This window comes from Oncorhynchus masou, chromosome 2 (assembly GCF_036934945.1).
Source record: "Oncorhynchus masou masou isolate Uvic2021 chromosome 2, UVic_Omas_1.1, whole genome shotgun sequence".
NCBI classification, from domain to species: domain Eukaryota; kingdom Metazoa; phylum Chordata; class Actinopteri; order Salmoniformes; family Salmonidae; genus Oncorhynchus; species Oncorhynchus masou.
The window spans coordinates 48,906,064-49,050,242 of record NC_088213.1 but is presented as its reverse complement, the minus strand read 5'-3'; the positions used below and the strand labels follow the sequence as shown (position 1 = coordinate 49,050,242).

General features: G+C 42.2%; 2 protein-coding genes and 1 pseudogene across 4 annotated transcripts in view; 2 read left to right on the top strand and 1 right to left on the bottom strand.

The window, feature by feature from the left end:
• The first annotated feature begins 29,860 nt into the window (after positions 1–29,860).
• mocs1 (molybdenum cofactor synthesis 1) lies at positions 29,861–87,143 on the top strand. 3 transcript variants are annotated; one of them, XM_064925660.1, is made up of 11 exons: positions 29,862–30,218; positions 34,124–34,259; positions 37,355–37,522; positions 49,280–49,444; positions 52,615–52,676; positions 53,335–53,446; positions 54,343–54,455; positions 61,840–61,950; positions 64,860–64,980; positions 86,052–86,114; positions 87,022–87,143. In XM_064925660.1, exons 1-10 carry the CDS (start codon positions 30,000–30,002, stop codon positions 86,105–86,107), a joined length of 1,263 nt encoding a protein of 420 aa, XP_064781732.1. In that variant the 5' UTR covers positions 29,862–29,999; the 3' UTR covers positions 86,108–86,114; positions 87,022–87,143. The 3 variants fall into 3 exon arrangements, with proteins under 3 accessions (XP_064781717.1, XP_064781732.1, XP_064781724.1); XM_064925645.1 differs by lacking the exons at positions 86,052–86,114; positions 87,022–87,143 and adding an exon at positions 70,557–70,733 and having other exon boundaries at positions 29,861–30,218; XM_064925652.1 differs by lacking the exon at positions 87,022–87,143 and having other exon boundaries at positions 86,052–87,015.
• On the top strand, positions 87,010–89,980 carry LOC135553168 (molybdenum cofactor biosynthesis protein 1-like; annotated as a pseudogene).
• Positions 89,981–101,485: 11,505 nt separating this feature from the next.
• The window catches only part of daam2 (dishevelled associated activator of morphogenesis 2), a 223,168-nt gene continuing 180,474 nt past the window's right edge, over positions 101,486–144,179 (bottom strand). The window contains 17 exon segments of the mRNA XM_064925631.1: positions 101,486–103,712; positions 104,649–104,819; positions 108,145–108,276; positions 108,524–108,584; positions 108,889–108,996; positions 109,195–109,363; positions 112,809–112,897; positions 113,453–113,559; positions 118,105–118,189; positions 121,461–121,567; positions 123,551–123,580; positions 127,448–127,555; positions 130,690–130,898; positions 130,901–130,976; positions 133,596–133,780; positions 134,071–134,129; positions 140,016–140,154. Of these exon segments, the coding sequence (XP_064781703.1) occupies positions 103,500–103,712; positions 104,649–104,819; positions 108,145–108,276; positions 108,524–108,584; positions 108,889–108,996; positions 109,195–109,363; positions 112,809–112,897; positions 113,453–113,559; positions 118,105–118,189; positions 121,461–121,567; positions 123,551–123,580; positions 127,448–127,555; positions 130,690–130,898; positions 130,901–130,976; positions 133,596–133,780; positions 134,071–134,129; positions 140,016–140,154 (2,048 nt within the window). The 3' untranslated portion in view covers positions 101,486–103,499.

Sequence of the window (144,179 nt, the reverse complement as noted above, 5' to 3'; positions counted from 1 at the left end):
AAATAATTAGCGTAGCCGGTGCTACACAAAAGGCTGAAATAAAATATAAACATGCATTACCTTTGACGAGCTTCTTTGTTGGCACTCCAATATGTTCCATAAACATCACAATTGGTTCTTTTTTTCGATTAATTCCGTCCATGTATACCCAAAATGTCCATTTATAAAGCCCGTCTGATCCAGAAAAAAAACAGCTTTCCAAAACGCAACGTCATTACAAAAATTTTTAAAAGTTGCCTATAAACTTTGACAAAATACTTCAATCTACTTTTGTAATCCAACTTTAGGTATTTGTAAACGTTAATAATCGATCAAATTGATGATGGGGCGATCTGTATTCAATAGCAGCAAGTCAACAAATCATGGACGATTTTCTCTCTTTCATAACTTTCCACAGTGCAACCTCTGACAGAAAGTGCCTATTCTTCATTTCACCAAAGATTAACTTCAACCCAATTCCCAAGACTGGTGACATCATGTGGAAGTTGTAGGAACTTTAAACTGGGCGCTATCTAATTTCCCTTGACATAGACAATACAGGGAACTGGCAGAGGGATATTTTTTTTCTTTTTCTGAACAGTTATTCCTTGGCATTTTGCCCGCCACACAAGTTCTGTTATAGTCACAGACATGATTTAACCAGTTTTAGAAACTCCAGAGTGTCTTCTATCCACACATACTAATCATATGCATATACCATATTCCTGGCATGTGCAGCAGGACATTGAAAATCTGCACGCTTTTTATCAAAAAGTTGAAAAAATGTACCCTATACCTTAAGAGGTCCACCTGTGTGCAATCTAAGTGTCACAAGATCTGTCACATGATCTCAGTTTAAATATGTATATACTGTATACACGCATGTTCTAAAAGTCCACAGAGTTTGCAACACCACTAAGCAAGGGACACCACCAAGCAAGCTGCACTATAAAGACCAAGGAGCTCTCCAAACAGGACAAAGTTGTTGAGAAGTACAGATCAGGTTTGGGTTATAAAAATATATCCAAAACTTTGAACATCCCTCTGAGCACCATTAAATCCATTATCAAAACAGTTTAAGAATATGGCACCACAACAAACCTGTCAAGAGAGGACCTCCCACCAAAACTCACAGACCAGGCAAGGAGGGCATTAATCAGAGAGGCAACAAAGAGACCAAAGATAACCCTGATGGTTATCTCACAGCAGAGATTGGAGTATCTGTCCATAGGACCACTTTAAGCCTTACACTCCACAGAGCTGGGCTTGACGGAAGAGTGGCCAGAAAAAAAGCCATTGCTTAACTTCTTGAAACTCCCCATCCCGGATCCGGGATCGTGACTAAAGCCTCAGGCTCATTAGCATAACGCAACGTTAACGATTTCTGAAAATCGCAAAAAATAAATAAATAATGCGTTTGCTCTCAAGCTTAGCCTTTTCTTAACAACACTGTCATCTCAGATTTTCAAAATATGCTTTTGAACCATAGAAATTGACTAATTTGTGTAAGAGTATGCAAAGCTAGCATAGCATTTTGTGTAGCATGTAGCACGCAACATTTTCACAAAAGCCAGATAACCAAATAAATAAAATCATTAACTTTGAAGAGCTTCGGATGTTTTCAATGAGGAGACTCTCAGTTACATAGCAAATGTGCAGTTTTTCAAAAAAATATTATTTGTGTAGGACAAATCGCTCCGTTTTGTTCACGTTTGGCTATGAAAAAACCCTGTATACAGTTATAGCCTGAAGCTCATTAGCATAATGTAACGTTAACGATTTCTGAAAATCGGAAAAATACTGGCAGGTGACTTTTGCGCACCAATTTCGGCGCAGGACACCGGGCGGACACGTGGTAAATGTGGTCTCTTATGGTCAATCTTCCAATGATCTGCCTACAAATACGTCACAATGCTGCAGACACCTTGGGGAAACAACAGAAAGGGCAGACTCATTCCTCTTGCGTTCACAGCCATATAAGGAGATCATGACAAACAGAGCCTCAAAAATCCTTGTCATTTCCTGGATGCCATCTCATCTTGGTTTTGCCTGAAGCTCACGTTAAAGGGCACGCACAGAGAAGATCTTTGTATTTCTGGACACGTCAGAGTGTTTTCTTTCGAACAGTAGCAATTATATGCATAGTCGAGCATCTTTTTGTGACAAAATATCTTGTTTAAAACGGGAACGTTTTTCATCCAAAAATGAAATTGCGCCCCTAGAGTTCCAACAGGTTAAAGAAGAATCTAAGCAAACATGTTTGGTGTTCGACAACAGGCATGTGGGAGACTCCCCAAACATATTGAAGAATGTACTCTGGTCAGATGAGACTAAAATCGAGCGTCTTGGCCATCAAGGAACACACTATGTCTGGTGCACACCCAACACCTTTCATCACAATGAGAACATGCAGGATCATGCTGTGGGGATGTATTTCATTTGCAGGGACTGGTAAACTGGTTAGAATTGAAGGAATGATGAATGGCGCTAAATACAGGGAAATTATTGACGGAAACCTGTTTGACTTTCAGAGACTGGGACGGAGTTTCACCTTCCAGCAGGACAATGACCCTAAGCATACTGCTAAAGCAACACTTGAGTGATTTATTAAGGGGAAACATTTAAATGTATTGGAATGGCCTAGTCAAAGCCCAGACTTCAATCCATTTGAGAATCTGTGGTATGACTTAAAGATTGCTGTATACCAGCGGGAACCTATCCAACTTGAAGGAGCTGGAGCAGTTTTGCCTTGAAGAATGGGCAAAAATCCCAGTGGCTGGAGGTGCCAAGTTTAATTGCAGCAAAAGGTGGCTCTACAAAGTGTTGACATTGGGGGGATGAATAGTTATGCACGCTCAAGTTTTCTGTTTTTTTGTCTTATTTCTTGTTTGTTTCACCATAAAAAATATGTTGCATCTTCAAAGTGGTAGGCATGTTGTGTAAATCAAATGATACAAACCCCCCTTTAATTCCAGGTTGTAAGGAAACAAAATAGGGAAAATACCAATCGGGGTGAATACTTTCGTAAGCCACTGTAAAAAAAGAAGGTGCTCAAGGACAATGTTACAGGGGGGCATAAATGGCATACAACACTATGGATTAGAGGTTTTTATTGATTTTAAAACTTTAGTTGAAAACTCTCAAGTGTTTTAACTTCACTGCCGGCATTTAGGTAGCTATACAGGGCATTCGGAAAGTTTTCAGACCCATTTACTTTTTCCACATTTTGTTACGTTACAGCCTAATTCTAAAATTGATTCAATTGTGTTTTTTTCCTCATCAGTCTACACACATTACCCCATAATGACAAAGAATGAAATATGACATTAACATAATTATTCAGACACTTTACTCACTACTTTGTTGAAGCGCCTTTGGCAGCGATTACAACCTTGAGTCTTCTTGGATATGAAGCTACAATGTAAACTTCTGACCAACTGGGAATGTGATGAAAGAAATAAAAGCTGAAATAATTCATTCTCTCTACTATTATTCTGACAGTACACAATCTTAAAATAAAGTGGTGATCCTAACTGACCTAAAACAGGGAATTTTTACAAGGATTGAAAGTCAGGAATAGTGAAAAACTGAGTTGAAATTGATGTGTCTTGTGCTTTGCCAGATTAAGTGATACGACATGCTATTCTATAAAATAATTTCTCTGTTATTAATATTACCTGATTAACGCGATGGCTAGGAGGTATCACTTCTTTAGTGAATAAGAGTTCAAAGTTCATACCAAGTTGTCATGCTATATGCTCATGCTATATTCTGGCTGGTATAGTCGCAATTCATCCTTCCGGCGTGTAGGTCGTCACCTTCACATTGAAATTCGATGCTAATTTCGTTAGGTTCTCTAAGGTTGGCTTAGTTCTGTAGGTGGTCTTTGTCCTTTCAACGTGGGGACCTCAAGTCCACACGTCCTTGGAACAGGGTAACAGGGCTTATATAGTAGGGAAATATGGTTCCATTCCCCTACCCCTTTGATGTTCCCAGACTCCTTCTCAATGTTAACAAAGGGATTTTCGATAGTCACATCGGTAGAGTTTTCTTTCTTTTACCTTTATTTAACTAGGCAAGTCAGTTAAGAACAAATTCTTATTTTCAATGACGGCCTAGGAACAGTGGGTTACCTGCTTGTTCAGGGACAGAACGACAGATTTGTACCCTGTCAGCTCGGGGATTTGAACTTGCAACTTTCCGGTTACTAGTCCAACGCTCTAACCACTAGGCTACCCTGCCAAGGAAAAAGGGGAAAGGTATTTATGGGGGTCATAAACCTCCCCCCTCATGCCAACGTCATGACAAAAGTATATGGCGAAGGTGTATGTAAACTTCCGACTTCAACTGTAGGCCTACAGGACACTATGTGTATTACCATGAGTCAGTAAGCCCATGAATGTTCCAAGATGGCATAGCAGTGCTTTGTTCGTCCTCTAGTGTACTGTTGTCTTTTTTCGTCTTTTTTTGTATATATTTCAATTTTATTTTCAATCTCTTCTCCATTTTAGTTCAATTATACCTTCCGGTAACCTGACTCACCCAATGTGATACGGAAACGCTATTATTCATCATTTTTAGACCTTATAGCAAGAACCACAGCCATCAGAAGCTAACCAGCTAATTAGCTACAAGCTATTTAGTAATTGTTAGCCACTGCTAGCGGCCTTTACCTTCTGCACAGCTAGCTCGCACCCACCGAGTTACCCAGTACCGAAGCTGACCCTGAGGCCCACCTCCCGGCCCACCTCCCGGCCTACTCAGGCCCACCTCCTGGCCCACCTCACCCAAGCACGGCTAGATCAACCTACTCCACCGGATCCTTGCCATAAGCCCTGGACCTTGGCACCGGATCACCGCTGCTACCGAGTGGCTATAGTGGCCAACGCCACTGCCCCAAAGCTAGCACCAGTTAGCCATGAGCCAGGCGCATCTCCCGGATAGAAAACTAAATTACTACAGCTACGATACCTCTTTCGCCATCTGGCTTGGATCCTTAGGCGACACGGCGCCCCGCCGCACCACCTCTACAGGTCTGCCAACGAATACTCCATCCGCTGTGCCTTCAGCAGACACTTCCACTAGCCCCAGGCTACTAACTTTAAACGACGGTCAACGGACCACGTGATAGCATGATAGTGACAACTCCGCAGCTCCCTTGTTCCTTCTATTGCTGCCCCCTGGACCCTATGATTACTTGGCTACATAGTTGATGCCCGCTGGACTGTCCATTAATCACGGTACTCCGTTTGCTTATTTATTGATAAAAAAAAACACATATATATATATACTATTTTTATCAGTCGGCAGCCGCTGTGAACTCAGGCTCTGTGTGTAGTTAACCGACCCTCTCTGCCCAGTCATCACCATTTTACCTGTCGTTGTTTTAGCTGATTAGCTGTTGTTGTCTCACCCGTTGTTGTCTTAGTTAGCTCTCCAAATCAACACCTGTGATTACTTTATGCCTCGCTGTATGTCTCTCTCATATGTCAATATACCTTGTATACTGTTGTTTAGGTTAGTTCATTGTTTTAGTTTACTGCGGAGCCCCTAGTTCCACTCATTATACCTCTGATACCTCCTTTGTCCCACCTCCCACACATGCGGTGACCTCACCCATTATGACCAGTTTATCCAGAGAAACAATCTCTCTTAACATCACTCAGTGCCTGGACTTACCTCCACTGTACCCGCACCCCACCATAACACTGTCTGCACATTATGCCCTGAATCTATTCTACCATGCCCAGAAATCTGCTCCTTTTACTCATTGTCCACAACCCTCGAGGCGACCAGTTTTGATAGCCTTTGGCCGTACCCTCATCCTACTCCTCCTCTGTTCCTCGGGTGATGTGGAGGTAAACCCAGGCCCTGCATGTCCCCAGGCACCCTCATTTGTTGACTTCTGTGATCGAAAAAGCCTTAGTTTCATGCATGTCAACATCAGAAGCCTCCCTAAGTTTGTTTTACTCACTGCTTTTGCACACTCCGCCAACCCTGATGTCCTTGCCATATCTAAATCCTGGCTGAGGAAGGCCACCAACAATTCTGAGATTTCCATACCCAGCTACAACATTTTCCATCAAGATAGAACTGCCAAAGGGGGAGTAGTTGCAATCTACTGCAGAGATAGCCTGCAAAGATCTGTCATACCTTCCAGGTCTATACTCAAAAGTTTTAACTTTAATTTTAAAAATTAACCTCTCCAGAAATAAGTCTCTCACTGTTGCCGCCTGCTATCAACCCCCCTCCGCTCCCAGCTGTGCCCTGGACACCATTTGTGAATCGATCGCCCCAATCTAGCTTCAGAGTTCGTTCTGTTAGGTGACTTCAACTGGGATATGCTTAACACCCCGGCAGTCATAAAATCTGAGCTAGATGCCCTCAATCTCACACAAATCATCAAGGAACCCACCAGGTACAACCCTAAATCTGTTAACATGGGCACCCTCATTGACATTATCCTGACCAACTTGCCCTCCAAATACACCTCCGCTGTTTTCAATCAGGATCTCAATGATCACTGCTTCATTGCCTGTATCCGCTATGGGTTCGCGGTCAAACGACCACCCCTCATCACTGTAAAATGCTCCCTACAACACTTCTGCGAGCAGGCCTTTCTAATTGTCCTGGCCCGGGTATCCTCGAAGGATATTGACCTCATCCCGTCAGTCGAGGATGCCTGGTCATTCTTTAAAAGTAATTTCCTCACCATCTTAGATAAGCATGTCCCGTTCAAAAAATGCAGAGCTAAGAACAGATATAGCCCTTGGTTCACTCCAGACCTGACTGCCCTTGACCAGCACAAAAACATCCTGTGGCGGACTGCAATAGCATCGAATAGTCCCCACGATATGCAACTGTTCAGGAAGTCAGGAACCAATACACACAGTCAGTCAGGAAAGCAAAGGCTAGGTTTTTCAAGCAGAAATTGGCATCCTGTCGCTCTAAATCCCAAAAGTTTTGGGACACTGGGTGTAGGGTGTCAAAGGGGGTGACACCCTAGACCCAAACTGTTACAGACCTATATCCATCCTGCCCTTCGAAAGCCAAGTTAATAAAAAGATCCCTGACCATTTCGAATCCCATCGTACCTTCTCCGCTGTGCATTCCGGCTTCTGAGCCGGTCACGGGTGCACCTCAGCCACTCTCAAGGTACTAAACGATATCATAACCGCCATCGGTAAAAGAAAGTACTGTGCAGCCGTCTTCATCAACCTGGCCAAGGCTTTGACTCTGTCAATCACCGTATTCTTATCGGCAGACTCAATAGCCTTGGTTTTTCTAATGATTGCCTCGCCTGGTTCAACAACTACTTTGCAGACATGTCCGGACACAACACCTTTCAAAACATGTCTGCACACAGACACTAGGACCCGTGCTCACATCCACAATACTACAATCAGAACAGTGGGTTGTGATGTTTACATACAACATGTGGTAATGCCCCAGCCACTCAGAACAACAGGTGTGATATTTACATCCTGCTGTGATATTAAAATACTTGCCACTTAAAACAATGGATGTGATGATTACATACAACAATGTGGTAATGCCACGGACATTCACTGTGTGTGATATTCAAATCCTAGTCACTCAGAACAATGGGTGTAATATTTACATCCTGGTGTGAAGTGTGAAACAGTTTTACAGAAACCACCTTACAATAACTACTGACATGTAAAACCCAGTGTGGAAAGTCAGACAAACTGGGTTCTTAGGATGACTGTGTAAACATAGACAGATAATACCAATAGCGTGAGTTGCTAGTGTTCTAGCATAGCCTTTACACACACCATTTTTTTTTGCTTTCTTTTGAAAAATCACCCTGGAAGTTAAGCCCCATACCTGTCGTTGCATTCCTGCATTCTCGAGTCTTGCTTTGGCATTAACGCTTAACTCAATAATAGTAACACCTCTGCCTACGAATATCACTCCTGTGCGACAAACTCGCCCTTCGCTCATGTTGAAAGCCATTATAAAGCAATATTAATGACATGCCAGGAGCACAGGCCACTAAGAACACATCTCATCTCATCAACACCGACCCTGGGAGGAAATTGTCCAACAAATAGTGCAGTAAACACACAATTAGAGGGCCAAATATTGCCTCCCTTTATTACATTCTACCAATTAACAGTCAGGGGCAACCTACTCATTTGTATCGCATTATGACTGTAATAAGCAATTTCGTAATGCCCCTAGCCGCAACAGCCTCACCTTAATAACCAGAAAAAGAGGGAGTGAGGGGGAGAGAGAGAGAGAGTGAACAGGGCACATAGTGGGGAACCTTTCTCAGCTCTCGTTCTGCCCATCAGTGGTGTTGTTAGTGGTCATTTCCCCAGTTACACCTCATATTTGGACAACTCATTTTCTAGGCGCCAATTCAGTCTGCAGTTATTTTTTTAAATATAGTTAAAAAAGCAATCTAACAGTATCAGGTGTAGATGTTAGATGAATTTAACATCAACAGCAGTCATGAGATGATGTATAAAACATGTTGTTTCTATCATATTTGCATTGTCACTAAATTATCTCTGTTCTCTTACTGTATCTACTTTGATACGGCCAATCGTTATTTTAACTCAATTTAGGAAAACAAAGCAAACACTGTTATTACCTAATTTGTTTGAATTAAACCTGACTGACTTATACAGTGCATTCAGAAAGTATTCAGACCCCTTCCCTTTTTCCACATTTTGTTACGTTACAACCTTATTCTTAAATGGATTAAATTCTTAATTTTTTTCTCATCAATCTGAACACAATACCCCATAATGACAAAGCAAAAACAGGTTTATTAATTGATTTACAGGTTTTATTAATTTATATAAAAAAATGGAAAACAGGAATACATTATTAACATAAGCAGTCAGACCCTTTGCTATGAGACTTAAAATTGAACTCAGGTTCATCCTGTTTACATTGACCATCCTTGAGATGTTTCTATAACTTAATTGGAGTCTACCTGTGGTAAATTCAATTGATTGGACATTATTTGGAAAGGTGCACACCTGTATATATAAGGTCCCACAGTTGACAGTGCATGTCAGAGCAAAAATCAAGCTATGAGGTTGAAGGAATTGTCCGTAGAGCTCTGAGACAGGATTGTGTCAAAATACAGATCTTGGGAAGGGTACCGAAACATTTGAACATTTGTATTGAAGGTCCCGAAAAACACAGTGGCCTCCATTATTCTTACATGGAAGAAGTTTGGATCCACCAAGACTCTTCCTTGAGCAGGCCACCATGCCAAACTTAGCAATTGGGCAAGAAGGGCCTTGGTCAGGGAGGTGACCAAAAACCCGATGGTCACTGACAGAGCTCCAGAGTTCCTTTGTGGAGATGGGAGAAACTTCCAGAAGGACAACCATCTCTGCAGTACTCCACCAACAAGGCCTTTATGGAGCGGCCAGACGGAAGCCACTCCTCAGTAAAAGACACGACTGCCCGCTTGGAGTTTTCTAAAAGGCACCTAAAGGATTCTCAGACCATGAGAAACAAGATTCTCTGGTCTGATGAAACCAAGATTGAACTCTTTGGCCTGAATGCCAAGCGTCATGTCTGGAGGAAACCTGGCACCATCCCTACGGTGAAGCACGGTGGTGGCAGCATCATGCTGTGGAGATTTCTTTCAGCAGCAAGGACTGGGAGACTAGTCAGAATCTAGGCAAAGATGAACAGAGCAAAGTACAGAGAGAACCTTAATGAAAACCTGCTCCAGAGCACTCAGACTTTGCCTTCCAACAGGACAACGACCCAGTGCACACAGCCAAGACAACACAGGAGTGGCTTCGGGACAGGAGGAGAGATTACTAGAAACTAACTAGGTTTCCCCCTATTATCTGTGGATTAATTGCCAGAGTAGAGAACAGACAGTTTTGTGTCTCTGAATCGGTCAAAATTCTACAATGATCCAGAAAAAAGCACCATTTCAGCTATATAGCAACCCAATGTTTATATCCAAGGACAAATTAGCTAGCAACAGCAAACTACCTAGCTTAAATGTCCATTAATGATAAATATGTTTTGACCTGTCCCCAAATTCATATAAATTGTTCAGAGTTTGTTTTGATATTTCAACCTGCGTGTCTGGATCGTGTCTTATGTGGATGGAGTAGGAACGATAGGAACGTTCGTAGGAATGGTCTGTGCAATCCAGAATCCTTGGGACGTCCCTACCCTAAACCTTAACCTTACCCTAATCTTAACCCTTACCAAACCCTAACCTTAACCCTTACCTTAACCATTTTAAATTTTGACTACAATGGGGCTAGGGATGTTCCAAAGATCCCGAGTAGAAACAGTTTACAAATTATTATCAAATCAGAGAACAGCAACAACTCTGAGAAAGTCTTACGCCTTGAAAGTGAACTGGCGAGCAAGTTAGCTAGTTTGCAAGCCATCAATAAAATTTAGCATGGGAGCAAATTAGCTAGCCTGCTAGGTAACAGTATTTGCATGGTTTACACGTACGTGGTGGTAATTCATATGTATTGCTCCAGATCAGTGTTGTTGAGGTAGCTAGGACATCCAAAACGGACCCATAGCTAGCTTGCAAATTTGTTTTATATTTAATATTTGGATTTTGTTCGCCAATCTATGAAGGGAGTTAGTAACACTGCTGGGATTTGGTCTCTTTATGCAGCCTGTACGTAGATGCAAGAGAAAGATTCCCATGCAGAGTCCAGAGGATAAGACAGCCGAAGGCCAAAGTGGACTAGGATACTGGTATGTATGCTGTTCTACTAGCTAACTAGGTTAACCTGTTAAATCAGGTTTCCAAGAAAATTGGACTGAAGTATTGAAATTTTTAATGATCAATTGTGTGCTTGTGATGTATTACAGGTCCCAGCATACCTATGAAAGGAAAACCAGATACCAGCAGTCTTGGACGTATTGGTAAAATTACTTTTACAATCGGTATTTGTGTGGGATTTATGCCAATTAAACTGAGGGGTTAGTTGTAACCACTCGCAAATTCATACATGTTGGCTGATCATGAGATGAACATGATAATTCTAACCATTGTTTGCATTATTTGTAGTAAAACAACTCTCTACTATGCTGTGCCATTATTTGTGAGAAATCAGTTTAATACAGCCTACACTGAAACTATGTCTTTTGTTGAAGGTTCAGTGTTTAAGGTAGTTTTTTGAGGGAAAGATAAAGTGGCCGGAAAGAATAATTAAAAGAACTCGAGACAGAGTGCCTGCGGGAACAGTTGAAGGGGACTGAGGAAGGAAAACAGCCACCTGGTGAGGGACATTAAGTACATTAACCCAATCAAAACAAAATGGCTCTGAGCTCTAATTCTAATTTTGACCCCAGGGTCAGATTAACTTTCATTCTTTGCACTAAGCTAGTTAGCATTAGCTCACAAAACGACCTCTAACTTTCTTCATACAGGCTGCATGAAAATATATAAAATGGAATATACAAGTCCATTCCACTCTGTGGAGTAGATTAAGGGCTGCAAAAATACTTAACTATCCTTTAATGAGCTATTGATTTTTACTTTATACACATACACTTAATTTTTTCCATCTGTATTTCTTATGTGCAGTCAAAGGTCTTGAAGTGGTGATCCGCAGGTACCATAAAGTCCTGAAGACCAAGAAGTTCCGGACCATGTCTGAGGCTTTCCATTACAACAGCGTGGATAGAGGCACCATCACAGCCACAATACCGATCGTCAAACCCCTGTACAAGGAAATCTACAGCACCCTGGTATTCGACCCATGGATGGAAACACTGCTTGCATTCACAAAGTGTTGTGCCGGCCATGTAACACCAGAGAATAAGAAGGTGATAGAGGATATGAAAGCAAGAGGCCATTTGCTCCCATTACAGATAAAGTATAGTATATCATTGATAGTCTCAGCTAAGTTGCTCTGATAAGAGACAGAGTTTAGAAGTTCTGTTAGAAGTAAGATGTTTTTACATTCTCCACTTTATTACACAGGTCTACATTCCGTGCAACTGCACTTTAGTCCAAACCCACGGTCCCATACTTAAGAATGTAACTAATGAAAAACTACATATGCATGACTTATAGTGTGAGAATAGGAAAACACTGAATAAAGGCCTTATAAATAGCCAATAATACCTGATAAAGGCTTTATAAGCTACTTACAGTATAATCTACAAATCAGTGCCTAATACGTATTCCTTAAAATAAAGTGACACCCAAGCCACCAAAGTACACAAGACATTTAAAGTATATACAATTAAATACTTTTTACACAGTAAATTATAATTATTACCATATTAGTATATCTCTACCACCTACTGAAAACTCTTTGCAATCATCCATGAATACATATCAAATCAAATTTGATTAGTCACATGTGCCGAATACCAACAGGTGTAGACCTTACAGTGAAATGTTTACTTACGAGCCCCTAACCAACAATGCAGTTTCAAAAAAATATGGAAAGAATAAGAGATAAAAGTAACAAGAAATTTAAGAGCAGCAGTAAAATAACAATAGCGAGACTATATACAGGGTAGTTCTTCCTTTCAAAGTTACAAGCTTACACCGCGGGACTTAGAAGTACCCAGCTTTACGGCTTCATTACTCCAGACCACCGCTAGAGGGAGGTAGAGCACTCATTATGCATTTGGGTCCCAAGGTTTTTATATGACCAATCATATCGAGTGGTTCAAATGACTAATCTGACGTTATGCCACCCGTCCCTGGTGACTTTCTTCATCAAAGATGGCTGACAAAAACATTATGGTAGGAGCAAAGGTAAGTAATTGTAACTGCATAACGAGTCAAGCTAAAAATGTACAATTGAGAGGAATATGTTAGTTAATGTTGAGACAAACGATTGTGCATATTCTTTCGTCATAAAGTTAATTTACAAAAATCACTATTGAGCAAGTTTTTTTTTCAGTCATATCCAATACCAGGTGTATCAAACTCCATTCTTTGAATGATGCTGTGTCTGCATGTATGTATAACAATTATCCACTTTAACAGTGTTTACCACTCCTGCAATCCAGGCTATTTGTTAAGAGACTAGCATAATAATGTAATGAAACAAGCAGGGAGCAGGTTTCAAACCCTCAACATTCTAGCCCGAAGTCCAGCATGCTATTGACTGTGTCCAAATGTATTAATTGGGGTTGGGGCCGATTGTGGCAAAAACACTATTAATTGGAAGTAGAAAAGGGAAAAAGTATTATTTTTAGTTTATCACAAGCTGTGAATTATGCTAACAACATTTCTAGGATGGGCTATTAGCTGAACAACAGACTATTCAACCTTTACTACAGAATTGTCTAATAGCCGAACAAGGTGTGAAACCCCCCCCTCCCCAACTTGCAACGAATCATTTGTATCTACCTTTCCACATCTACCTACACACATATCGACCTGCACACGGTTAATGTACTGAAGAAAGAAAAATGGATACTGTTGTGAAGAAGTATAAAGCCGGATTTGGAATCAAAAGATTTCCCAAGCTTTAAACATCTCAAGGAGCAGTGTGCAAGCGATAATATTGAAATGGAAGGAGTATCAACCCACTGCAAATCTACCAAGACCTGGCCGTCCCTCTAAACTTTCAGCTCATACAAGGAGAAGACTGATCAGAGATGCAGCCAAGAGGCCCATGATCACTCTGGATGAACTGCAGAGATCTACAGCTGAGGTGGGAGACTCTGTCCATAGGACAACAATCAGTCGTATATTGCACAAATCTGGCCTTAATGGAAAAGTGGCAAGAAGAAAGCCATTTCTTAAAGATATCCATAAAAAGTGTTGTTTAAAGTTTGCCACAAGCCACCTGGGAGACACACCAAACATGTGGAAGAAGGTGCTCTGGTCAGATGAAACCAAAATTGAACTTTTTGGCAACAATGCAAAACGTTATGTTTGGCGTAAAAGCAACACAGCTCATCACAATGAACACACCATCCCCACTGTCAAACATGGTGGTGACAGCATCATGGTTTGGGCCTGCTTTTCTTCAGCAGGGACAGGGAAGATGGTTAAAATTGATGGGAAGATGGATGGAGCCAAATACAGGACCATTCTGGAAGAAAACATGATGGAGTCTGCAAAAAAGACCTGAGACTGGGACGGAGATTTGTCTTCCAACAAGACAATGATCCAAAACATAAAGCAAAATCTACAATGGAATGGTTCAAAAATAAACATATCCAGGTGTTAGAATGGCCAAGTCAAAGTCCAGACCTGAATCCAATCGAGAATCTGTGGAAAGAACTGAAAACTGCTGTTCAACAATGCTCTTCATCCAATCTCACTGAGCTCGAGTTGTTTTGCAAGGAGGAATGGGAAAAAATTTCAGTCTCTCGATGTGCAAAACTGATAGAGACATACCACAAGCGACTTACAGCTGTAATCACAGCAAAAGGTGGCGCTACAAAGTATTAACTTAAGGGGGCTGAATAATTTTGCACGCCCAATTTTTCAGTTTTTGATTTGTTAAAAAAGTTTGAAATATCCAATAAATGTCGTTCCACTTCATGATTGTGTCCCACTTGTTGTTGATTCTTCACAAAAAATACAGTTTTATATCTTTATGTTTGAAGCCTGAAATGTGGCAAAAGGTTGCAAAGTTCAAGGGGGCCGAATACTTTCGCAAGGCACTGTATATACAGTTGAAGTCCGAAGTTACCATACACTTAGGTTGGAGTAATAAAACTCGTTGTTCAACCACTCCACAAATGTTTTGTTAACAAACTATAGTTTTGGACAAGTCGGTTAGGACATCTACTTTGTGCATGACACAAGTCATTTTTCCAAAAATTGTTTACAGACAGATTATTTCACTTATCGTTCACTGTATTACAATTCCAGTGGGTTAGAAGTTTACATACAGTAAGTTGACTGTGCCTTTAAACAGCTTGGAAAAATCCTGAAAATGATGTCATGACTTTAGAAGCTTCTGATAGGCTAATTGCCATCATTTTAGTCAATTGGAAGCGTACCTGTGGATGTATTTCAAGGCCTACCTTCAAACTCAGTGCCTCTTTGCTTGACATCATGGGAAAATCAAAAGAAATCAGCCAAGACCTCAGAAAAAAATTGTAAACCTCCAAGTCTGTTCATCTTTGGGAGCAATTTGCAAACGCCTGAAGGTACCACGTTCATCTGTACAAACAATAGTACGCATGTATAAACACCATGGAACCACACAGCCATTATACCACTCAGGAAAGAGACACGTTCTGTCTCCTAGAGATGAACTAACTTTGGTGCGAAAAGTGCAAATCAATCACAGTACAACAGCAAAGGACCTTGTGAAGATGCTGGAGGAAACAGGTACAAAGGTGTCTATATCCACAGTAAAACTAGTCCAACATCGACATAACCTGAAAGGCCGCTCTGCAAGGAAGAAGCCACTGCTCCAAAACCGCCATAAAAAAGCCAGACTACGGTTTGCAACTGCACATGGGGACAAAGATCACACTTTTTTTTAAATGTATTTGGCTAAGGTGAATGTAAACTTCTGACTTCGTGTGTGTGTGTGTGTGTGTGTGTGTGTGTGTGTGTGTGTGTGTGTGTGTGTGTGTGTGTGTGTGTGTGTGTGTGTGTGTGTGTGTGTGTGTGTGTGTGTGTGTGTGTGTGTGTGTGTGTGTGTGTGTGTGTGTGTGTGTGTGTGTCATGGCTCCTGATTGGCGCAGCGGTCTAAGGCATCTCATTGCAAGAGGCATTGCTACAGTCCCTGGTTCGAATACAGGCTGTATCACATCCAACTGTGATTGGGAGTGCCATGGGGCGGCGCACAATTCGTCCAGCATCATCCGAGTTTGGCCGGAGTAGGCCGTGATTGTAAATAAGAGTTTGTCCTTATCTGACTTGACCAGTTAAATATTGGTTCAATTTTAAAAAACAACTGGCGGCAGCCGCAGCACAATCAATAGGAGGTGTACAGTGGCTGGTGCTGAACATATAGCTAACTTGTTATGCAAGTGTTGCACACCAACAGATGGAGAAAACCTACACCGGTCGAGCAATTCATTTCAACACTAATCTTCATTTTAATTTGACTTTACAAACAACAACAGGGCTTGCTTGGAGTCTATTTCTTTGGAGCCTAGAACTATATAAAATAACTTAACTGGCTGAGGTAGGCTATGAGGCTTAACAGCCTAATAGAAGTAGGATTTTTTTATTAGGCCTACTTACAATTGCAACTGGTGTCACGCCCTGACCTTAGATATCTCTGTTTTCTATATATTTTGGTTAGGTCAGGGTGTGACTCGGGTTGGTACTCTAGGGTTTTTTTTATGTCGAGGGTTTTTTTTATGTCTAGGGTTTTTGTATGTCTAGGGGTTTTGTAGGTCTAGGGGGTTTTGTATATCTATGTTGGCCTGATATGGTTCCCAATCAGAGACAGCTGTTTATCGTTGTCTCTGCTTGGGGATCATATTTAGGCAGGCCTTTTTCCCACTTTCTGGTGTAGGATCTTGACTATGTGTAGTTGCCTATCAGCACTATATTGTATAGCATGGTTCGGTTGTTATTTTGTTCTGTGTTCATTCTTTAAATAAAGAGAATGTACACATACCACGCTTGGTCTCCTTCATATGACGATCGTGACAACTGGCCAAAAATTTTACCACCAGAGGGCTTGAAAATGAGTCGGAGCTGAGAGGATCACCAAAACGAAAGGTATTTTGGTTTCAGTGCATTTTATAAAAATAAAAAAGGTACGTATATAGGCTATCAATGTGTCAGCATACTGTGTAATACAATCAATAATTGTGTACTAAAAACGTGAATGTGTTTTCCATCCATGGAGATCAGTGGACAAAAGGCTGGACAAAGGGCTGGACAAGGGCCACACTGAAAAAACGCATGGTTGCCAAGAAAGCCATTAGTTTTGCTAGATTCTTCAAATGTGTACTCAGCATTTGTGTGTTGGAGTCAATATTAATTCTTAATTGATCTAGTGTTTCTATCATAGGCCACTGTAATTGATGGGGGCTCAGGGCGGTACCATTCTGATCATCTGATGAAAGTGCTCATGGATGAGATTCAAACTTTGAAGACAGAGATCGAGTCAATTAAGGCAGACCATCAGAGAAACATTCTCTGAGGGCAGAGATACGGGCGAAAGACAATGTATTGTTCCAGAGCCAGGCGGCATTGGCGGAGAGTCAGGTGGAGAGTGACGCGTTGAAAAGGACGAGGAATGAGATGGAGTCCCAATCCATGCCAGGCACACCTGTGAGCTCTGCAACATACATGGCGGGTCTAGATTGAGAAACAGACTGTTGACTTTGAGACTGGTGTTTTGTGGGTGCTATGTAATGAAGCTGCCAGTTGAGTACTTGTGAGGCGTCTGTTTCTGAAACTAGACACTCTATTGTACTTGCTCATTTGTGCACCGGGGCCTCCCACTCTTTCTATTCTGGATAGCCAGTTTGCGCTGTTCTGTGAAGGGGAGTAGTACACAGCACAGTATGAGATCTTCAGTTTCTTGGCAATTTCTAGCATGGAATAGCCTTCATTTCTCAGAACAAGAATAGACTGACGAGTTTCAGAAGAAGGTTATTTTTTTTCTGGCCATTTTGAGCCTGTATAATCGAACCCACAACTGCTGATGCTCCATATACTCAACTGGTCTAAAGAAGGCCAGTTTTATTGCTTTTTTAATCAGAACTACAGTTTTCAGCTGTGCTGACACAATTACAAAAGGGTTTTCTAATGATCAATTAGCATTTTAAAATTATAAACTTGGATTAGCTAACACAACGTGCCATTGGAACACAGGAGTGATGGTTGCTGATAATGGGCCTATGTAGATATTCCATAAAAAATCAGACATTTCCAGCTATAATTGTCATTTACAACATTAATGTCTACATGTCACGCCCTGGTCTTAGTATTTTGTGTTTTCTTTATTATTTTGGTCAGGCCAGGGTGTGACATGGGTTATTTATGTGGTGTGATTGTCTTGGGGTTTTTGTAGGTAATGGGATTGTGGTATAGTAGAGTTGTCTAGGTAAGTCTATGGTTGCCTAGAGTGGTTCTCAATCGGAGGCAGGTGTTTATCGTTGTCTCTGATTGGGAACCATATTTAGGCAGCCATAGTCTTTGAGTGTTTCGTGGGTGATTGTTCCTGTCTCTGTTTTGGTTTGCACCACATAGGGCTGTTTTGGGTTTTCACGTTTATTGTTTTTGCATTGTCGTCATTATCTTTATTAAAGATGTATGAAGAAAACCACGCTGCATTTTGGTCCGATCCCTGCTACACCTCTTCAGAGGAAGAGGAAGAAAAACCTTAACACTACACTGTATTTCTGATCAATTGGATGTTATTTTAACAAACAAAAAATGTGTTTTTCTTTCAAAAACTAGGACATTTCTAATTGACCCCAAACTTTTGAATGGTAATGCATGTGTTGACTGAATATAAGCAAGTGATGTCTGCTAAATAATCAAGTTAAGTTTCTCCAGAAATAAATAATTCTAAATAACAAACTGGCTTTATTGATAAATTAATGAGAATGTCTCACCCCATGTTCAAGAATTGCCTTTTTCTCATTCCCTCTAGGTTAAATCAAAATCTGCAAAATATTGTTACTTTTTAAACAAAGTGATTATTATTAATTAATTTCAAATTATATAAAAGCCCCTTAGCATCTGTGAGACTATCTGAGAACATTGAATGGAAAATGCCCCTTAGATATTAGTCCACCAATACTCTAAATGTAATTATTGGCGAAGAGTCAAGTAATTTAAAAATATATTTTTAGATATACTGTAGGCCTACCATGGGCGAAATGAGTCTCACTAGTGTTGAGTAGTGTGCTGTTAAAAGTGGTGTAGGTCTTATTTATTTAAAGCGCATATTGAAGCTAGAAGCATTAGGATTTGGAGCAAAAGCCTACAACTCTTTTAGCACCATTTTGCACTGCTCTGAGACAAGCATATGGCATTAACAGCATCAGACCAAGGCTCTGCATCGGTCCTCGTGCTCCTAGACCATTGTGCTGCTTTTGATACCATCGATCACCACATTCTTTTGGAGAGATTGGAAACCCAAATTGGTCTGCACGGACAAGTTGTGGTTTGGTTTAGATCTTGTCTGTTGGAAAGATATCAGTTTGTCTCTGTGGATGGTTTGTCCTCTGACTATCCATGTGAGAGACGCAGACTCGGTCTCAACCTTTAAGTCTTTATTTAAGACTCATCTCTTCAGTAGGTCCTATGATTGAGTGTAGTCTGGCCCAGGGGTGTGAAGGTGAACGGAAAGGCACTGGAGCATCGAACCACCGTTGCTGTCTCTACCTGGCTGGCTCCCCTCTCTCCACTGGTATTCTCTGCCTCTAACCCTATTACGGGGGCTGAGTCGCTGGCTTACTGGTGCTCTTCCATGCTGTCGCTAGGAGGGGTGCGCCACTTGAGTGAGTTGAGTCTCTGACGTGATCTACCTGTCCAGGTTGGTGTCCCCTCTGGTTCGTGCCATGGGTGGGATTTTGTGGGCTATACTCGGCCTTGTCTCAGGGTAGTAAGTTGGTGGTTGAAGATATCTCTCTAGTGGTGTGGGGGCTGTGCTTTGGCAAAGTGGGTGGGGTTATATCCTTCCTGTTTGGCCCTGTCTGGGGTGTCCTCGGATGGCGCCACAGTGTCTCCTGACCCCTCCTGTCTCAGCCTCCAGTATTTATTCTGCAGTAGTTTATGTGTCGGGGGCTAGGGTCAGTTTGTTATATCTGGAGTACTTCTCCTGTCCTATTCAGTGTCCTGTGTGAATCTAAGTGTGCGTTCTCTAATTCTCTCCTTCTCTCTTTCTTTCTCTCTCTCGGAGGACCTGAGCCCTAGGACCATGCCCAAGGACTACCTGACATGATGAATCCTTGCTGTCCCCAGTCCACCTGGCCGTGCTGCTGCTCCAGTTTCAACTGTTCTGCCTTATTATTATTCGACCATGCTGGTCATTTATGAACATTTGAACATCTTGGCCATGTTCTGTTATAATCTCCACCCGGCACAGCCAGAAGAGGACTGGCCACCCCACTTAGCCTGGTTCCTCTCTAGGTTTCTTCCTAGGTTTTGGCCTTTTGAGGGAGTTTTTCCTAGCCACCGTGCTTCTACACCTGCATTGCTTGCTGTTTGGGGTTTTAGGCTGGGTTTCTGTACAGCACTTTGAGATATCAGCTGATGTACGAAGGGCTTTATAAATAATTTTGCTTTGATTTGAAAGTGTTCCTAATGTTTGGTATACTCAGTGTATACACAGAGAGAACTTTGGGTCAGACACAGTGTAGGACCCCTGGAGAAGTTTGGGGTAAAGTACCTTGCTCAAGGTCACAACGACAGTACATCACTAGAGACTCTGTTGCCCATGCCAACAGGCCTCCAGTTGCCAGCTCATTCATTACCAATTGTTCCTGAATGGATTCTGCTGCTCTTGTTATTGTAATATCAAAATGTGCTTGGTCTGTGTGATTGCAGATTTTCATGAGACCTCCGGTTGCGTCAAGTGGACGTGGTGCAGGAACAGGAAGGCATAACTGAGAGCTCTGCTACTCTGTTGAATATTGCACATGCATAAGGTGTGTAAGTCTGCAATGAGGAGAAGGGGCCAGCAGAAAATCGTGAAAATTGAGAAATAGTTATTTGGCCATAAACAAAATATGTCATTTCTTATTGTGTTTTTTTTGTGTTCCCACTCAGTCATAATTTGTTATCTCCATAAAGAACAGGCAAACATTTATCTTGGAATGCAATGCCCCAGGGCAGTGACTAGGGACATTGCCCGGTGTAGGGTGTTGTCTTTCGGATGGGACGTTAAATGGGTGACCTGACTCTCTATGGTCACTAAAGATCCCATGGCACTTAAAGTAAGAGTAGGGGTGTTAACCCCGGTGTTCTGGCTAAATTCCAAATCTGACCTTCATACCATCATGGCCACATAATCATCCCTTGTTTCCAATTGGCCCATTCATCCCCCTTCCTACACCCTGGAACTATTCCCCAGGTCGTTGCTGTAAATGACAATGTGTTCTCAGTTAACTTACCTGGTAAAAAAAGAGTAACATAAAAAAGATACTTAAAGTACTGTTGTCTGGTCTAGAAGTAATGCTAATGATAATAACCAACATACTGCATACAACCCACAAGATTTGGGTTCATGTCCCACTCTCAATCCCCAATCTTGCCTTCCTTAACTAATGTCCCATCTCCCCTCTTATTCCTCTCTGTGATAAAACTAACACAAAATAATGCAAAATATAACCTGCAGTGCAACAGAACCTACTTTTCAGTAGTTGCAGGGATGACATTTTATTTGTTAGATGATATTAAAATGTTTTGTCTTTTTGTTTATTTTAGTACAACAGGGAAAGAGCATGCAACAGAAGCTCTTAGGTATTTGGTATGGTGGGTGTCAAAGTCGACCAGTTCTGAGAATTGTGAAGCGTCGTTCTACCAGGCACCCCGTGCCCATCATTCAAAAGTGCTTTCAATGGAGGGAGCATCGTGATTCTGATGAATGGAGCTCTTACCACAGTTTTAGGAACAAAGTTTACAATAATTTTGTTGACCCTATCACAGGTGCGCATACCCAAAACGTAGAGCGATCCTGGGATGTATATAATTGAACTTTTTGTAGACTTAGTGTAACAGGGTTATATTGGTGATTCCCCTTGCCACTTTATTGTTAAGCCAATGGGTTTTTGATTTGAGTTTGTCTTGCCTTCACCTACTCAACATGGCATCTTATTGGCTGGTTTGCGTAGCTTGCTTACGAGGGGGGATGTTCCAGTTAGAATCGTCCCAGTGAACAAGCACCAAACCAGCGGTAAGTTGTTGGTTGCCAAGCACTGTACATCAAAAGTGATTTTTATACTCTCAAGTGATGATTTAAATGTACAATTTATATCAAATTGTTTGTAAATGTTATTGAACATCACACATAAGATGCAGCGGTTTTTGGAAAATATTTGTTGTGCATTTTGTTGTAAAGAATTCCCGCCAGTACGAGCTAGCAACTTACTCTGTCTGGTGGGGGGGGTTCATATATTTTGTACAGTGCGTGAGTGCAGAGTTGGATGGTGAGACGTGCATTGCATGACGTGCAATATTGTGTCGTTCCTATCAGGTACATTGTTAAAGATATTATATTGTAATTGTATTATTTTGGTAACTGTCCCAGTGAACAAGCACCAAACCAGCGTGCGTGAGTGCAGAGTTGGATGGTGAGATGTGCATTGCATGACGTGCAATTTTGTGTCGTTCCTATCAGAATAAAGCTACATGACTGGTGCTACATGTTGGAGTTCCTTGTCGATGACTGATTGTACACAACGCAAGAAGAGTACTGTTACATTAGAGGCAATCGCACAGAGAACTTGCTAAAAGATCACTTGGATGTGATTGAGTGGACATACTGGCAAAGTGATCATCATAGAGACGGGCCACTTGGTATGCTTTTGCATGACATCAGGAAGAAATAGCCTGTATGAAGGTGGTGGGACATTGTGGTTGGAGGTGAGACTCATTTTTTGGGGGCAGAACATGCTTTAAAATGCACCCGAACTTCCATTTTGTACACAATTTTTTTTAAACATGTACACAGGAGGCAGCAGGTAGCCTAGTGGTTAGAGCGGTGGGCCAGTAACCGAAAGGTTGCTGGATCGAATCCCAGAGCTGACAAGGTAGACCCACTGTTCCCCAGTAGGCCTTCATTGTAAAAAAAAATAATAATATACTTGACTAGTTAAATAAAGGTAAAAATAGTTATAATTACTCTCTGTTTCTTTCCACTAAAATGCAACTGTGAACCTTCACTTCAGAATAATAAACCTAGTTTGGACTAATAATGACTTATTATACATCTGTTAAGGAGGAATGTGTTTATACTTCAGAATAGGGAACCTGTCTGCAAACAAGCAACCATTGGCTATAAGCAAGACCAAACTTTAGAATGGGGAACATTTATTTTAGTATTATTAGGGAATTCTGCCTCTATCATTGCCTTATTAAGACTGCTGCGTGTATAATTTGCACCGTACTAACTATTGATAAGCTTTGATTGTGGAAAATAAGGATGTAACTAATATATAACTTAACACATGACAGTGTGAGAATAGAAAAACACTGAATATACCTTTTTTAATTGGACAATAATACCTAATAAAGGCTTTACAAGCTACTTACACACTCATCTATAAGCTACCAACTAGTACATAATACTTGTACCTTAAAATAAGGTGCTAACGACTGTTTTGCAAAAAGTCTCTCTCTTGACAGAAAGTTTCCACTGGGCACACACCGGTTGAATCAACTTTGTTACCACATCATTTCAATGAAATTACGTTGAACCAAAGTGGAATAGACATTGAATTTATGTCTGTGCCCAATGGATTGTGTTTACTGTTTTGCAAACAATTGTTCAGGATATGCATTTATTGTGAAAATAATGAGAAATCACAATCTGTTAATTTGGATCCACATTTCATTTAGTGTTCAAGCAATCTAGATGTTGTTTTCAACTGCAGGACTGCTCGATATGTTATGCTTGCCTGCCATCTAGTGTCCACTGTGTTTTTTGTGTCTGAGAAAGAGAAAGAGAGGTCCATCCATAGCTATTGTTGTGGATGAAGAATGAACAAAGCCACAATCTTGAATTCGTTTTTCAGTCAAATGGCAGCCCTCCCAGTGAGCACCGACTGACGCAGGACGTTGATTTGAATGTCCACAAACGTTGATTTTATGGCTGGTCCAGACTGACAAAGTTTGGACAAATCAAAGACATCTATTTTGGGCCAAATCAAGGCCATGCTGGACCGGACCAAAAATTGACGTCTATGTTTGGTTTAGATTTAGTCTGTCAGGACTGCCGTTGATTCGATCAAACAATTGGTATCTATGATCGGTCCAGATTTAGTCCATCTGGAACCAGTCCAAAAATCAACGTCTATGTCCAGGGTGGATCGACCAGATTTGGCCTTGTTTAGGGCGGAGCTCATCAGAATTATACGCAGTGTGCTTTGCATGTGTTCAATTTCTGTAACCGTTACTGAGAATGTTGTTGTTGTTAAGTGTGTTCTGTTGGTTGTGTCAGTAAACTTTCAACATGATCACTTCCAGTTCGGAAGCATTTGTTAAAAGCTAACATGCAGTGCCTTCAGGAAGTATTCACACCCCTTGACTTTTTGCACATTTTGTTGTGTTACAGCCTGAATTTAAAATGGATTAAATTTAGATTTTTTTTGTCACTGGCTTACACACAATACCCCATAATGTCAAAGTGGAATTATGTTTTTCTGCATTTTTACAAATAATTATTAAAAAATGACCTCCTTTGTTATGGCAAGGCTAAATAAGTTCACATTTACAGAAGTATTCAGACCCTACCCAGTACTTTGTTGAAGCACCTTTGGCAGCGATTACAGCCTCGAATCTTCTTAGGTATAACGCCACAAGCGTGGCACACCTGTATTTGGAGAGTTTCTCCAATTCTTCTCTGCAGATCCACTCAAGCTCTCTCAGGTTGGATGGGGAGTGTTGCTGCACAACTATTTTCAGGTCTCTCCAGATATGTTCGATTGGGCTTAAATCCGGGCTCTGGCTAGACCACTCAAGGACACTCAGAATCCTGAAGCCACTCCTGCGTTGTCTTGGCTGTGTGCTTAGGGTCGTTGTCGGGTCGTTGTCCTGTTAGAAAGTGAACTTTCGCCCCAGTCTGAGGTCCTGAGCGCTCTTCGTCAGGTTGTCTCCTAGAATCTCTCAATGTACTTTTCTCCGTTCATCTGTCCCTCGATCCTGACTGGTCTCCCAGTCCCTGCTGCTGAAGAACATCCCCACAGCATTATGCTGCCACCATGACGCTTCACCGTAGGGATGGTGCCAGGTTTCCTCCAGACGTGACACTTGGCATACAGGTCAAAGAGTTCAATCTTGGTTTCATCAGACCAGAGAATCTTGTTTCTCATGGTCTGACTCCAAGCGGGCTGACAAGTGCCTTTTACAGAGGATTGGCTTCTGTCTGATTGATGGAGTGCTGCAGAGATGGTTGTCCTTCTGGAAGGTTCTCCCAGCTCCACAGAGGAACTCTAGAGCTCTGTCAGAATGACCATCAGGTTATTGGTTTCCTCCCTGACCAAGACCCTTCTCCCCCGATTGCTCAGTTTAGCCGGGTGGCCAGCTCTAGGAAGAGTCTTATTCCAAACTTATTCCATTTTTATTACACCTTTATTTAACTAGGCAAGTCAGTTAAGAACAAATTCTTATTTACAATGGTGGCCTACCAAAAGGCAAAAGGCTAAATAAAAATATAGGACAAAACACACATCACGAGACCTTCAACGCTGCAAAATGTTTTGGTACCCTTCCACAGATCTGTGCCTTGACATGGCTTGTTTTTTTCTCTGACATGCACTGTCAACTGTGGGACCTTTTCAAATCATGTACATTCAATTGAATTCAACTTGTAGAAATTGCTCATTGATGATTCATGGAAACAGGATGCACCTAAGCTCAAATTCGTATCTCATAGCAAAGGGTCTGAATACTAATGTAAATAAGGTATTTGTTTTTCATTTTTCATACCTTTGCAAACAAAAAAAACCTGTTCTCTTTGTCAGTATGGGGTATTGCTTGTAGTTTGCTGAGATGTTTCTTATTTAATCAATTTTAGAAAAAGGCTGTGATGTAACAAAATGTGGAAAAGGTCAAGGGGTCTGAATACTTTCCAAATGCACTATATATGGAGTATATATATTTATACTCCAGACTCTGCTCATCTTAATATTTCTATATTTCTTAATTCTATTATACTTTTAGATGTGTATTGTATTGTTAGATATTACTGCACTGTTGGAGCTAGCATTTTGCTACACCATCGGCTAAACATGTGCATGTGACCAATAAAATTTCATTTGATTTATGGCAATGAACTATCAACTATAATCAACTATTTTGATTGCACTTGTCTGTTGTCCTGATCTTCTGTGTGGGTTGGGAACCCGGGGGTAAAGTCCTCCGTGGGTGGAGTATGTAGCTCTTAAACCCTGACACTGACAGACTCACATGGCTTTTGGTTTCATTGCTTCACCCACTAGGTGTGTATCTTTGCATTGCATTTTTCAAGTTGTTTTATGGAGCTTTAAGTGACACAAATGTCATCGTTAAAGGTGGATAGATAATTCACAAAAAAAAAGCCTCTGATTGGCCAGCTAACTTTGAATGACAGTTGATGTGGAGAGAATGGGTTCAAGGTACTCACTAGGGGTCTAGTCGGTAGTGGTGACTGTTTAACAGACCTATTCCCCCTATGTAGGTCCAAACACAATAGAAATTGATAGTCAAGCACGTGTTTTCCCTGCGCTGTGCTTACCCCTTGTAACCCTCTTTTCTAGCATTGAAACTACAGAAAGTTGCCCTGAACAGTAGCTGTATGATATAACAAGTTATTGCCGTTCCTTGTCTGTTAGTGCTTATTCGCATAGTATTGAAAAGCATATTTAAGAACAACCACAGTGCATGTTTAGCGCCTCAATTACATTTTCTCTTGCTCCAATGTTAGAGTATCTCCACTTGCAGACAATTTTGAGCAATGCCATTAACTTAAAGAGCACAATGTTGTGTAAATAGCCTAAACACTAAATTTCTTAGAAATATCCTGGGAGTAGAGTGGCTTGTTGACAACTGTATAGATTGGTTTAGACCAAAGAGTATTTGTGACCAAAGAGTATCTGTGTTTTCAGATCAGAAATTGTGGCTCTATTATGGTAGGCCTGTATTTCTCAGTGCCATTTCCAAATTATTTAAATTCAGTCAATTATTGGGCACGTTCAAAACGGAAGTCGATGACAGTCGTTGGTCACCGCCTTTCAAAGTGTGTTGCATTAGGGGATTGCCAGACTTATGCCTGCATGTCGACTACATGAACTTTACAATAACCATGTGATCAAATGTCATGACGTTTTGACTGTAGTAAACTACAATTTTGGGCAGTTGCTCCTCACCAGCTGCAACTTGCAACCATCGCCTGCAATGTGGGAGGCACTATTTCTCAACCAATCAATAGTATTTTTGTTTGACCCACGCAAAAATACGTGACTGAAACAGGAAGCAGCGATTCATGTGTAGCCTTTACAGTGGATGTGTACAAATGAAGGTGATATTTGAGGCTGTCTCTCCCCAATTGATAGTGAAATGTACACACACATTACCAGTCAAAAGTTTGAATACACCTCGTCATTCAAGGGTTCTTTATTTTCTACATTGTAGAATAACAGTGAAGACATCAAAGCTATGAAATAACACATATGGAATCATGGATATCTTTAAGAAATGTCTCTCTTCCATAAAGGCCAGATTTGTGCAATATACGACTGATTGTTGTCCTATGGACAAGAGTCTCCCACCTCAGCTGTAGATCTCTGCAGTTCATCCAGAGTGATCATGGGCCTCTTGACTGCATTTCTGATCACTCTTCTCCTTGTATGAGCTGAAAGTTTAGAGGGACGGCCAGGTCTTGGTAGATTTGCAGTGGTCTGATACTCCTTCCATTTCAATATTATCTCTTGCACAGTGCTCCTTGGGATGTTTAAAGCTTGGGAAATCTTTTTGTATCCAAATTCGGCTTTAAACTGCTTCACAACAGTATCTTGGACCTGCCTGGTGTGTTCCTTGTTCTCCATGATGCTCTCTGCGCTTTTAACGGACCTCTGAGACTATCACAGTGCAGGTGCATTTATACGGAGACTTGATTACACACAGGTTGTATTTATCATCGTTAGTCATTTAGGTCAACATTGGATCATTCAGAGATCCTCACTGAACTTCTGGAGAGAGTTTGCTGCACTGAAAGTAAAGGGGCTGAATAATTTTGCACGCCCAATTTTTCAGTTTTTGATTTGTTAAAAAAGTTTGAAATATCCAATAAATGTCGTTCCACTTCATGATTGTGTCCCACTTGTTGTTGATTCTTCACAAAAAAATACAGTTTTATATCTTTATGTTTGAAGCCTGAAATGTGGCAAAAGGTCGCAAGGGGCCGAATACTTTCGCAAGGCACTGTATGTGAGAACTCCTTCAAGCTTTCAAGGTGACTACCTCATGGAGCTGGTTGAGAGAACGACAAGAGTGTGCAAAGCTGTCATCAACGCAAGGGTGGCTACTTTGAAGAACCTCAGCATGATCTCCTGTTCCTTCCACATCTGAAAACTATCTAGGTGGTAATGCAATTTCTCATGCAAGCAGAGGAGGAGGCACAGATTCTTCCAGTCCCTGGGTCATTCCCTGACCAGCGCAGATTTGCACTCGTGTGAATTTTTTTTTGCAGCAGAAACAGAAGGCTGTATCGTTTTGCTTGGAATAGACAAGCCTTGGTCTCCACTCTCCCCGTTTGCCATCCTCCTATTTTTGTGGGCCACAGAAAACTTTCGTTGCCCCTCATCTCTTGGGAAATTCCCCTCCTTATCCTGATGTGGCCCAGCCTGCACTAACATATCACGTAAAGATCCATTCATATATTTTGGCCACTCACCGGGATCTTCTATGTTTTTAGTCTGGGAGTCGTATTTAGTAGCAGTACCACCACTGTCATCTGGGACAGGGATCGACGAATCTGAGTCTGGGTCTAAGATAGTAGGGTCTTCGCCGGCATTGTTTGGAGGTGTGGCTAGGACTGGCGTCGACCAGAGAGCTGTCATCATCGGTGGATGTGCAAGGCTTGGACTCTTCTTGTTTACCGTCTTCTGCTAGAATCAACGAACAGGGGCTCGTCGTTCTTGGCTTGCCATTCTCCACACCCACTGATAGACATTGCTGCACGCTGAAAAATTTCACCAGCGAATTTCTTTGGTTTAGAGATTATGCCTCTTTTCTCATAGTTAAAAAAAATATTCACTTCCTGATAGTTTTTGTCTCTTAGACATGGTAGCAAATTGTTTCAAATCTCTATACATTACTTTTAGCTAAAATTATATCCACTAGTAGTGGCTAGCTAACGTTAACAGGCTAGGTTAGGCTACTGCCTTAATCACTAATTGTCTTTGTCACACACAAACATAAAAAAAATACAATAATTTAATTGGCAGATTAATTTTTATTAATGTTTCACAATTAGATAATCCCATATAAAACACACACACAACACCATAGCTACCAAGGAAAGTGGGAGCGAACTTCAGGAGAATAAGGATTGGGGTGGGTGCGGGAACTGCATCAACTACTCAGGCCAAACCTAGATGACACTGGGCCAATTATGCGTCACCCTATAAGGATTCCCAATCACGGCCGGATGTGATACAGCCAGGATTTTAACCAGGGACTGTAATGACACCTTTTGCCCTGAGATGCAGCGCCTTAGACCACTGCGCCACTCGGCCTTAGACCACTGTGCCACCCCAGCCGCTGGAGTGAAGCAGGAGGTGTAGTAGCTGATCAGGGGTGCCTGAGGGCGGAAGCCAATTGTCAAAATGTCGCCCCAAATTCAAGTGCCGCCATTATCTTGCCTAATGGGAGGGCCGGCCCTGTGTGTGACAATCAAATATTTGCAGACTGGAGAAGCATGGTGTTGAAGAATATGTGAATGGAAAATGTTGCAACTGTAGTGGGGTCGAGGTGTCAAGGATCAGGGCTGTACAGCAGATTTCACTCTGAAATGCCCAACCTCACAGGACTCTTCTGAGCCTGTGTAGGGACCTGATTAAAATCCGTTTTTTTGTAGAAAAGCAGGATGATTTTGTTTAGTTAATACATTATTTGATAGTTTATATGATTTTGAAAAAGAACGTTTTACCCATATTATTTCCTTTTTGGAATCCTTATTATCCACCCGCACAGTGGCTGACAGAAAGCACATCCAAGTTTTGCGAACGCCATTATACCATAGAAGAAGAAGAACTACACTACCCAGAGGGTAGACGATTTAGACAATTGGCTGAAGCTGCCCACTCCCCCTTGAATGTGGTAACAGCAACTCCCTAGACGTTATGTGAGGCTTCGATATTATTAACTTTCTTTGTTTGACACTTCTAGGACGATAAACAAATATTCAGAGTTAATATACATTTATAACATGGCTTTTCATGGTAGCAAGTGCTGCCGCTTTATAGTAGGCAGACATTACGATGTCAAGGCCCTGTCAACGCAGCGCGTGAAACTATTTGCACCAAGCTCAACACCGAAGTTGCGGCGGTGGTATTCCAGCGCAACACAAGAGGAAAATGAACTTGAACTCGTATCTCTTGCAAACTCAAGTGCAGCTGTCCCTGCAACAAAAATTGGGACGACACAGGTAAGAACGGCTAGCTATAAATATTTTATAAACGCCTTGGCGTTTATGGGTTGCCATGGTTTATGACCTGTTCATACGCTATCTGGGAGGTCGCTGTCGGTAGGCTAGATCTCCAGGCGGCCCGAAGTTAGCCTTTCCGCCTGAAGCAATTCGGTTTACTTGAATGTAACCATAGCTGCCTGGTGGAGGCTACCACAGTGCTCTATGACATAAAAGCCAATTCCAAACACGTTCTAAGCAGTGTTTGGTTGGTTACTTTCTAAATGTATTCCGTTACAGTCAGACTACTAGTCACCTGTCCAAAATTGTAATCAGTAACGTAAGTTACTGTAACTCAGTCATGTAATTATTTTCCTCTTTAGAACAGTTTCCCAAACTTGGTGCATGTTTTTTTTTATTCCCTTGCACTACACAGCTGATTCAAATAATCTTCAAGTTTTGATAATTTGAATCAGCTGTGTGGTGTCAGGGGAAATACGAAATGTGCAGCCCTTGGAGTCCCGAGGATGGGGTTTGGGAAACGCTGCATTAGTTGAAGACAAAAATAAATATTGCCAATTGAAAGATATCTACAGTGCATTCCTATTTGCATTGACTCGAATCCCCGAGCTGACAAGGTACAAATCGGGCGTTCTGCGCCTGAACAAGGCCACTGTTACCTTGTAGGCTGTGATTGTAAATAAGAATTTGTTCTTAACTGACTTGCATAGTTAAATTAAGGTACCCCCTGTATATAGCCTCATTGTTATTTTATTTTGTAACTTGAAAAAACATATATTTTTTTACTGTATTGTTGGTTAAGGGCTTGTAAGTAAGCATTTCACGGTAGTGTCTACACTTGTTGTATTTGGTGAATGTGACAAAACATTTTATTTTGAAACAATTCAGACCCCTTAGCTTTATTCAAATTTTGTTAAAATGGAAAAAACAATTTAATAGATTATCAATCTATACACAATACTTATGACAAATCAAAACAGGTTTTAGAAATGTTTGCTAATCTATGAAAACGGAAATATTACATTTACATAAGTCTTCAGCGATTACAGCCTGGAGTCTTCTTGGGCATGATGCTACAGGCCTGGCACAGCTGTATTTTGGGAGTTTCTCACATTTCTTCTCTGCAGATCCTCTCAAGCTCTCAGGTTGGATGTGGATGGAGGGGGGGTCTATGCACAGCTATTGTCAGGTCTGTCCAGAGATGTTAGATCGTGTTCAAGTCCGGGCTCTGGCTGGGGCACTCAAGGACTTGTCCCTGAAGCCTCTACTGTGTTGTCTTGGCTGTGTGCTTACGGTCATTGTCCTTTGGGAAGGTGAACCTTTGCCCCAGTCTGAGGTCCTGAGCACTCTGGAGCAGGTTTTCATTAAGAATCTCAATGTACTTTAGTCCGTTCATCTTTGCCTTGATCCTGACAAGTGTCCCCAAACGCTGATAAACATCCCCACAGAATGATGCTGCCTCCACCATGCTTCACCGTAGGGATGGTGCCAAGTTTCCTCAAGACGTGACGCTTAGCATTCAGGCCAAATAGTTAAATCTTGGTTCCAGCAGACCTTAGAATCTTGTTTCTCATGGTCTGAGAGTCATTTAGGTGCCTTTTGGCAAACTCCAATGGGCTGTCATGTACTTTTTACTAAGGAGTGGCTTCCGTCTGGCCACTCTACCATAAAGGCCTGATGGTTGTCCTTCTGGAATGTTCTCCCATCTCCACAGAAACTCTGGAGCTCTGTCAGAATGACCATCGGGTTCTTGGTCACCTCCCTGACCAAGTCCCCTCTCCCCCGATTTCTCAGTTTGGCCAGACGGCCAGCTCTAGGAAGAGTCTTGGTGGTTCCAAACTTCATCCATTTAAGAATGATGGAGGCCACTGTGTTCTTTGGGACCTTCAATACTGCAGACATTTTGTTTTACCCTTCCCCAGATCTGTGCCTCGACACAATCCTGTCTTGGAGCTCTACGGAAAATTCCTTCGACCTCATATGGATTGGTTTTTGCTCTGACATGCACTGCCAACTTTGGGACCTTTATAGATGGGTGTGTGCCCGTCCAAATCATGTCCAATCAATTGAATTTACCACAGGTGGATTCTAAGTTTTAGAAATATCTCAAGAATAATCAATGGAAACGGGATACACCTGAGCTCAATTTTTAGTCTCATAACAAGGTCTGAATACTTAGTTTTTGTCTATTTTTAATACATTAGCAAACATTTCTAAAGCTGTTTTTGCTTTGTCATTATGGGGTTTTGTGTGTAGATTGAGGAAACTTTTTTTATTTAATAATTTTTAGATTAAGGTTGTAACGTAACAAAATGTGGAAAAAGGGAAGTGGTCCGGAATGCTTATCTTCTGTTTTTAACTACAGAAACAATTTGAGAACATCTGAGATGGTGGGTTTCATGGCATGCTGAAATTACATGGCATGACCCTTCAATATTTTGAAGAATAGCTTATTTCTAGACTAGTTTTCGATATGAGTTGCAATAGTTTCCTTTACAATTATGCAATCTAGGTTTTCATTGACAGACACATCTCGAGAACATAGACAATCACCAGAGATGTTATACCTGAAACCCGTAGTCAGATTTTGGTGTTATTGCTATGTACTCCTGCGCCTTTGCTGTTTTACTTCCATGTAAAGAACATAGGCATTTTATGTTTTACCTAAGTCTACCAGATTGCCTTAACCTGTTATTCCATACACACCTCTACACTTATGCTTATTTTTCCCCTATGAAAAATACACTACCATCAACTTGCCACTTGCTAGGTTGTCATTGTAAATAATTTGACCTGCCAGGTTAACTAAAGGTAAAAGAAATGGAACTGAGTAAAGGGATAGTTCACCCAAAATACACAGTCATTAGACAAGGTAAGACAGGTTGGTTTTGTTGTCCCAATATCTTGTACTGCAGAGTGAAGGAAAAGCAGCCAACAAGTTATCAGCATACTTCAAGACTGTTGGAAAAGCAATCCAGGTGAAGCTGGTTGAGAGAATTCCAAGAGAGTGTAAAGCTGCCATTAAGCAAAAGGTGGCTTTTTTGAAGAATCTCAAATATAACATATCTTGATTTAACACTTTTTTGGTCACTACACAATTCCATGTGTGTTATTTCATATTTTTGATGTCTACGCTTATTCTACATGTAGATAATAGTAAAAATAAATAAAAACCACTGAATGAGTAGGCGCGTCCAAACTTATGACTGGTACAGTGTGTTTTAAATATATAAATGCATGCAAGGTTTGAAATGATTGTTTTCGTCAAATATTATATCTGCTAAGGGCTTCTTGCGATCAATTTAGTCTACAAATTATTTGTAGTCATGTTCCTTCCTCCTGAGCATCTGCTGAATCTAGTTTGATCCCTGATGTAGGCTCACTAGCCCACCTGCACTGTCTCTGTAAGCTTTTGGCTAGAGCGCACGTGCTAAGCACAGAGTAGGCACATTTGCTATTTTACGCAACAGTTTTGTCACAAAAACAGTGGAGTGGAGTTGAACTCGGTACGTTAAATACATTTCTTGTGCACTGTCATCACATACTGATTTTATCCAAAACAAGTCAGTTTGGTGGCAACACACCACTGGTGAGAGAGTGCATATTTTTGAATATTCACATAAATCTGTCGCCAATTGGATTGAAAATTAGCTACTGTATATAAGAATTTGATTTGAGTTGCCCAGTTGATTAAAAAAAACATATTTTTAGCATTTGTTGGCCATATCCAATTAATGTCAATATACCTGATATTAGCATTTTTTGCATTTAAAAAATGATTGTCAAGCTCATTGAAGTCTACTTTAAGATTTGGACATGAAGCACAGAAAATGCTGGGTTAAGTAATTAATCCTCATAAGATGTTTTGCTCACCGTTTATTTTGTCCTTTGTTGTGTATTTCCAGGAGCTGGCTGTACCAGTGGGCCAGAGGCAAAGGTTGAATGAGGAAGTTCTACCCTTCTCTGCCTTCCTGACAGACAACTTTGGCAGACAGCACAGCTACCTACGCATTTCCCTGACGGAGAAATGTAACCTTCGCTGTAAGCACTGTGATGAAGACTGCTTAAAGGCTATACAATATTTTTATTTTTTTTTTTTTTTACAATTTATATAACACTTTAACTGAAAATGTTCCCTAATGGTGTGGATTCATCTGTCACTTTAGTGGCTAAATTGTCCAATATAATTGTTCCAATACAATTTCCATCATAATCCTTTAGCCACAATGGAGGGTGGTGAAATGTAAGTCTTGATGCATACAAATCCAATGTCCAGAGTTTGATTCAAGTTGAAAACAATTTATTTGTTGTTCTTCAGGTTACAAAAATGTAAAGAAAAATCAAACAAAACAAATTCCTTATATTCAAACTAAAGAAACAAATAGCGTGGTCTGGTATGTTTAAGCATGGTCAAAAGACTGGCTGACATTCCATTCACACCCAATGGGCCTTGGCGCCTGTAGGCTTTTTAACTGTGTTCCCCTTCAGCCTGTAGAGGGGGGTACACACACTTCACAGAAGATTAGTGGCAATCACACATACATACATTTATTATCAATTTGATAACTGTCATTTTGTTCAGTAACATGACAGTTGTCAGCTAAGGTGATGTCAACCTTCCTGAAATGTAACCTCAGGCTGTAATGGCTCTCCTGTAATTTGACAATCTTGCTCATAAACCTTTTGTCTTCCACTGATGTTAAACATTTTCTCCTTGAAATCTGTGTTGTATTGATTTATCAACATCTCTTTCAGATCTGAAACAGAGATTATGTTAGCTGTAATGGTAGGATGGCTACTCTTGTCCTTATTGTTATGGCTTCTAAGAGGGTCATTGATTTTTTTCCCCCCCCAGTAGGGCCCTCACAGCATATAATCCATCTTCACAGCTGTTAACCATCTCTCATGGTTCCATGAGTTTGGGAGCATTTGTTCCTATCAACAGCTGTCTGAATAACATTGTGTCCTGATTGTGCCCTATTCAGCTGAAACACTGAGCCTGGTGTTTCCAACAGGCTCTGAGACAGCTTCCACCCCTAAGCTTTAAGACTGCTAAATAGTAAATTAATGGTAACCAAACTATCTGCACTGACCCTACACACACACACACACACACACACACACACACACACACACACAGACCAACAAATGGGTGTCCCCTTTTCCCTTTCCCATATACACACTACATTGACACTCCTACACACTTTTACTAATTTGTTAGTCTACTCTTATCATTGTCTGTCCTGATGCCAAGTCACTTTACCCTGCCTTCATGTGCATATCTACCTCAAATACCTCTGTATATTTGATCTGGTACAGGTGCTCCCTGTATATAGCTCAGTTCTTGTGCATTTTACTTGATTCCTCTTGTTAATGATCCTTTCAGGTCGAAGCAAGTGCCTAGTCTAGGAATACTTTTAAGAATACTTTTGACATTCAACAATGGTTGCACTGTGAGGTAGTGGCAGTAGACATTTCCAAAGCCAATGCTTTGCAATTTCCAATTAGATATGAAGGATAAATTGTGAGGAATTATGTCAAAAGGACCATCCCCATTAGTGATGTTAACCAATGAAATCTTATTAAAAACCCTCTTATTTGACTCCTGTTGAGTTTTTGCTTGTTCTTTTCGTTATTGGCGAGCTTTGTATCTCTTCTGCACGAGAACTTTTGATGAGGTAGTTGTATAACGGCATTATCGGAGGGTCTGCTGTCCGGACCTCTGGCAGTCTCTATCGGGGTGCCACAGGGTTCAATTCTTGGACCGACTCTTCTTGCTGCTGGTGAGTCTCTGATCCACCTCTACGCAGACGACACCATTCTGTATACTTCTGACTTTTCTTTGGACACTGTGTTAACAACCCTCCAGGAAAGCTTCAATGCCATACAACTCTCCTTCCGTGGCCTCCAATTGCTCTTAAATACAAGTAAAACTAAATGCATGCTCTTCAACCGATCGCTGCCTGCACCTGCCCGCCTGTCCAACATCACTACTCTGGACGGCTCTGACTTAGAATACGTGGACAACTACAAATACCTAGGTGTCTGGTTAGGCTCTAAACTCTACTTCCAGACCCACATCAAACATCTCCAATCCAAAGTTGAATCTAGAATTGGCTTCCTATTTCGCAACAAAGCATCCTTCACTCATGCTGCCAAACATACCTTTGTAAAACTGACCATCCTACCAATCCTTGACTTCGGTGATGTCATTTACAAAACAGCCTCAATACCTTACACAACAAATTGGATGCAGTCTATCACAGTGCAATCCATTTTGTCACCAAAGCCCCATATACTACCCACCATTGCGACCTGTACGCTCTCGTTGGCTGGCCCTCGCTTCATACTCGTTGCCAAACCCACTGGCTCCATGTCATCTACAAGACCCTGCTAGGTAAAGTCCCCCCTTATCTCAGCTCGCTGGTCACCATAGTATCACCCACCTGTAGCACGCGCTCCAGCAGGTATATATCTCTGGTCACCCCCAAAACCAATTCTTTCTTTGGCCGCCTCTCCTTCCAGTTCTCTGCTGCCAATGACTGGAACGAACTACAAAAATCTCTGAAACTGGAAACACTTATCTCCCTCACTAGCTTTAAGCACCAACTGTCAGAGCAGCTCACAGATTACTGCACATGTACATAGCCCACCTATAATTTAGCCCAAACAACTACGTCTTTCCCTACTGTATTTATTTTATTTATTTATTTATTTTGCTCCTTTGCACCCCATTATTTTTATTTCTACTTTGCACATTCTTCCACTGCAAATCTACCATTCATGTTTTACTTGCTATATTGTATATACTTTGCCACCATGGCCTTTTTTGCCTTATCTCACCTCATTTGCTCACATCGTATATAGACTTGTTTATACTGTATGATTGTTTTACCTGATTGTTTTAACTCTGTGTAACTCTGTGTCGAACTGCTTTGCTTTATCTTGGCCAAGTCGCAATTGTAAATGAGAACTTCAAATAAAATTGAAATAAAATAAATAAATAAAAATTTCCAAGCTAGCTTGTACATTGATGCTGCTCTAGTGCGGGATACTAGCGATGAGGTTTGGGTTATCAGGTATTGCCATTCATTTAGGTGCCAATAAATGTCTCCCTTGAATCTCTCCCCCTGCAGGTCAGTACTGTATGCCAGAAGAGGGGGTAAAGCTCACCCCTCGTGCTCAGCTCCTGTCTACTTCCGAGGTGCTGACCGTGGCCCAGCTGTTTGTACGAGAGGGTGTGGAGAAGATCCGCCTCACTGGGGGAGAACCTCTCATCCGACCAGACGTCCTGGACATCATCAGTGAGTGGGACGTGGGTTGTGTGAACTGCCCTTTCGGTGTGTCTGGCGGGCTAAAACGAATGGCCCCTTTTTATTTGGGTAGAAAGCAGATTCTCAAATGTGCCTGATTTAATATGCTAGTTTTTATCAAATTTATTAAGCTCATTCCCATGGGGAGCCAATGGGTATGCACATTGTTCCAGCCCAGCTCTAACAAACCTAATCAGCTAATTATCAAGTGTGTTAGCGCTGGGCTATAGCAAAAATGTGCACACCCTTAATAGGGTCCCTATGAATAGTTTCAGAAACTGTAATGGTTTATCCTGGAGTCAATTAAATGGTGTACACCACCATGTTCAGTTGTAAACAAACCATATATATGACATATATTGACCAGGTGAAAGCTATGATCCCTGATGTCACTTGTTAAATATACTTCAATCAGTGTAGATGAGACCGGTTAAATAAGGATTTTCAAGCCTTGAGTTGTCTTGGGCTGTCCCTGACTAAAAAAAATCTTTGTCGAACGAAGGTTGTCCGTTTTTTTTAAATATTGACGACGTGTTTTTAATCAAATCGGCTATATGCATTGAGCTTTTTTTTAGATTTAAGCACACTGTTTGATGAAAGAAGACACAATTGACTCGAGGGAGCCAGAGATCATGATAACCAGCAGAAAAAGAAAAAAAAAATGAAAAAAAAACAACCTGGCCCGACCATCCTCCTTACCGCTCATGCTGGCTTTTGCAGATTCTGCCACAAGGAGAAGTTGGCAACCTTATGTGGAATGCCAATTTATCTTACCATTTCTACCGATCTGCATGCCAGTTAAGGTTTTCATATACACATTTTTTTGGAACATTTTCATTTAATTTATAATGATGTCTTCGTTTCTGAAAATCATTGTCATGTGGTTAATCAAGATTCTATCTAAATTTAAATTTAAATTCTTGGGCTGCGGTAATATTTTGTAAAAACAAATGTATATATATTTTTTACGAGAATAAATGCATTTTCTGAACACCCCACAACATTAAGTAGATAGTAAACCTAAAAACATATTTTCTCACCTCTGGCATTAAAGCCCTTTTTATTATTGTACATTTTTGTCTGATATGGACACAATTTATATTCAACCCGTCACAGACAATATGGAAGTTGTCTGAATATGATTATAAAAGATACTTGTTATAAAATCAAAATTTACCTAATGCTCATGTGTCCCCCCCCAAACCAATTCAATTATTGTACATACATTTTATATTTACAATCTCAGAATTGTGCTATATTAAACCCTGAAAGAGACACATTCTGTGTCAGCGGGCTTATCATTTCAATAAAATGCTTTCAATTCAGAATTGTAACATAAATCTAATTTCTTGGGATTGTCCTTGACATGTCATAAATTCATATTTATCTTTGCCATTTTAACAAATATTGTCATGTGACGGTTGAGACGAGGGGGACAGAGTTGAATACTGTAAAAGGGTTGAAGAGACATCGTTTTCCATATAAGCTAGTTTAGTCTACAATCAAAATCCCTGTAATATTTACACCAAAACATTGCGTTTCATTGTATGCAACCATTTAATAAGGACATTCGATATATTTAGAATAATCTGTTTTTTACTAACCAAACAAATTAAAACACATCAGGCATTAGGTTAATTAATAACATTCAACAGGTTTCATCAGAAAAGTTCCAACGTGTCACCACGGGAATTGACCGTTGATTAACAAACACATTAACAAACATCTCCTGGCTTCCACGCATAGCCTACAAACCACTGATGCAGACCTCTGGAACATCTACATTTAAAAAAGTCTAAATCCATGTAATATAGCCTACACCATCACAATTAATCCATTATTTTAGACATGTCTAAAGAAACAAACATGATTTGAAGAAAATGTAGTATATTTCAGAACATTATAGCATACTCTGTTTTGTCCTTATGTTTGGCCCTGATCTGGCTATGCCATATGGCTGTGGGCTACACTAGTTAGTTTAACAGACAAGATTTGCTTAGAATTCTGTGGCATTATTTTATAGTATGAAGAATACAATTGAACTATAGCTGAATAAAATAGAAAGGATACTTTCTCCAAACGATTTGAGGGAGGGCGCACATGCGGCTATTCTGTGTTGAGCAGTTAACAAAGTAACCGGTACTCCTATATGCTTAATTTAGGATTATTTATGTAACTTTCGTTATAAATGTTGGGCAATATGTTTTGCTTTTTAATACATTCTAAGGCTGTATGATGCAACTCTAATGATGATTTGAAAAAAGTTGCATGAAAGGCATGAGCTCTACTTTGTTTTTCACGTGGGCTGTAGACTTCATCAGTCTCATTGACCATTTGCCAAGCACTTGATAATACCTTAAATTTCCCAGCCACATCCCCTTTGTATGGCCATAATCCTCTTCAAAAAATCCATGCGCTTCACAAGCTACTAGTGAAGACAGACACATCAGGGACGCAACTGCTCACGTCCTTATCCAATTCCGGGGTGCTAATTGAAGATATTGGAAGTACTGTCCACATTTACTTTTTGTCAGCCAGCAAGATGAGTAGGCCTAACAAACAGCAAAAGCAATAGCCTATGTCAATCTACTCTCCTCCATAGTACCGAAGTTGACCTATTCTGTGTGAGAAATAAATATTCCAAACATAATTCTTGAGTTGTTGGATGCGCTAGATCCCAGATTAATACAACCACTAGCATCAAAAAACCTGTTTTAAGCAATGACCCTGACGCAACGGATGAGAACGTCTAGTTTAAAATGTTGATAGCCTAATAGTTTATCACAATATAAGCACAGCAATGTGCACACGGCAGTAGGCTATAAGCACGAATGTACCATTAGCAGGAAAACACCATTCTCAAGTACCAACAAATGCGTTTATGCATGTAATGCTTTTGTTATAAAGGTTCATTTATGGTGAAAATGATCTTCCCCCAGCTTGAAACACACGTGCTGTGTATGTATGCCAGTTAGTCTCTACACCCATTGTAAAGCAGACATTTTAAGAACTTATTTGGCCACTTTATTTGTGATTCAAACCATATAATAATGTATATAGGCCTATGGGCTAGGGTCAGAGGGCCGGAACGTAATACATTTTTTTTTTTGACTGCTAATCGCAAGAAGCCCAATGAGAGATTTGACTAAAAACATAATTTCAAAATGTGATAACATTTGGGGACATTGCCCTGCGTAGGGTGCCGTCTTTCAGATGGGACATTAAAACGGGTGTTGTGGCCTCCCGGGTGGCACAGTCTCTGTGCCACCAGAGACTCTGGGTTCGCGCCCAGGCTCTGTTGTAACCGGCCGCGACCGGGAGGTCCGTGGGGCGACGCACAATTGGCATAGCATCGTCCGGTTAGGGAGGGATTGGCCGGTAGGGATATCCTTGTCTCATCGTGCACCAGCGACTCCTGTGGCGGGCCGGGCGCAGTGCACGCTAACCAAGGTTGCCAGGTGTACTGTGTTTCCTCTGACACATTGGTGCGACTGGCTTCCCGGGTTGGATGCGCGCTGTGTTAAGAAGCAGTGCGGCTTGGTTGGGTATCGGAGGACGCATGACTTTCAACCTTCGTCTCTCCCGAGCCCGTACGGGAGTTGTAGCGATGAGACAAGATAGTAGCTACTAACAATTGGAAACCATGAAATTGGGGAGAAAGAAGGGGTAAAAAATTTGGGGAAAAGAAAACGGGTGTCTTAACTCTATTTGGTAATTCACAACCCAGTGGCACTTATTGTAAGAGTAAGGGTGTTCACCCTGGTGTCATGGCTAAATTCCCAACCTGGCCACATTCCATCATGGCCACCTAATTATCCCCCCTCTTTCCTAATGTTGTGTGTGTATGTATATATATATATATATATATCTCACTCCTCACCTCTCTACCTGATAGCTGATGTGTGGTGAGTTCTGGCACACAAATATGTTCCCTGTGCATCACTGAGTTGGGGGCGGCAGGTAGCCTAGTGGTTAGAGCGTTGGGTCAGTAACCGAAAGGTTGCTGGATTGAATCCCCAAGCTGACAAGGTAAAAATCTGTCATTCTGCCCCTGAGCAAGGCTGTTAACCCACTGTTCCCCGGGCGCCGAAGACGTGGATGTTGATTATGGCAGCGCCCTGCACCTCTCTGATTCAGAGGGGTTGGGTTAAATGCCGAAGACCCATTTCAGTTGAATGCATTCAGTTGTACAATTGACTAGTCATGTATCCCCCTTTCCTTACACATTTATTGTGGATGGGGTGAGTTTCCCCCTACTTTGTAAAGTGCTTTGAGTACCTCAGTTAGTAGAAAAGTGCTATATAAATCCAATCAATTATTATTTGTATACGATCACATGGTGTTAGGTTCTAATTACCAGAGTAAGAACTCGGACACTATGAAAGCTTAAACCAAGTTTATTCTTCCCAAAGGATCGAACAGCTTAATCGACAGACATATTCACACAAGCACTGATATTTAACCCTTTCTCTTATGCTGAGTCTCCTACACATCTGAACAAACATTGTATCTTTATTGCTAGGCAGGATAAGTGATACAGGACAAACTTTTCTTTCTCTCTAAAAGTAACCTCACCTCGACCTCCATCACTGGCTCTCTCCCCTTATCAATGCCTGCCATGTGATCGCTTTCCCTACATTCCACCATAGCCCGTGGGTTATGGCGCCCCTCAGGTCTCTATTATAACTAATGATTAATAACATTTAAAGTTCAGAAATCCAAACCCATCAGTGGTACAGATTTCCAAACATAAATTAATTATTAAACAACTAATTGACCAACATCGGTTCAATTACTTGACTTCCATTTAATTTTTTAATTTTTTTTGTGAGCCCAACGCCCCGTTTCTCTAGAGCAGTGGTCACCAACATTAACTTAATAAAAATAGTTCTGTAGGAATGAGGTTTGTGCAGTAAGCTTAATACATTATCACCGCATATTGGCAATACAGTGGCTTGCGAAAGTATTCACCCCCCTTGGCATTTTTCCATTTTGTTGCATTACAACCTGGAATTAAAATGGATTTTTGTGGGGTTTGTATCATTTGATTTACACAACATGCCTACCACTTTGAAGATGCAAAATACCCCCCCCCCCCCCCCAAAGTCAATACTTTGTAGAGCCACCTTCTTGCATCTTTTACAGCTGCAAGTCTCTTGGGGTATGTCTCTATAAGCTTGGCACATCGAGCCACTGAGATTTTTTCCCATTCTTCAAGTCAAAACTGCTCCAGCTCGTTCAAGTTGGATGGGTTCCGCTTGTGTACAGCAATCTTTAAGTCATACCACAGATTTTCAATTGGATTGAGGTCTGGGCTTTGACTAGGCCATTCTAAGACATTTAAATGTTTCCCCTTAATCCACTCGAGTGTTGCTTCAGCAGTATGCGTAGGGTCATTGTCCTGCTGGAAAGTGAACCTCTGTCCCAGTCTCAAATCTCTGGAAGACTGAACCTTTCCCTCAAGAATTTCTGTGTTTTTAGCGCCATCCATCATTCCTTCAATTCTGACCAGTTTCCCAGTCCCTGCCAATGGAAAAAATATAGTATAGGGATAGTGTAATATAGGGATAGTGTTCTTGGGGTGATGGTAGGTGTTGGGTTTGCGCCATACATGGTGTTTCCTTGATGGACAAAAAGCTAAAAAAAATTCTCATCTGACCGGGGTATCTTCTTCCATATATTTGGGGATTCTCCCATAGGCCTTTTGGCGAACACCGAACATGTTTGCTTATTTTTTTCTTTAAGCAATGGCTTTTTTTTCTGTCCGCTCTTCTGTAAAGCCCAGCTCTGTGGAGTGTACGGCTTAAAGTGGTCCTATGGACAGATACTTCAATCTCCACTGTGGAGCTTTGCAGGTCCTTCAGGCTTATCTTTGGTCTCTTTGTTGCCTCTATGATTAATGCACTCCATGCCTGGTCTGTGAGTTTTGGTGGGCGGCCCTCTCTTGGCAGGTTTGTTGTGGTGCCATATTCTTTTCATAATGGGTTTAATGGTGCTCAGTGGGATGTTCAAAGTTTTGGATATTTTTTTTATAACCCAACCCCGATCTGTACTTCTCCACAACTTTGTCCCTGACATGTTTGGAGAGCTCCTTGGTCTTCATGGTGCCACTTGCTTGGTGGTACCCCTTGCTTAGTTGTGTTGCAGACTCTGGGGCCTAAGATCATGTGACACTTGCACACAGGTGGACTTTATTTAACTGATTATGTGACTTCTGAAGGTAATTGGTTGCACCAGATCTTATTTAGGGGCTTCATAGCAAAAGGGGTGAATACATTTCAGTTTTTATTTTTTTTTTTAGTCATTTTTTTCACCACCAATTTGGACTATTTTGTGTATTTCCAGTACATGACATGCAAATAAAAATATATTTATATTTTTGGTTGTAATGCAACAAAATAGGAAAAATGCAAAGGGGGATGAATACTTTTGCAAGGCCATGCCTGCCGATATTGTTCTTCTCAGACTAGCTCTTTGATTATGAAATAGATCAGATGGTGTACCACTTGCTAGGCACAGCTGAGCATCAATTGAAATCGTTTGCAAATAATTCACTTTTTTGTTTTACTGGACTTATGGTAGGCACCTGCATCTGATGCTCATGGGGCTTTCAAGACAACTGGGAAGTTGGAAAGAACCAGGTAAAATTATGACATCTGTGAACTTAAGGTATGAAAATGGTCTGAGTTGGATGACGGTTCAAATCAATTTTTTCCCAGTCGGATCTTGTTTTTTTCCCTTGATCGAAACGAAGTCGGAGATGTCAGAGTTCCCAGTCATTTTGAGCATGGAATTGGTCTGTGTAGGAGGGGAGAGTGGCAGACCCTATGCTGCTATCTGTGTCCTTGCTCGCTCCTTCCTTTCCGGCGAGGCTGACCAGAGAGAGGGGACACAGTCTTCCACTATCGATGCACTACTCATTCATTGCAGCTGCAGTGTGTGTGGAAGTAGAAGCACGTTTTGTAATAGTGCGGCATAAAAAGTGTTGACGGCCTCCTGAGTGGCGCAGCGGTCTAAGGCGCGGCATCGCAGGTGTAGTTATTATAGGACTATTTCTCTCTCTACCATTTGCATATCATATGCCTTTGACTATTGGATGTTCTTATAGGCACTTTAGTATTGCCATTGTAACAGTATAGCTTCCATCGCTCTCCTCGCCGCTACCTGGCCTCAAACCAGGAACACATCGACAACAGCCACCCTCGAAGCAACGTTACCCATGCAGAGCAAGGGGAATAACTACTCCAAGTCTCAGAGCGAGTGACGTTTGAAACGCTATTAGCGTCAGGAAACTATCATCTCGAAAACGAGATGTTTATTCTTCTTTTTTTAACCTTTATTTAACTAGGCAAGTCAGTTAAGAACAAATTCTTATTTTCAATGACGGCCTAGGAACAGTGGGTTAACTACCTGTTCAGGGGCAGAATGACAGATTTGTACCTTGTCAGCTCGGGGATTTGAACTTGCAACCTTTCGGTTACTAGTCCAAAACTCTAACCACTAGACGAACAGTTATTGTGCTGAAGTTGCTTCCAGAGGTAGTTTGGAACTCTGTAGTGAGTGATGCAACCGAGGACACATTCTGTGAGCTTGTATGGCCTCCCACTTTGTGGCTGATCCGTTGTTGCCCTTAGACGTTTCCACTTCGCAATAACAGCACTTACAGTTGACTGGGGCAGCTCTAGCAGGGCAGAAATGTGATGAACTGATTTGTTGGAAAGGTGGCATCCTATGATGGTGCCATGTTGAAAGTCACTGAGCTCTTCTGTACGGGCCATCCTTCTGCCAATGATTGTCTATGGAGATTGCATGGCTGTGTGCTCAATTTTATACACCTCTCAGTAACGGGTGTGGCTGAAATGGCCGAATCCACTAATTTTGAAGGCTTGTCCACATAATTGTATTATTTCATAGTTGTCCTAGATGTCCTATTTTTCTATTGATATCTACCAAATGTGGACTTGACCGAGACAATAGAATATTTTCAATGTTTTGGCAATTGAATGTTTACTATTTTTGGCTTTGAGATTTCCACAAAAAAGCTGTAACATTATTTTAATGTCATTTATTTCATAATGCATTTAATGTTTAAAAATGTTTTTGAAACTAAAATCAAAAACCGTGATTAATATTTTTATAATCGAACTGAAACCAAACCAACCTCAAATACCACTAATTGCTTAGCGCTACTCACGTGTGAGATTTGGCAGCACTAAAGCTGTGTATTTGGTTTAACTTGCTAGTTGTCTAAGTAAGTAGCTGAATTAATAAGGAGACGAGGCTTCATATAGTGTTTTAGAAGTCAAAGTGCTTTTGATGAGTTCGCAGCTGTACAGATATCTTGATTTCCCTGCATTTTATTCTAGTGGTGTGCCGACATGTATCAGTAAATTGACAGTTGATAGTATGGCTGTCCCTGACAAAATATATATATTATCTTGTTTGGCTGAGAGTCGTCTGTTCTTTCGACCAATCAATTTTCAAACCTGCATTTTTCCATAGACAAATCCTGTGTTTTTTAATCAAATCAACTATATGCAGTGAGCGTGTCGATGCTTTAAGCACACTGTTTGATTAATTAAGAGAGACAAATTACTTGAGGTAGTCGGACCGCAATTGATTTGATTGCCGGGCTCAGACTTTCTGTGCTGTGTTGTCTCCTCCCTGCTGCAGCGACCACCACATAGTGTTTATTGCGCTCTCTCTGTTGCTGAAGCTGCAACATAATTACAGCCATTTCAGATTGAAAAGTTCTGTTACCGAAATCCCTCATTTGTTTAGGAAAAACATTCCCTCAAACCTGGCTCTCTGTGACACGTGTATGCATTGCATGCAGGTGACCAGTAGGGCCTGATGTGTAGCATATCGTAATCATAATACATTTTTTATAATAAAATCGTAACCCATGACAGTAAAATGGATGCAGAGGACATGACAAATACATTTGAAATGGGTGAATGTTTACTGGTTGCTAAGGAGGTTAAGGGGAAGTCAGATGTGAGGAATACATTTGACTAATTGTGGAAAATACTAGAGATCAATAAAAATGATGTAAGGAGCAAGCACTTGTATGCATATTATGTGTGCTAATCAGGTGCTGTTAGGTTACAGTATAATTTCTCTAATAGTTTGGAACAATGTAAACAACACCAAATACATTTATAAGCATAACTACTTTACAGACTCTCCGTTTTCTTTTACAGGAAAGACTAATACCAGTCGCATTCATTCGTAAATGCAATTTACAATTTGGAACGGTTTATTGTTTACGCTAATTATTCAAGGGTCGCTTTATTTGATTTAACCCTTGTATGGTGTGCTGGTCTGTGGGACATTTTCAATGTTTACTAAAAGAGAACCTGAGACTAATTTGCCTTGGCTCATTGGAACGTTTCTGGGACCTTTTAGTTCAGGTCATGACACTACATGTTGCGTTTTATATTTTTGTTCAGTATACATGTCAGATAAACCAAGCCTGCTACAATTACAAACCTCTGTTTTTTTTTGTAGTTTTATCAGTTTCTGTATAATTTTTGTATTTGTTCCTACTAAATGGCAAGAACCAATAGCTATGATTGTGACTTAAAGTGAATGTAGTGACATTGGTCTGTGGAGTGATCTAAGATTTTGTATAATCTTCAGTTATATATGATTCATAAGTTAACTCCCCTTGCTGGCGAGAGAGGCTTGTAAGTGTTTGAGAGACAAGGCTCATGACTGTCTCGCTCTCCGCGTGCTTTAAACTTAATGAATCATGTAAGGGGGAATGGATATACTATGCCATGACTGTGTGTTGTATCTTGTGATATGATGGCCTACCATTGCTGTTACCGACCAATCATAACTCTATTGAAGTGCTCACATTGAGAAGAATCATCATCCAAGATACACATTCATTGATACAGGATTTACACAATAATGGTTGGTCATTTTGAGTTCAAGTTGTTAGAGGTGCTTTTCAGTAGATGTCATAACGGTAGGCATTGGAATCCATTTATTTTCCATGAGGTTTGTGGGGTCAGGACAGTGCATCTGCAAGATGTGATGTCATCAAGGGAAAGGCCTAAAGGGGAAATTGCACAACAGAAGCCAAACCACGTCATGGTGAAAAAGCAAATTGAGCATGTCTAAACTGGATGTTCTGGTAGGGATGGAGTCCATGTGGACACAGCTCACCAGTGGTCATGTGCTGATCAAATGCGTGACCTTTTCCGATTGGCACCGTGACATCAGCAGACATGTCTACTGGCACTTTTTTCTTTTGAGGTAAAAGGTCATCCCAGGGTGTCTAAGGTAGTGTTGAGGGACGTTGCTCCTAAATCAAATCAAATGTATTTATATAGCCCTTCGTACATCAGCTGATATCTCAAAGTGCTATACAGAAACCCAGCCTAAAACCCCAAACAGCAACAATGCAGGTGTAGAAGCACGGTGGCTAGGAAAAACTCCCTAGAAAGGCCAAAACCTAGGAAGAAACCAGGCAATGAGGGGTGGCCAGTCCTCTTCTGGTTGTGCCAGGTGGAGATTATAACAGAACGTGGCCAAGATGTTCAAATGTTCATAAATGACCAGCATGGTCAAATAATAATAATCACAGTAGTTGTCGAGGGTGCAGCAAGTCAGCACCTCAGGAGTAAATGTCAGTTGGCTTTTCATAGCCGATCATTAAGAGTATCTCTACCGCTCCTGCTGTCTCTAGAGAGTTGAAAACAGCAGGTCTGGGACAGGTAGCACGTCCAGTGAACAGGTCAGGATTCCATAGCCGCAGGCAGAACAGTTGAAACTGGAGCAGCAGCACGGCCAGGTGGACTGGGGACAGCAAGGAGTCATCATGCCAGGTAGTCCTGAGGCATGGTCCTAGGGCTCAGGTCCTCTGAGAGAAAGAGAGAATTAGAGAGAGCATACTTAAATTCACACAGGACACCGGATAAGACAGGAGAAGTTCTCCAGATATAACAAACTGACCCTAGCCCCCCGGCACAAACTACTGCAGCATAAATACTGGAGGCTCTGAGATGGGGGGTCAGGAGACACTGTGGCCCCATCCGATGATACCCCCGGACAGGGCCAAACAGGAAGGATATAACCCCACCCACTTTCCCAAAGCACAGCCCCCACACCACTAGAGGGATATCCTCAACCACCAACTTTACCATCCTGAGACGAGGCCGAGAATAGCTCACAAATATCTCTGCCAAGACACATCTCAAGGGGGGGGCGCCAACCCAGACAGGAAGATCACGTCAGTGACTCAAGTGATGTACCACTCCTAGGGACGGCATGAAAGAGCACCAGTAAGCCAGTGTACGTGCAGGTTTGTACGGCAGGACCAAATCAGAAAGTTAGGTAAGAGCAAACCCATGTGAGGCTTTGTAGGTTAGGAGTAAAATCTTGAAATCAGCCCTTGCCATAACAGGAAGGCAGGATGCTCCTGGATGCTAATCTGGGGTCAGTTTTGCATTTCCCCACTCCTGTTTATGGTTAGAATTGGGGGAAGGGAAGCTGATCCAAGAAACTTTACACTAGAGTGTCTGAAGTCTCCGTGGGTGTGTGAAGTGGGGCTTTGTGGTTGATGATCTTGCAAATGATCCCCAAACCCCATCTTGTGATTTGCAAGCTTAGCCAGTCACACCCACTTACTTTGTCGTCAACAGTGTTCAATTCAACCAGGAATTGTATGCCATTTGTCACTGTGCTGTATCACAGCTTCAGTTTATCATCTGTCTGTTTGTCCATCTGTCTGTCCAGCGGAGCTGAGGAAGTTAGAGGGCCTGAAGACCATTGCTGTGACCACCAACGGTATGAACCTGGTGAGGCTGCTGCCTAAACTGAAGGAGGCTGGTCTGGACCTGCTCAACATCAGCCTGGACACCCTGGTGCCGGCTAAGTTTGAGTTCATCGTCCGACGGAAAGGTAACCCACCTTCCCCATAACCTACAGTATGTTGCCTGGTAGCCATTTTGTGCCAAAACGAACATTGTTGTGGAAGGAGCCAATGTGTGCTCAGCACCTATTTCAGCGACTGGAGCCAATGTTAGGATTGACAGAGGGGCAGAGCTAAGGGAGGCAGGTTCCTGCGAGGCAGGGACAGATGGAGTAGACAGGAATGAGAGCAGCAGCACACAGGAAAAAGAAAGTCAGAGCCAAACCTCTTACAGTACACTGGTCTTTCACTGTTGGGCTGACTGGTTTCGTTGTCCAGAGGGATATAGAAGATGTGCGAAAGCTGTTCTTCCTGTATATCTCTGTCTCCAAATGAGGTAAATGTATGTTGTATTGACAACCGTATTAAAAACTCAAGTTCAGAGTAGGGATGAAGTTTAAGCTATCTGGAATTTCTGTTAGGGCTACACATACTTACAGTATATTAGTAAAGTATGAAGTGATGGACACAACACATTCACCATGGACAATTTAGGGTTTATTGATAAGATAAAAAAGGGAAGTGCACAACAACAAAGCCTGACATTTTCCGTGCACATTTTGAAAACTCAACGGTTGAGCCCTATTCACCTCATGTAATGAGGAAACTAAACTAAAAGCTAACATGCATAAAACATTTGTCTGACCCTGCGGTACATAATGTGATACATGAAAGATTTAACATGTTCAAATTACTCATGATCACAGCACTTTAATTTTTTCAACCTGATACATTTTTAAACCATATAATGTTCTTGACAGAATTGTATTGACCTGTAAGATTTTCCTACATGACACTCAAATATGGTAATGCCCCCATCTGTGTACAGCAGCAACTTGATTTGCAAATACTTTCCATTTATATTGATTAGCTTCCGGTTTCAAAAACGTAAAAGCCCTACCTCCTATAGTCAGTGCCTTTTCAAAATAACATTTGAAAACAACTTAGCTAAAATCAAGGTGTGGGCCAAATTAGCCATTTCACTTGAATCAGCCTGTTGAACACCCATTAAACTGTAACATGGCGCTATCAGGTAGAAGCGATTGCCCTTCCAATCAGAATCAATGGAATGGAAACAACCTAGCCTTCACCTTTCCCCTGTGGGATTGTCTGAATCAAAACACAGGAAGAGACATTGATATCTCCGGTAGCGCTGGCCTTGGTAGTGTACGTTTCAACTGAAATGACACAAGCCTACCAAACGAGCTAAACTACTTCTATGCTCTCTGAGGAAAATAACACTGAAACATGCATGAGAGCACCAGCTTTTCCGGAAGACTGGGCGATCACGCTCTCCGCAGCCGATGTGAGTAAGACCTTTAACCACGTCAACATTCACAAGGCTGTAGGGCCAGACAGATTACCAGGACTTGCACTGCAAGCATGCGCTGACCAACTGGCAAGTGTCTTCACTGACATTTTCAACCTCTCCCTGTCCAAGTCTGTAATGCCAACATGTTTTAAGCACAGTGCCTGTGCCCAAGAACACAAACATAACCTGCCTAAATGACTACGACCTGTAGCACTCACGCCTGTAGCCTTGAAGTGCTTTAAAAGGCTGGTCATGGCTTACATCAACACCATTATCCCAGAAACCCTAGACCCACTCCAATTTGCATACCGCCCCAACAGATCCGCAGATGATGCAATCTCTAATGCACTCCATACTGCCCTTTCCCACTTGGATAAAAGGAACTCCTACGTGAGAATGCTATTCATAGACTACAGCTCAGCGTTCAACACCATAGTGCCCTCAAAGCTCATCACTAATCTATGTGGTAAGGGTAGGTAACAACACAGCCGCCACGCTGATCCACAACACAGGCGCCACTCATGGGTGCATGCTCAGTCCCCTCCTGTACTCCCTGTTCACTCATGACTGCACGGCCAGGCACGACTCCAACACCATCATTAAGTTTACCGATGACAACAGTGGTAGGCCTGATCACAGACAACAATGAGACAGCCTATAGGGAGGAGGTCAGAGCCCTAGCCGTGTAGTGCCAGGACAACAACCTCTCAACGTGATCAAGACAAAGGAGATGATTGTGGACTACAGGAAAAAGAGAAGAGTACACACCCATTCTCATCGACAGGGCTGCTGTGGAGCAGGTTGAGAGCTTCAAGTTCCTTGGTGTCCATATCACCAACACTAACATGGTCCAAACACACCAAGACAGTTGTGAAGAGGGCTCGACAAAACCTATTCCCCCTCAGGAGACTGAAAATATTTGGTATGGGTCCTCAGATCCTCAAAAGCTTTTACAGCTGCACCATCGAGAGCATCCCTGCTCGGCCTCCGTCCGCAAGGCACTACAGAGGGAACGGCCCAGTACATCACTGGGGTCAAGCTTCCTGCCAACCAGGACTTCTATACCAGGCAGAGTCAGAGGGCCCTAAAATATGTCAGACTCCAGCCATCCTAGTTATAGACAGTTCTCTCTGCTACTGCATGGCAAGCGGTACAGGAGTGCCAAGTCTAGGTCCAAGAGGCTTCTAAACAGCTTCTACTCCCAAGCCATAAGACTCCTGAACAGCTAGTCAAATGGCTACCCAGACTATTTGTATTGCCCCCCCCCTCTTTACACCACTGCTACTCTCTGTTATCATCTAAGCATAGTCACTTTAAAAACTCTACCTACATACTACCTCAACTAACCTGTGCTCCCGCACATTGACTCTGTATCGGTACCACCACTGTATTTAAGTCTCGCTATTTTTTATTTTACTGCTGCTCTTTAATTACTTGTTACTTTTATCTCTTATTCTTATCCATATATTTTTTAAACTGCATTGTTGGTTAGGGGCTCGTAAGTAAGCATTTCACTAAGGTCCTGTTGTGTTCGGCGCATGTGACTAATACAACTTGATTTGAAATTGCAGTTGGTCTCACGCCTTGAGACTGGATGGTTAAGCTTTGTCTGGGACGATTCCTCGTGTGACTTCACATTCTGGCATTGGAAAGGGAGAATGTGGGGGGGGGGGGGCATGAACCCATTTCAGCTTTAAGGACTTACAAGGCACAATGGGTGACACAATGTGTCGTCTAATTATTGTGTCCTTGGCCATTTGGAAGGTGTTTAGAATAAAATGTATCACATAAGCCTAGTAGCCTGTGGCTACTGCTCTGTTTTCATTGTTACCTTCCTCTCTTTCCTAGGGTTCCACAAGGTCATGGAAGGTATTGACAAAGCCATTGAGATGGGCTATAACCCTGTCAAGGTAAAAGATCAGAGTCCTACTCAACTTTGTTCATTTGCTGGTTCTTCCAAAGAAGCTAGCTGTAGGTTGGAAGCCGTACTTGTCACAATGTTAGGTTCAGTGTGTGTGCATGTTTTCGCTCTTACATGTTTGAATGCATCAGACGGTTGGTTTGAGAGTGTTGATACTCTTTCCCTATGGAAAGCTTTCCCTGCATAGTGTTTTAATGCATGGTTTGTGTTGGTACTGCAGTCAGTCAAAACACACAGATTTGTGCAGTTTTGGCAGCTCTCTGGTGGAAGGTTTGTAGCTACTAGCACTGACTTTGCTGATAATTACTTTGTTGTACTTACTATTACTGTGATATGTGGTTGTGTAGCACATGGGGATGCATGAAACTTACTCCTCAGCCTGAAGTGTCCCCACTAGCTAGCTTTTCACATGGCGCCGACTAGTAAGACGCTTCAGGAGGGCGGTAACGTGTGTTAGCAAGACAGAGGTCACGAGTTCGCGCCAGGTATGGACTGAATCGGGAGGAAGCTGTACTCATTACGCTAGCAGCGTGATGTCCTTTACAGTTGTCACCTATCTATCTTAAGTTGAATGCACTAACTCTTACTCTGGATAAGTGTCTGCTAAAATGTTAATGTTGCTCACTGCTGCACACTGCTCTCTACAGGTCAACTGTGTTGTCATGCGGGGCCTCAACGAGGACGAGCTTCTGGACTTTGTGGCCCTGACAGAGAAGAAGCCTCTGGAAGTACGCTTCATTGAGTACATGCCCTTTGACGGTGAGTAGACCTTTCTTAAAGACCATTGCCACCACTGCAGTGCTGTGGTCGAGTGGTAACACTCCCTGTCACGTCAGAGTCCTTCTCTGACGTGACTGGAGACCGGAGTTTCAATCCCTGTATCCACCCTCCCTGCTGTTTTCTACCACTTGCCCGTCTCCCTCTTTGATTACTGTCTGATTTTAAAGTGTCAAAATACAAAAAATGCACACTCCAATGTTGCCATTTTACTGCATAGTTCAAGTTTGTTTTTTTGTAGAAGGAGAGTAATGACTAATGAGTTTACAAATGGCAGTTTCTAGAAATACTGAAGATAAAGCGATAGCACCAGTTTGTGTTAGCTAACCTCCTCGCTCTTGTTTTAAAAATAGATTAGACAGGGTGACAGAGGTTAGCATTTAAACCCTCACTCACCCGTTTTAGATACTTAAAAGTCCTTCATTTTTTTATGTAAAATTATGATTGGATTGTAAATGCAAGCATTTCACTGTGTCGCTAATCAGCGATTACTTCAAGGAAGGCAAGAAAATGAACTGTCATCCAAACAGAGCCTAAGAGGCTTGAATTTGGTCTTCAATAGATATATCATCACTGTTCAGAAACACATGGTAACCAACAGTGTTTAATGAAGCGTGAGAGTCTCATGACACGTACTATACAAGTTTATCCTCAACTAGACTTGGGTGCAAATAGATTTGGTTTTCTTTAGGTATGCTTGATTTAGCTTGCTCGGCCTCATTGAACCAATAGAACTGTCCAAAATGTGAAAAACCAAGCCCTCCTGGTGTACCGGGAAGCACAATCAAGCGCACAAAGTATTTTGAGAGAAAATAAATAAGATTTCAATCATGGTCTGTCATCCACTCCATTCTGTTGACCTCTGCTGCCTCCTGCAGGTAACAAATGGAACTTCAAGAAGATGGTGAGCTACCAGGAGATGCTGGATCGCATTAGACAGCAGTGGCCCAGTTTGGAACAGCTTCCACTCGGAAAGACGGACACAGCCAAGGTTCCTCTCTTCCCCCCCAGCCCACTCAAATTCCAAAAGATAATCTCAAAATTATTAATCTTCCTCATCTTGTACCTGCGACTTGGCTAAATTAAATATTCAATGTGCCGGGTCCGCCCAGGAACAAATTATGATGACACGTTATCTATTTCTGCTACATCAGAGATGCAGTACTTCCCACAGTGTGTGCTGGTTGCATTAATTAATTGTTTAGTTGATGGTAAGTCACATGGTTGTGCAAGCTAAATCAGATGCTAATGAAAATGTCAAGATACAGTGATGCCTGAAAGCAAAGCTGGTCCCTTTTGTAATTATCTTGGTCCCAGATCTGTTTGTGCACTTCATTGCTCATTGTCAAGCCAAACAGACTGGCACTCAGGCTAATGATCTCAATGACCACATGTACATGTGAACAGTATTTCCGGACAATACACTGCTCAAAAAAATAAAGTGAACACTAAAATAACACATCCTAGATCTGAATGAATGAAATATTCTTATTAAATACTTTTTTCTTTACATAGTTGAATGTGCTGACAACAAATCACACAAATGATCAATGGAAATGGAAATGTATCAACCCATGGAGGTCTGGATTTGGAGTCACACTCAAAATGAAAGTGCAAAACCACACTACAGGCTGATCCAACTTTGATGTAATGTCCTTAAAACAAGTCAAAATGAGGCTCAGTAGTGTGTGTGGCCTCCACGTGCCTGTATGACCTCCCTACAATGCCTGGGCATGCTCTTGATGAGGTAGCGGATGGTCTCCTGAGGGATCTCCTCCCAGACCTGGACTAAAGCATCCGCCAACTCCTGGACAGTCTGTGGTGCAACGTGGCATTGGTGGATGGAACGAGACATGATGTGCTCAATTGGATTCAGGTCTGGGGAACGGGCGGGCCAGTCCATAGCATCAATGCCTTCCTCTTGTAGGACCTGCTGACACACTCCAGCCACATGATGTCTAGCATTGTCTTGCATTAGGAGGAACCCAGGGCCAACCGCACCAGCATATGGTCTCACAAGGGGTCTGAGGATCTCATCTCGGTACCTAATGGCAGTCAGGCTACCACTGGCGAGCATATGGAGGGCTGTGCGGCCCCCCAAAGAAATGCCACCCCACACCATGACCGACTCACCGCCAAACCGGTCATGCTGGAGGATGTTGCAGGGAGCAGAACGTTCTCCACGGCGTCTCCAGACTGTCACGTCTGTCATGTGCTCAGTGTGAACCTGCTTTCATCTGTGAAGAGCACAGGGCGCCAGTGGTGAATTTGCCAATCTTGGTGTTCTCTGGCAAATGCCAAACGTCCTGCACGGTGTTGGGCTGTAAGCACAACCCCCACCTGTGGACGTCGGGCCCTCATACAACCTTATGGAGTGTGTTTCTGACCGTTTGAGCAGACACATGCACATTTGTGGCCTGCTGGAGGTCATTTTGCAGGGCTCTGGCAGTGCTACTCCTGCTCCTCCTTGCACAAAGGCAGAGGTAGCGGTCCTGCTGCTGGATTGTTGCCCTCCTATGGCCTCCTCCACGTCTCCTGATGTACTGGCCTGTCTCCTGGTAGCGCCTCCATGCTCTGGACACTACGCTGACAGACACAGCAAACCTTGCCACAGCTCGCATTGATGTGCCATGCTGGATGACCTGCACTACCTGAGCCACTTGTGTGGGTTGTAGACTCCGTCTCATGCTACCACTAGAGTGAAAGCACCGCCAGCATTCAAAAGTGACCAAAACATCAGCCAGGAAGCATAGGACCTGAGAAGTGGTCTGTGGTCACCACCTGCAGAACCACTCCTTTATTGGGGGTGTCTTGCTAATTGCCTATAATTTCCACCTGTTGTCTATTCCATTTGCACAACAGCATGTAAAATGTATTGTCAATCAGTGTTGCTTCCTAAGTGGACAGTTTGATTTCACAGAAGTGTGATTGACTTGTGTTTATAAGTGTTCTCTTTATTTTTTTGAGCAGTGTAGTTCATATCCCGGTTAAGGTCTTATTTGGGATGAGCTGTTTACATGCACCTTTGATATCCCGCTCATGAGTATCCCTCTACTCATGAATAAACAGAATATTCCTAATTTAGGTTAATCTGGGTTAAATGGAATAAAAGCTAAAAATCTAGACACTGACTGAGATGTAGATTAATAGAATATTAACTTGACTATTAATGAACTAAAATATGAATTTAATAAAAATTTCTGTAAAATTATAATTTTGTCTAGGAAAGATCAGTGGAGAAATCAAATCAAATTTATTTGATTTGTCACATACACATGGTTAGCAGATGTTAATGCGAGTGTAGCTTCTTGCTTCTAGCTTGTGCTTCTAGTTCCAACAATGCATTAATAACCAAAGAGTAATCTAACCTAACAATTCCAAAACTACTACCTTATACACACAAGTGTAAAGGGATAAAGAATATGTACATAAAGATATATGAATGAGTGATGGTACAGAACGGCATAGGCAAGATGCAGTAGATGGTGTTGAGTACAGTATATACATATGAGATGAGTAATGTAGGGTATGTAAACATTATATTAAGTGGCTAGTGATATATTTTTTACATCAATTCCCATTAAAGTGGCTGGAGTTGAGTCTGTGTGTTGGCAGCAGCCACTCAATGTTGTGTGTCGTCCAGTAGCTGTTTAAAACCTCTTGAAGCTAGGGGGCACTATTTTTATGTTTGGAAAAATAACGTTCCCAAAGTAAACAGCCTATTTCTCAGGACCAGATGCTAGAATATGCATATAATTGGCAGCTTATGGTAGAAAACACTCTAAAGTTTCCAAAACTGTCAAAATATTGTCTGTGAGTATAACAGAACTGATATTGCAGGTGAAACCCTGAGAAACATCAAACCAGGAAGTGGCTTCTATTTTGAAAACTCCATGTTCCATAGCCTCCCATTGCTCCATATAAAGGGATATCAACCAGATTACTTTTCCTATCGCTTCCTCAAGGTGTCAACAGTCTTCAGACATAGTTTCAGGCTTTTATTTTGAAGAATGAGTGTGAACGACCACATGGCGTAAGTGGATAGGTGGGGGCTCTGAGTGAATTGTGCGCAAAAGAGAAAGGCGGCCATTGTTACTCCCGGTCCTAGTGAAAAGCTAACTGTCCCGGTTGATATATTATCGAATAGATATTTGAAAAACACCCTGAGGATTGATTATAAAAAAACATCTGACATGTTTCTGTGGACATTGTGGATATAATTTGGAATTTTTGTCTGCGTTGTCGTGACCGCTCTTTCCGGTGGATTCCTGGGCATAACGCACCAAACTAACGGAGGTATTTGGATATAAACATATCTTTATGGAACAATACATATGGAACATAAATACCTGATGCTAAGTGTACTTATTGTTTTGTCGAGCGATTGATAAACTTACACAAACGCTTGTATTGCTTTCCTTGAGATAGAAGCTGTTTTTCAGTCTCTCGGTCCCTGCTTTAATGCACCTGTACTGACTTCGCCTTCTGGATGATAGCGGGGTGAACAGGCAGTGGCTTGGGTGGTTGTTGTCCTTGATGATCTTTATGGCCTTCCTGTAACATCGGGTGGTGTAGGTGTCCTGGAGGGCAGGTAGTTTGCCCCCGGTGATCCGTTGTGCAGACCTCACTACCCTCTGGAGAGCCTTACGGTTGTAGGCGGAGCAATTGCTGTACCAGCCTGACAGGATGCTCTCGATTGTGCATCTGTAGAAGTTTGTGAGTGCTTTTGGAGACAAGACGAATTTCTTCAGCCTCCTGAGGTTGAAGAGGCGCTGCTGCGCCTTCTTCACGACGCTGTCTGTGTGGGTGGACCAATTCAGTTTGTCTGTGATATGTACGCCGAGGAACTTAAAATCTTACTACCCTCTCCATGACTGTCCCATCGATGTGGATAGGGGGGGTGCTCCCTCTGCTGTTTCCTGAAGTCCACAATCCTCTCCTTTGTTTTGTTGACTTTGAGTGTGAGATTATTTTCTCGACACCTCACCCTGAGGGCCCTCACCTCCTCCCTGTAGGCAGTCTCATCGTTGTTGGTAATCAAGCCTACTACTGTAGTGTCGTCCGCAAACTTGATGATTGAGTTGGAGGCGTGCATGGCCACATAGTCGTGGGTGAACAGGGAGTACAGGAGAGGGCTCAGAATGCACCCTTGTGGGGCCCCAGTGTTGAGGATCAGCAGGGTGGAGGAGATGTTAACTACCCTCACCACCTGGGGGCGGCCCATCAGGAAGTCCAGTACCCAGATGCACAGGGCGGGGGCAAGACCCAGGATCTCGAGCTTGATGACGAGTTTGGAGGGTACTATGGTGTTAAATGCTGAGCTGTAGTTGATGAACAGCATTCTCACATAGGTATTCCTCTTGTCCAGATGGGTTAGGGCAGTGTGCGGTGTGGTTGAGATTGCATCGTCTGTGGACCTATTTGGGCGGTAAGCAAATTGGAAGTGGGTCTTGGGTGTCAGGTCGGGTGGAGGTGATATGGTCCTTGACTGGTCTCTCAAAGCACCTCATGATGACGGAAGTGGGTGCTACGGGGCGGTAGTCGTTTATCTCAGTTACCTTAGCTTTCTTGGGAACAGGGACAATGGTGGCCCTCTTGAAGCATGTGGGAACAGCAGACTGGGATAAGGATTGATTGAATATGTCCGTAAACACACCAGCCAGCTGGTCTGCGCATGCTCTGCGGGCGCGGCTGGGGATGCCGTCTGGGCCTGCAGCCTTGCGACGGTTAACACGTTTAAATGTTTTACTCACGTCGGCTGCAGTGAAGGAGAGTCCTCAGGTTTTGGTTGCGGGCCGTGTCAGTGGCACTGTATTGTCCTCAATGCGGGCAAAAAAGTTATTTAGTCTGCCTGGGAGCAAGACATCCTGGTCCGAGACGGGGCTGGTTTTCTTTTTGTAATCTTTGATTGACTGTAGACCCTGCCATGTGTCTGAGCCGTTGAATTGTGACTCTACTTTGTCTTTATACTGACGCTTAGCTTGTTTGATTGCCTAGCAACACTGTTTGTATTCGGTCATGTTTCCGGTCACCTTTCCCAGGTTAAAAGCAGTGGGTCGCGCTTTCAGTTTCACTCAAATGCTGCCATCAATCCACGGTTTCTGGTTTGGCAATGTTTTAATCGTTGCTATGGGAACGACATTAGAAAATGCATTGACGATGATCTTGCTCACCGAATCAGCGTATTGGTCACTGTTGTTGTTGGAAGCAATGCGGAACATCTCCCAGTCCACGTGACCAAAGCAGTCTTGAAGCGTGCGATCAGATTGGTTGGACCAGCGTAGAACAGACCTGAGCGCGGGAGCTTCTTGTTTTAGTTTCTGTCTGTAGGCAGGGAGCAACAAAATGGAGCCGTGGTCAGCTTTTCCAAAAGGAGGGCGGGGGAGGGCCTTATATGCGTTGCAGAAGTTAGAATTGCAATGATCCAAGGTTTTGCCAGCCCTGGTTGCGCAATCGATATGCTGATACAATTTAGGGAGTCTTGTTTTCAGATTAGCCTTGTTAAAATCCCCAGCTACAATGAATGCAGCCTCAGGATATGTGGTTTCCAGTTTGCAAACAATCAAATAAAGTTAGTTCAGGGCCATCGATGTGTCTGCTTGGGGGGGGAATATATACGGCTGTGATTATAATCAAAGAGAATTCCCTTGGTAGATAATGCGGTCGATATTTGATTGTGAGGAATTCTAAATCAGGTGAACAGAAGGACTTGAGTTCCTGTATGTTGTTGTGATCACACCAGGTCTTGTTAATCATAATGCATACTCCCCCGCCCCTCTTCTTACCAGAAAGATGTTTGTTTCTGTCGGCGCGATGCGTGAAGAAACCAGCTGGCTGCACCGATTCCGTTAGCGTCTATCGAGTGAGCCATGTTTCCGTGAAGCAAAGAATGTTAGTCTGATGTCCCTCTGGAATGCTACCCTTGCTCGGATTTCATCAACCTTGTTGTCAAGAGACTGGACATTGGCGAGTGGTGCACGATGTGCCTGTCTCCGGAGCCTGACCAGAAGACCACTTCGTTTCCCTCTTTTACGACGTCGTTATTTTGGGTCGCAGGCTGGGATCCATTCCGTTCTCCTGGGTGGAAGGCAGAACACAGGATCCGCTTTGGGAAAGTCATATTCCTGGTCGTACTGATGTTGAGTTGATGTTGCTCTTATATTCAGTAGTCCTTCCCGACTGTATTTAATGAAACCTAAGATTACCTGGGGTACCAATGTAAGAAATAACACGTAAAAAAAACTAAATACTGCATAGTTTCCTAGGAACGTGAAGCGAGGCGGTCATCTCTGTCGGCGCCGGAAGTAGAATGTTATCTCTTAAATGTGAATGCGTGGTTAGGGGATCGCGTGTAACATGCTATGCTGCACTTACATGCAAGCAGTCTTATCAGAAACATGTTTCATCAGGTCAAATTTATGGCATTTTGCACAATCTTTGCTCTGTTTTGCAGTCATTGTGTTTTTCTCTTCGATCCCTTTATGTCCTCACTCTGAGAGTAGCTGAATTGGAACTGACAAATGTACATTTATTCTATTGATTTAAGACATTAGTCTGATGAGCACTGCTTTATTTCGTCTTTTTGGGCAGAGGCTGCATCTAACTATAGACAAGTTGATGAGCAAATGGTCTACCAAATGTCGGAAATTATAACCATAAACATATCTAAATTAGGGGTCAAAGGAGCCTAAGCCGATACAGTCCGGTATATAGTCTCGGCAAAATAAATTATGCAATTATTATGGTGGATTGAATGTGCGCAGCCATCCTCCTTTTTTAAGTAATTTGTTTAACAACTTAGAATAACACAATCACACAACACCCATGATACTATGATAAATTAAGCCTGCGCAGACCGCAAAAAACAACAGTAAATGGGTATCCCGTCTAAGATAAGCATATCGCAGGCATCTTATCTGGGTTTATAACCTGGATAGAAGCTTATTTGGGTTATTGTAAACGGGATATGATGTTTGTCAACTTAAAAACAGAATACTCGAGTATCCCGAATAATAACGGGATATTGGTGTGCATGTAAACGTGGTCAGTGTCTGTTCCAAATGACCTTAGTATAACAATCACATATCCTTTCCTGAACAGATGTGCTATATAAAAACTAAAGAACAGAAATTCATAGTCCTTACATATTTGTATTTATTATCCAAAGGATAGGCGCAGATGCGCAGGGAGACAGAGTAAAGCGATGAGGAATGCTTAAGGATCATACGAGGATCGAATGTATGGGGTTACGTAGATGAGGGCGTTAACCACACTACCAACTTGCGCTGTAAAACCAGACAGATAGACAGAAAGCAGGCTCGGACTAAGATTACCTTTAACCATGTTCTTACGAGTTTCTCTGCTCTGCTCCTTAGACATTTAAGGTGCCAGGCTTTCAGGGCCAGGTGGGCTTCATCACCTCCATGTCGGATCAATTCTGTGGCTCCTGCAACCGACTACGCATCACGGCAGACGGCAACCTCAAGGTGAACAGCGCATGTAGACAGTGAAGGGGTGACTGTGGGGGTGTGTGGATGTTTGTGTACGTACAGTGCCTTGCGAAAGTATTCGGCCCCCTTGAACTTTGCGACCTTTTGCCACATTTCAGGCTTCAAACATAAAGATATACAACTGTATTTTTTTGTGAAGAATCAACAACAAGTGGGACACAATCATGAAGTGGAACGACATTTATTGGATATTTCAAACTTTTTTAACAAATCAAAAACTGAAAAATATGCAAAATTATTCAGCCCCCTTAAGTTAATACTTTGTAGCGCCACCTTTTGCTGCGATTGCAGCTGTAAGTCGCTTGGGGTATGTCTCTATCAGTTTTGCACATCGAGAGACTGAAATTTTTTCCCATTCCTCCTTGCAAAACAGCACGAGCTCAGTGAGGTTGGATGGAGAGCATTTGTGAACAGCAGTTTTCAGTTCTTTCCACAGATTCTCGATTGGATTCAGGTCTGGACTTTGACTTGGTCATTCTAACACCTGGATATGTTTATTTTTGAACCATTCCATTGTAGATTTTGCTTTATGTTTTGGATCATTGTCTTGTTGGAAGACAAATCCCCGTTCCAGTCTCAGGTCTTTTGCAGACTCCATCAGGTTTTCTTCCAGAATGGTCCTGTATTTGGCTCCATCCATCTTCCCAAACCATGATGCTGCCTCCACCATGTTTGACAGTGGGTATGGTGTGTTCAGGGTGATGAGCTGTGTTGCTTTTACGCCAAACATAACGTTTTGCATTGTTGCCAAAAAGTTCAATTTTGGTTTCATCTGACCAGAGCACCTTCTTCCACATGTTTGGTGTGTCTCCCAGGTGGCTTGTGGCAAACTTTAAACAACACTTTTTATGGATATCTTTAAGAAATGGCTTTCTTCTTGCCACTCTTCCATAAAGGCCAGACTTGTGCAATATACGACTGATTGTTGTCCTATGGACAGAGTCTCCCACCTCAGCTGTAGATCTCTGCAGTTCATCCAGAGTGATCATGGGCCTCTTGGCTGCATCTCTGATCAGTCTTCTCCTTGTATGAGCTGAAAGTTTAGAGGGACGGCCAGGTCTTGGTAGATTTGCAGTGGTCTGATACTCCTTCCATTTCAATATTATCGCTTGCACAGTGCTCCTTGGGATGTTTAAAGGTTGGGAAATCTTTTTGTATCCAAATCCGGCTTTAAACTTCTTCACAACAGTATCTCGGACCTGCCTGGTGTGTTCCTTGTTCTTCATGATGCTCTCTGCGCTTTTAACGGACCTCTGAGACTATCACAGTGCAGGTGCATTTATACGGAGACTTGATTACACACAGGTGGATTGTATTTATCATCATTAGTCATTTAGGTCAACATTGGATCATTCAGAGATCCTCACTGAACTTCTGGAGAGAGTTTGCTGCACTGAAAGTAAAGGGGCTGAATAATTTTGCACGCCCAATTTTTCAGTTTTTGATTTGTTAAAAAAGTTTGAAATTTCCAATAAATGTCGTTCCACTTCATCATTGTGTCCCACTTGTTGTCGATTCTTCACAAAAAAATACAGTTTTATATTTTAATGTTTGAAGCCTGAAATGTGGCAAAAGGTCGCAAAGGGGGCCGAATACTTTCGCAAGGCACTGTACATAATCGCACACACACGCAGACACACAGTCACCCGTGTGTGATTACGTACATCAGGGTTCCCCAAGTCTTGGGCTGAATTTTGCCTGTGTGGTTTTATTTGTCACCCCAATTTTTCTGAGCAAATTATTATTTTTTGTATACACTACCGTTGAAAAGTTTGGGGTCACTTAGAAATGTCCTAGTTTTTGAAAGAAAAGCACATTTTATGCCCATTAAAATAACAGCAAATTGGTCAGAAATATAATGCAGACATTGTTAATGTTGTAAATGACTATTGTAGCTGGAAACGGCAGATTCTTGATGGAATATCTACATAGGCGTACAGAGGCCCATTATCAGCAACCATCACTCTTGTGTTCCAATGGCACGTTGTTTGCTAATCCAAGTTTATAATTTTAAAAGGCTAATTGATCATTAAAAATCCCTTGAAGTTGTGTTGGCACAGCTGAAATTTGTTGTTCTGATTAAAGAAGCAATCAAACTGGCCTTCTTTAGACTAGTTGAGTATCTGGAGCATCAGCATTTGTGGGTTCGATTACAGTCTCAAAGTGGCCAAACACTTTCTTCTGAAACACGTCAGTCTATTCTTGTTCTGAGAAATTAAGGCTATTCCATGCGAGAAATTGCCAAGAAACTGAAGATCTCATATAACGCTGTGTACTACTCCCTTCACAGAAAAGTGCAAACTGGCTCTAACCAGAATAGAAAGAGCGGGAGGCCCCGGTGGACAAGTACATCATAGTGTCCAGTTTGAGAAACCGATGCCTCACAAGTCCTCAACTGGCAGCTTCTAGGCAGAGTTGTAAAGAAAAATCTTAAGATCTCAAAAATCTCAAAATTTAAAAAAAAAACAGACACTGGACAGCGGAACTCTGCCTAGAAGACCAGCATCCCGGAGTCGACTCGTCACTCTTGACTTTGAGACTGGTGTTTTGCGGGTACTATTTCATGAAGCTGTCAGTTGAGGACTTGAGGCCTCTGTTTCACAAACTAGTAGTGCACTGGGGTCTCCCACTCTTTCTATTCTGGTTCGAGCCAGTTTGCACTGTTCTGTGACCCCAAACTTTTGAACGCGTACATATTTCTACTATTTTGAAGGCTTCTTTGGGTCAATTTGCAGTCTTAAAAATAGATTTTTGTATTATGTTCTTGGCCCGCAGCTGAATCTAGTTGATCCCTGATGTACTTGCATCAGTTGTGTGTGTGTGTGTGTGTGTGTGTGTGTGTGTGTGTGTGTGTGTTAGTGACTCCACCTCTTTCCCGTCCCTAGGTGTGTCTGTTTGGGAATACGGAGGTGTCCCTGAGAGACGTTCTGCGCTCTGGAGCTTCTGACCAGAAGCTGCTGGATATCATTGGCGCCGCCGTGGGCAGGAAGAAGAAACAACATGCAGGTAGTAAGAGCACTTTACCTTGGGTATATTCACTAGTGCACACTGTAGCAAAACATTTTGCAATGGAATAATTTTTTGTCAACAAAAAGGAGTGTTTCTTATTGGACAAGTCCCTCCCCATTTCATTCTTAGTGAATGCTTAAATATTTCCTTATATTTATTATTGTTATATGCATATGTTTGATTTTATATATTTTTTAAATGCATATCCCACTCCAACTGAGACACCCTCAGAGAGTGGGGTCACGGCCAGGGTCTGCCAATATCAATGGTGCAATTAAGGTTAAGTGCCTTGCTCAAGGTGCATGTCAACAGATTTTTCACCTTGTCGGCTCGGGGATTGTAACTAGCGATGTTTCAGTTACTGGCCCACTGCTCTAACCGCTAGACTATCTGCTGCCACAGGTTTATTACTACTCTGTTTAATTAGAACCTAACCGTGCATTATCAGAGTTAAAACTAACGGACAACTAAGAAAAGCTCAAACCAAGGTTATTTCTCCCAATGTGTCAAACAGCTGAAAAGACAAAGCACCAGTATTTTTACCCCCTGTTACAGTCTCTTCCTTTTCTCTAAACACTACATCTTTGTTGCTTGTCAAGAAGTTAAGTGATGTGGGGAATGAACTGTTCCTTCTCCCTTCATGTTACCTGATCTGACCTCGGCCCCCATTCCTCACTTATCCACCCTCATCAGTGACCGCAACCATGTGATTGCCTTTTCCCTTACTTATTAACATTCCCCTGGCTCTTATCCAACCTCACCATATACATTCCTCCTACATATACTTCATTAACTTCTGGTGTAGCATGTATTTCAAATTACAACCCAACAGTTCCTCCTACTTGAATAGTAATTCCCATACTGTTCAACATCATAAACTTTGAAATTATTTGTAAATAAACAAAAAGATGAACAAAAAAATATTAACATTCAGTTAATATATTTACACCACTGAGACTTATGGCCTCTGATCTATATTTACACTTTGTATACTCTTATTTCCCCTTTTCTTCGGACAACTGATAATGACATTTCAGCTGAAGTTTTAACTTTCCTCCTGGTTTCTAAGAGAGTGATAGCACAAGACTTTAAAAGCAAAAATAAACATACAACATAACAAGTATTAATAATGTGCTAAGCTATGCATAATTATATATGCAAAGACAAACCAAAGTTTGATGATTCCCATTATCTCTTCGCCTGACTCTGGCTTTGGAATAATTTTCTGCTGGGTTCCACAAAAATGAAGGCCCTAAAAAGATCACTATCCGGCAACAGGTGTTCCCATGCCATATCATTTTCACTTCGCTCCCAAACTCCTCCTTCCTCCATGGCCACCCGATTTACATGTGTGGTGGCCAGTACCAGTCAAAGTTTGGACACACCTACTCATTCAAGCGTTTTTCTTTCATTTTTACAATTTTATACATTGTAGAATAATATTGAAGACTTCTAAACTATGAAATAACACGCATGGAATCATGTAGGAACCAAAAGAGTGTTATACAAATAAATATTTTTGATTCTTCAAAGTAGCCACCCTTTACCTTGATGACAGCTTTGCACATGCTTGGCATTCTCTCAACCAGCTTCACCTGGAATGCTTTTACAACAGTCTTGAAGAAGTTCCCACATATGCTGAGCACTTGTTGGCTGTTTTTCCTTCCTTCTGCGGTCCAACTCATCTCAATTGGGTTTTTATTTATTTATTTCACCTTTATTTAACCAGGAATGCAAGTTGAGAACAAGTTCTCATTTACAATTGCGACCTGGCCAAGATAAAGCAAAGCAGTTCGACACATACAACAACAGAGTTACACATGGAGTAAAACAAACATACAGGGTTGAGGTCGGGTGATCTGATGCAACACTATCACCCTCCTGCTTGGTCAAATAGCCCTTACACAGCCTGGAGGTGTTGGGTCATTGTCCTGTTGAAAAACAAGTTATAATCCCACTAAGCGAAAACCAAATGGGATGGCGTATTGCTGCAGAATGCTATGGTAGCCATGCTGTTAAGTGTGCCTCGAATTTTAAATAAATCAGTAACAGTGTCACCAGCAAAGCAACCCCACACCATCACACCACCTCCTCCATGCTTCAAGGTGGGAACCACATGTGAAGATCATCATTTCACCACTCTGCATCTCAGACACGGCGGTTGGAAGCAAAAATCTAAAATGTTGACTACTCAGACCAAAGGACAGATTTCCACCGGTCTAATGTCCTTTGTCCGTGTGTCTTGGCCCAAGCAAGTCATCTTATTGGTGTCCTTTTGTAGTGTTTTTTTGTTCCAGAAATTCGACCCTGAAGGCCTGATTCACAGTCTCCTCTGAACAGTGGATGTCTGTTACTTGATCTCTGAAGCATTTATTTGGGCTGCAATTTCTGAGGCTGGTAACTAATGAATATATCCTCTGCAGCAGAGGTAACTCTGGGTCTTCCTTTCCTGTGGAGGTCCTTATGACAGCCAGTTTCATCATAGCGCTTGATGGTTTTTGCTACTGCACTTGAAGAATCTTTCAGTTCTTGACATTTTCTGGATTGACTGACCTTCATGTCTTAATAATGATGGCTGTCATTTCTCTTTGCTAATATGATCTGTTCTTACCATAATATGGACTTGGTCTTTTACCAAATAGGGCCATTTTCTGTATACCACCCCTACCTTGTCACAACTGATTGGCTCAAACACATTAAGAAGGAAAGAAATTCCACAAATGAACTTTTAACAAGGCAACTGTTAATTGAAATGTATTCCAGATGACTACCTCATGAAGCTAGTTGGGAGAATGCCAAGAGTGTCATCAAGGCAAAGGGTGGCTACTTTGAAGAATCTCAAATATAACATTTATTTTGTTGGTTACTACATATGTGTTATTTCATAGATTTGATGTCTTCTCTAATATTCTACGATGTAGAAAATAGACAAAATAATGAGGTAGGTGTGTCCAAACTTTTGACTGGTATTATACGTTTCAACATCAATGCCCTCAGAAGATGATATCCCAACAATGCTACCAAGGGTAACCCCTGCTTCTACTAACACTGCGTACTTCAAAATACTCCTCATTTGCGCTATAGTCCAGTTCCATGCTGTTACTATAGCATCTTTCAGCACTACTACCGCTCCTTCAGCGACTGTCCCTACAGCGACTGCTGTGAGAATATCTATTGCATTGAATCTGTCTCCTGCTCTTCTATTGCCTTTGTGGTAAACTGATAGATCTAGGACTGAATCTTTCAGGTTCTCCCTACCTCAAACTTTTACAGATGCACAATTTAGAGCATCCTGATGGGCTGTATCACTGCCTGGTACGGCAACTGCACTGCCCTCAACCACTGGTTTCTCCAGAGGGTGGTGCGGTCTGTCCAGCGCATCACCGGGGGCAAACTGCGTGACCTCCAGGACACCTACAGCATCCTATGTCACAGGAAGGCCAAAAAGATCATCAAGGACATCAACCACCCAAGCCACATCCTGTTCACCCAACCCTTTGTGAACACCCTCATTACAGTGTAACCTTCGGGTCCCAACGGTTGATAAGCAGCCAGCCACCTTCTGACACTTTCCGTTTACCGTCACTCAGTCCCAATCTTCTGGGAGATATGTCAAGTGTTAGCTGGCTGTTATGAATGGGGGAGATATTAGTAGCGTTGGAAGACTGTCCAACCTTACAAAACTCTGAGTCACATGTTTCGTAATCACATTCTGCAAGAGATGTGATGCTATTATTACAGCAAACTTCCCCTTCGGTGATGTGGCCTCCTGTATATAGGGATCTGTGGATTTTCTTTTAAGCTTTGTACCTTCTTTGACAAACCCCTCATTGAAAGTTTACAATAGTGTCTGAAATGACAACACTATCTCTGCTACTCACCATGATCTGGGTATGTGTGACATTCAGTTTGACTTCATAGTAGTCTCTATATTGTGCACAGTTAGCTGTCCTTCCTCTACTATGAGCTATCCCCTGTAACAATATATTATTATTATTATTATAGAGACATTTAGCAGACGCTCTTATCCAGAGCGACTTACAATATACATAGAGAAGTGGTATCGTTCCCCAGAGACTCTTACCCACTTCCTTAATTTATTAGCCACACAAATATCCGGCCGTCATATGAAATTCTGCTTTCCCAATTCCCTGTAAGGTTAACGCTTTGGTTTTTGAGACTCCACAGAATCCACTGATGTCCGTCCTGCCAGACTCTGCAGCTTACACCCTTATGCAAACATTCTGTCTCAAACACATGCCCCGCACCTTGCTTCCGGCCACAAATACATTTGCACATTAATCATTCCATCTAACCCATAACACGTTAGTTACTACTGCTTCTCCACTTTTATATAATTATAAACATACTAAAACATTCAAGTCAATTTCCAACAGTCCCTCTGGATCAATGATCATTCTGATGTTCCCACGACACTTAGAAAACATATTGACTTGAACAGGGAAGGGAATAATTTCACACCACCCTTAATGCCAATGAGACTGGGGAAAGAACCTTCCATCTGTTCTGTTTTATGCCAATGGGATGCTAGTTTCCTTCATTCTCAGGTGTCAAAGCAAGACAGACTATGAGCCTTGCACGTAATTAATTGTACTGTGTCGCCATATGTATTGATGCACTTTAGGATTGTGATAACATGGTAAAACTAAACCCCTACTATCAAGTACATCATGGTTAGCTCAAGCTATCTCGTGGGTTCTCTAACCTCCCTCTCAGAGGTCACTAAAAGATGAGGTTTGAAGGAAGGAAAACACTCCCTAGACTCAATAAATTTGAGCAGTGCACCGTCCCCTCACTTTGTGCTCTCCTCCTTTTGCTCCTTTCCAAACCATAATTTAAACATTTGATAAATTATCCAACCCAAATTTAGAAAGACTCAACTTGAAGCACTAAGGACTGTCAATCACTCAAATTCAAGACCTCCAACTTCACACACTACACTGTTGGAATTTACATTTACAAACAGGGAACACATACAGGCATGTTAACAACAGATCGGTATCTCAATGCACCTGAATTTCCCAGTATGTAGACCTCCAAAATCAACCTGATAGGCCAAATAAACAGTTTAGAGCAGTGTTAACCAACCTTTGAGATCAATTTCACAGTCAAAAAGCAAGCTGAGATTACTGCTCAGTTGTTTTTGTTTACATTAACCTCACAAACAGTTTTGTAAGAATGAGGTTTGGGCAGTAGGCCTAGTACATTATCACATATTGGCTATATGACTGGCCTGCAAATATTGCTAATCAGACCATATTATATTTCAAAACTGCTTTGATAACAAAATAGATCAGTTGGTTCAGCACTTGAGGCACTGTGGAGCATGAATTAAAAATAATTAGCTTTTATATTTAACTGGACTGATGGTACCTGCATCTGATGGTCAACAAGATCAAATCACAACGTCAGTGATCTTCAGGTCGAAAAGTCGGAGCTCTGGAAAGATGCCCGAGATTCCAACTTGGAATCCCGAGTTCAAAGCGTTTTATTTTTTATTTTTTACCCCAACCTCCTCTCACGGTCCCTGCTCTCTCCTTCCTTTCCTCCAGTGAGACTGACCAGAGAGAGGGGACACCGTCTTTCACCTAATGGCAAAACTCAAGTCGCACCACATCTGCCTCATGCACAAATTCATGTTGTTCCTATGACCGGAGAAAGTTAAACATTCCTGAATATTAAAATCGACACGATGAGCTGCTAATAAAAATAAAATGCATGGCTATCAATACTTGGCTACTCATTCATTGCAGCTGCAACCCGAGCGGAACTATGGAGAAGCGGGTTTTGTAATAGTGTTCAATAAAAATAGAGACCGTGCTGAATATGAACTTAAACATGAACTTGCTCATAAAAACAGCAGCTCTTTGCTGTATTCGTTGAGTCTCTCTGTTGTCATGGTTTTAACAGTAATTAAATCTTACATAGGCTAGTAGCCTATTAAACTTGGCTGTGGCCAGGGTCATGGAAATTCTGTAGCCATGGTGATTTGAGCTATCCGATTGTGCAGTGCATTAAGTGCACTCGATTTAGTCACAGATTTGCAGGTCCGCCGGGAAGGCGGAGTTTGTCTCATGGGAACACTTTGCTACCCGGTGTGCAAGACTGTTGAATCAAGTGCACCTATCGGCAACAGCTCAACACGATTTTAAAAAATGGAGCGCAAGCCTTTATCGTTTGTTGGCTTTGCTACATAAATATTTGGTGATCGACTAGGAGTGCCTTGATCGACCGGTTGGCGGCCACTGGTTTAGAGCAACTCTAAATCAATTTCCGGGCACAGGTGACCACCCCCTTTCATTTCCGGCACACTTCTTCTGGCGTATCTTCATTTTCTTCTTCAAATAGCATTACAGTATGTATTCCCAACGGCACATACGTTTCATGCATATCACAGTTGATGGCCATTGATAATGTCCTGATTTCAATATCTGGGGAATAATCAGATTTTCCCAAGCCAATGAATCTTTCACCTGAGCAGTACCACCATTCTGTACAGTCCATCCTGTCTGGTCCTTTTTCCCACCAGTACACCAGCAGCATGAGAAGTTTGGATGTGATCTCTCTCCATGCTCACTCCACATACTCATTCTCAGGCTGCACTTCTGCCGCTCGCACACAGGTTGCTGGCTCGGACTCAGGTCTCAGTAGTGGTGGTGCAGAACAGGGCCGTAGTGAACACCATTTCTTCAGCAATTTGCATATTTTTTATTTATTTTACCTTTATTTAACCTTTATTTAACTAGGCAGGTCAGTTAAGAACAAATTCTTATTTTCAATGACGGCCTAGGAACAGTGGGTTAACTACCTGTTCAGGGGCAGAACGACAGATTTGTACCTTGTCAGCTCAGGGATTTGAACTTGCAACCTTTTGGTTACTAGTCCAACACTCTAACCACTAGGCTAGCCTGCCGCCCCATCAGTAGTCACTATCGCCATAACTTTGAGAGATCAGATCAAAACAACAGTTTGAGGCTTTTCTGATTCAGAAAATCCAAAACTATTTACCATGTGACAAATTATTAGCTAATACAACATTCCTTAGACTAATGTCAAAGAGCATACCGACACACTGTTGAAACCATTTTCCAAATTGGCTTATTCTCCCTAATCATACTGGCGACCTCACAACAGAGTTACCGGGTCAGGGAGTTAGAGAGCTAACACTTAGGGAGAAATCCTGACCATACAGCAGACCCAATCTAGTGAGATTTGTATCACGACAAAAACAAGATCCCAAAAAATAACAGCTACACACTTCATCATAATATACTTAAATATCATCCAATGTGTCTTCTTTCTAGTGAGGTTGATCAGGCCCCACCAGGTAGTCAGAACAAAGGTCGTTCAACCCCATTTAAGTATTTTCTTTCCCTGTACTTCAGAAACCATTTAAAAACATTTCCATCATTCTGCATACCCAATATACAATTCAGAAGACTGATTGTTTTCTTCTTAAGGTTTGAATCCGACATCTTCGTGTCGGAGGTAAAACAAATGGAAGCATCATTACAAATGTTTGAGAGAGTTGTTGTTCAACAGTCTGATGTTCTGAAGTTGTTCAGGGGATGAAACACATACGAAAGCCCAGGCCCAGACAAAGTAAGTGGACATGTGTTAACAACCTTTTACGGCTGCTGTACCTGTACAGGAACCAAATCAGCGGAAATTCCAGAGCGCCAACTAATAGTACTCGATACAACTCAAACTTTCATTAAAACTCACATGCAAGGTACTCAATTAAAGCCACACTCGTTGTGAATCTAGCCAACATGTCAGATTTGTAAAATGCTTTTCGGCGAAAGCATGAGAAGCTATTATCTGATAGCATGCAGCCCCCAGAAATACACGAAGGGGACGTAAACAAAGAAATTAGCGTAGCCGGCGCTACCCAAAACGCAGAAATAAAATATAAAACATTCATTACCTTTGACGAGCTTCTTTGTTGGCACTCCTATATGTCCCATAAACATCACAATTGGGTCTTTTTTCGATTAAATCGGTCCATATATACCCAAAATGTCCATTTATGAACACCATGAAATCCAGGAAAAAAGTCACGTTTCCCAACGCAACGTCATTTTTTTTAATTAAAAAAGTTGCCTATACTCAACTTTGACAAAACACTTCAAACTACCTCTGTAACCCAACTTTAGGTATTAGTAAACATTAATACCTAAAGTTGATCACGGAGCGATCTGTATTCAATAGCAACAAGTTTGGAAAACGAAGTCCGCTTTCCCCCCTCCATTTTTTCCAGCTGTGGACTCAACTTACAGGCACATCCTGTCTTCATCTGACCAAGGATAAAGTTGCCTGGAAATCACAACACTGGCGACATCGTGTGGAAGCTGTAGGAACTGCAAGCCCAGGACCATCTATTATTGCGTGCAATAGACAATACAGAGACTGGCGGATGGATTTTTCCTTCGTCGATTTTGTGATCAGGTTTTCTTGCGATTTTTGACCACGGAACTCGTTCTGTTATAGCCAGACACCTTTGAACCAGTTCTAGAAACTTCAGTGTTTTCTATGCACACATACTAATCATATGTATATACTATTGTCACGTAGAGTAGGCCAGAAGGCTAAACTGGATAACCTAACCTCTATCAAAATAAAAAGATGGCGGAACCGCAAAAGTTCTTCTGTGCAAAGGTGTTTATTTACAAGTGATTCCGGAACAAAAAACAACAGTACTGCCATCAACGTCTACCTTATGGGACAGCTTAAAAACAATGCTGCCCCATCCACAGCTCAATCCAAACTGCCTCTCCATGACTGAAAGAGAGGCTCCTTTTGTAGGGCTAGCCCCTCCCCTCAGAACAATTAACCCTAATTAATTAATCAATTAACAATACAAACCTACATTTTCCATGAACTAAACATACTAAAGGATATACATTGCAACACGGTTTTAAACAATATCACAACATAACATTTACAACATTACATCACTACTGACAGTATCTTTCAATATGCCCATATGCATTAATGAGCCATTTGGGACAGGCACTATAAAGCCAACCCAATTCCCTTAGCTCGGGTCCTTTTCCAGCATACCCGGAAGCTACAGAGATGGAGAGAGAGGAACAGAACAAACAAACCATGCGCTCATCCACAACATTGAGAAGTATAATAATTATTGTATCTCTCAAATATGAACATTGACAAGTGTGAAATGCATGCACCAAGACAGAAGTTAATTTGTGTGTTGACCCACATTGTTAACTTATCTTATAATGGCGCAGGGAGGAGTGATGAATATGTGTGTGCGTTAAAGAATCAAATGCTGCCCGCGGCCAGTGACGGACTTCTACGTCACATTACCATCCTCCTCTCCTGAAGCGACCATGTTCGGGAGCCTTGATAGGTAGTCCGCAGTAATGTTCTCTTTTCCTGCCTTGTGACGGACACAGAACCTGAAGGGCTGGAGCTCCAGATACCACCTGGTCACACGAGAATTCCGGTCCTTCATGGTCTGGATCCAGGTCAGTGCTCTGTGGTCCGTGTGCAGGTCAAATTCCCTCCCAAGAAGGTAGTAACGGAGGCTATCTAGGGCCCACTTTATAGCCAGGCACTCCTTTTCGATTGTAGAATACCTGGTTTCCCTGGGCAACAGCTTCCGACTCAGGTACAGCACAGGAAGCTCTTCTCCTGGCTCCCCTTGGGCCAGTACAGCTCCAATTCGTACAGCCGAAGCGTCCACCTGCACGAGAAATCTCTTCTGAAAATCAGGGGTCTGGAGAACAGGGAATGAGCACAGTCGTTTTTTCAGTGTCATGAAGGCTTCCTCACACTCCTCAGTCCACTTCACAGGGTTGCTGGCCCCCTTCGAAGTGAGGTTGGTCAGAGGGACAGCGATGGTCGAAAACTGTGGAATGAATCTCCGGTACCACTCTGCCAGACCTAGGAAGGACTTCACCTGTGTCTTGGTTCTGGGTCGAGGGCTATTCCTGATGGACTCCACTTTCTCCACCTGAGGCCGAACTTCACCCTTACCCAGCTGGTAACCCAGGTACTTTGTCTCCTGTTTCGCCCACTCACACTTCAGGAGGTTAAGCATGAGGCCTGCTTCATGGATCTTCCCCAGGACTCTGCTAAGATGCTGTATGTGCTCCTCCCAGGAGTGGCTGTAGATCACCACGTCGTCCAAGTAAGCAGCACAGTAATCGTCACAGTCCTGGAGGACCTTGTCCATCAGCCTCTGGAAAGTTGCAGGGGCCCCATGAAGGTCAAACGGCATGACCTTGAACTGGAACAAGCCCATTGGCATCCGGAATGCAGTGTAGGCCTTGGATTGTTCATCCAGGGGCACCTGCCAGTACCCTTTGCAGAGATCCAATGTGGTGATGTAATGAGCTCTACCTATTCTCTCCAGTAAGTCGTCAATGCGGGGCATGGGATAGGCATCAAACTGGGAGATGGCATTCACCTTACGGAAGTCCATGCAGACGCGCAAAGAGCCATCCTTCTTTGGGACAATGACAATAGGGCTGCTCCATTCACTTGAAGATGGCTTGACAACATCCATCTCCATCATGGTGTGGACCTCTTCCTTGAGGGCTACCACCAGCCTCTCAGGCACACGGTAAGGATGCTGGCGGACAGGGTTCTGGCCAGGTTTCAAACGAATGACGTGTTCTAGGACTTTGGTTCTTCCTGGTCTCTGACTGAAGAGGGCCGGATACTTGCCAAACAGCTGCTTCAGCTCATCTTGCTTGTCTTCTTCCAGGTGAGCCAGTATGACTTCTGCTCGTTCTTTCCATGCCTCTGTGACCCCATCCGACTCATCCTCTTCTACTCTGCGGACCAGAAAGGACTTTCCTTTGGAGAGTTCCTCTTTCTCCTCCCAGGCCTTGAGAAGGTTCACATGGTAGGTTTGCTTCTTCTTACCCTTGTCCGGGTGCAGCACCTCGTAGGTCACTGGGCCCATCTTCCTCCCGATTAGGTACGGTCCTTGCCATTGCGCAAGGAGCTTGCTGGTAGACGAGGGAAGGAGGAGCAGGACTTTCTGTCCTGGCTCAAACTCTCTGTGGCGAGCATGCTGGTCAAAGCCTCTCTTCTGGGCCTTCTGGGCTTGCTGAAGGTTTGCTCTAGCTTCCTCTCGGTACCGTTCCAACCTGTCTCGCATCTGGAGGACATACTGGACAATCCCCTGTCCTGAGGTAGCTACTGGGGAACCTTCCCAGCACTTCTTCAGCAGGTCCAGTGGTCCTTGCACTGGCCATCCATAGAGGAGTTCGAATGGCGAGAAACCTGTCGATGCCTGAGGCACCTCCCTGTAAGCAAAGAGCAGAAAGGGTAACCACTTATCCCAGTCTTTACCAGTGTCAGCCACAAACTTCCTCAGCATGTTCTTGAGCGTTTGATTGAATCTCTCTACGAGCCCATCCGTTTGGGGATGGTAGGGAGTAGTCCTCAAGCCTTTAATGCCCAGCTGTCGGTGGAGTTGAACCATCAGTCGCGAGGTGAAGTTTGTCCCTTGGTCCGTCAGGATTTCATCTGGGATTCCTACACGAGAGAAGAGCTGAACAAGGGCACTGATTATTTTTGGAGTGGTTATGGAACGGAGTGGGAAGGCTTCTGGGAACTGGGTGGCATAGTCACAGATCACCAATATATACTTGTAACCTGCACTACTCTTCTCCAAGGGTCCAACAATGTCCATTGTAATTCTCTTGAATGGGGTAGAGATAACTGGCAGTGAACATAGAGGAGCCCGTTCAGACCTACGGACAGCACTGGTTTTCTGGCACGTGGGGCATGATTTGCAGTATTTTTGTACATCAGTATACATGGAGGGCCAAAAGAAACGGGAGCCTAGCCTAAGATAGGTCTTATGTTGCCCTAGATGGCCTGCCCATGGAACTGTATGTGCAAGGTTGAGAACAAGTGGTCTACAGGTAGATGGCACCACCAACTTCCTGCTATCTGCCTCTGACCCAAGGTAGAGTATGTAGTTGTCTACTGTGTAAATCCCCCCACATGAAGATTGACTGTCCCCAGCTAAGGCCTTGTCAAACAAACATTTCAAGGTTGCGTCAGACTTCTGCAGTGTAGCAAAATTTTGTGGAACATCCCATTGCACCTCTAATCCAGACACATCAGCAACAGGTACAGGGGTTCCGCCGCTGGCGGCGTGACTTTCTGGGCCCTTTGGTTCCCCCCTCGCACAGACTATCACATAAGTCAGGCAGAGGTTGTAAACCAGCTTTGGCCTGGGCACGAGTGACAACTGAACATGCAATCTGAACATCAGACTGGCAAACTGACTGCCCATATAGCTGACCCCCCACACTTCCCAACAGATCAGAGAGTACAGGCACATCCCTCCCCAAAATCATCTCAAAAGGTAGCTTCTCCATTACCCCAACTTTGAGGATGTATTTCTGACCCTGAATCTCAACTGTGAGCTCAGCTGTGGGCTGCTGTGACTGGTCACCATGGACACATTGGATCAGTGTCTGATGACCATAATCAATGTCATTAACAGGTACATTACCTTTTCTGATCAATGACAGGGAACTGCCGGTGTCAATCATTGCAGTAAGACTTTTACCATTCACTTTTACAGGTACCAAGCATGACCCTTCCCGAGTCTGTCTATTCTGAACACCATCCCCCTCTCTGGGTACATAACAGTAACCTGAGAGCTTGGATTTACGTAGCGGACACATTGAAGCTTTGTGCCCCTGCTGCCGGCAGTAAAAACAGGTCAGACCCCTCCCATCAGAGCGAACTGCATGATCCCTTACCTCCCTCCCAGACACATAACCCCCAGAGTTACCTCCACCATCTCTGGCGTTTCTGATGTCCCTTGTGTCTCTGAGACTCTTTGGAGCGGGTGCTGCAGGTTGTGGTGGGCCCCCTTTACGTGCATTAAGATACTGCATTCCTGGCATGACGTAGCAGGACATTGAAATGTTGCACGATTTTTAACAAAAAGTTTCGAAAATTCGCAGCAGCCATAACAGGTTTTAAAGCACTGTGCTGAACAACTGGCTGGTGTTTTTACAGACATTTTCCAATCCTCACTTGACCAGCAACGCGTGCCAGTAATGTGGAAAAACTCAATAATTATACCAATTCCTAAAGCATCTAATCCCACTGTGCTGAATGACTACCGCCCTGTCGCCTTGACATCATTAGTAATGAAATGCCTTGAGAAAATTGTGAAAAGTCATATTCTTAGTGTCACCCAGAAGCTCCTCGACCCATTTCAGTTAGCCTATCAGCCTAGCAGAGGAGTTGATGATCCCATTCTTACCCTCCTTAACATGGTCTATAGACATCTAGAGGGTGTAGTCTCCTTAACATGGTCTATAGACATCTAGAGGGTGTAGTCTCCTCAACATGGTCTATAGACATCTAGAGCCAAATCCCATGTCAGGGTTCTGTTTGTTTACTTTTCTTCTGCCTTCAACACAATCCATGCTTACATTCTGGCACAGAGACTCATTCGGGACTTCTCCTTAGATGGGGGGCTGGTTTTGTGGCTGGTGGACTCCCTGAGCCAACGCTCACTGCGAGTCAAAATAGGTCGCCATGTGTCGGTTATACGCAATACCAACACAGGCTCTCCTCAGGGATGTGTTTTGTCCCCAATTCTGTACCAGTTCCCATAATGACCTACACCCCGTTAAGTTCGCTGATGACACTGCCTTGATCAGCCTGTTGCATGATGATGGGAAACATTATGGCCCGGTCCTAGATGACTTTGTAGAGTGGTGTGAGGAATCACACTTGGTCCTCAATACCAACAAGACTTCAGGAAGCGTACAACACCTACCTCTGCAACATCTATCAGAGGTCAGAATATAGAGATTGTAGAGGAATACAAATACCTGGGTGTCCTCTTGGACAATAAGCTTCAGTGGAGTAAATGTACAGACCTGATCTACAAAAAGAGCCAACAGAGATTGTACTTTCTAAAACAGTTGGGTTCTTTTAATATAGACTGTACTATACTGACTCTGTTTTACAAATCCTTTATTGAGAGTATTTTAACTTTTTGTATTGTTTGTTGGTTTTGCTGAGAAGGATTATGCAAGGTACTTGGAGTCAAACAGACAGGCCTGGATGAGATCTTTAAGGTCAGGGCCCTCCGTAAGGCTCACAAAATCATTTTAGACAAGTCACCCCCTGTACCTGGACTTTGAATTACTCACCCCTCAGCAGGAAAAATAGAACAAGACAATCATTTGTGCCAGGTGGGATATCACTCCTAAATAACTTGAATGTTCCCATTGACTCCGTAAGGCCAGCAGGCTAGATTTATTTCTTACCATTATTATTTTTATTGGTGCGTAACTGTTATGAAAGTTGTATTGTCAATTTTGTTTTATATTTAAATGCCACTTTAAATGTGTACATGACACTGCAACAAAATTTCCCCATGGGGACAATGAAGTCAGTAAGACCCCACACAGTAAATCAGACACTGTATTAACACCGCTAACAAATATTCATAACCGGTGAGATGAGTGTGTGATAAAATGTAGGGCAAAAACAAAGAAACCAATAGCCAGGCCTTAATTATTTGGGAGCCCCCTTTACTGCTAAATCTGAATGCCTTTATACAACGGCATAATTTCACTTCTAAGAGAGCGAGATAATGACACCCCATACTCTCCTGGAAGAGTGTACATTTTGTTAGCATTCACTATGCTAATCTTAATCAGCAACCCAAAAGTTTAAATTACAAACAAATATGATAATGATAAGTCCACTGTCCTCCCTCCAATCATTGAATTGTTTGTTTTAATCCAACCCAACGTTTACATGCCTTTTTATTTAGCATGTACTACGCTTGGACACACCAACATTTATCTCGCCACCAATTTTAACGATTTACTCCCGTATATGACTGGTTTCTCTTTTCCCCATGACTGGTCTCTCCAAGGTTTTCTTCATTTGCAAGGAGTTTTTGGCTTTGCCATTTTAAATTAGTTAACTTTCTCAATCCATTCCCTTGGCATTTAACATAGATTCTTCCAACCCCAAAATTGGTTCCACACATGTCGCCATGTCACATTATCCAGGTATTGTTACTGGTCGGCTGGTCGGAGACATGGGTAGTAGCTGTATCGCTTTTGATTCTGCCTGTTACCTTGCTGAATGTAACACCCTGTCGTACATTTTGGCAATTTCTTATCGTAAGGAATTAGTGATTACTGTTTCATCCCAGTGAGAATGTTGGTCCACTACTCCCTGCAATAGCCATTCTGATAACATGTTTCAAATCAAATGTTATTTGTCACATGCTCCGAATACAACAGTATATTGGAATGCATTATTTGTCTCCAGTACTTGAAAACATGAATAACTGTACATACATAGATACATTGCCTTGCAAAAGTATTCATTCCCCTTGGTGTTTTTCCTATTTTGTTGCATTACAACCTGTAATTTAAATGGATTTTTATTTGGATTTCATGTAATCGACATACACAAAATTGGTGAAGTGAAACGGGGACAAAAACGGAAAAGTAGTGCGTGCATGTATAAACTCTGGTTGGCTAGGGTGACAGCATCCTCATGGGGGGCCTCTCCATGGCCTCGATCTGTTGGACTAGCATTGTGATATGATGTTTATGATATGACATAAATAGCAGCAAATGTATACAAGCAATAGCAGAAAATGGCACATGCGCTATACTGTACACTGGCAGCTAATAGTGGTAGGCGACCTCAACACGTACAATAGCTGAGGAACGGCTAGGCCCTAAAAATTGTCAAAGATTCCAGCCACCCTAGTCATAGACTGTTCTCTCAGCTACCAGACGGCAAGCGGTACCAGAGTGCTAAGTCTGGGTCCAAGTCATAAAACTCCTGAACATCTAATCAAATAGCTACCCAGACTATTTGCATTGCCCTCCCCCCCCCCTTTACACCACTGCTACTCTCTGCTATCATCTACGCATAGTAATTTTAATAACTCTACCTACATGTACATAGTCCTCAATTATCTCGACTAACCAATGCCCCAGCACATTGACTCTGTACCGGTACCCCACAGTATATAGTCTTGCTATTTCGCTGCTGCTCTTTTAATTACTTGTTACTTTTTATTTCTTATTCGTATGATGTTTTTTTGCATTGTTGGTTAGGGGCTCGTAAGCATTTCGCTGTAAGGTCTACACCTGCTGTATTTGGAGCATGTGACTAATGACATTTGACCTGGTTGTTGCTTGGAGGAAAGCAGTAGGAAAGATGTTCCAAATTATGATATCTACCAGTAAATGCTAAGGCTATAATGGGTATGCAAACCAGGTATTTAAAACGTTCAAAATCTTGGTTGAATATTGGTGATGTGCAATTCAGTCATCATAAACTCAGCAAAAACGTCCTCTCACTGTCAACTGCATTTATTTCCAGCAAACTTGTATGAACATAAGATTCAACAACTGAGACAACAACTGAACAAGTTCCACGGACATGTGACTAACAGAAATGGAATGTGTCCCTGAACAATGGGGGGGGTTAAAATCAAAAGTAACAGTCAGTATCTGGTGTGGCCACCAGCTGCATTAAGTACTGCAGTGCATTTCCTCCTCATGGACTGCACAGATTTGCCAGTCCTGCTGTGAGATGTTACCCCACTCTTCCACCAAGGCACCTGCAAGTTCCCGGACATTTCTGGGGGGAATGGCCCTAGCCCTCAGATACAACAAGTCCCAGATGTGCTCAATGGGATTGATATCCGGGTTCTTCTCTGGCCATGGCAGAACACTAACATTTGTCTTGCAGGAAATCACACTCAGAACGAGCAGCATGGCTGGGTGGCATTGTCATGCTGGAGGGTTATGTCAGGATTAGCCTGCAGGAAGAGTACCACATGCGGGAGGAGGATGTCTTTCCTGTAACGCACAGCGTTGAGATTACCTACAATGACAACAAGCTCAGTCTGATGATGCTGTGACACACCACCCCAGGCCATGACAAACCCTCCACCTCCAAATCGATCCCGCTCCAGAGTACAGAGCTTGGTGTAACGCTCATTCCTTCGGGGAGAAATGCAAATCCGACCATCATCCCTGGCGAGACGACAAAATGCCTCCTTGCAGCATGCCTAAGGCACGTTCATGCAGATGAGCAGGGAACCTGGGTATCTTTCTTTTGGTGTTTTTCAGAGTCAGTAGAAAGGCCTCTTTAGTGTCCTAAGTTTTCATAACTGTGACCTTAATTGCCTACAGTCTGTAAGCTGTTAGTGTCTTAATGACTGTTCCACAGGTGCATGTTCATTGAACAAGCATGGGAAACTGTTTAAACCCTTTACAAGGAAGATCTGTGAAGTTATTTGGATTTTTACAAATTACCTTTGAAGACTCGGTCCCGAAAAATAGTTTATATACCCCAATTTGGGTGGAGTCTCCTCCTTCTCTTTAAACATAAAAATGTCAAGTGATGCGGGCAACAAACTGTTCCTTCTCCCTTAATGTTACCTGATCTCGGCCCCCCATTCCTCACTAAACCACATCTCTCCCTCAGTGCCTGGCAACATGTGATTACCTTTCCTTTACTCAGTACATTCCATGGTTAATTGACTCCACCATATACATTCTTCCTACAGATAATCAATCATTAACTTATGGTGTAGAAACCAGACTATGGCACTCAATATTTCAATCGGATAGATACCTGATAATTAACAATATTTAAAGTTGAACCCAGATATCACTGTTGTTGACAACACACATTACCAAAATATTCACTATCTCCCTATTTCCACATTATGCCCCAATAGGGCATAAACAGTGGTGGAAAAAGTACCCAATTGTCATACTCATAATTAAAAGTAAAGATGCCTTAATAGGGGCATGCTCCAACACTCAGACATAATTTACAAACAAAGCATGTGTTTAGTGAGTCTGCCAGATCAGAGGCAGTAGGGATGACCAAGTGTGTGAATTGGACTGTTTTCCTGTCCTGGTAAGCATCACTTTTGGGTGACAGGGAAAATTAATGGAGAAAAAAGTACATAATGTTCTTTAGGAATGTAGTGAAGTTTGGGTTGGTTTCATCTGACGATATGACATTCTCCCAATCTTCTTCTGGATCATCCAAATGTACTGGCTTAAGCAGAGGGACACGCCTGTGAGATCTTGCCCCAGATCGAGGGAGATTATCAGTGGTCTTGTATGTCTTACATTTCCTAATAATTGCTCACACAGTTGATTTCTTCAAACCAAGCTGCTTACCCATTGCAAAGTCTACAATTTTGTTTCTGGTGTCCTTTGACAGCTCTTTGGTCTTGGCCATAGTGGAGTTTGGAGTGTGACTGTTTGAGGTTGTGGACAGGTGTATTTTATACTGATAACAAGTTCAACCAGGTGCCATTAATACAGGTAACGAGTGGAGGACAGAGGAGCCTCTTAAAGAAGTTACAGGTCTGTGAGAGCCAGAAATATTGCTTGTTTGTAGGTGACCAAATACTTATTTTCCACCAGAATTTGCATATAAATTCATTAAAAATCATACAATGTTATTTTCTGGATTTTTTTTTTCTCTCATTTTGTCTCTCATAGTTGAAGTGTACCTATGATGAAAATTACAGGCCTCATCTTTTTAAGTGGGAGAACTTGCACAACTAATCACAGAGGGTTCGATCACACACTGATTCATACTGAACAAAAAAATTAAACGCCACATGTAAAGTGTTGGTCTCATGTTTCATGAACTGAAATAAAAGATCCTAGAAATGTTTGAGACGCACAAAACGCTTATTTCTCTCAGAATTTGTTTTCATCCCTGTTAGTGAGCATTTCTCCTTTGCCAAGATAATCCATCCACCTGACAGGTGTGGCATATCAAGAAGATTATTACACAGCATGATCATTACACAATAAAGGCCACTCTAAAATATGAAGTTTTGTCACAACACAATGCCACATATGTTTGAGGGAGTTGGCATGCTGACTACAGGAATGTCCACTAGAGCTGTTGCCGAATAATTTAATGTTAGATAAATTAAGGTTGTTTTAGAGAATGTGGCAGTACGTCCATCCGGCCTCCCAACCGCACGCCACTGTAACCACACCAGCTCAGGACCTCCACATCCAGCTTCTTCACCTGCGGGATCATCTGAGACCAGCCACCCCTACAGAATAATTTCTGCACAAACTGTCCGAAACCATTTCAGGGAAGCTCATCTGCGTGCTTGTGGTCCCCACCTGGGTCTTGACCTGACTGCAGTTTGGCGTCGTAACCAACTTCAGTGGGCAAATGCTCACGATGTCCACTGGCACGCTGAATAAGTGTGCTTTTCAACTGTACCGGACAGATGGCAGACAGCATGTATGGCATCGCGTGAGCAAGTGATTTGCTGATGTCAACGTTGTGAGCAGAGTGCCCCGTGGTGGGGTTATGGTATAGGCAGGCATAAGCTACGGACAACAAACACGATTGTATTTTATCGAGGTCGATTTGAATGCATAGAGATACCGTGACGAGATCCTGAGGGCCATTGCTGTGCCATTCATCCGCCACCATCATTATGTTTCAGCATGATGGCCCCATTTCGCAAGGATCTGTACACAATTCTTGAAAGCTGAAAATGTCCCAGTTCTTCCATGGCCTGCATACTCACCAGACATGTCACCCATTAAGCCTGTTTGGGATGCTGTGGATCGATATCTATGACATCCGTAGTCCCAGTCATTTGAAATCCTTAGACTTAGTTTGAGCCAATCAGTTGTGTTGTAACAAGGTAGGGGTAATATACAGAAGGTAGCCCTATTTGGTAAAAGACCTAGTCCATATGTCAAGAACAGCTCAAATAAGCAAAGAAATAACATTACATCATTACCTTCAAGAACTTTGAACGTTTCTTCAAGTGCAGTAGCAAAAACCATCAAGCTCTATGATGAAACTGGCTGTCATGAGGACTGCAACAGGAAAGGAAGACCCAGAGTTACCTCTGCTGCAGAGGATAAGTTCATTACTTACCAGCCTCACAAATTGCAGCCCAAATAAAAGCTTCAGAGTTCAAGTAACAGACATCTCAACATCAACTGTTCAGAGGAGACTGTGTGAATCAGGCCTTTGTGGTCGAAGTGCTGCAAAGAAACCACTACTAAAGCGAAGAAACCCAGGCAATGGACATTAGACCGTTGAAAATCTGTCCTTTTGGTCTGAGTCCAAATTTGAGATTATTGGTTTCAACCGCCATGTCCTTTTTGAGTTGGTGAATGGAGGATCGCATGTGTGATTCCCACCGTGAAGCATGGAGGAGGTGGTGTGGGGGTGCTTTGCTGGTGACCCTCAGTGATATATTTAAAATTCGAGGCACACTTAACCAACATGTCTACCTCCCAGCATTCTGCAGCGATACGCCATCCCATCTGGTTTGCGCTTAGTGGGACAAACAGGACAATGACCCAACACACCACCAGGCTTTGTAAGGGATATTTGACCAAGGAGGGTGATAGTCCTGCAACAAATTACCTGGCCTCCACAATCACCCAACCTCAACCAAATTGAGATGGTTTGGGATGGGTTGGACCGCAGAGTGAAGGAAAAGCAGGAAATAAATGCTCAGCATATGTGGGAACTCCTTCAAGACTGTTGGAAAAGCATTCCAGGTGAAGCTGGTTGAGAGAATGCCAAGAATGGGTAAAGCTGTCAAGGCAAAGGGTGCCGACATTGAAGAATCTAAAATTATTTATTATTTGTTTTAAACTTTTTTTGCTTACCACATGATTCCATATGTGTTATTTCATAGTATTGATGTCTTCGATATTATTCTACAATGTAGAAAATAGTAAAAATAAAGAAAAGCCCTTGAATGAGAACGTGTGTCCAAAGTTTTGTGTGTGTATTCTCTTGTAAAGGATCCCAGGGGCTCCAAAGTCCTCACATTTAGTTTTTTTCAGACAGGTTGAAATGTAGAATGGGACTCAGAATTTAGAGGGAAGAACAGGTAGAGACGGTGGTAGGTGAGGCTCCCACACAAATCATAATTTGTTTCTTTTTTATCTTATCTTGCCCACCTTTTCCATTGAAGTCCTCACAAACTCACTCTTTCTCCCCGTCCCTCCCCACAGGCATGTTCAGCATCTCCCAGATGAAGAACAGACCCATGATCCTCATCGGTGGGTGATGCGGCTGTACGTAACACTCACTCATTCGCTTCCCCTCTCTCTCCTCTACCCCTCCCCTCACCCCCCTCTCTCTCTCCTTCACTCTCTGATCTTCGCTCTCCTTATCTCGTACCCTCAGTCCATTTGATTGAATTTGATTAAGTGAACACACAGTTGTACTAGGCTGCTGATTTTTCTACTTCTATGAGTGTATTGGAAGTTCATTAATACACTGAAAAGGTGCATTCCACTACCTACTGTGCTGGAGTGTGTACAGTCTGAACGGGCTGATTTACTGCCACTTGCAGTTAATGGAGTCAGAGACAGTAAAGAAAGCAACACCTCCTCTACCTTCTCTGGGGCATGGAAAGGAGACATCTCACCGGCCCATTTTCTGGTCACGTGAGTGCGAACGGGTATGGACAATAAGTAGACCAGAGCCAGCAGTTCCCTCTCTCGTATGAACATGCCAGAGATTATGGAGGAACTGAGAGAGAGGGATTGCCCACTTGCATGAACCTTGAAAAAAATGGACATGGTAAACGTCTTAAGTCGTTCATCTTAATTTATCCACCATCTTTGATGGAATGTTTGCAAAGGAGTATAAATCATTGGCTGACCCCTCCTGTTTAGCAAGTCCCACCCAGACTTCTCCTAAATGGTGAAAGCCCTTAATGGCACTGCCCACGAACCCACAGAAGCGACCTCTGAGTGGTGATACCAGCTGCATCGTATTCTTCTGGTGTACAAAATGGGAAACCATGATCCACTTCTTGGATCGAGGCCTTTTTTACCTCAATCAACTTTTTAAGTAAAATTACTGATCGAATGGCAATAATGATAATATTGCAATCTGTTTTTGTTTTGTTTTAAATGTTGACTCCCTAAACCCTAAACTTAATTTGATCCCTGTCTCTGACACCAAACCTCAAAGGCCCCTGTCCAAGTCCAGAGTCTGCCAGTGGTCCTCCCTCCCCTCGTCTATGTCCCAGATCCTGCAGTCCTCATCTCAGCTAAGGCCCTCCAACTGTACCACTCCAGAAGTGGAAGTGGCCAACCCAATAAGGATGTATCGTGCCATTCCGGCTACATTGTTTTAACAGTGCTGCCTGATGTCAGCTGTTCGGGAACCCACCAGTGTTGAAGGAGCCCTCAGTGCTTCCAAATTGTCAAAATAATCCTTTACAGTGGTGCCACTGGCCCCGCAGAGAATATGGGATTGATGACTTACTGGCAACCCCCAGTTCTCAAACCAAGGCTGCTGATTCTGACATGCATACAAATGCATTGAGTCACAATGACATGAACTGTCTCAGGTACACACTTGCCAGGAATCCAAACTTAATAAAGAATGCCTCTATAAGGAGCCCTGAGATTCCCTCCCTTCGCACACTACTGAGAAATGCTAAAACAGGGCCCCACCTAAGCCAGCATAGCATAAGGCAGTGCCACAGACAAACCTCCAGAGATGACCTCCAAGCCAAACTCAAAACAACACACACAACACACCCACCCCCTCACACTTGGGGGTGGGCGCAAATTCCTCTGACTCCCCCCAAGCCGGACAACACCACCACTGCCCTACTGACCCACACAGATGCCTAAAGCCAAGCCTCCATGGAGGATGTGGGCAGCAAACCCCCCCACACGTCGAAGCACCACAGCTACCAGTCACCTGGGCCCCACTGCCTTCCGCCTGCTCTGGAACAACCATTTAGCCAAGGGTGACGCAGGCAACATGGGCGCACTCATCCCACTTTGCAACCTGGCGCCCTTAGGCCGGTCCTCTGTCGGCTTCGACCTCGATGCCATGCGGCCGTTGTTACTGCGACCGCTGTACCAGCCTGTACCAGCCTGTGATATCCAGATGGATACGCTGACTGCGGTCACAGTGGCATCGTTGACGCTTTACGTCATGTGCAAGGTGGTGAGTCACAACATCACCATCACAGACATCAAGCTAGATGAGCGGGGAAAAGGGACTTCCAACGTGAGCCCTAACCACTAACTGGAAAATGATCTCCACGGCACCAGGTTTGGGGGTCAGTACATACGGTAAAGTGATCAATGGAATGCAAACCATATCTAACAGTGGATATTCATCAAATCCGTCATCATTTATATTTAATAACAGGCCCACAATGTGGTAACTAAAATCTGATTTGGATATATTTGGATGTTTTTGCTGTATGATATCTAGAAGTTGTTCTTTTCGGGTTTAGAACTAAATACTTGTGTAAACTGGTAGCATAGCATGCCATATAGAAATCGGTGGTGGTAGTCATTTTTAAGTGTAATGCAATTGATTGGTGACGTTGACATGAACTTGTATTGGGGTTTACAGTGTGAAATACACAAACAATAGCCAACATTTTGATGGTCGCCATTGCAGAAATTCTGGGTCTATGAGCATAGGGGGAACACATGCGTGGTTGTTTTAGTTGAGCTCTTTTACCTGATCTATACAAAAAAAAATTGGTTTAACACAAGTGGTGAATTGATAACTACATTTCCCAAGTTGACTGAATAAAAAATGAAATTGACCCCAAACCTGCATGGTACATCTCCTTTCAAAATCTCACATTTTTTTAGAGGATCAGGAAATGCCTCACTGCAAGTCGTCTACTGAAGTCGTCCATCTTCATCCACTGAAGTCCATCATCTTGTCTGGCTGGTAGGCTGTGCCATGACTTACTGATCTATATTGGTCCTTCCATTGTACCAGATTCTTATGATCAGAAATGTTTATGTACAGTACACCTGCCAACCTGCACACATTTTTTCTCCAAATCAGTGCAGATGAAGGAATGGCGACAAGGAAGCTACTTTTGTGATAAACCCATAATGTTGAGGCTAGAGTCCTTTTTGGGAAAGAAAATAAATATGGACGAGGGCAGGGATCATCAACCAGCTGCGGGATGATTTTGTTATCTTGAGCGGATTGTCGGGGTCCCGGAACATTATTACAAATAATTTGTGGACTGCAAGTAGCCCAAACCGATACCTGTATGTTTGACTAAAACTGAATCATTTCAAACACGATTTCTTAAATAAAATCACTTTGAGCTGATTTCCGGGTGTTTTTAAAGTCCAACAATAAATTCCACACATTTTGGGCTCAAACTATATTATTTTTCAAATAAAACCATTTGCATCAGTTGGGGAACCCTGGACTAGGGTGTGCGTTAACCTCTCAAACACTTGTGATAAGACAATCGGAGTCAATTACTGTTTGTTGCCTCATGTTCTAAGGCAAGTGTCAAACTCATTCCATGGAGGGCTGAGTGTCTGCTGGGTTTAGCTCCTCCCTTGTACTTGATTGATCAATAAGGTCACTGATTACATTTACATTTAAGTCATTTAGCAGACGCTCTTATCCAGAGCGACTTACAAATTGGTGAATTCACCTTCTGACATCCAGTGGAACAGCCACTTTACAATAGTGCATCTAAATCATTTAAGGGGGGGGGGGTGAGAAGGATTACTTATCCTATCCTAGGTATTCCTTGAAGAGGTGGGGTTTCAGGTGTCTCCGGAAGGTGGTGATTGACTCCGCTGTCCTGGCGTCGTGAGGGAGTTTGTTCCACCATTGGGGGGCCAGAGCAGCGAACAGTTTTGACTGATTAGTTAGGAACTAGTCCCCTTACCTGGGTGTCTAGGTCTTAATTGGACACAAATTGAAAGTAAATAATGATAATACACTCGGCCCTCCATGGAATGATTTTGACACCCATGTTCTAAGGTTACACTAAATTAATTTGATAATTTCACACAGTAAAGTGCTGTACACTGATTGTTGAATATATCCAAAGTTACTAATTGTTATCTTTTCTATGTTCATTATTCAGCACTTTGGAATACTAATTAAATAAACAAGCTAATATGTAAACATTGCACTTATTATTATTTTTACTTATAGACCACACCCAAATCTAGTATTTGGTGTAATGCATGTGGCTTTCCTTTTTGTCAAACATTATCCTGATTTTCACTTTTCACACCACGTATTTTCTTTAGGAATGTAGTGAAAGTTGTCAAATATCAATAGTAAAGTACAAATATCCCAAACTACTTTAAAGCATTTTTACTTTAGTACTTTATACCACTGCAAAACATGTATCCTGTTTGCAACAAGGCAATAAGGATTTTTCTTTTTTTATGTGGCAAAGCAATTCACTTTTTGTCCTGAATAAGTGCTATTAGATTTGCCATAAACATAACACATTACTAAGTACTACTCTCCATATTTTAAAGAATAATGGTGGCTGCATCATGTTGGGTATGGGTATGTATAATCGTTAAGGATGGGAGTTTTTCCAGGAGAAAAAAAATCAATGTAATGGAGCTAAGCACAGGCAAAATCCTAGAGGAAAACCTGGTTGTCTGCTTTCCACCAGACACTGGGAGGTGATTTCACCTTTCAGCAGGACAATAACCTAAAACACAAGGCCAAATCTACACCGTGTTACCAAGAAGACTGAGTGTCCAAGTTACAGTTTTGACATAACTTTACATCAAAATCTATGGCAAGACCTGAAAATGGATGTCTAGCAATGATCAACAACCAATTTGGCAGAGCTTGAATAATTTAGAAAATAATAGGCAAATGTTGCACAATCCAGGTGTGGAAAGCTCTTCGAGATTTACCCAGAAAGATTCACTCGACTGTAATTTCTGCCGAAGGAGCCAATACTAATTATTGACTCAGTAGTGTGAATATTTATCAAAATGAGATTTCTGTGTTTCACTTTCAATAAATTAGTAAACCTTTCTAATAACATGTTTTCACGTTTTCATTATGGAATAGTGTGTGTAGATGGGTGAGATTATTTGTTATATTTAATCCATTTTGTAAAAATGTGTAATATGTCAAGGGGTATGAATACTTTCGGAAGGCACTGTAGCTAGCTAGCAAGCTAGTGAACCAAATACACTTCTGTCATAGTTCATTCAAATTACAAACCAAAATATGAATTTCCTTACCCTGTAAGCAGTCTATTTACAAGGTATGACAGTAGTTGATGCTTTGGTTTACCTGACCACTGTTTCCAAATACTACATTTATAGCATTTGTGGCACAAAACCAATGCAAGTCAATGGTGCCAATTTATTATTTTTTTTGCTCTGTGTCCAAATAATCTACACGTTTATCAAGCTACACAATCAATTGTGCATACTTTATAATGAATTGTAACTATGCACAACTAATGTCATTCTACAACCAACAGTTTGTGAACCACTGGGCTAGATAGTAATAAACAATTTAAGGCATTTATTTATTAATCAATACTCCCACATTTATAAACCATTTACTAGTCATTAAAGTTTTTGCAGTCCCTAATCTAAATACTATATAATTAATGAGTGACCAGTTCAATTTCTCACAAAAAGAAAGGCATGTCATTGGTAGACCTTCCAGCAGTGCCTTTGTCTCATAATCACCTAGAATATATATATATATATATCTCCTCAAACATTTTATATACAGTGCATTCGGAAATTGTTCAGACCCCTAGACTTTTTCCAGCTTTATTCTAAAATTGATAATTTTTCCCCCTCAATCTACACACAGAAGCACATATTGAAAAAGGGAAAAGAGGTTTTTAGAAGTTTATGCAAAAGTATACATTTTTTTAAACAAATGCCTTATTTACATACATATTCAGACCCTTTGCTATCGGACTCAAAATTGAGCTCCGGTGCATCCTGTTTCCATTGATCATCCTCGATAATCCTACAACTTGATTGGAGTCCACCTGTGGTAACTTAAATTGATTGGACATGATTTGGAAAGGCACAAACCTGTCTATATAACGTCCCACAGTTGACATTGCATGTCAGAGCAAAAACCAAGCCATCAGGTCAAAGGAATTGTTTGTAGAGCTCTGAGACAGGATTGTGTCGAGGCACAGATCTGGGGAAAGGTACCAACAAATTTCTGCAGCATTGAAGGACCCCAAGAAAACAGTGGCCGCAATCATTCTTAAATGGAAGAAGTTTAGAACCACCAAGACTCTTCCTAGAGCTGGCTGCCCGACCAAACACAGCAATCGGGGAGATGGGCCTTGGTCAGGGAGGTGACCAAGAACCTAATGGTCACTGACAGCTCCAGAGTTCCTCTGTGGAGATGGGAGAACCTTCCAGAAGGACAACCATCTCTGCAGGTAGTTACAGTATTGTCCCATCACTGCAACTCCCTTACGGACTTGGGAGAGGTGAAGGTCAAGACCCATGCGTCCTCCGAAACACGACCCTGCCAACCACAGCTAATGAAGTCACTGAAACCCTTAACAAAGAGTTGCTGTCTGTTTTGGAATGGGTGGCCAGTAATAAACTGGTCCTGGACATCTATAAAACTAAGAGCATTGTATTTGGTACAAATCAAACCTTAAGTTCTTGACCTGAATCTGGTAATGAATGGTGTGGCTGTTGAACAAGTTGAGACTAAATTACTTGCCGTTACCTTAGATTGTAAACTGTCACAGCCAAAACGTCTAGATTCAATGGTCGTAAAGATGGGGAGAGGTCTGTCTGTAATAAAGAGATTACTGCTTTTTTGATACCATACTCCAAAATGCAAGTTCTGCAGGCTCTAGTTTAGTCAAATCTTGATTATTGTCCAGTCGTGTGGTCGAGTGCTGCAAGGAAAGACCTAGTTAAACTGCAGCTGGCCCAGAACAGAGTGCCATGTTTTGTTCTTCATTGTAATCAGAGGGCTGGTATAAATACTATGCATGCCAGCCTCTCTTGGCTAAGAGTTGAGGAGAGAATGACTGCATATCTTCTTTTCATAAGAAACAATGTGATGGAAATCCCAACAGTCAACTTACACACAGTTCTGACACACACACTTACCCCACCAGACATGCCACCAGGGTTATTTTCAGAGTCCCCAAATCCAGAACTAATTCAAGAAAGCATACATTATTATATAGAGCCATGATTGCATGAAACTTGCTCCCATCTCAGATTGCTCAAATAAACAGCAAACCTGGTTTAAAAAAACAACAAATCAGCACCTCACAGCATCAGACTCTCCCCTATTTGACCTAGATATTTGTACATTTTTTTATTTTATTTTACCTTTTTTACTAGGCAAGTCAGTTAAGAACAAATTCTTATTTTCAATGACGGCCTAGGAACAGTGGGTTAACTGCCTGTTCAGGGGCAGAATGACAGATTTGTACCTTGTCAGCTCGGGGATTTGAACTTGCAACCTTTCGGTTACTAGTCCAACGCTCTAACCACTAGGGTACCCTGCCGCCCCCTGCATGGATATGTAGGCTATGTGTGCCTTTAAAAAAGATATGTAGTTCTGTTCTTGTCTATTGATGTTCTGTATTATGTCATGTTTTGTGTGGACCACAGGAACAGTAGCTGCTTTTGCAACAGCTAATGGGGATCCTAATGAAATACAAAAAAAACAAGCTGCACTGCTTCTTGACACACAGCTCGCTTAACCCTGAAGCCAGCTGCACCAATGTGTCGGAGGAAACACCGTCCAGCTGGGGACCGGAAATCCCGGCCGACCAAACCCTCCCTTAACTCGGACAATGCTGGGCCAATTGTGTGCCGCCTCACGGGTCTCCCGGTCACGGCTGGCTATGACACAGCTTGGAATCAAACCCGGGGCTGTAGAGACGCCTCAAGCACTGTGATGCAGTGCCTTAGACCCATGTGCCACTCAGGAGGGTATAAAGTGTTAGTGATATGGGGACACTCCCACTGTGTACAGTGTGACTACCTTCTCCCTCCAGTAGAGGGCAGTAAGTATTTAGCTTTGGTACCCTTGTTTTTCTTGTGGTATCATGTGGTGTAAGTTGTTAGACCACAGGATAATTAGTATCAGCGTGTGTTAAAGGTAAACTCAGTGAAATGAAGTTGACATGAGCAGCACTGCAGATATTGAGATCACACACAGTATCTGCGCATGAGCATGGGTTCGTGTGGTAGCCAGGGGACCAAAAAGAGCCTCGTGCTCTTAGTTGTTGAGGAAATTGACCCACTCTGCCGGTTACTTTCTGCATCTACGTCATATCGCTGAGTCTACCTTTAAATGGTTGGTCAGCATTAGCATGAACGATATTAATGAAATACACAAAGTGCAAGGGACAACAGTTTATTGCAACCCTACAAAATGACAAGGTGAGCAAAGATTTTAATATAGAAATAGGGTTCTCATTCAGTCGGGAACCATCCAACATACACAGAACCACAGTATAATTATTTGTATATTTTTATTATAACATTTTGTTATGCTGCGTATACATACAAAATATAGCAAACTAAGTAAGGCAAATAAATAGGGGTACAATTTACAGGAAAATGGAACATCCCTCAACTTTTTTTGTTGTTGACCTTTTTGCCTTATCTTAAACAAAAACGGTGTACTTTTTGTTGTTGACCTTTTTACCTTATCTTAAACAAGAACAGTGTACTTTTTTGGGGACCTTTTTACCTTATCTTAAACGAGAACGGTGTACTTTAAAAAAAAATTTTTTTTTTTTTTTTTTTAGAACTGTCCATTTTTCAGTGGAGCGTTTTGTCAAATCAACCATAAAAATACTGACTCCGTACAATTATACAACCTCTTAAAATCGTGTGCAACTTTTCTCAAGCAATACCAATGTGTAACATTTTGCAGGCATTAAAATGAAAGGAAAAGTCAAAAGATCACACTTTGTGCACCCCTCTTTGGGCATGTGGGCCAACGCCAAGTGCATAATCAGACAGAAATGTGGTGGTGGAATAACATTCTTGACACGCCACAAGATGCAAAGCAAGTGATGTAGACAAGAAAAGTGAGGACCAAAAACTCTTGCTAAACTGGAGCATCCCCACTAGGGATGCCCATGCTTGCCTACTAACACATATGTCGTAAATCCCGCCCTCTCAATCTCTAATTATACTCCAGCCGGAGTACCCAACTTCACTTGCGTTTTTTCTTTCTCCATCTAACGGGGGTTATTTCCACAGAATCACCACAAGCTGCACCCTTTCACATGGGGGCTCAAATAGGTAGCCCACATTGGTGTCTGAATGGAAATGTCCCATAATAAAAGTGCATTCAGCAACAAGCTACATTTTGTCAAATGTTATCTTCAAACTCCGCACTGCCAGTCAATGGCCAAAATAACATATACCTATACCAAATATGTAACAATACAAACACATAATACTGTAGATTTGTTAAAATACCCCTCAGTACAGTAAGTACACTATATATTTAAAAAAAGTATGTGGACACCCCTTCAAATTAGTGGATTCGGCTATTTCAGCCACACCTGTTGCTGACAGGTATATAAAATCGAGCACACCGCCATGCAATCTCCATAGACAAACATTGGCAGTGGGATGGCCTTACTGAAGAGCTCAGTGACTTTCAATCTGGCACCGTCATAGGATGCCACCTTTCCAACAAGCCAGTTCGTCAAATGTGTGCCCTGCTAGAGCTGCCCCGGTTAACTCTTAAGTGCTGTTATTTTGAAGTGGAAACATCTAGGAGCAACAATGGCTCAGCCGCGAAGTGGTATGCGACATGAGCTCACAAAACAGGACCCCCGAGTGCTGAAGCGCGTAAAAATGATCTGTCCACGGTTGCACTCACTAGTTCTAAACTGCCTCTGGAAGCAACGTCAGCACAATAACTGTTTGTTGGGAGCTTCATGAACATAGGTTTCCAAGGCCGGGCAGCCACACAAAAGAACACTACCTGCCCCAATTCATAGTGCCAATGTAAAGTTTGATGGAGACGGAATGATGGTCTGGGGCTGTTTTTCATGGTTCGGGCTAGGCCCCTTAGTTCCAGTGAAGGGAAATCTTAACGCTATAGCATGCAATGACATTCTAAACGATTCTGTGCTTCCAACTTTGTGGCAAGTTTGGAAAAGGCCCTTTCCTGTTTCAGCTTGACAATGCACTCGTGGAAGAACTTGACTGGCCTGCACAGAGCCCTTACCTCAAGATTGGAGGCTGTTTATGCAGAAAAGGGGGGACTAACTCCATATTAATGCCCATGATTTTGGAATGAGATGTTCGACAAGCAGGTGTCCACATACTTGTGGTCATATGGTGCATAAGAATAATTTAAGCTTTGATTTAAGTTTTTTTTTTACAAATGTTGTACAATGAACTGTGTTACCATGTTGTACAATGAACTGTGTTACCAGTAGCAACTGCTAAATCGCTCGCCTAAGAATGAACATAAATAAAAAGCCAAAAGAATGGAAAATAAAATAGCTCTCAATGCCCAACTATACAGTGATGTTGAGGAAATTATGTTGTCAAAATGTTAGATTTTTCCCCTCAGTTGGGTCTTAATATTTTTTCCTAATGGGAGCAACACTACAAAGTTTGAGTCGGTTTTCTTTTTGGTTCAACACTTAACGTCTGTGGAGTGGGGTGAGTGCTAACTGACACAAGATCGTTTCTTCACCCTCTCCAAAAAAAGACATAACGCAGAAATGTTTTTCGGGACCTCACGGTGTGATAGCTCCGATAATTGATTATTGATAGATTAAAGCTTTTGTTATTCCCTTGGATGTATAGAGAAGGGTCCCCAGAGGGATTTCAGCACACAAATGGAAGGGCAAATCTCATGGTTAGACGACTAAATCCTTGGAAACTCCAGTTTCCCATATGAAACAAAATTAATACCATAACTGACACACTGTACATATTGATTGAGTCCCAAAAGGCACGTTTTCCTATTATAGTGCACTACCTTTGACCAGAGCATTATGGGCCCTGGTCAAAAGTAGTGCACTATAAAGGGAATAGGGTGTCTTTTGGGTTGAAAATAATACATGGGTGATGTAGTACTTTTAAGCACCATCGCGCAAAACACAAGGTCAACCCATAACACAAACATTATGGGAATAGAGGGTGGTTCTCATGGTTCTCAGCCATCCAAAACCCCAAGACAGGTGTTTATTTCTATCCAATCTCAGCACACTTCCAACCTATCCACTTTGTTTCTCAGTTCCATATTAATAACCATAGACATTTCCGGAAAAAACACCAGTGGCAAGAAAGGAACACATCCAAAATAGATCGAGGCACTTAAAGGTGAACCAAAATGAATAGATGGAAGGTGTGGCTAAGAGGAGGAATCGTGGTAGTGATGAGGATGGGAGGGGCCAATGTTTTTTTAATGTACTGTATAAGAACCTTGGCATAACCCTGGACAACAACCTGTAGTTCTCTGCAAACATCAAAGCAGTGACTCGCTCCTTCAGGCTCATGCTCTATAACGTCCGTAGAGTATGACCCTACCTCACACAGGAAGCGGCACAGGTCATCTCCCGTCTGGACTACTGCAACTCGCTGTTTGTTTGGCTCCAACGCTTGTGCCATCAAACCCCTGCAACCAGAATGCTGCGGCCTGTTCAACCTTCCCAAGTTCTCCCATACCACCCCTCCCCTACGCACACTCCACTGGCTTCCAGTCAAAGCTTGCATCGACTACAAGACCACGGTATTTGCCTACGGAACAACAAGAGGAACTGCCCCTCCCTACCTTTGGGCTATGCTCAAACCCTCCACCCCAACCCGAGCACTACATACCACTTCTGGTTTCTTGGCCCTCCCGTTCAGCCCAGTCCAAGCTCTTCTCTGACCTGGCACCCCAATGGTGAAACCAGCTTCCTCCTTAAGCTAGGTCAGCAGAGTCCCTGCCCATCTTCCGAAAACATCTAAAACCCTACCGCTTCAAAGAGTATCTGAATTAGTGCAGTCATCTTAAGATAGCTAGGTGGGACAACCTACGGGGGGGGGGGGTGCTGTGTGATTATTTAAATTACTCTGTACAAGGGCATCTGCTAAACGATTAAAATGTAAAATGCTTACTCTGCATAAAAATTACTACTGCCACCAGACAGTGACTTGACTTGTATCAATTCACCCTGTTTGGGATGTGTGCCACACAAACAGTGTCCCAATTGGAAATACCCAACATCACTTCAAAGTGTTTTACAAGATTGTCTTCCACAAGAGAGAGTTAATTAAGTTCTGTTAGCTGGTTTACGATTTCAAAACAGGCAATCGTCACAGTCTAGTTTAAGATACATGTGGGACTGTCATAAAATAGGTTTTATCAAACAAAACCAAAATAACACCCTCTTTCTCATTGTTCCCATGGTATTTATTACATCAGTGATGCCATTAGATTGATGATTCTGCTTCATTTTGAGATCAGTGTGATTGTTAGTTCTACCTCCGGATACCCGTTTGAGTTGTATCTGCTTCGAAACTGCAACATGGGTTGTTAATTCATCCCCCTTTGCCTCATAAAAAGCTATTGAGAATTTCCTGGGTTGTGTTCATTAGGGCACACTAAGCAAGCAAAACCTTTAGGAGGGGAAAGCGAAAGTGTGTTTTTCATTGGACAGGTACAACCAGCTAGAACCTCCATGTTTCAATCTGCTTCAGAGCGTTTTCTTCCATTTCGTGCCTACTGCACACAACCCAGTGTCCAGTCTCTAAAGCTTAGATAGGGCAGTATTGAGCCGCATGTTAATATACTATATGAAGTGGCACGCCATTTAGTCCTCTATTAGAATGACAGACCTGCCTTTTCCCCCTCAGAAACATGTCTTGAACACTGCCTTCCTCCATTCACCAGGGAAGGTTAAACGCGTACGAAGAGATTAGCACAGAATGTGTCCAATTTACGCTTAAAAGCCAATCCTCTTACTGCACTGTTAGGCCCCTCACATATGGACACATACTGTATAACTATCACCATAGAACAGGTGGGGCCATCATAGAACAACACAGATGTAATCAACTAAGAATAACCATAATATTGCCTAACTTTTCTAGCACTGGACCACAGGTGGCTGGTGACACCTTAATTGGGGAGGATGGGCTCATATATTGGCTGGAACGAAATAGAATCAAACATGTGTTTGATACTATTCCATTCCAGCCATTATTACTACCCATCCTCCTCTCACCGGCCTCCTGTGCAATGAATGGTCAATTATTGAAAAGTAAAAATAAAAGAGAGCCGCACACTCTTGGAGCTCAGATGCAAAAATTTAATACCAACGTTTCGACAGCCAAGCTGTCTTCATCAGGGTATAATCACAAACACTGCGGGATGACTCGTTTATATAGTGTCAAAGGACACAGGTGTCTGTAATCATGGCCAGGAGTGGCCTAATATCATTGGTTAATAATCAAATATTAAAATGTCATACAAAGAACAGCATACAAACAAATGGATAGCATACGATCATAGATTAATTTGACTATACAAGTTTACACACAATTACAATGGCAAAATCACAATAATCACAAGAATGGAGGCAGGCCACTCGATTTCGTCACTGCGTTATATTGGCATCGAACATGTCACCCTCCCTAGGAGAGGGCGTGACCTTGATAATTTATTGTTAAAACGAGAGGCTGCCTGGATCTTTAATTTAAAGACCCTTGCGCCCTTCGGTCTCAACGTAGACTTTGATCTGAAGCCATTCTTGTGATTATTGTGATTTTGCCATTGTAATTGTGTGTAAACTTGTATAGTCAAATTAATCTATGATCGTATGCTATCCATTTGTTTGTATGCTGTTCTTTGTATGACATTTTAATATTTGATTATTAACCAATGATATTAAGCCACTCCTGGCCATGATTACAGACACCTGTGTCCTTTGACACTATATAAACGAGTCATCCCGCAGTGTTTGTGATTATACCCTGATGAAGACAGCTTGGCTGTCGAAACGTTGGTATTAAATTTTTGCATCTGAGCTCCAAGAGTGTGCGGCTCTCTTTTATTTTTATTTTCAAGTTTCTACTCCGCTAGCCAGCACCTCGTCTTTATAGGTGTGCGTTTCTTTTTCTTCTAGACAATTATTGAAAAGTGCCTTAACTTCATGAGATTCAATGTCTAATTCGACTTGAGTTCAATGGATGTGGAAAAGTGGTGACCTGTGCTACACAGCCTCAGCATGAAGAGAGCCAGCGTTGTGACATGGATGACGGACGGTGGCTATGTTTGTTTTTGTGTTCGGGCCCGCTCTACTCTGATCCCTAGCATGGTTTCATGGGGGTTCCCAGGCTTTTGCCCTCCAGGAATCTGCTCCAATGTCTCCCTAAGGATATATGCTTTAATTTTAGTGGAAAGGAATTTTCTTTTGACTGGGTTTATGTGTGTGAATGAGTAGGGCGGGGTTAAGTATGTGTCAGGCACTGCTCACGTGACTGTATCTTTGTGTATTTTCAATGTACAAAATGTGTACATTTGTACATGTTTATTTTCTATGTAATATGTGTGGGTCTTTTAAGTCTAAAAGGTTTACAGTATGTCTGACCCTTCATTTGACAGTCCAGACCACAATATGGTTTAGTTACCCCTTTGGACTCATCTCCCTAACCACTATGTCTGGGAGCCAATCCCCCATGGCAAAGAGAAGTCATGACCCCAGGAATGGAGCTCTCCCCTCTAACCTCCCTCCTTCACCGCAGAAGCCCAAACTCTCAGACAAACATATACAGACCAACCCCAGGACTGCCATAAGATCCAAACGTCCACATACACGCAGCCTTTGTCCTGCCTACTGCTAAAGTATTAGAAATATGTATGACTAGATAATAGGAATACATCAAAACGGAAACAAATAAAATACCCAAGTGGGCTGCACTATGTGAACTGTGTGGCCTTGTTCTTCCATGGAGTTGTCTGAACCACTGGCTTACGGTCAGAGGAATGACCCCTTATGCCAAAAGATACATGGGGACCTGGGGAATAAGGGATGAAGGACAAAGGGAGGAAGTCTTTCCAGGCTAAAAACACAGGTGTCGCCGCTCGTCTGTTTTGCCTGTTGTCAGTCCTATAGTCAGTTGCGCATCATATTTTCTTTTACACGCAACACTTGCTAGCTACCGATTTGCTTTGAGACCACTCCAATACATCGTTCACCATTTTAAGTGCTGTGTACATTCATCCTCATGTTACAATTACACCGAGATCCCACAGGATGGGATGGTCGCAAATCACAAAGTCAAAAGAAAAGAGACGAGAAAAAGGATGCCCCTTCAATTATATGTATTATTGTTATTATTTAATCGTGACCCCCAAATCTTAGTACCAGTAACCACCATTTTGACCAGAATGGAGTTAGCTGCTTGTGGTATAACCAACCTAGCACATTATTATTATTATTAGAGGATAAAAGTGACAATGCATTGCGTTAACACCATTGGAATATGTACCATTTTATCAATGTGTTAGGAAACATAGATGATACATGACAGAGGACGTTTGCTTCTAAATATAAATATATAAATGGCTTCCTAATTGCAGTGTTTTTAGTATTTGTGTATGTATATATATATATATATATATATATATATATATATATATATATATATATATATATACACACAGTACCAGTCAAAGGTTTGGACACACCTACTCATTCAAGGGTTTATCTTTATTTAGACTATTTTCTACATTGTAGAATAATAGTGAAGACATCAAAACTATGAAATAACAAATGTGGAATCATGTTGAAAACCAAAAAAGTGTTAAACAAATCAAAATATATTTCAGATTCTTCAAAGTAGCCACCCTTTGCCTTGATGACAGCTTTGCACACTCGTGGCATTCTCTCAACCAGCTTCATGAGGTAGTCACCTGGAATTCATTTCAAATAAAAGGTGTGCCTTGGAAAGAAATTCCACAAATGAACTTTTAACTTCTTAATGCGTTTGAGCCAATCAGTTGTGTTGTGACAAACACTGTATATAGTGTTTTTCTGTTGCTTTGGCACAGGGTACTCCCGAAACAATCCTTCTCTTCTTCAAATTGTTGAAGACAAATTAATAGTAAAAGCTGAACTTGGGGCACGGGTACTCTCCCACGTATTTGTACTGGGAAGTGTTGTGCTCTCGTTCCGTGAAATTCCGTCTGGGAGTGAGTCCTCGGGAATGCCACATGGTAGAGGCACTTGGGAAGAGAGTGTTCCCAAAGGCAGCCGATGTGGCCATGTCTCCTGAGCAGAAGTCCCCATTGTGTCACCTCAACATCCTACTCCCAAATCCTGCATGGGCCTACACCAGCAGCAAAGCATCTGCTGCAAAAATGTTAGCAGTTTTTGGGAAGTACTCCTTGTGTCTTTACATTCACTACTAGAAGAAGTAAAGCTACTACCAACTAGTATAAGCACCACGAGAGTAAGAGACAGAGCGAGAGAGGAGGCTCCACAGAGAACCACTGCTCCCTGCTGGGCTCAAGGAGTCATTACACCAAATAGCAAAAACTCACAGAGCGATGCAACCCATCAAGGGACAAATAGAATAGGTTGCCATGGCACCGTAAGGTCGGGTAGGCAGAGAGCTCCTGTATATTTTGTAAATAGTTGTCATTAATCGCTTTAATAGAATTTTCCCTACAAACTTTGGGTTTTATGAATGAACTAATAGCTTATTATTATAGTCTGAATCCAGCATGTTTTAAAGGCTGAAATTGGCGGTTGTTTTTTGGCTAGCTAGAAAACTAATGTTAGCTTGCAAGTATGTAATGTTTTGTATTGATTTGATTATGCCTACTTTCCAGATGTTGAGGATTGAGAGAAGCCAGAATACAGAGGTGTAAAGAGATGACAGATGACTGGCTAATCCTGAATTACTATTGTTTGTCTTGTGACTGCCAAGTGGGTGCTGCATTTTGGTATTAGTGAAAAGTAGTTGGCTAGCTAGTCCAGTGGCTATTAGGGAACTCCAACTTCATCTGATTGAGTCCGACTACCAAACCACAGACGGCGTGGATGGCGAGACACCGTGACGACAACGTGCTGCCTGCTGCTTCCACTTTGACCACCTCTTCCCTCCGCTGACCACCTCAATCATGCCATGCACTTTCTCATTATGTTTATTTTATTTTTATTGTTTGTTTTTGTTGTTGCTTTACAACGCTTTGAGCTTTCCTTTATGTAATGAAGAGCGATATAAAATTATTATGATTAGAGTATGTACGTGTGTGTGTGTGTGTGTGTGTGTGTGTGTGAGTGGAAGAGCACAGTGAGAAAGAGGGGGATAGACAAAGAGAGACATGGAGCACAGTTCTGGAGAGATGTGTTCAAATGGGGATAGAGAGGTGGTCTAAAGAGGAAAGGGAGTCATGTCACAGTGGTCTGTCTGTCAGTCAGTTTAAGTGTCTGTAGTCCACTTCTGAAGATGGGGTCAGGTGTCTTGGTGGAGTTTTGAAGAAGAGCAATTCTCATCAAACTAAAAATCTACTTTCCTTCCGATGGGTTGTGTGGCTGCTATATCAAAACGGCAATCCGACACCCACAATCTTACCCTCTGACCCTTAACCTCTAGAGTTCACCGGTGAGGAAAACAGTGCCAACATTGTTTGTTGTCTCCCTTTCACCTATGACTCCTGGGGGCCAGGGGTCATTAATAGTTGACCTTGGTGACCGGTCTTTCGCGGCCACCCCCTTCCACTAGCTGGTTGACCGAACGCTTGCGGTTGCGCTTGAGTTTGGACAGGTCCTTGTCAAAGACCTCGCCGGAGCGCAACGCCGACACCAGGTCGTCAAACTCGCCCCCCACCTCGTCAGTGGCGCCACCCTTCTTGGCCCGCCGTTCACGCTCTCGCTGCTCCTTCAGCTATAGGGGAGAGATATAAGGGGGGGGAGAGACACATAGTTATAGACAGACAGGACATTGAACAGAAGTGCAGATAGAAGTGCTGATGGGAAAACAAAACAGAGAAACAGCCAGCCATATGACAAACACAGACAAACCAAAAACACAGGGAAAACCATTGGTGACTAAGAAATTATTTTTAAACCTCCCACTTTGGGCTAGATGTTTTAATGTGTAGTTCATACATGTATAATCCATGAACATAATTACTGTCTTACTTCAATTAGCCACTAAATCCTTAGTTTGAAAGCGACTGTTTTCATAAAGCTGTGCCATGCCATTTCCTCTATATTTCCCTCCACATGGGCCAGCACCCTAGCCATTTGAGTTCTAGCCAATGAGCGTCGGTCCCTTGCATTTGAGTGACAGCTAGCAAGAGCCTGCCCAGCATTATCCAATGAGGTTGCAGGGCGGGCCCAATGGCTCAGTGGACACCGCAAAGAGAGAGAGCGAGAGAGCAATGACGTGGTGCACATATCTGCACATATGTGACGTAGATCACAATTTTCAGGGACCACTTTTTTATTTAACCTTTATTTAACTAGTGCAACTTTCAGATCAACTGGCTAAAGAGTATATAAAAGTACCAGAGAATCCCTTTAACAAATGCAGAACAGAGTACAGACTTTAAGGTTACTACATATTACTAAAATGCTTATCATCCTCATCACTATATAAACATGATGTGGTTTTACTCAGGCTGCAAGGTTGTTCTGTGTCTATGTGTGTCTGTAAGCATGAGTGCAGGGGAATGGATGTCTGGAGGTCTGTCTTGTTCCCAGACTTTTCCAGTTCTCCAAGCCACATTCCCATGACTGTTGTCATGAATATTCTCCAGGTCCTTCCTTGTGTGTGTCTCACTATAGCCTAAATGCCTTTCTGGTCTCTCTCTCTCACCATAACTTCCATGCGTGCTCTCCTTTCCTCCTCCTGCTTGCGGCGCTGCATGTTCTCCAGGTCCTGCCTGGCTTCGTCGAACGACACCAGGAATGTGTCGAAGATCCCAAAGAACTCATCGGGCTGCATGCGATCCTGCTCCTCCCCAAAGTGCTTCAGTGACTTGGTGAACTGCACAAGGAGAGAGAGGAAGGGATGGGAAATGTTGGAATTGCACATCTCACCCTAATGAAGGTCAAGTGACGGAAACGTAAATGTTGGAAGCATCTGAATCACCAGTGTGCAGTGTGTTTTTTCCTCTATACACCTGTTAGTACTATGTGTGTGAGTTTACCCAGTAATTGGAATTACAGATCTCAAAAGTAAGCCCAAATAAAGTTAACATAATTAGCAATGGTAGTTGGTATCGGCCAATTCGTATGGGCTGGATCGTTCGGAAATACATATTATTGATACACCTCCACCATGGACCGTGGAATTTCCCACAAATCCCAATTGAGGCAAACAATTGTAGGAAGTAAATTTGTAAAAAAAAAAAAAAAAAATCCTCTAAACCTCAATAGAGGGCTTTATAGCCAGCCTGATTCCTCTACACATAATGTCTCGTGGACAGACTAGGTAAACATAAATGGTACCATAGATCTGTCATGAAGGGATGCGTGAGATAATGAGCAGCGCTAGTTTTGGTGCTCTGGACAAATCGCGATTTCGCACTTGTTAGCATCTTTCAGATTTCGGAAAGGGGACGGGACATTTGGCCCATATACTTGCTCGTAACGTTCCAGTCCCGATCCTCGATCCCTCTCTGCTTCCCTGTAACTGATTCCCTTGCCCATTTAGCCGACATTCCCGACAGCTTGTCAAACAGTTGTCCCAAAGTTCAAGCCTGACGTTCCGCTTCCCTTCCCCCCTTGGTGCGAGTTTATATAGCTAAGAATGTAGAATGTTGATAGGTGGTTGTATGGTGTGGTGGTTAACACGTTGGTCTGATTACCCCAACATTGTAGGTTCAAATCCCAGATTGGATGACCGCATTACCTTCCATGTACATTCTGCTCCCCTTCCCCCCTATGCCCAGCTAGCCTGCCAAATGTTTGGTGCGAGAATGAATAGCTGGTGTGTACATTCCCCACACAAGCCAACACTGTGACGTCTCTCAAGGCACTGCACACCACATAAATGCATTGTAGCTGGAGACTTAATAAACGAAATATGAGGAAAACGCTCCCGAAATTCTAACACCACATCTCCTTTGCTACTCGCTGCATGAAAATTCTTGACCATTGCTACTCTCCCTTCTGGGACGGCTATAAGGCCCTCCCCCACCCTTTGGGAAATCTTACCACACCTCCATCCTGCTCCTCTCTGCCTATAGGCAGAAACTTAAACAGGAAGCACCCATGGTAAGGACTGTTCAACGTTGGTCTGAACCAATAGGAATCTATGCTTAAAGATTGTTTTGATCACGCGGACTGGGATATGTTCTGGGCCGCCTCCGAGAATAATATCGATGTATACACTGACTCGGTGACTGGGTTCAACAGGAAGTGCCTAGATGATGATGTTCCCACTGTGACGATTAGAACTTATCCAAGCCAGAAACAATGGATAGATGGCAGCATTCACGCAAAACCACAGCATTTAACCACAGCAAGGTGACTGTACAACACCCATGTTCCCAAACTCGTCCTGACCCCATTAGTCGACTGGTCGATAGGCTGTTGGTCGGCCAATAATATTTTAGTCAAGCATTTGCACACAAAAAAAGTTTTTACAGCAAAAGAATCACAAAATTCATTGATGCCTGTCTCAGTGGACATTGTGGAGGCAGTGGGGATGGCACACCAGTGTCACTAGTAGTACATTTACCATTAATTCCAATAATTTCTAATCTACAATGTTTGCTTGATTACCGTCATTTCTGTTAATGCATTGAATATATTATTATTACAGTCTTTTACGGTTCTCATTGTCGGAGTGGAAACGCTGTTTGCAGAGAGCACAACCTAGGCTTGTAAGAAACATGTTTTGGTTTATTTCATTCCATTTACGAGTTATCAATTCATTCATTGTGTTTTGTTTGGAGTGCTCCTGTCAATGTTGAGTAAGGACCTGATTACGCAGAGAAGTAGTGCTCTGTGTCCAGTATGATGGAAGTTAGCAAATTATAACGTGTTTTAGCACAGTGACTGGATGTCTATGCTATCATTTGTTATTTGCCATCATGCTATCCACTAGTTCATCTGACTCTGGGGAAGTAGATTAAGGGCCTCATTGACAAAATCCTGAAGTATCCCTTTAATAATGTTTACATACTACACATATATATCTACTGCTGTACAACTTTTTGGATTATTTTGTGCTTGTTGAGATTTACTGCATTGATAAATGGGAACATAATCATTCCACTGCACCGATGACATTACTTTATTTAATCATTAGTAAGCACTTCACTGGAATCAGTTTCCCTGTCCATGAAGTGATGTCATCAGAAATAATCCTTTCTATTACTTTAGCCAGCCAGCCAGCCAGACAGACAGACAGACAGACAGACCCCCATGAATTTTGAGAAGCCTGACTGGGTTGCCTACACGTTGACTCATCCTCTCCCCAACACACACACACACACACAGCTCCGAGGCAAGTGGGTTAGATAGAGTCTGGCCTGGTGCACACAGAGGTTATTTTGTTTTATAGCAGCAAATGGAGCTTTGGCTCAGGCCTTTTCCTGTGACCATTTTCCCCTCCTTTTTACAGTGCTCCTTGAACAAATAATTAGGAGGACAGACGTTAACACAGACGAGGCTCTGTGATGGCAACGAGTGCCCTTCCCTCTCTTTTTCTCTCTCTCCGTCTCTCTTTCCATCCTTTACATGCACACATACCACATCAGTCCTCATGGCCATGTGACTCACTGACACACACACATAATCGAAAAATACTGCAAAACATAGCAACTGCCTTCCCACTCAAACATTCCCATATGCATTCCACTACAACCCGTTGTCCCCTACAGAGTTCAAAAAGCCTTTCTCTCATTCCCTTAGAAGGAGGTTACAGAGGAGACCAACTACATTTCAACAGTAATACATCTGATAAACAGAGAGAAACGAATTCAACATCGGGGTTCCCCGGCCTGTTCAAGTCAAGTCAAATCAAATCAAATTGTATTTGTCACATGCAGATGCTATTGCGGGTGTAGCGAAATGCTTGTATTTCTAGCTCCAACAGTGCAGTAGTATCTAACAATACACACAATCTAAAGTAAAGGAATGGAATTAAAAATATATAAATATTAGTAATCACACAGGGTTGGAAAGATGCACAAAGGTTCCTCTCTTCCCTCTCTTACTCACCACCAACTCCTCTCTCTCTCTCATACTGGTTTGGCAAGAGTATTCTGAATGGGATTGGAGCCATTAATGTTCATGGTTGAGAGGGGACACTACCTTGTCCTTGGCCTACTTCAAGGGGTTGAGAGGTTAACGGTTTCTACCTTGTCCTTGGCCTCGTTCAGAAGGTCTTCTAGCTCAGAGAAGCTGAAGCTGGCCACTGTGATGAAGTCCCCCACCACGGGGACAAACTTGTCCCCCCGGTCCGTCGTCCTGCTCTGCTGGTACTGCAGCTCCTGAAGGGGGAGAAAGGGATGTTATCATTTCACTTTCTTTTTCACTCACTTTTTCTGTTGTTAGTCTTTGTAACATACGCTCTTGTATGCACAGAAAATGTTTTATTCTTTCTCTTAAGTGAGGGAGGTATTACCTAGGAATGTGTGTCGTAAGTAAAGACATCGAGACAGTCGCCAGATGCTCATCACAAGCACAGACAGACATAGACAGACAGACAGGCGGACACACAAATGATTGACAACTCACAGTCTCTATAGCCTTCAGTCCACTCTTGATGTTGTGCACCTCTTTCTCTAGCTCAGCCAGACTGATTTAGAAAAGGAAGACGTTCAGATGTCAGTTATTATTTAATCCTATCCCACTATGGGTTAAGTATATTGGGGTAATAAGGCATAATCTAATCCTAGATCAACCTCTCCCTTGAGCTCCCATAGAGCAGCACCCTATTTCAAATAGCTTTTGAATGGTACCTCAGTAAAGTGGAGTAGGATAAAGTTGCGTCTAGACACTGATCTAAGGTCAGTTTTGGGTGCGGCCTAATGGTTAAGGTTAGGATTCGGTTTGAGGTAAACTGATCCTAGATCTGTGTCAAGCAGGCGGTGGGTACTTACTTGACTTTGGCTGCCTCAGGTATGCTGAGCAGGTCCTGCTGGATGTGGAGGATGTCAGGGTAGTTCTTCTCAAAGATCATGATTAGGTAGTGCAACATGGTGATGTTCCTGTTTCAACACACATTAGAATGGATAGTGAGAGAACACACGTCATTGAAATCACTCTCTCTCACACACAGAAACACACACTTTCTCTCACCCTTACAAACGCCCTCTCACACTCACACATTTGATCTGCAAATCTCTGCCCACAACCCCTCGCCGTTCGTGCAACCGTTAGTTAACCCCTCGTGTGCCCGCTCTGACCTGTCTATGCTGGACTTGGTGTCTGCGATCTTGTTGAGGGATGACACCTTGAAGCCGTAGGCGTTGCCCCGCTGACCTTTGTTCATGAAGTTGCCGAATGCCAGGACCACCTCCAGGGTCTGAGTCAACCTCTTACTGCGGACCACCTCCTTAGAGGCACTCAGTATGGCTGAGAGAGAGGGGGGTTGAGGGAGAGCTGTATGTGATAGCTATAACATATAAGACTACATTTAACAATGCTAGACATGAAGTCCATAGTAGATGACGGTTCAACTCCAGCGAGCAAGGGAGAGAGAGAGAGAGGGTGGTTGGGAACAATTGCAATGCATCGTGACAGCTTTCACAAACTGCATTCAACACTGAAAGACATCCTTAGTAGCTAAGGTTTGAACCTCAAACTCCGCTGAGAGAGAACAATTGCAATCTTTGTAATAGCTATAACATGGTGAAGATCTCAAATGCGTACTCCTTGCGTCCTCTCTTATCTTCTCCTTCTCAAAACCTATTGGATAAGAAAGCCAGAAGTCCCTCCCCTCTGATGACTTCCTCTAATGGGTTTTGAGAAGGAGACAAGGTGAGAGGACACGAGGAGTATGCAATTGAGATCTTTCCATAGACGACATCCATGACGTCTTAGCTGAGGGTTCAACCTCAAACTCCAGCGAGAGAGAGAGAGAGAGGGCAAATAACAACGTGTCATGATAGCTAATACATAGACTACAATCATTATGCAAGATGTCCACAGTAGCTAAAGGGTACATCCTCAGACGCAAAGGAAGAAGAGAGAGTGTTTCTTTGACTTAAAAGGAACAAAACCACAATACAGATCTACGGAGTACTAATAGAACAAAAGCCATCCCCATCCTAATCTATTTCTCCCTGGAGTGAGAGTTGGCATCACAGAACAGGCCGCATCTCTTCAGAGATCTCTTTCTTCACTTTAAAAGGTTAATCTGCAGCTCAAACAACATAGGCTGTTATCCCGCCACTGTTTTGGTAAATAGCTGAGAAAAAAACTAAAACAGAACGCAATTAATACAGTAACATGAGTGGAGTTCAGGAGGGTGCAAATTTGTTCCAGATAGAAATGTCTCCTCCATAGCAGAGATGACCTATCTGACAGAGGAGGATGTATATTCTACATGTCGTATTTATATCTGAATGTTTGGTAGCATTGAACCCAAAACACGACACAGGTCAGGTGGAGCCAATGTGGTGGTGGGGATACTTGAAATGAGACAACATCATCCTCTGCCTATCTCTTCCCCCTGGGAACTGAAGTCCCTGGCTGGATGGATGTAAAAAATATATTTTTTTTAATCCATATTGTTATTATTATAGTCCGTTCTCCTGCGAGGAAGCTTGTAAAACACTGGCTTGAAGCTAAACGTTTTGGTTGGAATTAAAGGCTAGACACACTATGTAGCTCCTATAAAGTCAGTTGATGGACTGAACGTCCTGCATGGGCCTTGGAAAACAGTAAGACTACTTAAGGACTTCATAATACATTCATAAGTACATAAGCAGTTCATAGATGCTTCATAGATGTCAACAATCTGACCCCTTGATGTTTCCTTTACTCCTATCTACTTCCGACAATGACAATTGTGAAGGGAACAAAATCAGGTTTAGTGAAAAGGTAGAGAAGAACCTTTTCACACTGTCAGAGCCACCTACTGTACTGCAAAGAGTGATATTTATTTTAAAAAGCCATTGTCAAAACACACCAATTCACCAAATACTTCCAGACGCAGTATGAAGCAGACAGTCTGTGAAATATAGACATCGTCAATAGTTACATGACTGAATCCTACTTGTACAATATCTGTCTCATTCCATTCCAGAACCCACAAACTGTCCTCATCCTGCATGGGCGTCATGGAGAGGTTCTGAAATAAATCCCACTGAGCGTGTATAAGGGCTGCTTATTTCCTCCATCAAAAGTTGGCTCTGAGGTTATGATAGGATTACTTGTCTTATATCTTATTCAAACGTTATTAAAGTGTGCATGTCTTAATGTCATAAGCCTGAGTAGAAACCTCTAAAACAAGCACACACATACAAGGTCACATTCTCACACACTGTTGGGGAATAATCAGAATTGGTTGGTAACATAGATAGGATGTTTTATTTTCATGATATGCTTATGAGTTATTTCTCATAAGAATGTATTTTGTTGTACTATAGTGGTGGCCATTGGCAGTTATCTGTTCTCTGTCAGGACTAAGTTGCTTGGGCCGCAGAGAGGGGAGAGGTCAAGGTGTCATCATGTGTAAACATATCTTTTGCTACACTGTGTCTGTGTGCCAGTCACGCCCTACTTTTCCCATCGGGGAGAGGAGGATGGCAGTGTCTGGAATCATTCTATGCTCCCTTTTTTGTTGCCCCTATCTTAACCTATAGCCTCACTCTCCTCTCCGTGAGCTTGTCCAGGATTGGTTGTATTTAGAATTGGTTGTATCTAAATGACAATTTGATATATATCATAGGGTGGGGGTAATGTCTTGGTACCATTTTGTACCAAGGACGAATTAAGAGTTTTGTTTAGGAGACCAAACTGAACGATAATTTATAGCCAACTCTGTCTGGCTAGGGGATACTCCTCTCTGAAGTAAAGTCTTTCTTTGTGTAAGTTCCTAAGACCTGTGGTTTGTCATGTCATCTAGGGGGGGTGGATCTTTGCTATAAAGGATCCCATTTGCCATTATGTTGGGACTCTCAACTTTTCATTAGAGATACTGAACTGTTGAAAGTCAAAATGCTATTGCAAAAGCTTAATTATTATTGAAGGTGAAGATTAAGCATAACTCTGATTGGTGTGTGATTTGCTCCCTCATCATTTGGTAATTAAGTAAATTTCCACGACAACACGCACAGTCAAATCATAGGCAAATACACACACACATTCTCACTCACAAATGCACGAGCACACATATGCACATGTGTGTACTGCATGCCTTTTGCTGGAAATCTTTACCCATGCAGCACTTAGAAGGGAACAGCAGTGTTTATGAGAACGCCTCTCCCCTCTCAAAAATTGCCAGCTTTCCAAAACAGCCTCCCTGGTAACTTCAGTCTATTTCAACTGGAGAAAAAAAAAAGTCCACAAACGGTCCAAACACACACATGGGCATGCACACATAAGTTCACGTGCACACACACACATACACACGACTCACACATACCGTACACACACATGCTCACAAACACAAAAAGCTCAGAGAAGTGCTTTGCTAGATGTATAATTAACAGACTTATTGACAATTCCTCTCCTCCTACTAGATCTTTCTCTTCATTGTGGTTTCACCACAGATAACTACGGCCTTTTAATTTATAATAGTCTGTGATGACTACTCTCCTCACATTTCCTCTGCTATTTCAGTTCATCTATAGGAGCCTTTTCAAGAACATTCAATGTACCCAATGTGAATCCAAATGAAGATACGCTCTTTGGCAGAGGCTTTTGTCTATAGCAACTTATCAGTGAGTGCATACATTTTTGTATGGGTGGCCCCAGAGGGAATCAAACCCATTACCCTAGGGCCATAAACTTACTAACTGAGCCACACAGGACCACAAGGCCCGAGTGTCTTTGACTAGCTACTCAATTGTACCTTCGACCTTGGGCTTGGTTTCCGCCAGGCGCTCTGCAAACTTCTTCTTGAAGTACAGGGCCTGAAGTCTCTGCTGGTAGTGGTCAATTCTAGAGGTGGGATTAAAGAGGGGATGAAAGGGACAGGATAGAGAGAAAAAAACACACAAAAAGATTTGGAGTTAATGTTGTCCCCAGGGAGAATCATTTCAAAACGAGAAAAAAAGCATGCTCCCTTCAAAAAATATCCTTGCAACATTTACCCAGAGCTAACGCTGCAGATAGTGATACTGGGTGATTTGAAAAGTCATAGTTAATCAATCAATAATATAATAATACTTTTAGCAAAAATGTTAATCTATAATTTACAATCTGTAGAAACTATGAGAATAGAAAGTTCATAACTTTTGTGAAGCATCACAGCACAGTTGAAAATTAGATGGCAAATAGAAATCCAATACAGATGGTGTTATGACATATAGATGGGAGGGGTTGAATGGAACTGAAGGGTGGGACTAATAACAACACGATAACTAATGTCAAATATACTGTCTGTAAAACATATTTACTGTAGGTTCAGAACTTTTGTGCAAATAGCACAGTTAAAAATATATGGCAAATAGAATCTCATTGGAAATGGGGTGTTAGCAAAATGGCGAAGCTCACCTGCTCATCTCGAAGAGGAAGCGGTCAGCACGGGCCATGCGCTCCAGCTCGTGTTTGTGCTCTTCCAGGAGGTCAATGTCACTCTTTTCAGGGACAAACTTCAGCAGCTACACAAGCACAAACCCAGGAGGAACTCAAATCAAAACCCACGTTTTCTTATAACGCATCTAAGAAATGTCAATGTAGTTATTAGCAATACACGATTGATTACTTGAATTTGCATCCCATCGTATCATCATTTGTGTGATTTTACTGGTTTAGAATAGTTCTGGTTCATCCCCAAATACATATATGTTATTTCTTCTGTAGGCCGCAGCTTTTGTGTGTGAAAATGACAGATTGAGCTAATGGGAGTAATCTTTATGATGATGATGGTCAATTGAGACGATTGCCCATCAAAAAACGCACAATATGTCTGCCTTTGTGCTGTAACCACTTTTGTATAAAACAAGTTGACGTGAGTTTAACTTTTGACTGACAAAATTGATTCATGTATATATGATTTTATCCATGTTCATGCATCTGTGTGGCCATAGTTTAATCTACAGTTATGTACAGTACCAGTCAAAAGTTTGGACATAACTCATCATTCAATGGTTTTTCTTTTACTATTTTTTTTTACTATTTTCTACATTTTAGAATAATAGTGAAGACATCAGAACTATTAAATAACAATCAAGTCAAAATATATATAATATTTTAGATTCTTCAAATTAGCCACCCTTTGCCTTGATGACAGCTTTGCACACTCTTGGCATTCTCTCAACCAGTTTCATGAGAAATGGTTTTCCAACAGGCTTGAAGGAGTTCCCAGATATGCTGAGCACTTGTTGGCTGCTTTTCTTCACTCTGCAGTCCAACTCATCCAAAACCATCTCAATTGGGTTGATGTTGGGTGATAGTGGAGGCCAGGTCATCTGATGCAGCACTCCATCACTCTCCTTTTTTGTCAAATAGCAAGAGCTATTTGACAAAGAAGGAGAGTGATGGAGTGCTGCATCAGATGACCTGGCCTCCACTATCACCCAACATCCTGAATAGCCTGAAGGTGCGTTTTGGTTCATTGTCCTGTTGAAAAACAAATGATAGTCCCACTAAGCGCAAACCAGATGGGATGGCGTATCGCTGCAGAATGCTGTTGTAGCCATGCTGGTTAAGTGTGCCTTAAATTCTAAATAAATCAGTGACAGTGTCACCAGCAAAGCATCCCCACACCATCACACCTCCTCCTCCACGCTTCACGGTGGGAACCACACATGCAGAGATCAGCCGTTCACTGACACCGCATCTCACAAAGACATGGCGGTTAGAACCAAAAATCTCAAATTTGGACAAATTTCCGCCAGTCTAATGTCCATTGCTCGTGTTTCTTGGACCAAGCAAGTCTCTTCTTATTGGTGTCAGTTAGTAGTGGCTTCTTTGCAGCAATTCAACCATGAAGGCCTGATTTACTCAGTCTCCTCGGAACAGTTGAGATGTGTCTGTTACTTGAACTCTGTGAAGCATTTATTTGGGATGCAATTTCGGAGGCTGATAACTCTAATGCAGCAGAGGTAACTCTGGGTCTTCCTTTCCTGTTGCAGTCCTCATGACAGCCAGTTTCATCATAGAGCTTGATGGTTTTTGTGACTGCACTTGAAGAAACTTTCAAAGTTCTTTCCGGATTGACTGACAATTTGTCTTAAAACCTCTTAGAGATCGGGCTACTTTTTTCAACATTCTGTTAAAAATCGCGCAACATTTCAACGTCCTGCTACTCATGCCAGGAATATAGTATATGCATATGATTAGTATGTGTGCATAGAAAACACTCTGAAGTTTCTAGAACTGGTGCAATGGTGTCTGTGACTATAACAGAACGAGTTCCGTGGTCAAAATCGCCAGAAAACCTGGTCACTAAATTGACAAAGAAAAAATCAATCCGCCAGCCCATGTATTGTCTATTGGAAGGAAAAATAATTAAGAGTGAGATTACAGTTCCTACAGCTTCCACACGATGTCGCCAGTGTTGTGATTTCAATTCAACTAAATCCTTGGTCATCTGAGTAATAGCCACATCCGGTTGTCAAGTCCACAGATGTAAACAATGGAACCGGAAAAGTTAGTTACGTTACCCAAACTCGTGCTTATTGAATACAGATCGCTCCGTGATCAATTTGATCGTTTATTAATGTTTAGTAATACTTAAAGTTGGATTACAGAAGTAGTTTGAAGTGTTTTGTCAAAGTTTATAGGCAACTTTTTTTATTTAAAAAAATAACGTTGCGTTTAAAAAATGTGTTTTTCCTGGATCTGACGGTGTTCATAAATTGACATTTTGGGTACACAAGGACCGATTTAATCGAGAAAAAGACCAATTGTGATGTTTATGGGACATATAGGAGTGCCAACAAAGAATCTCGTCAAAGGTAATGAATGTTTTATATTTTATTTCTGCGTTTGGTGTAGCGCCGGCTACGCTAATTCCTTTGTTTAGGTGCCCTTCTGGTATTTCGGCATGTTGCTTGCTATCAGATAATAGCTACTCATGCTTTCGCCGAAAAGCATTTTACGAATCTGACTCGTTGGCTAGATTCACAACGAGTGTAGCTTGAATTGAGTACCCTGTATGTGAATTTTAATGAACGTTTGAGTTTTAACGAGTGCTATTAGCATTTGGCGTAGCGCATTTGCATTTATTGTTGGAAGGGGGTGCGGTTGCGTCCTGAGTGGGCCAGAGAGGTTAAAGTAATGATGGACTGTCATTTCTCTTTGCTTATTTGAGCTGTTCTTGCCATAATAAATATGGACTTAGTCTTTTACCAAATAGGGCTATCTTCTATATACCACCCCTACCTTGTCACAAGACAACTGATTGTCTCAAACGCATTAAGGAAAGAAATTCCACAAATTAACTTTTAACATGGCACACATGTTAATTGAAATGCATTCCAGGTGACTACGTCATGAAGCTGGTTAAGAGAATGCCAAGAGTTGTGCAAAGCTGTCATCAAGGCAAAGGGTGGCTACTTTGAAGAATCTCAAATATATTTGTTTAACACTTTTTTATGAAAATAGTAAAAATAAAGAAAAACGAGTAGGTGTCTCCAAACTTTTGAATGGTACTGTATACAGGTAAATATCTTAAGTCTGATATTTTGAGTTATACTTAAGGAGATGCCAAAATTATTCTCCACCCTTCTTCCAAAGTGTGCACTTGCACACGTCCAGTAAAGGATTTAAATGCATAGGATGGGTGTGAGCATTGGTTGGAAGGAATTTCCACCAGTGTTAAATCTATGACAGGGAGTGTGCATGTGCACACTTCAGATAAGAGGGGAGAATCGGGATGTAGCCAGAAAGTGGCTTAATTCTCACGTGGTCTACTTTATTGTTGTGCCCGAAGCAAAGCATTAACCTGATTTTCTTTGTCGATGTGTATGCACGCCGCAAGACTCACTTTACATAAAAGTCTGCCCGGCAAAAGGAATTATTTATCTCTTTCCTCTGTGACTATGGGCTCTTTCTTTAAACAGCCACAAGCTAACAGCCACCAAATATTGAGTTGATTTGACATTTAAAGAAACTTGTTGAGGATAGGGGGCAGTATTTTCACTTTGGATGAATTGCGTGCCCATAGTGAACTGCATCAAACTCTGTCCTAGATTGCTAATATATGCATATTATTATTACTATTGCATAGAAAACACTCTGAAGTTTCTAAAACTGTTTGAAGTATGTCTGTGAGTATAACAGAACTCATAGGGCAGGCAATCTTCCAAACAAGAAGTGAAATTCTTGCCCAACAAGATATGGATCTGGAAGCACTTCCTACGCATTCCACTAGATGTCCTCATGCGTTAGAAAGTGTAAAGGAGCATTTGCTGTGAACTTTGACCTACTGGGAGGGGAAATAGTCAGTGTCCCGACAGAATGCCATTTTCCTGTGGCGCATTTCTCTGTGAGTGCTACCGCAGTTCCATTTGGCTCCAGATGAAAACGTATGATCCGGTTGGAACATTATTGGATATATATGATAATAACATCCTGAAGATTGATTCTCTACATAGTTTGACCAGTTTATTCGACCTGGAATATGTCTTTTGGAAGTTTTTGTGCAAATTATCTTGGACCAGCAGTCAGTTTTTGGGCATGTGAGCTGAAAGTGCTAGCAAATGCAGCTACTTGGACACTAGTATTGGACATTATGGAACAAAACAACAATTTATTGTGGAACTAGGACTCCTTGAACGACATTCTGATGAAAGATCATCAAAGGTAAGGGAAAATTTATGTTGTAAGTTCATATTTCTGTTGACTCCAACATGGCGGTTAAGTCTGAGCTCCGTCTCAGATTATTGCAATGTTAGGCTTTTTCCGTAACGTTTAAAAAAAATCTGACACAGCGGTTGCATTAAGAACCAGTGTATCTTTAATTATATGTAGAACATGTATCTTTAGTCAAAGTTTATGATGAGTATTTTTGAACATGGCGTTTTTTTTGGGGGGTCGTTTTTTGGATAAATAAAATACTTAAATCACCAGGAATTCATCTCTAAATGGATTTAATTCAGGAAATCCATTCCCAAGTATTCACACAAATAACAAAAGAGATGTGTAATCAAGACATGAAAGGATTGTTTTTAATTTATTTTTTATTGAGGATAAATTACCTGCTCCAGCATGTCCTTGGCTAGCTCTTCCCGCTCGTCCATCTCTAGAATGGCCCTCTTGATCTCCTCGTTGCTCATTTTTAACCTGCGAGGAAAGACCAACAGATAGATTTAGTTAGCAATGATGAGAGAGATTTAGTTAGCAATGATGATACAAACTGCAAACTGCAGGGAGGCAGGAGGAATACTGTATCTACACTATATGTGACTTAACTGCCTCAGCTCGCTTATGTCTTCTGTTTACTGTTTAATTAATATTTTTAAATGTAATTTGTACCCACAGTTTAGCTTGTACAATGCCTTGTTGAAGAACAGTAAAACAAACTCTCTCTCTCTTCACAAGGCAACAGTAAACATGTCATCCCCCATGAATGATGCAGCTCCCAACTTGGGCCAATGTGTGTACTTTTGTAAATGCCGGATCTCTATGTCAAAATGCATTAATGGAAAGGTGGATACCTAGTGAGTTGTACAACTGAAATCCTTTAACTGAAATGTGTCTTCCACATTTATCCCATCTGAATCAGAGAGGTGCAGGGGGCTGCCTTAATCGACATCCACGTCTTCGGCTCCCAGTGTGTTCACTGCCTTGCAGAATGACAGATTTTTACCTTGTCAGTTCTGGGATTCGATCCAGCAACCTTTCAGTTACTGGCCCAACACTCTAACCACTAGCCTACCTGCATTATTCACCTAAGGTTTGCCAAAATCCGGCCAGTGGTGTCTGAGATATCACGTGTAACGTGCGTACTAAAGTACATCCAGACAGAGACAGATCCATAGTCCCCCTCCCAATTTCATGGGTGGGGGACAATTAGCACTGTAGAAGCTAACCAACCATTTGCAAACAAACACACAGTGGTGCCATGTTTCCAATCAATGTGGGTTCATATTGAACAGTCAATATAGCTTATCCCCACCAGGCAATGTGTTACACAATGCAAACTGTTGGGTTCTGAGAGTATGAACATATACTTATTCATGTCACTGATGGAGTGCTGAGGTTTAGAGGGTCTACACCAGAACCTACGGGTTATAGGAGGAAGGTATATCATGTGTGCAGCTAAGCTTGGAATGTGCTGAGTGCAGGGATGTGATTACATGTGGCAAGCACTGATAAGGGGAGATGGGTGGAGATCTTAGAAACTAACAATGTAACTGAGGGAGAGAGGGTAATGTATACTGTTTACATTATGTCAGGATATGTTATTGTTAGCCATCAGGGATAGTCTGGGAGGAGAAGAGACACAGTCTGGAATCAATAACCATGACCGCCTTGAGCTGGGGAGGAGTGAGCACTTTGGGGGGTCAGGTTAGATGAAGTGAGGAAGAACATATATCACTAAGGTTCTGTCTAGCAACAGAGATGCATTGGCTGTTCAGTTGTGGAGAAGACTCAGCCTAGGAGAAAGGGTTAAATATCAGTGCTTGTGTGAAATGTTTTTTTTGTCTGAATTACAACTGTATCGACCCTTTGGGAAGAATTAAACTTGGTTTAATTAAGTGTCCGTGAGTTATTTACTCAAAATTAGAACCTAACAAAACAAAGCACTTCACATTAAATAGCCTGTCAAAATGAGTTCGCCATGCACAGTAAATTAGTTGTGCTCAAATACTAGCATATCAACCTATCCGTTCAACTAGGTTATAAAATAACCAAACAATTGACTAATGAAAAACCAACAGTACAAGCAACACAATCACTCCAATGTACTGTAGTACCATAGGGTAACTTTCATACATTGTACTGCTGTACCAGACCATACTCGACCTCGGGTGTATGGCCAACAGCAACAGAGTTGATCAATGCCCACTGCATTGGGTTTGGATCGATGACACTCTCTGGCAGTACACAGTACACAACAAAGCCCTACTAACTACAGACTGACCTCATTTGGAAATGGTTGGGCCTGTGTATGTACCCACTAGTTTTTATGCAATGGCGGCATCCTAAATGGGACCCTTAGACCTATAGAGCTCTGGTCAAAAGTAATGCACAACATAGGGAATAGGGTGCCATTTGGGACGTAGGCAATGACAGTGACCTGAGCTCCAGGGCATGTGGGGGCTCTAAAATCCTGTCTATTGATCTGTGATGTGGGACAAGACTCTCAATCATCTCTCTTAGGGCACTAAAGCATACACATGGCCATATTGTGAATTGGGGGAGAAGTTAGCTCCTTGGAAGTGATAAAAATTGATCCAAGATGTTATGTGACTGGACATCCCCCGAGGAGAAGTTATACTGTTTGTCTAGTTTTAGATATTTATAATTTCAGTCAAGCTTATAACTGTGATTCCCCAATTACTTCGACAAATCAGCAAAAAGAATGTCATGTTTTTCAAATCACACATCCTTGGCTCCAGTTTAAAAATCCCTGCTCTTCTAAATGACTACTATGCCATATAATTGCATTTCCTGAACAGATCTCCTCCTCCTTGAGGAGTCCATTAAAAATACACTGACCAGGTAAAAGCTACAGTTATTGATGTCACCTGTTAAATCAGTGTAGATGAAGGAGAGAAGATAGGCTAAAGAAGGATTTTTAATCTTTGAGACAATTGAGACATGGATGTGTGCCATTCAGAGGGTGAATGGGCAAGACAAAATATTTTAAAAAGTGAAAGTGTTATGGTGCCAGGCACACCAGTTTGAGTGTGTCAAGAACTGCAATGCTGCTGGGTTTTTCACATTCATCAGTTTCCCGTGTGTATCAAGAATGGTCCACCACCCAAAGGACATCCAGCCAATTTGTCACAACTGTGGGAAGCATCTAAGTCAACATGGGCCAGCATCTCTGTGGAACGCTTGACCCTCGGAGGTCCCATCCCCCCACCTCCTTGCTACCACGGCACCACAGAGGAGTCAATTGAGTTAACGTGTACTTACTTTGCAGTATAGTTCAGGGTACCTTGCATACTTTCTAACATAATATATTGCAAAGATAGATGCCAAAAAGGCTAATATAATGCCATCTTTATGGTTACAAGGATTGAGAATTATAATGCGATTTCCTGGATCCTATATCGGTTTGTGTTCTAAAGCTAACTCCTGTAACGACCATAGTAGTTGGCTACAGAGCACAAATAGATCTGAGACTGGACTATAATGTGATGTGCGTAACAAAACAACACTGAGTCCTATATGTGGTGGCTGTTGTGAAGTGGTTACGCTCTAGGCACATACATATATTGTTCCCTACCAGGCTGAGTTTCCCAGAGTCCACCCTTCCAACTATTCCTCCCACTTCTTTGTACTCCCCTCTAATTCTGCATGTGTCTAAATGCACTGAGTCCTGATGTCCCAGGGTTACATCGAAAGACTGAGCATCGACACAGGAGGGGATTGTGCATACTTAGAGAGCAGGATGACGCAGTTCTGAGCGCGGCGACCGTCGATTACCGACAACTCCTTCACCTTGCGAGTGCTCAGGTACAGGTCATCCATCGAGCCTGTTTCCTTCTTCACAGAGAGAGAAGGGAGGGAGGAGAGAAGAAACGAGATCAGTGTCTGACAGTATACAGCATTGACAACTCAAGTGAGAATGGAATTGGGTGCCGCTATTCCCTTTATAGTCCACTACTGTTGACCAAGGCGGGCTCTGGGAGTAGTGGACTATAAGGAATACGGGTGCCACTTCAGACGCACCCATGTTCAGTTTAAGGCCAATTAGCAAATGATTGGATGGAAGACGTGTGATGCCACTTCTTTTCATGTGAAATGTGACTAATGGACACTTTAGTGCAGGAGAAGGGTATTTAAAGCCCCTACATTGAAGTCTACCCACAATACTACCATACTGTACCCTCCCTGTGGTTGAATGCTAAGGTTGTGCCAATGTTGGTCACAATCGCCCTTCCCAGAACCATTGGCCAAGGCACCTGGCCAGGAAAGATTTTCAACTGTCATCGAGTGTTTATGTCAGTTTTCATTAGGGCATTATGGAGGTCTTATAAACATCTTGATGAAATGAAGTGTTTGCAGTCAGGCATATGAGAAGAGCTCAGAAAAGCCATGAAAAAAGAGCTTCAAAAGTCCATGTCGGTGCGAGCAGAAAATCTAAAATAGGTCTTGGGAGGAATGCTTTTTGGTGAGTCACCATCAAGAACACAGCGCAGGCTATTCCATAAATATTTCCGAAAGGGCAGGAAACGGTGCTACGAACTGGGCTCGAGGCAGCTTGTCAGATATTTTGGTAAGCTTCACACAAATGTAGTATTAAAAAAATCCACAAGGGGAACGAATAGATGTTTAAAAACTGTCTGGGGTTGAAATGTTCAAAAGTATTTTATTTATGGTCTAAGCAGGCTTCCTGCACTTCCGAAATGTACCTTTGAGGTTACGGGAAGGATGACGCCTTTGAAACAGCTACTGGCTTCCAAGAAAGAAAAGCATCTTCCATGCCCGCACTGACCAATAGTTCTACAGCAAAGCCTGACTGGCAGGATGGCACAGGGTCAAGGGACCACTCCCATTTGCTGTACTGCAGCCGCCCAGCCCTGCTATCTCTCTCTCTACTCACGCACGCACTCCAGATGTATACACCTTTATAATTGTTACAATGAAACTGGGGTGATCAAAAGGTAGTGGGGGAACCTTGTTATGTGTTCTTGGCCACTTGTTGGCTTTAGCTAAGTGGACTTAACTGCGCTCTGCTTCATACTTTTCTTACTTTGTTCATTGTAGTTTAGTAATGATGATTGATAGTGAAATTACAGTTTTGGCTTCATGAACCCAACTAGGGGCATTAAAGGCTTCATGAACCTAACTAAGGAGTGCTGTTAACAACTGACTGATGATTTACCACTGATTGCTTTCCTACAAGTACTGTACATGTCAGGGATGGGGTCAATACCATATGAATACCGTCAATTCAGGAAGTAAGCTCACATTCCAATTGGCTTACTTCCTGAATGACTGAATTGAAATTGAACTGATCCCAACCCTGCTACCTCATTTGACCATGACACTTTCAAATTCACTGTCAGTCATGAGCGGACTGACATTTTTACATATGTTATCTAACGGACAGTTTTAGTACTAAGATATCATTAAAAGCACAATCTACAACCCATCACTGTTAAAACAGATCTATCTCTGCTGTTATCTTATTTAACCCTTTTTAACCCTTTTTATCCAGGTAAGTACATTTAGAACACATTTGTAATGCTTATTAACCTCTAATCAAGCAAGCCAATTAATTAAACTTGAAATATACTATAAATTGTTCATTTTCCAATATGTATTACATGTTTTATTTAAACCTTTAATTCACCAGAAAGTCCCCATTGAGGTCAAAAGACCAATAACTCCACTAGCTACTTCAAACACTACATGATTATCCATGTGGCAGCCCATGTGTGCTCGGAGAAGGGAGAGAGGAAGGGAGGGAGGGAAGGAGAGACAGAGATAACAGTGTGGGAGCACGAGAGACCCGAGACTCACCTGCTTGAAGGATTGGTTAGTGAGCAGCTCCTGCCCAGGTAGTCGGAGAGTGCAGAGAGAGCGAGAGAGACCAAAATCGAAACACATGCAAAGGTTAGCACTTCAAGCCAGCAAAGAAAGGCAAAACCACAGTAGCTAGCAACTAGAGACTACACCACTACATACTAGAATGCAAAAGTGCAGATGTCTCTGGGGGGCTTGGTTCATCGAAAGTCTTCAAGGGCTTGTTTCATCACTACTGGTGGCGATCTCTCCCTCTCACTCACACACACACAACCTCAGGACTATCTGGCCTGATGACTCCTTGCTGTCCCCAGTCCACCTGGTCATGCTGCTGCACCAGTTTCAATTGTTCTGTCTGTGGCTATGGAGCCTGGACGTGCTACCTTGTCTCAGACCTGCTGTTTTGGACTCTCTACCGCACCTGCTGTCTCTGAATGATCGGCTATGAAAAGCCAACTGATATTTACTCCTGAGGTGCTGACCTGTTGCACCCTCCACAACCACTGTGATGATTATTATCTGACCCTGCTGGTCATCTATGAACGTTTGAACATCTTGGCCATGTTCTGTTATAATCTCCACTTGGCACAGCCAGAAGAGGACTGGCCACCCCTCAGTGCCTGGTTCCTCTCTATGTTTCTTCCTAGGATATGGCCTTTCTAGGGAGTTTTTCCTAGCCACCGTGCTTCTACATCTGCATTGCTTGCTGTTTTAGGCTGGTTTTCTATACAGCACTTTGTGACATCGGCTGATGCAAAAAGGGCTTATTAAATACATTTGATTGATTGATTGAAATTGTAAAAAAAAAAAAAGATCATCTTATCAATTTCAAAATAATGGGCGGGTTCTGGCACGTGTCACTTCGCACTGATAACATGTGCAGTAAATAGTAGCTATCGCAGTGTAGGCTAAGATACACTGTGTAGGCTACTTATCATTAGCTAGCTAGCTAAGACTCACCAGCCAACTTGGATAGCAAAAACAAGACATGACCATCAATGAGTTATGAGTTATTTTAATTTATGCACCGATGTACCTTGTAAGTAATTGGCAACAACAACTGACCTAATACCAGTGTTATCAGATAGCCTAGCTACAACAACTGACCTAATACCAGTGTTATCATATAGCCTAGCTACAACAACTGACCTATTGCCAGTGTTATCACATAGCCAAGCTACAACAAATGCATGAAACAATATTTATTTCCAGTCAATGTAAATAACCTATCATTTTTAGGAATTCAAATTAATTGGAAATCTAACTTTGCCCTGTGCTTCTCTGCCCATGCACTATAGTCTATTGATAATTTCATTGATATAACACAATACATTGCAGGCACAGTTGATCTCCCGCACCCAGCAGAGAATTGCACTTGGCTTTCATTTTGACTCAAACGGATCTCGACTAAGAAAAGGTTGGTGACCACTGTTCTATTCTAGAGGCGATGGCTGCCTATTGTGATCATTACTGTTACATATAGGCATTATGTTCTGGCCTGATAGTCAAGTAATTATAGGCCTATGGTTTATTAAGGGTAGGTATATGTGAGTTGCATGTTAAATGCAAGAGTTGTGTATTTACATAATCCTACAAGACTATTTGGCCTGTAATGCAAAAACACATGTTAGATGGTTTGTTGTGTGCGATCGATTACAGTCGGGTAAAGGGTAGGTTTTATGATAATTGAATGATGGTTTGAGTGCCAAATGAGGCCCCACCTACTTTTTGCTGGCTCTGCCATGAATGGATTTCTGCCTACTCCACTAGCCAATTCCAAATCTAAACTAATTTCACACATATTATTTAGTATATGTAAAGACCAGATTAAAGTGAGAATAGTCTGATGGGTGAGAATATAATCACTTGTGAATGAAGCCCAGTGTGTGCAGTCTAAGGCAAGAGACAGCACATGCATCATGTAGCCCATAGGTCTAGACATGGAGCGCACAAAACATTAGGCACACATGCTCTTTCCGTGACATAGACTGACCAGGTGAATCCAGGTGAAAGATATGGTCCCTTATTGATATCACTTGTTAAATCCCCTTCAATCAGTGTAGATGAAGGGGAGGAGACACGTTAAAAGAAGGAATTTTTAAGCCTTGAGACATGGATTGCGTATGTGTGCCATTCAGAGGTTGAATGGACAAGACAAAATATTTAAGTACATTTGAAAGGGTTATGGTAGTCTTACTGGTTTGAGTGTGTCAAGAGCTGCAACACTGCTGGGTTTTTCACGCTGAACAGTTTCCTGTAGGTATTAAGAATGGTCCACCACCCAAAGGACATCCAGCCAACTGGGAAGGGCGAAGGTTCCCAGCCAACTGGGATTCGGGAAGGGCGAAGGTTCGATATTAATGCGTCCTACGAAACACGACCCTGTCAAGCCGCACTGCTTCTTGAAACACTGCTCGCTTAACCCGGGAAGCCAGCCACACCAATGTGTCAGAGGAAACACCGTCCAGCTGACGACTGAGGTCAGCTTGCAGGCGCCCGGCCCACCACAAGGAGTCACTAGAGCGCGATGAGACAAGGAAATCCCAGCCAGCCAAACCCTCCCCTAACCCAGACGACGCTGGGCCAATTGTGCCTCTGGGCGAAATTGGGCCGGCTGAGAAAAAGCCTGGGATCGAACTCAGGTCTGTCGTGAAGTCTCAAGCACTACGGACCAAGAAACAGAGCAGAGTGCATGCCTATCATGCAACTTTTTTCAAATCATCAATAGAGTCACATCATGAATGTTAGAATGTATTAGAAATCAAAACATACAGCATAGCCTAAGGTTTGTATCAAAACTAAAGTTGCAAAAAGAACTTTAAATTAAGCATATGTTGCAAATGATCACTTTGTTAAATGCTCTTTGTTGCACTCCCTCGGAAATCATTTGGGAAAAAATATATTTTCTATTTTATTCAGCTATGTTCAATTGTATTCTTATTACTATAAATGAATTTAAAAATAATGCCACAGGAATTATAAACAAATCTTGTCTGCTAAATGAACCAGTGTAGCCCACACCCACATGGCATAGCCAGATCAAGGCCTAACATAAGGATGACTCAGAATATGATATTCTATTCTTTTGAAATAGGCTACATTGTCTTCATATCATAATGTTTCTTTAGAGCTGCCTAAAACAAATAATGGATTTATTGGGATTGTGTAGGCTATATTAAACGGATGTATTAAACTTTTTATAATGTAGCCCTCGATGTTCCAAAGGTTTGAATCAGTGGCTTGTAGGCCCAGAGATACTTAATGTGTTTATGTTAATTAACAGCCAATTAACAGTTACCAGCTGACTAAATTTCATGACCACCACAGCCCTACTTTTGATCAGAGCTCAATGTGCCCTGGTCAAAAGTAGTGCGTTATATAGGGAATTGGGTGCCATTTGGGGTGCAGCCCATGAAACTGAAGAACCTTGCCCGCCCCCTACCAAATGCACTGAAGACACTACTGCACGCTCCAGCTCTTTGACATTCACACAATCAGCCATTCAGGAGGGAACAGCACCTAAGGTTAGCATAAAGCCATGAGTAAGCCAGACTCCTGACTCTTCAAAACCACTCAAACACACACGCGCGAGCACGCACGCACACACACGCACACACACACACACAAGCATACATACATTCTGTCTCACATAGACACGCACAAGCACATGCACGCACACCAAGATATCAAGGCTCAATGCAATACTTCAAACACAATCAATCCCTTTCTGCCACTGCAACCACACAGTGCATGTCTATATATTTGTACATACACTACCAGCATGCACGCACACAGACACATATCAATCCCCACGATATTTGACAGTTTAGGTGACAACGCCCCACTAACTAAAAATGCTGTTTTACTTATCCAATCAATTCAAAGCGTCCATACTTGCTGTCTCTGATAGGCCGAGAACATCTTTTCGATGTCCTTGAGGTCGAGGATCTTGAAGGCCCTTAGGTCATCGACATCGTGCCAGATGGTGCCAGTGATCTTGTTCTGCGGGGTACACAGGCGGGACATAGGGTGGCCATAAATTGAGGGTGGATTACAAACTCTGAAGTTTCCTGCTGTTACAGACCTAGGATCAGCGCCCACTCCCACCGATCCTCAACTTAATAATTAGTGGGGAAAATTTTAAACTGACCCAAGATCACCGTCTAGGGGCAACTTCACCCTACACCAGATTATAAACGGTAATAATCGAGGATTGGAGGGGGGGGGGTGCTGTGTGCGAGAGATGATTGCAGACAAGTGTAAGTTTAAGAATGTTAGCAATTATACGATGTAATAAATGATGCCCTAACTAATAGTTAGCCCCAGAACAGTCTACTGCATAGGCCTACTATTTTTCTAATTAGCTAGCAAGCTAGTTAGCAATGTTAGTCATTTCAGGCAAATTTAAATCCTACGTCATCTTTTGAGAAGTGTAGCTAGGTCAAAATAAACTTTTTATTTCAACTAATTTTAACATTTTGTCAACTTAAGTTTTCCCATCTCTAGAGGTTTAATAAAAAATTGACTATATTAAGTACCAATTTAGTGCCAAAAAAAGTAACAGGATTGACCGTGACATTGGCAATTGAATGCTAGCTTCACTAAAAAAAATGAAACTTAACCTCTTGAAACTCTAGGGGCGCTATATCATTTTTGGATAAAAAGACGTGCCCGTTTTAAGCGCAATATTTTGTCAGAAAAAGATGCTCGACTATGCATATAATTGTTAGTAGCTTTGGAAAGAAAACACTCTGACGTGTCCAGAACTGCAAAGATATTCTCTGTGCGTGCCCTAGAACGTGAGCTACAGGCAAAACCAAGATGAGACGGCATCCAGGAAATGAGCAGGATTTTTGAGGCTCCGTTTTCCATTGTCTCCTTATATGGCTGTGAATGCGAGAGGAATGAGTCTGCCCTTTCTGTCGTTTCCCCAAGGTGTCTGCAGCATTGTGACGTATTTGTAGGCATATCATTGGAAGATTGACCATAAGAGACCACATTTACCAGGTGTCCGCCCGGTGTCCTGCGCCGAAATTGGTGCGCAAAACTCAGCTGCAAGTATTTTTCCATGGAATTCAGAGAAGAAAGCATGCTTCCACGAACGATATATCAATGAAGAGATATGTGAAAAAACACCTTGAGGATTGATTCCAAACGACGTTTGCCATGTTTCGGTCGATATTATGGAGTTAATTCGGAAAAAGTTTGACGTTGTTGGTGACTGAATTTTCGGTTCGTTTCGGTAGCCAAATGTGATGTACAAAACGGAGCGATTTCTCCTACACAAAGATGCTTTCAGGAAAAACTGGACATTTGCTATGTAACAGAGTCTCCTCATTGAAAACATCCGAAGCTCTTCAAAGGTAAATGATTTTATTTATTTGGTTATCTGGTTTTTGTGAAAATGTTGCGTGCTAAATGCTACTCAAAATGCTAAGCTAGCTTAGCATACTCTTACACAAATTAGTGAATTGCTATGGTTCAAAAGCACATTTTGAAAATCTGAGATGACAGTGTTGTTAAGAAAAGGCTAAGCTTGAGAGTAGGCGCATTATTTTCATTTTATTTGCGATTTTCAGAAATCGTTAACATTGCGTTATGCTAATGAGCCTGAGGCTTTATTCACGATCCAGGATCCGGGATGGGGAGTTTCAAGAGGTTAAAACATTTTTAGCCTTTTTATGAGTAACAGGGTTGAAGTGTTATGGTCGACTCGCAGTTTTCCACCACAAAAACAACAGAAAATGGCCAAAAAGAGTAGAACCAGTTTACCTGTTTTACTCTATGATTTGACTATTAGCTGTTCAATATTTGTTTTGAAACAAATATTGATAAAGGAACAGTTTCATCATTTAAAACGAGAGTTCAGTTCACGTAACAGGGTTGACCTTAAAATATGAGACATCTAAATAAATCCTTCATCACTAATCACATTAAATAAATAATAGTCTTCAGAAATGACTTTGTCAAAGCAACAAAATAACTAGGGTTTTACAATGATAGTGAAATGGTTAAAATCTTCAGAGAAATGACACAGGGTTGATGGAGGGTACATCAAAATGCAAAATCTTGGCACTTTAGCAAGCCTCAACTCACATAGAAAATCTGATTAATTGAATTATCCATGTGGTCTACATTAAAAGGGCACTTCATTTAATATAACAAGCTGTTAAAATTCAATATTGGGATGCAAAAGGCACTCATTTTGTGGAACAACCCATGTAACAAATGATGTACTTACTAAAAGTTAACCCAGGGCAGAATAGTCTACTGCAAATTCTCTGTCCTGAGAAACTCAATTCAACAAAATGGGTTCCATTCAGTGCATAGTGAAATGCTAGCACAGTGCTCTGTTGCAATATACGTTCATCAATCCCCAACGTAAGGACCAAGCTGGAATGCTAACAACCTCCTCTTCATAGTCTAACTTGCACACCTACTCATTCCAGGGTTTTTATTTATTTAGACTATTTTTTACATTGTAGAATAATAGGGGGGAAAAATGTGTTAAATAAATCAAAATATATTTTATATTTGAGATTCTTCAAAGTAGCCACACTTTGCCTTGATGACAGCTTTGCGCTTAGTGGGACCATCATTTGTTTTTCAACAGGACAATAACCCAAAACACTTCCAGAATGTGTAAGGGCTATTTGACCAAGAAGGAGAGTAATGGAGTGCTGGATCAGATGAACTGGCCTCCACCATCACCCTACCTCAACCCAATTGGGATGGTTTGGGATGGGTTGGACCACAGAGTGAAGGGAAAGCAACCAACAAGTGCTCAGCATATGTGGGAACTCCTTCAAGACTGTTGGAAAAGCATTCCAGGTGAAGCTGGTTGAGAGAATGCCAAGAGTGTGCAAAGCTGTCATCAAGGCAAAGGGTGACTAGTTTGAAAAAAAAAACAGTTTTCCTGTTACTACATGATTCCATTTGTGTTATATCATAGTTTTGATGTCTTCACTAGTGTACTACAATGTAGAAAATAGTAAAAAGAAAGAAAAACCCTTGAATGAGTAGCCGTTTCCAAACTTTTGACTGGTACTGTACATTAACACAAATATATTTATATTAAATGTAGCCCTAGAAGTGGTTATTTCAGTGAAATCAGACAACAGACCAGTACTCATTACCTCGCCCAGCTTGGCCCAGTTGAAGGATTTGAGCGGGTGCGAGGGCTGCGGGATAGACTTGGAGCGCATGGTACCAGTAGTACCAAATCCAGGTTGGCCCAGAGGAGGTGGGATTCCAGAGAAGATGGGTGGAGCTCCAGGAGGAGGAGGAGGGCCTCCAGGTGGAGGAGGGGGAGGAGGAGGGCAGCTGAATGGCAGAGGGGGAGGGGCGGAGGGAAGCCTCCAGTCAAGGGGGGAGGGGGGACGGGGCCACCAGGGGGCGGAGGAGGGAAAGGTACGCTGTCACCCTATTGGTGGAAAGAAAGACAAAATGAGAGGATGTTTACTTGTTAGAAATAAGAAAATCAAACAATCTATTAAATACTTTTATTTGCACACCATTAACTTCTTCGATATTGGGGGCGCACTTTTAATTTTTGGATAAAAAAAACGTTCCTGTTTTAAACAAGATATTTTGTCACGAAAAGATGCTTGACTATGCATATAATTGACAGCTTTGGAAAGAAAACACTGACATTTTCCAAAACTGCAAAGATATTATCTGTGAGTGCCACAGCACTGATGCTACAGGCAAAACCAAGATGAAATTTCAAACAGGAAATGGCCCAGATTTTGAAGGCGCTGTGTTCCAATGTCTCATTACATGGCTGTGAATGCGTCAGGAATGAGCCTACACTTTCTGTCGTTTCCCCAAGGTGTCTGCAGCATTGTGACGTATTTGTAGGCATATCATTGGAAGATTGACCATAAGAGACTACATTTACCAGGTGCCCGCTTGGTGTCCTCCGTCGAAATTATTGCGTAATCTCCAGCTGCGTGCATTTTGCCATTTGCTTCAGAGGAGAAAGTCAACTGCCACAAATGATTTATCATCGAATAGATGTGAAAAATACATTGAGGATTGATTCTAAACAACGTTTGCCATGTTTCTGTCGATATTATGGAGTTAATTTGGAAAAAAGTTTGGCGTTGTAATGACTGAATTTTCCGTTTTTTTTCTTAACCAATAGTGATGAACAAAACGGAGCGATTTCTCCGACACAAATAATATTTTTTGAAAAACTGAACATTTGCTATCTAACTGAGAGTCTCCTCATTGAAAACATCCGAAGTTCTTCAAAGGTAAATGATTTTATTTGAATGCTTTTCTTGTTTTTCTGAAAATGTTGCCTGCTGAATGCTAGGCTAATGCTATGCTAGCTATCAATACTCTTACACAAATGCTTGTGGAGCTATGGTTGAAAAGCATATTTTGAAAATCTGAGATGACAGTGTCTCTAAGAGAGACTTTTTTCAAAATTCTGTTAAAAATCGCGCAACATTTCAACGTCCTGCTACTCATGCCAGGAATATAGTATATGCATATGATTAGTATGTGTGCATAGAAAACACTCTGAAGTTTGTAGAACTGGTTCAATGGTGCCTGTGACTATAACAGAACGAGTTCCGTGGTCAAAATCGCAAGGAAACCTGATCACAAAATCGACAAAGAAAAAATCCATCCCCCAGTCTTGGTATTGTCTTTGGCTTGCCATAAATGATGGGACTGAGCTTGCAATTCCTACAGCTTCCACACGATGTCGCCAGTGTTGTGATTACCAGGTCCCTTTATCCTTGGTCAGATTAGTCAATGGCACATCCTGTTTTCAGGTGCGCAACTGGAAAAAATGTCAATGAGGAAATGGACTTCGTTTTGAAAACTTCTAGCTATTGAATACAGATCGCTCCGTGATCAATTTGATCGTTTATTAACGTTTACTAATACCTAAAGTTGGATTACAGAAGTAGTTTGAAGTGTTTTGTCAAAGTTTATAGGCAACTTTTTTAATAAAAAAAATAACGTTGCGTTTAAAAACAGTGTTTTTCCTGGATCTGACGGTCTTCATAAATGGACATTTTGGGTATACAAGGACCGATTTAATCGGAAAAAAAAATACCCAATTGTGATGTTTATGGGACATATAGGAGTGCCAACAAAAAAGCTTGTCAAAGGCAATGAATGTTTTATATTTTATTTCTGCGTTTTGAGTAGCGCCGGCTACGCTAATTCCTTTGTTTACGTCCCCTTCTGGTATTTCGGAGATTGGCATGCTATCAGATAATAGCTTTACAAATCTGACTTGTTGGCTAGATTCACAACGGGTGTAGCTTGAATTGAGTACCCTGCATGTGAGTTTTAATGAACGTTTGAGTTTTAACGAGTGCTATTAGCATTTGGCGTAGCGCATTTGCATTTATTGTTGGCAAGGTGGGGCGATTGAGTCTCGGGTGGGCCAGAGAGGTTAACAAAAGGCTAAGCTTGTGAGTGAATATATTTCTTTCATTTCATTTGCGATTTTCATGAATAGTTAACGTTGCGTTATGGTAATGAGCTTGAGGCTATGATTACGCTCCCGGATACGGGATTGCTCGACGCAAGAAGTTAAACTAAAACAAACTATGAAGCATTTGGCATCACATTAAGAATATAACATGTGGTTTCAAACCAACCTTCGAACAGTATGTAATTGAACATGACTATGTGTTTGCCTTTTTCGAAATATGTGTAAACATATGTATACTGTTGAAACTACATTGCTAGCAACGGGACTATAAAGATTTTCTGAATTTCAATCTTTAACTACAGTTTGCCAAACCTAAGGCGACAGACAGAGATTTTGCATCTAATAATGAAAACTTTTCAATGGAAGTCATTTGTTGGATGATGGACAATGATTGTCCGTCAAAAAACTACACATAATATATCCGCCTCTTCGAGTTTGCATCTTGTCCCAAAATAATTGACTTGAGACTTGACTGATGGACTAAAACAGACAGTAATGACTGCATATACGATTTCATCCGTCTCTGTGTGGACACAGCCTAAAACAGTGGGACAAGAAGAGACATTGTGACAGCATGCTTACTGCTATGTCACTGATGCGCGAGTGCAGGTCGAGCACTTGGTCCCGCGCTGACCGCAACTCCACTCCCTCTCTCTGTAGTTTGTCCTTCATCTTATTGAGGGTCTTCATCATGTCCTCCTTCTCCTGCGTCTTGGTATCACATTCCCTCTCTTTCCGCTCCAGCTTGGCCATTAGCTCTGAGTGGTCTAAAAGAGCACATGGTGTAGAAGATATCATTGCTGTTCAAATTGTTGTATATTCTCAAATTCGCACACACAAGCACTCGGATTTGCACACACACACAAACAGATACGCACACACTACACCCACACACGGTAGACATTCACAAGCAAACAGAAGGACACATACAGACACAAATACACACACATGGCTCTCTGCATCTCTGGCCAAAGGCATAACACAATCCCATAGATGCACTTCTGCACTATGGCCAGCATATGGCAATGTTTCAAACAAGTAGAAGATACCATTTTACCTTTCCTGAACTTCTCTGCTTGGTCTCTCCATTGCTTAACCTCATTTTCATTGAACAACCTGTGAGGAAAGACATACAACATGGCTCTTAACCTGATCAAAGTCTATTTGGTAACAGGGCTCCACGGTCCACACTAAATTGAGCCAAACGGTCAATTCAATACATGGATTGGAGGAAAATGGGCCATTTCAAATCAAATCAAATTGTATTTGTCACATACACATGGTTAGCAGATGTTAATGCGAGTGTAGCGATATGTTTGTGCTTCTAGTTCCGACAGCGCAGTAATATCTAACAAGTAATCTAACAAATTCACAACAACTACCTTATACACACAAGTGTAAAGTAATGAATAAGAATATGTACATATACATATATGGATGAGCGATGGCCAAACAGAATAGGCAAGATGCAGTAGGTGGTATAGAGTACAGTATATACATATGAGATGAGGAATGTAGGGTATGCAAACATTATTAAACTGGCATAATTTAATATCACTAGTGATACCTTTATTAAATTCAGTTATTAAAGTGGACAGTGATTTGGGTCAGCAGCAGCCTCTCAATGTTATTGATTTAACAGTCTGATGGCCTTGAGATCGAAAGACTGAAAAACAGCTTCTGTCCCAGTTTTGATGCACCTATACTGACCTCACCTTCTGGATGATAGCAGGGTGAACAGGCAGTGGCTCGGGTGCTTGTTGTCCTTCATGATCTTTTTGGCATTCCTGTGACATCGGATGCTGCATGTGTCCTGGAGGCCAGGTAGTTTGTCATTGTTGGTATCAAGCCCACCAATGTTGTGTTGCCTGCAAACTTGATGATTGAGTTGGAGGTGTGCATGGCCACGCAGTCGTGGGTGAACAGGGAGTACAAGAGGGGGCTAAGCACACACCCTGGTGGGGACCCGGTGTTGAGGACCAGCGAAGTGGAGATGTTGTTTCCTACCTTCACCACCTTGGGTGGCCCGTCAGAAAGTCCAGGACCCAATTGCACAGGGTGGGGTTGAGTAGTAGTGGTCCAGTGTTCTGCTTGAGCGGGTACTACAGTCAATGTACAAGGTAGCCTTGTTCTCAAATTAGCTTTGTTAAAATCTTCAGCTACAATAAATGCAGCCTCAGGATATATGTTTTCCAGGTTACATAGATTCCAGTGAAGTTCTTTCAGGGCCATGCTTGGGGAGAGGGGGGGGGGTGTGTATACGGCTGTGACTATGATCAAAGAGAATTCTCTTGGTAGATGATGCGGTCAGCATTTGATTGTAAGGAATTCTAGGTCAGATGAACAAAAGGACTTGAGTTCCTGTATGTTGTTATTGCTACACCATGAGTCATTAATCATACACCCCTGCCCTTCTTCTTACCAGAGAGATGTTTGTTTCTTTCGGTGCGACGCATGAAGAAACCGGTGGCTGTACCAACTCTGACAACATATCCCGAGTGAGCCATGTTTCTATGAAACAGAGACTGTTACAAACTCTGTTGTCTCTCTGGAAGGCAGAGCGAGAGCGAGACAACAAGAGCTAGAGAGCGAGAGAACTTGAATGAAGATCCAGACAGAGAACATGGACACATTTTTTTGACCATCTATTGATGACTAGGAAATGGCCAAATAAGTTTGCACAGATTCATGTCAAGAAGAGATGACGATGACAATGTGACTTAGGTGTTGTTGAGCTCACTAGTGCACTTTTGTAAATATATACAACTTTGTTACACTCAAAGCACAGTGTACCTGGGAAAAAAATACATTTTGATGACACTCATCTCAGAACCAAGTACATTAAACGGCTCAAACCTATCAACGAATGACAATTATTTGCTAGAGATTTTTATTTAAAAAATTAAAAAACAGTTTTGCGGAGTGATCATTTCTGTCAGTGCAGGCGATTGGCCAGAGCCGTCCTCACAGCGACTACAAATGATTAATGACTTTGTCGTTATTTGTTTTCAGACCGTCTACTCCTGAGCGTCTGCCATCAACAACAATGGCTCAAACACTGGCTCCAACGGCTCCGACGCACTGTACTCTTTCGATAGTTGACTATAACTTAGTTAACTTCTACCCTCTCCCTCTCAACCTATACTATTTTCCAAGCACAATACTCTAAGAGGGTTTATATGGAAACAAAACAAGCCTGCCATTAATGTATACATGATTAAATATTTCAACTGTTTAATGGAGGCACAATTGGTGGACTTGTGTCCAAACTTGCCCAGTTTGCTACTGGAAAGAATCACGCCGAAGTGTACCGATTATACAAACAATGGTTAGTAAAAGTCAATTGAGGGGCTAGCGTTGGCCAAGGTTTCCTCCCAATGCTTTGTGGTGCTTTCATAGAGAAGAATAAACACATTAATCATTGCTCTTAGCGTGTTTTAAGAATTACAGAGAGATGGGGGGGGGTGTACAGTATGACTATGAGGAGACATGGGAGGAAGAGAGGGAGGGAGAGTGAAAGATGAGTGAAAGATGAAGAAGGGAGACAGATGGAGAGGGGGAAAGAGACAGAACTTGGACATTTCAACCTCCATGTACAGTGAGGGAAAAAGTATTTGATCCCTGCTGATTTTGTACGTTTGCCCACTGACAAAGAAATGATCAGTCTATAATTTTTATGGTAGGTTTATTTGAACAGTGAGAGACAGAATAACAACAAAAAAATCCAGAAAAACGCATGTCAAAAATGTTAGAAATTGATTTGCATTTTAATGAGGGAAATAAGTATTTGACTCCCTCTCAATCAGAAAGATTTCTGGCTCCCAGGTGTCTATTATACAGGTAACGAGCTGAGATTAGGCGCACACTCTTAAAAAAGGACACCTGTCCACAGAAACAATCAATCAGATTCCAAACTCTCCACCATGGCCAAGACCAAAGAGCTCTCCAAGGATGTCAGAGACAAGATTGTAGACCTACACAAGGCTGGAATGGGCTACAAGAACATCGCCAAGCAGCTTGGTGAGAAGGTGACAACAGTTGGTGCGATTATTCACAAATGGAAGAAACACAAAATAACTGTCAACTCCCTCAGCCTGGGGCTCCGTGCAAGATCTCACCTCAGAGTTGCAATGATCATGAGAACGGTGAGGAATCAGCCCAGAACTACACGGGAGGATCTTGTCAATGATCTCAAGGCAGCTGGGACCAGTCACCAAGAAAACAATTGGTAACACACTACGCCGTGAAGGACTGAAATTCTGCAGCGCCCGCAAGGTCCCCCTGCTCAAGAAAGCACATATACATGCCCGTCTGAAGTTTGCCAAAGAACATCTGAATGATTCAGAGGACAACTGGGTGAAAGTGTTGTAGTCAGGTGAGACCAAAATGGAGCTCTTTGGCATCAACTCAACTCACCGTGTTTGGAGGAGGAATGCTGCCTATGACCCCAAGAACACCATCCCCACCGTCAATCATGGAGGTGAAAACATTATGCTTTGGGGGTGTTTTTCTGCTAAGAGGACAGGACAACTTCACTACATCAATGGGACAATGGACGGGGCCATGTACTGACAAATTTTGGATGAGAACCTCCTTGCCTCAGACAGGGCATTGAAAATGGGTCGTGGATAGGTATTACAGAATGACAATGACCCAAAACACATGACCAAGGCAACAAAGGAGTGGCTCAAGAAGGTCCTGGAGTGGCCTAACCAGTCTCCAGACTTTAATCCCATAGACATTTTGTGGAAGGAGCTGGAGGTTCGAGTTGCCAAACGTCAGCCTCGAAACCTTAATGAGAAGATCTGCAAAGAGGAGTGGGACAAAATTCCTCCTGAGATGTGTGCAAACCTGGTGGCCAACTACAAGAAAGGTCTGACCTCTGATTGCCAACAAGGGTTTTGCCACCAAGTACTAAGTCATGTTTTGCAGAGGGGTCAAATACTTATTTCCCTCATTAAAATGCAAATCTATTTATAACATTTTTGACATGCGTTTTTCTGGATTTTTTTGTTGTTATTCTGTCTCTAACTGTTCAAATAAACCCACCATTAAAATTATAGACTGATCATTTCTTTGTCAGTGGGCAAACGTACAAAACCAGCAGAGGATCAAATACTTTTTTCCCTCACTGTACAAATTACCTCAACTAACCTGTACCCCCGCACACTGACTCAGTACCGGTACCCCCTGTATATAGTCTCGTTATTTTATATACATTTTTTACTTTAGTTAATTTGGTAAATATTTTCTTAACCCTGCTTGAACTGCACTGTTGGTTAAGTAAGCATTTCACGGTAAGGTCTACACTTGTAATCGGCGCATGTGACAAATAAAGTTTGATTTGATACACGAGGAAGGAGTCCTGAATTCTGTCTTTTAAAGCATCCAGGTATAAAGCCTTACAATGCAATTATAATGTATTGTAAGACTTTTTATGAGCATGATGCCTTTACAATGTCTTACAAATCGTCTTATATTGATCCAGACAGCCAGTTTGAAACAGTTGAGAATTGTATACAGAGAGAGTGTAACGGTAACTACAGACACTGGGAGACGGGAAGCAAGGACAGGGTGAGGAATTAATAATAAATAGACATTAAATGAACAAGAACAGTGTCTGAATAAGAGAAACAAAACAACATCAATGCAGACCCAAGAATGAAACTGAGGAAGTAACAGATATAGGGGAGGCAATCAATGACGTGACGGAGTCCAGGTGAGTCCAATGGAGGGCTGGTGTGCGTAATGATGAGCAGCCTGGCAACCTTGAGCACCAGAGAGGGGGAGCAGACATGACAGAGAGACTTACCATATAATAAGTATTGTTATAAGTAGGGCCCTGTGTTTTTACAGAATTGAGAATTAGACCAAAAGTTAAAGCAATTATCGGAGGATGGTACTGGAACATCTGACAAAAAGAAAAGAGGAGAGTTTGATGAAAAAGCTTTATATAAAAGTTCAAATCCAGGTCATGTGACATGATTAACCAAAACACAGGGCTTTAGTTATAAGACATTATAAAGGCTCATACTGTACATGCTCATAACAAGTTATTCCAAGATGCTTTAAGTAAAGTGTTACAAATCTTCTTTTCTCTCCTTCTTTATCTGACCAAACAACTGCTTCAATGTAACATGGTCGACTGGGCTGGGAATCGTGGAGTCGTTCGGCTAACACGATTACAGCAATTCCTTTTGATCTCGCTTCTGCTTTCATGACAATTCACCTCACTGAGTGAGGCAGGTACCGTGCAATCCCACAACCCCCTGCTGCCACCCCACCTCCCCATTCTGACCAATCACTTTTCCCGAATCCTCGCTCAGGCCCAGTTTATGGCTGCAGTCCAATTTTCTATACATTGTCCATGAAGGGTGCACTTGCTCACTCCACCTTGTGGATATGATAGCATTAGATTGGTGTATGTTAAGGCTAGAGGGTGTCTTTGCCATATTTCCTATATCAGTCCATTCTGTTTAAATCCATAAGGGGGAGTGAAGGGCTGCAGACCGGGAATAAAGGTAGGGAATTGTTCCGCAGCCCATGTTGAATTTCCAGTTAAAATCCTAGTTTTGTGAACAAAAGATGCCCCACCCCATTCTCTTCACTCTCTTTGAACTCTGGTAAGTGGGCTATTTCAGTATTTTTGTGTGTTCCCACCAAGATTGAAACATTGTGTCATAACAGCAGCTGTCGATGTCAAGGAAGTCTTTGATCAGCACAATATGTTATGCCAAAAGGATGCTTCCATGTGTCTCTTGAATTTCCTTCTTGGTTCAATCAGGTTCTATTTACAGCTCAAGCAACAAAGAAAATCTCTCATAATAGCTCTATTTATCAACATTTTATCAACACAGTTGCTTGACAACATGAAGACACATGATCATAAGCAACATTGTGTATGCAAACATCCGGGCATGTTTTTAGTTGTGTCCGTGAGTATGAGTGAGAGTGTGTATCTATGTTGGTGTGTCACAAATCGTGTGAGGCCAGGTTACTCACATGCGAATTATATTTTTGACACTGAAGTTGTCTAGGGGCGCTATGTCCGGGTCCTCTCCCTTCTCATCTTGTAGGACTATCTGCTGCAGGATCCGGTCTAGGAGCTGCCAATGCTGCAGACTGCCCCCTCCCCGTTTGTCTGGAAAACACCAGAGTTAATAAACTTCTAAGGTCACACACACCGATGAAGAAAGGTTAGCTCCTTGGAGGACAAGCAGAAGGACTTCAATGGCAATGATCAATGTTAAGATGTTAGCCTCACCCACTCTCATCAATTCAGAAATTAAGATTTTCTTCAAGAACAACTGGTGTGTTTTGTAAGACGGGATATAAATGGCTCCATGGATTCATGGTTTTGAGTAGTGGCAGAAACATTGACCAACTTGAGGCAGCTATCATTATCAACCAGCGTTTGCAGTGTTGACTAGAGTCAATCCTTTTTGACAGGTACACTGTCTTCACACGTCTGGAGACTTATTCTTAACCACTGTGAGGCAGATGTAATAGTGATGAACCAGGCTTTGAGGCAGATCTAACAGTGACCAACCTGGGAGGCAGATGTAATAGTGACCAACCTGGGAAGCTGATGTAACAGAGGCCGACCGATAAATCGGTTGACCGATATTATTGTCCGACATTACCCTTTCACAGACAAATTTGTATTGGACTTCATTCCAAAGATAAAGTTCAGATATTATATACATGCAGTATAAAGTATTCATCCCCCTTGGCGTTTTTCCTATTTCGTTGCATTACAGCCTATAATTTAAAAGGATTTTATTTGGATTTCATGTAATGGACAAAAACAAAATAGTCCAAATTAGTGAAGTGAAATGAAAAAAATTACTTGTTTCAAAACAAAATGAAACAGAAAAGTGCTGTGTATATATGTATTCACCCCCTTTGCTATGAATCAATCAAATCAAAGTTTATTTGTCAAGTGTGCCAAATTTAACCGACCTTACAGTGAAATGCTTACTTACAGGCTCTAACCAATAATGCAAAAAAGGTATTAAGTGAACAATAGGTAAGTAAAGAAAAAAAAACAACAGTAAAAAGACAGTGACAAATAACAGTAGTGAGGCTATATACAGTAGTGAGGCTATAACAGTAGCGAGGCTACATACAGGCACCGGTTAGTCGGGCTGATTGAGGAAGTATGAACACTGAGATATGGTTAAAGTGACTATGCATATATGATAAACAGTGGGAAAAATAGGGATTGGCGGATGGTGGGTTGCAGGACACAATGCAGATTATACAATTATCCCGGTTAACCAATGTACGGGGGCACTGGTTGGTCGGGCCAATTGAGGGAGTATGTACATGAATGTATTGTTAAAGTGACTTTGCATATATGACAAACAGAGAGAAGCAGCAGAGTAAAAGAGGGGTTGGGTGGGGGCACACACTGCAAATAGTCCGGAAAGCCAATTGATTACCTGTTCAGGAGTGTTATGGCTTGGGGGTAGAAGCTGTTGAGAAGCCTTTTTGTCCTAGACTTGGCAGTCCGGTACCACTTGCCATGCGGTAGTAGAGAGAACAGTCTATTACTGGGGTGGCTGGGGACTTTGACAATTTTTAGGGCCTTCCTCTGACGGGAATGGGGGAGTGCTCGGTCCTCCTTTTTCTGTAGTCCACAATCATGTCCTTAGTCCTGGTTACGTTGAGGGAAAGATTGTTATTCTGGCACCACCGGGCCAGGTCTCCGACCTCCTCCCTATAGGCTGTCTCGTTGTTGACGTGATCAGGCCTACCACTGTTGTGTCGTCTGCAAACTTAATGATGGTGTTGTAGTCGTGCCTGGCCGAACAGGAAGTACAGGAGGGGACTGAGCACACACCCCTGAGGGGCTCCAGTGTTGAGGATCAGCGTGGCAGATGTGTTGCTACCTACCCTCACCATCTCGGGGCGGCCCGTCAGGAAGTCCAGGATTCAATTGCAGAGGGAGGTTTTTAGACCCAGGATCTTTAGCTCAGTGATGAGCTTTGAGGGTACAATGGTGTTGAACGCTGAGCTATAGTCAATGAATAGCATTCTCACGTAGGTGTTCCTTTTGTTCAGGTGGGAAAGGGCAGTATGGAGTGCAATAGAGATTGTATCATATGTGGTTCTGTTTGGGCGGTATGGAAATTGGAGGAAATTGGAGTGGATCTAGGGTTTCTGGGATAATGGTGTGTATGTGAGCCATTACCAGCCTTTCAAAGCACAGTCCCGCACCTTGAAAGCGGCAGCTCTAGCCTTCAGCTCAGTGTGAATGTTGCCTGTAATCCATGGCTTCTTTTTGGGGTGACGATGTCTTCGATGCACTTATTGATAAAGCCAGTGACTGATGTGGTATACTCCTCAATGTCATTGGAAGAATCCCAGAACATGTTCCAGTTTGTGATAGCAAAACAGTCCTGTAGTTTAGCATCTGCTTCATCTGACCACTTTTTTATAGACTGAGTCACTGGAGCTTTCTGCATTCATTTTGGCTTGTAAGCAGCAATCCGGAGGATAGAATTGTGGTCGGATTTACCAAATGGAGGACAAGGGGGAACTTTGTACTCATTTTTTTCCCTCTGGTTGCACATTTAACTTGTTGATAGAAATGAGTTGGAACTGATTAAAGTCTCCGGCCACTAGGAGCGCCACCTCTGGGTGGCAGTTTTCTGTTTGCTTATTTCCTTTTTCAGCTGACTGAGTGTGTTCTGAGTGACAGCATCTGTCTGTGGGGGTAAAAAAAACAGCCACGAAAAGTATAGGGGAAAACTCTCTAGGCAAATAGTGTGGTCTGCATTTTTTCACAAGATACTCTACTTCAGGCGAGCAAAATCTAGAGACTTCCTTAGATTTCGTGCACCAGCTGTTGTTTACAAATATGCACAGACGGTCACCCTCTTCTTACCGGAGTGTGCGGTTCTATCCTGCCGCTGCAGTGTATATCCCGCTATCTGAATATGCATGTCTTCATTCAGCCACGATTCCGTGACACATAAGATATTACAGTTTTTGATGTCCCATTGGTCGGATATTCGTGATCGTACCTCGTCTAATTTATTGTCCAATGATTGCATATTGGCAAGTAATATTGACGGTAACGGCAGCTTTCCCACTCGCCTTCTGTGGATCCTTATGAGGCACCCAGCTCTGTGTCCTCTGTACCTGCGTCACTTCCTCTTCCAAATAACTGGGTTGGCAGCCGTGTCGGGTGTTCGGAGAATGTCCTGTGCGTCTTGCTTGTTGAAGAAAAAAATCTTTGTCTAATCCGAGGTGAGTGATCGCTGTTAAATAAAGTCCTCCTGTGTGCAATCTAAGTGTGACATGATCTGTCACATGATCTCAGTATATATACACCTGTTCTGAAAGGCCCCAGAGTCTGCAACACCACTAAGCAAGGGGTACCACCAAGAAAGTGGCACCATGAAGACCAAGGAGCTCTCCAAATAGGTCAGGGACAAAGTTCTGGAGAGAACAGATCAGGGTTGGGTTATACAAAAATATCCAAAACTTTGAACATCCCACTGAGCACAATCAAATCCATTACTAAAAAAATGAAAAGAATATGGCACCACAACAAACCTGCCAAGAAAGGGCCGCCCACCAAAACTCACGGACAAGGCATGGAGGGCATGAATTAGAGAGGCAACAAAGAGACGAAAGATAACCCTGAAGGAGCTGCAAAGCTCCACAGCGGAGATTGGAGTATCTGTCCATAGGACCACTTTAAGCCGTACAATCCACAGAGCTGGGAATTACAGAAGAGTGTCCAGAAAAAAGCCATTGCTTAAAGAAAAAAATTAAGAAACACGTTTGGTGTTCTCCAAAAGGCATGTGGGAGACTCCCCAAGTATATGGAAGAAGGTACTCTGGTCAGATGAGACTAAAATTGAGCTTTTTAGCCATAAAGGAAAACTATGTCTGGCGCAAACCCAACACTTCTCATCACCCCAAGAACACCATCCACACAGTGAAGCATGGTGGAGGCAGCATCATGCTGTGAGGATGTTTTTCCATCGGCAGGGACTGGGAAAATGGTCAGAATTGAAGGAATGATGGACGGCACTAAACACAGGGCAATTCTTGAAGGAAACCTGTTTCAGTCTTCCAGAGATTTGAGACTGTGATGGAGGTTCACCTTCCAGCAGGACAATGACCCTAAGCATACTGCTAAAGCAACAC

What these genes read in the sequence shown, in the direction of transcription:
- mocs1 (XM_064925645.1), top strand. Translation starts at nt 30,000, where the DNA reads ATGGCTTTTCATGGTAGCAAGTGCTGCCGCTTTATAGTAGGCAGACAT. An exon ending in GTTCATCGTCCGACGGAAAG is followed by an intron (nt 49,445 to 52,614) that starts GTAACCCACCTT and finishes TCTCTTTCCTAG; the next exon opens with GGTTCCACAAGGTCATGGAA. An exon ending in CGGCAGACGGCAACCTCAAG is followed by an intron (nt 61,951 to 64,859) that starts GTGAACAGCGCA and finishes TCCCGTCCCTAG; the next exon opens with GTGTGTCTGTTTGGGAATAC.